The sequence below is a fragment of the Scyliorhinus torazame genome, chromosome 5 (genome assembly GCF_047496885.1).
Source record: "Scyliorhinus torazame isolate Kashiwa2021f chromosome 5, sScyTor2.1, whole genome shotgun sequence".
In the NCBI taxonomy this organism is placed as follows: domain Eukaryota; kingdom Metazoa; phylum Chordata; class Chondrichthyes; order Carcharhiniformes; family Scyliorhinidae; genus Scyliorhinus; species Scyliorhinus torazame.
This window is the reverse complement of record NC_092711.1, coordinates 139,561,306-139,683,201: the sequence shown is the minus strand read 5'-3', so window position 1 is coordinate 139,683,201 and position 121,896 is coordinate 139,561,306. Positions and strand designations below refer to the sequence as shown.

Here is a 121,896-nt window from a genome sequence, read left to right as displayed (position 1 = left end):
TGATATACTGGTGTATATTATGACATCCCCCTTTTTATTAAAAACGTACCTGCGTGGCAATAAATAGTGCATAGTGAATGTTCCTGACTACGTGTGTGCGAAATATTTACAGACTATGTACATAAAACTAAGCTATTTACATGGGAAGGTGCCTGGTGCAGAAAAACAGTGTCACAAGAATAACAAGATGAACACTATATACAAACCACTTGAACGATTAAACGGAAGAACAGAACAAATCAGAAAGTCCATAAGTCCACAAAGTTCACAAATTAAGTCTCTAAGGTGGGTGCCGAATTCTGGTTGACCGCCTCAAGGGTGGGTCGGGAGCCGCCGGCTGAGGAGCGGGCTGGACTTTCCTGAGGGTGAAATGCTCTCAGTTCAGGTATTATTCTTGTGAATCTTTGTTGCATCTTCTCCGGTGTCTCTGTTTCCCTTTTCTAAATGGAGTTGACAGTGCTCCCTTGTTCTGAACAACCTCCCTGCTTTTCAATTCCACCCCTCTAGAATGGAACCCTATATATGGGCCCCACACTTTAGGGAAGTCGTGACGTTCCTAGAGAGGGTTGTTTCAATACCGGACCAGAAATCCCAACTTTTGTGAGGATACCGGACGAGAATCCCATACAACTTTTCTTTTTGTAAAGCTGTGAGGAAAGGACACTTCACCCCAGGAGTGACGACTCTGACCAACAAGCATCTTTTTTGTTAAAACAAACTTTAATTCAAACACAGAATTAACCACATTGACATCAAAGAAATAGCTTTACAATTAACAAATAGTTCTTAAAGAAAAGGAAAAACTTTAACTCACTATCTACACCTGCCACTATATATATTCCAACAGAGCTACCCAATGCAGTTCAAAATTCACTTGTAAATAAAGTTCGCAATCTGGGTAACTTGCTGTTCTCTGTGCAGACCTTTGGAGAGAGACCCTTTCAGGACAACCTGAAAATCCTTCTGTCTTGTCAGATTCAAACCCTATGGCAAAACTACAAAGATTACAAGCAGACCCAGCTCCTCCCATTAATTACAATATCTGTACCTCACTTAGATGTCCCATGACCTGCTTAGCTAGGACTAAACACCACTCCCTCATAAATTATCTACACTCCAGGGAATATCCTTTCTATCAACAATATTCCATTAGCCATCTGTATGTAAACAACTAAATGGTTAGAATCAATGATTACCTCACCTTTATGACTCCTTATCACATCTTTAGCAGACATACTATCTGTATGTATTTTAACAACAAGGTTTTTAACAACAAATTATAAAATACAACAATTTCCTACATTCATCACAGGATGCAGAGGCGATTTACGAGACTGGCACTGTATTTTTTTTAATGTTTCAAAGGGATGTGGGTGTCACTAGCTAAGCCAACATCTATTGCCCATCCCTAATTGCCCTTGAGAAGGTGGAGGTGAGCTGACTTCTTGAAACCGCTGCAGTCCCTGAGGTGTAGGTACACCCATTGTGCTGTTAGGGAGAAATATCCAGGATTTTTAGCCAGCAACAGTGAAATATTTCCAAGTCAGGATTGAGTAGCTTGGAAGGGAACCTCCCTCCAGGTGGTGGTGTTCTCAGATATCTATTGCTCTCATCCTTCCGAGATGATAAAGGTCAATGAGTTTGGAAGTTGCTGCCTAAGAGACAGTTCTTTAAGTACATCTTGTAAGTGGTATAGACGCTGCTGCTACTGTGCATCTATGATGGAGGATTGAATGCTTGTGGAAGGGGGAGCAATCAAGTGGGGCTACTTTGAGCTGTGTAGCATTAAGCTTCTTGAGTGTTATTGGAGCTGCACTCATCCAGGCAAGTGGAGAATATCCCATCACACTCCTGACTTGCTCCTTGTAGAATCATAGAATTTACAGTGCAGAAGGAGGCCATTTGGCCCATCGAGTCTGCAACAGCTCTTGGAAAGAGCACCCGACCCAAGGTCCACATCTCCACCCTATCCCCATTACCCAGTAACCCCACCCAACAGGGCAATTTTGGACACTGAGGACAATTTAGCATGGCCAATGCACCTAACCTGCACATCTTTGGACTGTGGGAGAAAACCGGAGCACCCGGAGGAAACCCACGCAGACACGGGGAGAACGTGCAGACTCCGCACAGACAGTGACCCAAGCCGGGAATCGAACCTGGGACCCTGGAGCTGTGAAACGATTGTGCGAACCACAATGCTACCGTGCTGCTGGTGGACAAGCTTTCGGGAGTCAGGAGGTGAGTTACTTGCCACAGGATTCCCAGCCTACGGCTAGTCCAGTTCAGTTTCTGCTCAATGGTGACCTCCAGGATCTCGATAGTCAGGGATTCAGCGATGGTAATTGAATGTCAAGGGGCGATAGTTAGATCCTCTCCTGTTAGAAGTGCCTGGTACTTGTGTGGTGCAAATGTTTTTGCTGTATTTATACATGGGCTGCCTCCGTATCTGAAGAGTCGTAATTGGCGCTGAACATTTGTCCACCAGAACAAATGTGCTATTATTGTTGTGGGATGTGGGCATCACTGGCTGGGCCAGTATTTATTGCCAACCCTAATTTCCCATGAACCGAGTGGCTTGCTCAGCCATCTCTGAGGATCTGAAGTCACAAGTCGGCCAGACCAGGTCAGCATGGCAGATTTCCTTCTCTAAAGGACATCAGTGAATCAGATGGATTTTGCAACAATCGGCAATGCTTTCATGGTCATCGACTTAAATTCCAGATTTGTTGTGACTTCAAATTTCACCATCTGCGGAACCTGGATCCCTATTGCATTACCCCGGGTCTCTGAATTACTGGTCTGGCTATTGTTTTCCGAGATGTGTTTTGTGAGAGATGAAGTCACTATAGCCAATAAGTGTGAGCTGTTTTCGAGTTGTTTCCTTGACGTCCTGTACTTTCCCACTAACCTGCAGACAAAACAGCTGCAACTGTACTGTGTATAAACGTGTGTTATAGTAACTACTCCTAGAGATGCTTAGGTTCGCTGAAGCATTCCCTGCATGTTTGTAATAAAGATTCCCAAACTTTACCCAACTCTGGACTCCGAGTGACATTTGTCCCACAACAGTCTGGTGTCAGGAACAGGATCCACTGAGGGGCAGCACAGTGGCAAGCACTACTGCCTCACGACGCGGAGGACCCAAGTTCAATCCCAGCCCCGAGTCACTGTCAGTTTTGAGTTTGCACATTGTCTTACCCTCACAACACAAAGATGAGCAGGGTTGGTGGCTAAATTACCCCTAAATTGTAAAAAAAAATTTTAAAAGGAACAGGAATCCACTGACGGCTCTGATTAAAGGAAAGTCCCCGTGGACAGCAGATACCGGGGTGAGTATTGTTTGTTTTATACCACCCGTGTTTAGTTCAGTCTGACTGACCACTGGGGACACCTCAGAACCTCAGGGAGCTGTTTCTGGTCTGTTTCTTTGACGTCCATTCAATGCAATTTCAATAACTGGAACATTTCAGGCAGGGAATTGTTGGTTTTACACCAAGGATATGTTTGGGGGCGATGCTGAAGTCCCCGTGACCGAGAGGGTTTTGTAGCTGTCGAAAAATGAGGGGATAAAGCCGTACGGGAGGTGAAACAGAAAGAGTTAGGCAGTTGGACAGAGTTTGGCGTGTGTTCAGAGGTCCCAGATAGGGGTCAGCCAGCAACATCACATCGATGGATCTGCACAGAAAAGGTCCAACCGGATGGCGCTTATAAGATCAAGGTGAGGTTAGTGGCTCAGTAATTTGAAGAACCCTTAGGAGATAAAAAGGTCTCCCCGTTTTGCGTGCGATTCGACCCCACAACCCAAAGATGTGCAGGGTAGGTGGATTAGCCACGGTAAATCGCCCCTTAATTGAAAAAAATGAATTGGGTACTCGAAAAATTTTTTAAAAGGTCAGAGTGGACTCACCCACAGTGGAAAAGGTCATTTTGAACTTTCTTTGGCCTTTCTCACGACATTTTTTCCGGAATGTAAGTCAAGAAACATAAAATTTGCTTTTGTGTTGAGGGTCACCTCTAGGGGGCAGTGTTTCTACAACCTCCTAAGATGGTGCCAGACGTAGAAGGAAAACATTACAAAAATACAAAATGGAGGAATGTGTGCTGAAATTTCCATCTATGTGTGAGCTGAAGATTATAGAATGGTTGTTTTTAGTGATGCCTCTCACTGGCAGGAGCCTGTCTCAGTGTCTGTACACTGAGTGATGTTTAAACATCTCTTTCAGCAGAAGAACAGACACACATTTCTCCTTCTAAATTCAAAGGCCAATGACATTCAGCTCCCGATAATCGAGTGACTCTGTCAGATCTTGACGTGAAGTTTGGCTTGAGATTTTGGTCTGTAAATCCTCTCCTTTTGATATCCTGTAAAAAAACAATTTACAAAGGACATCACTGTCAGTACAGGATAGAAATTCAGAACAGACAATTCTAGTTTCTATGGAACTTTCCTCTCTTATTCCCGAAAAGCTGTAATTCTCCACCCCAACACTCTCACTCTCCCTCCATTCTCACTCTGCTGTATCTAACATTCACCCTCCCAATTCTCCTGAAGGTGCTGATTCAGGCTGATTGACAGATCCATGCTCACTGCTCCCTTAATAATAGTCGCTTATTGTCACAAGTAGGCTTCAATGAAGTTACTGTGAAAAGCCCCTAGTCGCCACATTCAGACACCTGTTCGGGGAGGCTGGTACTGGAATTGAACCCGCACTGCTGGCCTTGTTCTGCATTACAAGCCAGCTGTTTAGCCCACTGTGCTAAACCAGCCCTTCCTGTCCTAGACACACAGACCTGAAAATCTTCATGCAGACTGCTGGTCTAAATGCATATAGATGTCTGTACATTTATTGAATTAGTATTACTTGAATAAAGGGAAAGATAAAGTCACCATAGCCCCACATGACCAAGGCTGCTTTCCCCTTTGGCAGGAAGAACTGGTGGTGGTTTAACCTGAGCATCACCACACCTCAGGGGAGGGGCAAGGTTAGGGAGGACGGGCCTTCATGGATAACTTGAATAGAGGAAAGAATATTTCTTAGTAACAAGAAGAGTTTGTTCTAAATTTAGACAACGAGTGATCATGACCGGGAAGCCACTGCTTATGAGGGTGGTGGTGGAAGTGGAGATGATCAATAATTTCTAAATAAAATAGGATTTGAAGGAAATAAATGTACAGGGGAACAGGGAGATAGAGGAGGAATGGGACTGACTGGATTGCTCGACAAAGAGTCGACATGGACTTGAGTTAATGAATGGACTCCTTCTGTGCTACAATGACTCTATGTCTGAAATATATAATGTAGCTACAGGACTATATTACAAAACTAGAAATAATAAAATATTACTTCAATATAAAATAATATATTTAATACATATATCTAATCTGTACCACATAACAACACTGAACATATCTCTGTCTGATATTATTTTCCTGACCCCTTAAATGTCAGCCATTTCCTGGGGAAACCAGCCCTTTAATTATGAACATTGGGAAGGAGACCATCCTTTTAGCCAGACAAATAAATGTGTCAAGCTGAGGGAGTGAAGATTATCAGAATGAACATGGTTCAATCCTGGATATCATTAACAGCAACAATAGCAGCAGACTCTGACCCATGTAATCACTTGTGAATTCGCTGGTGTGTTTGCAGGTTGGACAACTGATTGAATCCCTTCCCACACTCCGAGCAGGTGAACGGCCTCTCGCCAGTGTGAACTCGTTGGTGCCTCTGCAGGTGTGATGAATGAGTGAATCCTTTCCCACACACTGAGCAGGTGAACGGTCGCTCCCCAGTGTGAACCCGCTGGTGTGTCAGGAAGTTGAATGAATTGGAGAATCCCTTCCCACACTGAGAGCAGATGAACGGTCTCTCCCCAGTGTGAACTCGCTGATGTGTCCGCAGGGTGGATGAATCACTGAATCCCTTCCCACACTCAGTGCAGGAGAATGGCCTCTCCCCGGTGTGAACTCGCTGATGTGACTGCAGATTGGAAGACGTTTTAAACCTCTTTGCACAGTGGGAGCAACTGAACGGTCTCTCCTCAGTGTGAATGTGTAGATGAGCCATTAGTTCCCGAGAGCTTTTGAAATCCCTCCCACAGTCAGAGCATTTAAAGGGTCTCTCATTGGTGTGAGTGACGTGGTGGGTCAGCAAGTTGGCTGACTGAGTGAATCGTTTCCCACACACGGAGCAGATGAATGGCCTCTCCCCGGTGTGAATTGGCTGGTGTCTCTGCAGGCCTGATAATCGAGTGAATCCCTTCCCACACACGGAGCAGGTGAATGGTCTCTCCCCGGTGTGAACCCGCTGGTGTAGCAGCAGGTTGGATGACTGAATGAAATTCTTCCCACACACAGAGCATTTGAACGGCTTCTCACCTGTGTGAACTCGCTGATGCATCAGCAGGGTAGATGACTGAGCAAATCCCTTACCACACTGCGAGCAGGTGAACGGCCTCTCCCCAGAGTGAATTCGCTGGTGTCTCAGCAGGTTGGATGAATCACTGAATCCTTTCCCACACTGAGAGCAGGTGAACGGTCTCTCCCCAGTGTGAACTCGCTGGTGTGTCTGCAGCTGCCATGAATCACTAAACCCTTTCTCGCACTTGTAGGGTATTTCCCCGGTCTGATCAGGATGATGAGCTTCCAGTTCAGACAGGCACCTGAATCCGTTCCCACAATCCCCATATCCCCATAGTTTCTCCATGGTGCAGGTATCCTTGTGTCTTTCCAGGTTCAATGATGTGTTGAAACTTCACCCGCACACAAAACACATGAAGTATTTCTGCCCGCTGTGAATGGTGTGATGATTTTCAGGCTGTGTAACTGGTTAAAGCTCTTTCCAGTCAGTGCTCTGGAACACTGTCACTCGGGTGTGTGTGTCTCGGTGCTTTTCCAGTCACACTGATCCTTAAAATGTTTTTGTGCCGACAGATTGGGCAAACATTTCTCCTTCTAGATTCAAAGGCCGATGATATTCAGGTCCCAAGGTATCGAGTGACTCTGTCAGATCAAGACGTGATGTTCAGTTTGTTTTCAGTTTACAAATTCTCACATTCTGGGAAAGGAGTTTACAAAAATCACAGTCAGTACAGGATAGAAATTCAGAACACACAATTCTAGTTTCTATGGAACATTCTTAATTCTCATTCCCCAAAGGTCATCCATGACTCTCTCTCCCTCCATCCTCACTCTGCTGTTCCAAACATATACCCTCCCAATTCTCCTGATGGAGCGATTCATGATGATCAACACGTTAATCCTTCATTTCAAGGACACAAAGAGCTGAAAATATTTGTCCAGGCTGCTTGTAACTTGGTCTGGCCTACATATGACTCCAGACCCACAGCAATGTGGTCAACTCTTTACTCCCCCCTTATGGGCAATAAATGCTGGCACAGCCAGCGATGCCCATGTTCCATCAACAAATTTTAAAAAGCATTTAACTGTAAATATGTGTACTGAAAATCAGTGATAGACTATGTCTATGAAATAGACTGGGAGGAGGATGTGAAGAATATTTTGAAAGAGAGCAGTCATAACATGGAACTCTGCCTATCAGATTGGTGGTAGGAGACAAATGATTTCAATGTGAAATTGGATGTGTTCTTAAAGGAAATAAACTTACTGATGAACAGGGATATAGAAGGGATACTGAGAAATTGATCCAGAGAGTCGGTGCAGTCTCCAATTGCCAAATCGACTCTTCCCCTGCTGTAATGGCCCACTAACGTTAAATATAGCACGGGGCAGCACGGTAGCATTGTGGATAGCACAATTGCTTCACAGCTCCAGGGTCCCAGGTTCGATACCGGCTTGAGTCACTGTCTGTGCGGAGTCTGCACATCCTCCCCGTGTGCGTGTGGGTTTCCTCCGGGTGCTCCGGTTTCCTCCCACAGTCCAAAGATGTGTAGGTTGGGTGGATTGGCCATGATAAATTGCCGTTAGTGTCCAAAATTGCCCTTGGTGTTGGGTGGGGTTAGTGGGTTATGGGGATCGGGTGGAGGTGTTGACCTTGGGTAGGGTGCTCTTTCCAAGAGCCGGTGCAGACTCGATGGGCCGAATGGCCTCCTTCTGCACTGTAAATTCTATGATATTCTATGAATACATATAGACCTACAATAAAAAAACTTAAAACATTAATAAATGTACTTTATTACAGAACAATAAATACATATCTAATCTATACCATAGAACAACATTGTCTCTGTCTGATAGTAATTGATTGTTCCCTTAAATGTCAGCCATCTCCTGGGGAAACCAGCCCTTTAATTGGGAACATTGGGAAAGAGACCATCCTTTCAGCCAAACAAATAAATGTGTCAAGTTGAGGGAACAAAGGATGTCAATGTCTTTGAGAGAGAGAGAGAGACCTGGGCCAAGCTTTGCAGAGTCTGCACCCTCCCTGGATTCACTTCCTGTCCCTTCAGTTGCTGCAAGTGACCAATTGAAGGTGGGAATGAGAAAAGAAATGGAAAGGAGAGAAAAGAAAGTGTTTGACTCACAGATGTTGGAGACAGGAGGGAGTTTCAGTCTGTGTGAAGCTCGCCCTCGCAAAGGGTGAGATTGGCTGGGGAAGCGGGGAGTCCTTCCGGTTTCCAATTCCTCTCATTGGTTAACACCACAGTGGAAAGGTCAGGGGGGGAGTGGGCTCCCCACGCACATGCGCACCTGGCGCTCACCCCTTGCACATGCGCAGTCCCGGGCGCGGGAGGGGAAAGATCACCGAGCGGCTTCTGGCTCTGGCCGGAGCTGTGAGCGGATTGTCTGGAAACCTTGTCTCGAGGGGGGGGGGGGGGGAGGGGAAACAAAGCGGGGCCGGGGCTCCCGTGTCCGCGCGCCAGGTCTGCACACTGCAGGGCGACGTCACCGCGGAGCAGGATGGTTCCTATTGGTTGTTTCGGCCGGGCACCTTTGTGACGACACAGTGACTCAGAGAGGCGTTCCCAGCGCACTGTTCGGAGCAATATCACTGGTTACAGAGACAAAGCAGTGCGGATTGGACAAGAGATGGAGGTCTGACCCCACCCAGCACCTGGCTCAGGGTCGCCTCATTGTCTACATTATGGGGGCTACCCAATGGGGACTCCTGGAGGACCGGAAGGGCGTTGGTCCTCCTGCGAATCAGAGCTCAGGTTTTGTGGCAATGGCGACAGCGAACTTCCTCTGTTGTGTGAATGAAGATTGAGCTTCACACAGACTAAAACGTCTCCTTGTCTCCAACATCTGTGAGTAAAAAACACTTTCCTTTCTCCCCCTTTCCATTTAGTTTCTCATTCTGACCTTCAGTTGGTGACTTGCAGCAACTGAAGGGAAAGGAAGTGAATCCAGTCCGTGTATTACACATTTTTAGTCCAGTAATATGGACAGGTATCTGTCTGGCAGCCTGCAGTAAGATTTTCAGGTCTGTGTGTCCAGGACAGGAAGCAGTGAGCAGAGATCTGTCAATCAGCCTGAATCAGCACCTTCAGGAGAATTGGGACGGTGAATGTTTGATGCAGCAGAGTGAGAATGGAGGGAGAGTGTGTGGGATGGAGACTTACAGCTTTGGGGAGAATGAGAGAGGAAAGAAACTAGAATTTTCTGTTCTGAATTTCTATCCTGTACTGACAGTGATAATTTTTGCAAACTCCTTTTATAGGATATCAGAAGGAGAGGATTTACAGACACACATCTCAAACCAAACGTCACATCAAAAATTGAATGACTGTCAGATTATCAGAACCTCAGAAGGTCTATTCTGTCTGCTTCAAATTATATTAAGCATCAACGTGGAGGAAAAGCATCAAGACAAACAGACAATCGAGTGGGAATGTTCCAGTGCACTGACTGTGGAAAAAGCTTTAAGTAGTCACCCTGGCTGAAAAAAACTAATACCATCCACAGCGGGGAAAGAACATAAATTTGTGGACGAAACTTCATCTGATCGTCGATCCTGTGGAGAAATATGGATACCAACACCATGGAGAAACCGTGCAAATGTGGGGACTGTGGGAAAGAATTTCAGAACCAATCTGCACTGGAAACTCATCGACGAAGTCACACTGGGGAGAAGCCATTCACCTGCTCAGAGTGTGGGAAAGGTTTCAGTCATTCATCCCACCTCGGGGCACATCAGGTCGTTCACAACAGGGAGAGACCATTCACGTGCACTGAGTGTGGGAAGGGATTCACTCATTCTTCCCATCTGGTGGCACACCAGCGGATTCACACTAGGGAGAGGCCATTCACCTGCCCTGAGTGTGGGAAGGGATTCACTCAGTCATCCCATCTAGTGTCACACCAGATAGTTCATAATGGGGAGAGGCCGTTCACCTGCTCTCAGTGTGGGAAGGGATTCACTCAGTCATCTGACCTTGTGGCACATCAGATAGTTCATAATGGGGAGAGGCCATTCACCTGCTCTGAGTGTGGGAAGGGATTCACTCAGACATCTGACCTAGTGGCACACCAACAGGTTCACAGAAGTGAGAGGCCGTTCACCTGTCCTGAGTGTGGGAAGGGATTCATGCAGTCGACTGATCTCATAGCTCACCAGCTAGGTCACGGCAGGGAGCGGCCGTTCACCTGCTCGGAGTGTGGGAAGGGATTCACTCAATCATCCCATCTAGTGGCACACCAGCAAGTTCACACTGGGGAGAGGCCATTCACCTGTCCCGAGTGTGGGAAGGGATTCATGCAGTCATCCGACCTCGTAGCTCACCAGGTAGGTCACACCAGAGAAAGGCCATTCTCCTGTCCTGAGTGTGGGAAGGGATTCATGCAGTCATCCGACCTCCTAGCTCACCAGGTAGGTCACACCAGAGAAAGGCCATTCTCCTGTCCTGAGTGTGGGAAGGGATTCATGCAGTCATCCGATCTTGTAGCACACCAGGAAATTCACACCAGGGAGAAACCGATCACCTGCACTGAGTGTGGGAAAGGATTCAGTCAGTCATCCGACCTCGTAGCTCACCAGGTAGTTCACACCAGGGAGAGGCCGTTCACCTGCTTGGAGTGTGGGAAGGGATTCAGTCAGTCATCCGACCTCGTAGCTCACCAAATAGTTCACACCAGGGAGAGGCCGTTCACCTGCTTGGAGTGTGGGAAGGGATTCACTCAATCGTCCCACCTCGTGACACACCAGCAGGTTCACAGCAAGGAGCGGCCATTCACCTGCCCCGAGTGTGGGAAGGGATTCACACTATCATCCCACCTTGTTGCACACCAGCAGGTTCACAGCAAGGAGCGGCCATTCACCTGCTCCGAGTGTGGGAAGGGATTCACTCAATCATCCCACCTCATGACACACCAGCAGGTTCACACTGGGGAGAAGCCATTCACCTGCTCTGAATGTGGGAAGGGATTCAGTCATTCATCTCACCTTGTAGCACACCAGGTAGTTCACAGCCGGGAGAGGCCTTTCACCTGCTCTGTGTGTGGGAAGGGATTCACTCAACCATCGCACCTAGTGACACACCAGCTAATTCATACGAGAGAGAGGCCGTTCACCTGCACTCAGTGTGGGAAGCGATTCAGTCAGTCATCCCACCTCAGGGCACACCAGATAGTTCACACCAGGGAGAAGCCCTTCACCTGTTCTGAGTGTGGGAAGGGATTCATTCAATCATCGCACCTAATGGCACACCAGATAGTTCACACCAGGGAGAGGCCGTTCATCTGCTCGGAGTGTGGGAAGGGATTCACTCAATCATCCCACCTCGTGACACACCAACAGGTTCACAGCAGGGAGCGGCCATTCACCTGCTCTGAGTGTGGGAAGGGATTCACTCAGTCAGCCCATCTAATGGCACACCAGATAGTTCACACCAGGGAGAGGCCGTTCACCTGCACTGAGTGTGGGAAGGGATTCACTCAGTCATTCTACCTGCTGATGCACCAACGCGTTCACACTGGGAAATTCTATTCACCAGTTCTGAATGTGGCGAGTGAGGCACTCAGTCGTCCCATCTGCAGAAACCCCAGCGAGTTTACACTGGTGAGAGGCCATTCATTTGCTCCATGTGTGGGGATGGATTCACTCCTACATTTGCTCTTTCATCCCACCTGCAGGTACACCAGCGAGTTCACACCGGGGAGTGGCTATTCACCTGCTTTTGGCCTGGGAAGAGATTCACTCAGTCTTCCAAACACTGGACAAACCAGTGAGATCACAGCAGGGAGAGACCATTCATCTCCTTTGAGAGTGGGAAGGGATTCACTCAGTTGATCAACCTGCTGTGACACCAGCAGGTTCACCCTGAAGTGGTCTGTTAACCTGCTCCATGTGTGGGAAAGAATTCACTGTCATGCAATCTGTGGCCACACTGTGTTGACACCAAGGAGAGGCCAATCACCTGATCTGAGTGCAGGAAAAGTATCCACCAATCATTCATCCTATTGACACACCAACAGCTTCACACCGATTAGAGACCTTAGATGCTCCGACTGACAGTGTTAACTCTCTCAATCGCAGTTTAATATATACATATTTTGTTTTAGTTACAGAGCCCCTCCTAAATTGTTCGTTTGTTTTAATCAAGAAGAGTATAAAGAATCACTTATTGATAAAGACTGGAGTGGGGTCAGGAGGTATATACCTGTAATGTTTCACCCGTGAATAAATCTGTCCCAAGTACAGATCAGCTGCAGTTTCTTCCTTCACCATGAGGCTGTCAGGATTATAACATGGAAACCGAGAATGCTTGTCTAAATGGTGAAGGTTGGAAAACAACATTTCAGACAGAATCTCAAAATCCCAGTAGTTTTTGTGAGAAATGACTGAAGCAAGTGGAAATTGTCAGGGTCTGATTACCCGCTGCTGTTCTCGGAGTCTGAGCCATACAACCAGTGGAAGAATGAAGTGGAGATGTGGACAAGGGTTACGTCTCCACCAAGGAGGAAACAAGGTCTGGCCTCGGCATTCTCACTTCCTAACAAAAGGAAAATCAGAAACAAAGTATTTTGGGAGCTGGGTGCCCGTCAGTGGGGCCCTGATTAAGTTTTGAATCTTCTATTCGGGTTCATTGAAGAGATTGACAATTAAGATGATCTATTGCAGGGCTTCCCAAACTTCCATCCACGGAACCCCTTTGACCTCCCAAGAGTACTGACAAAACCCCTGAGAAACATTCTTACTGTGTTGAAGAGTTAAACCACAAAAAAAATTGTTTTCGCACAATATGTACAAATATAGAAAAAAAAAATTCATAGAAGTTCTTTCTATCTCTTATATGTATACATTTTATTTTATTCCTATTAAAAAAGGTATCTTTTGCCATTTTTAACGCTTCCTACTCCTTTGGTTCAACTGGAGAGTCTTGCTGGAGTCCTGGGTTCTCATATTGGACACACACACTCATTTCTCATTTACACTCACTCCTCTCACACACACTCCTCTCTGACATACACTCACTTTCATCTCTCTCACAAACTCCTCTCACAGACTCGTCTCTCTCATACAAACACACATCTCTGTCACACACACACACCTCTCACATACACTCACTTTCATCACCCACTCCCTCGAGGCACCACTCCCTCTCTCAGGTCCAGCTCCCTCTTGCAGGCCCCACTCTCGCCATCGCTCCACTATCCGTGCTCACCCTGATCTCGAAATATTAACTTGGTGCTGTTTCCTGTGCATCCAATCAGAGGCAGCAGTCTGGAGAAGACAGCCTCAGATTGACGAGCGAGAAACAGCATGAAACGCAAGCTGCATAAATCAGCCTGGCCTGCCGCGGAACCCTGGAAGCCAGTTTAGGATCCTTTGGCAGGTTTTGAATCAGGTTGAAAGCATCTTTAGCAGTTCTGGCGAACGCAACAAAAGGACAGGATTGGAATAGCGCTAATGAGTGAATGAACCCCAGGAATGACCGGGTGTCAAGAGTGTCATTCTGAGTACAGAGTGTTCTTGCAAGTATTTCTCCTATGTAATTGTTTTACTGGTGTCTGATGAGGACTGAGCATGTTCTGGCTTTGGGCAGGCTTATTCAGTCTGTAAGAGGTGACATGTAAGCAAGACCTGTTTTACGACTGCTCCTGTTTTCATTCTTATTACTGTCTTCATGTTATTACTGTCTGCTGAGTTACTGTCATTGTTAAACTTCATTATTTACTGATATAAAGAAGTTCCTTTTAAACAACACATTCGACTAGCTTATTTCTTGGCTCAAGTTACCACACTGGGGAACAATTAACCTGTTTCCGGTCTGACTCAAAATATCATCGAGATAAACTTCTCAAAGCAGAAAATCAGGCAGCGAAATTCTCTGGTCCCCCAGCCGCGTGTTTCATGGTCGCATGTCGTTCGCTGGTGACGGGTTTCTATCTTCCCGCTGCTTGCCAATGGGATTTCCCATTGAAACCACCCCATGCCGCCGCAAAGCCCTGCTGGGAATGTGCTGCCAGCTGGCACAGTGAATCCCGACGACCGGACAATTGGGCCAAGATCTTCGAAATGACACAGGGAATTCTGAGGCTGAAGGTGGTGATCACGCTGAAGAAATTGGACCAGTCACAAGGAGCTTTATGGGCCAGTGTGTGTTTGTCATTGACTCATTCAACTGTGCTGTGTTAGACAGTGGCTGCACCTCACCAGTCGCTGACTCATTCAACTGTGCTGTGTTAGACAGTGGCTGCACCTCACCAGTCGCTGACTCATTCAACTGTGCTGTGTTAGACAGTGACTGAACCTCACCAGTCACTGACTCATTCAACTGTGCTGTGTTAGACAGTGGCTGCACCTCACCAGTCGCTGACTCATTCAACTGTGCTGTGTTCGACAGTGGCTGCACCTCACCAGTCGCTGACTCATTCAACTGTGCTGTGTTAGACAGTGGCTGCACCTCACCAGTCGCTGACTCATTCAACTGTGCTGTGTTAGACAGTGACTGAACCTCACCAGTCACTGACTCATTCAACTATGCTGTGTTAGACAGTGGCTGCACCTCACCAGTCGCTGACTCATTCAACTTTGCTGTGTTAGACAGTGGCTGCACCTCACCAGTCGCTGACTCATTCAACTGTGCTGTGTTAGACAGTGACTGAACCTCAGCAGTCACTGACTCATTCAACTGTGCTGTGTTAGACGGTGGCTGCATCTCAACAGAATGGGGATCAGACTGGTGAAAATGCTACGCAGATTCCCCTTGGAGTGAAGATCGATACTGGGTTGGGAAGTATTAAAGCTCTCCTTGTTTTGCTTTGGTGATGTCAACACATTGAAGTCACTCAGAAAGAGTGGTGATTCCATGCAAAATAGCTGGAGGCAGCCAATTTATGGGGACTGGTGTCGTCTCCAGTGAGATATCCTCACTGCTGAGCAAACCTTCCATAAAAAGGCACAAATACAGCTGGACATGGAGCAGGGTAAAGTAATTGTTTTTGGAAAGTCAGTGGATGTGCAGGACATTACCGTAACCCCTAAACAATCTCTGATGTTTCTGATCAGTGTTTGACAAGGATTAATGGCGTTGGGTGGTAAGAATCAGAGAGAAAGCAAGAAAACGGTTTTAAAGTTACAGACAATTTGCTCACCCTTTTTATCAAAGATTAAATATCCTGCCTCAAGATGCGGGGATAGTTGATGAAGAGTTTACGAGGCTCAGAAGAGATTAGTGGAAAGTGTGAAATGTGTAAAAAGTATCAGAGGATGCCGTCACATCCCATTGTAAACCTTCCCTCAGCACGTAACTTTGAGGAGGGAGTTGTCGTGGATCTAAAGGTGTGGGACACAAAGACAGAAATATTTTCACTCTACACTTTATAGACATGGTAACCTGATTTAGTCTTTCTCCAATAATTCGTGGCAAGGGCAAAAGGGTGATTCTAGACCAAGTTGTGGAGAAATGGACAGGGACTGGACCTGGGGCACCAACTAAGTTTCTGACTGATGACGGAGGGGAATTTGCGGGTGAGGAGTTTCGAGACGCGTGTGAAAACATGAACACCGCAGCTGAACGTCCTTTCAGCTACCGGGCAGCACAAGTGGCTAGCACTGTGGCTTCAAAGCGCCAGGGTCCCACGTTCAATTCCCCGCTGGGTCACTGTCCTTGCGGAGTCTGCACGTTCTCCCCGTGTCTGCGTGGGTTTCCTCCGGGTGCTCCAGTTTCCTCCCACAGTCCAAAGACGTGCAGGTTTGGTGGATTGGCCGTGATAAATTGCCCTTAGTGACCAAAGATTAGGAGGGGTGATTGGGTTACGAGGATAGGGTGGAAGTGAGGGCTTAAGTGGGTCGGTGCAGACTCGATGGGCCGAATGGCCTCCTTCTGCACTGTATGTTCTACGGACTCTGTGAAAGGAATCACACGGTCATCGATGAAATGCTGCAGGAAATCTGAGCTGATCAGTCAAACTGCAAGTCAATTGGTCTCTGGGAAAAATCCCAAAAGACCCTGTGTGCCGGGCGACAGCCCTCGTGCTTTCGAAGGGACAACAATTAGTTCCATTTTTAGTCATCAATTATCAGATTGTTTCACAAAAGGAGATGTTTGAACGAAGAAACTATTGGGGATCCGAGAAGAGGGAAGTCTTATAATGTAATGATTTGTGCAAACCAAGGAAAATCATGTTTTTAATCTTCTTCGATTTGTTTTGAAATACTATTTATGTGAATTGTTCGGAACCATTAATGTTTAAAGAGAAATTCGAACACCGAGTAATGAACTGGAATAATGTCACAAGATTCCACATTTTTAACCAAAATCAAACTTTTCTGTTTATTTAAAACAAAAGAAAATTGGAAATCTAGCACAAGAAACTTATCACAACAGGATAGAAATATTTGTGCTGTAAACTCAGTTCTACTTTTTTTTTTAAAGAATATTTTATTGAAAATTTTTGGTCAACCATCACAGTACATTGTGTATTCTTTACACAATAATATAACAGTATAAATAACAATGACCTGTTTTATAAACAAAGAATAAATAATATATAACAAAAACTAAAACTAAATGGCAACTGCCTTGTCTCAGATAAACACTCTCCAAAAATATGGTTTAACAATCCAATATGCAATTATTTATAGCAACGACCTATACATATTATACATATATATTAACAACCCTGAGAGTCCTTCTGGTTCCTCCCCCAACCCCCCCCCCCTCCCCCCTGGGCTGCTGCTGCTGCCTTCTTCTTTTCCATTCCCTCTATCTTTCTGTGAGGTATTCGACGAACGGTTGCCACCGCCTGGTGAGCCCTTGAGCCGATCCCCTTAGGATGAACTTAATCCGCTCTAGCTTTATAAACCCTGCCATGTCATTTATCCAGGTCTCCACCCCCGGGGGCTTGGCTTCCTTCCACATCAACAGTATCCTGCGCCGGGCTACGAGGGACGCAAAGGCCAAAACATGGGCCTCTCTCGCCTCCTGCACTCCCGGCTCTTGTGCAACCCCAAATATAGCCAACCCCCAGCTTGGTTCAACCTGGACCCCCACTACTTTCGAAAGCACCTTTGTCACCCCCACCCAGAACCCCTGTAGTGCCGGACATGACCAGAACATGTGGGTGTGATTCGCTGGGCTTCTCGAGCATCTCGCACACCTATCCTCTATCCCAAAAAATGTACTGAGCCGTGCTCCAGTCATATGCGCCCAGTGTAACACCTTAAATTGAATCAGGCTTAGCCTGGCACACGAGGACGATGAGTTTACCCTACTTAGGGCATCCGCCCACAGCCCCTCCTCAATCTCCTCCCCCAGCTCTTCTTCCCATTTCCCTTTCAGCTCAACTACCATAATCTCCCCCTCGTCCCTCATTTCCCTATATATATCTGACACCTTACCGTCCCCCACCCATGTCTTTGAGATTACTCTGTCCTGCACCTCATGCGTCGGGAGCTGCGGGAATTCCCTCACCTGCTGCCTCGCAAAAGCCCTCAGTTGCATATACCGGAATGCATTCCCTTGGGACAACCCATATTTCTCGGTCAGCGCTCCCAGACTTGCAAACTTCCAATCCACAAACAGATCTTTCAGTTGCGTTACTCCTGCTCTTTGCCATATTCCAAATCCCCCATCCATTCTCCCCGGGGCAAACCTATGGTTGTTTCTTATCGGGGACCCCACCAAGGCTCCCGTCTTTCCCCTATGCCGTCTCCACTGTCCCCAAATTTTCAAAGTCGCCACCACCACCGGGCTTGTGGTGTATTTCTTCGGTGAGAACGGCAATGGGGCCGTCACCATAGCTTGTAGGCTAGTCCCCCTACAGGACGCCCTCTCCAATCTCTTCCACGCCGCTCCCTCCTCTTCCCCCATCCACTTACTCACCATTGAGATATTGGCGGCTCAGTAGTACTCACTTAGGCTCGGTAGTGCCAGCCCCCCCCTATCCCTACTACGCTGTAAGAATCCCTTCCTCACTCTCGGGGTCTTCCCGGCCCACACAAAACTCATGATACTCTTTTTGATCCTTTTGAAAAAAGCCTTCGTGATCACCACCGGGAGGCACTGAACCACAAAGAGGAATCTCGGGAGGACTACCATTTTAACTGCCTGCACCCTCCCTGCCAGTGACAGGGATACCATGTCCCATCTCTTGAAGTCCTCCTCCATTTGTTCCACCAATCGCGTTAAATTTAACCTATGCAATGTACCCCAATTCTTGGCTATCTGGATCCCCAAGTAACGAAAGTCCCTTGTTACCTTCCTCAGCGGAAAGTCCTCTATTTCTCTGCTCTGCTCCCCTGGATGCACCACAAACAACTCACTTTTCCCCATGTTCAGTTTATATCCTGAGAATTCTCCAAACTCCCGAAGTGTCCGCATTATCTCTGGCATCCCCTCCGCCGGGTCCGCTACATATAACAACAAATCATCCGCATACAGAGATACCCGGTGTTCTTCTCCTCCTCTAAGTACTCCCCTCCACTTCTTGGAACCCCTCAATGCTATTGCCAGGGGCTCAATCGCCAGTGCAAACAGTAATGGGGACAGAGGGCATCCCTGCCTTGTCCCTCTATGGAGCCGAAAGTATGCAGATCCCCGTCCATTCGTGACCACACTCGCCACTGGGGCCCTATACAACAGCTGCACCCATCCAACATACTCATCTCCAAAACCAAATCTCCTCAGCACCTCCCACAGATAATCCCACTCCACTCTATCAAATGCTTTCTCGGCATCCATCGCCACCACTATCTCCGCTTCCCCCTCTGGTGGGGGCATCATCATTACCCCTAGCAGCCTCCGTATATTCGTATTCAGCTGTCTCCCCTTCACAAACCCAGTTTGGTCCTCATGGACCACCCTCGGGACACAATCCTCTATCCTCATTGCCATTACCTTGGCCAGAATCTTAGCGTCTACATTTAGGAGGGAAATAGGTCTATAGGACCCGCATTGCAGCGGGTCCTTTTCCTTCTTTAGGAGAAGCGATATCGTTGCCTCAGGCATAGTCGGGGGCAGCTGTCCCCTTTCCTTTGCCTCATTAAAGGTCCTCATCAGTAGCGGGGCGAGCAAGTCCACATATTTCCTGTAAAATTCAACTGGGAATCCATCCGGTCCCGGAGCCTTCCCCGCCTGCATGCTCCTAATTCCTTTCACTACTTCCTCTATTTCAATCTGTGCTCCCAGTCCCACCCTTTCCTGCTCCTCCACCTTGGGAAATTCCAGCCGGTCCAGAAAGCCCATCATTCTCTCCCTCCCATCCGGGGGTTGAGCTTCGTATAATTTTTTATAAAGTGCCTTGAACACTCCATTCACTCTCTCCGCTCCCCGCTCCATCTCTCCTTCCTCATCCCTCACTCCCCCTATTTCCCTCGCTGCTCCCCTTTTCCTCAATTGGTGGGCCAGCAACCTGCTCGCCTTCTCCCCATATTCGTACTGTACACCCTGTGCCTTCCTCCACTGTGCCTCTGCAGTACCCGTTGTCAGCAAGTCAAATTCTACGTTTAGCCTTTGCCTTTCCCTGTACAGTCCCTCCTCCGGTGCCTCCGCATATTGCCTGTCCACCCTCAGAAGGTCTTGCAGCAACCGCTCCCGTTCCCTACTCTCCTGCTTTCCTTTATGTGCCCTTATTGATATCAGCTCCCCTCTAACCACTGCCTTCAGCGCCTCCCAGACCACTCCCACCTGGACCTCCCCATTGTCATTGAGTTCCAAGTACTTTTCAATGCACCCCCTCACCCTTAGACACACCCCCTCATCTGCCATTAGTCCCATGTCCATTCTCAGTTCTACTTTTTAACTTTACCCCCTTGTATGTAACAATATCTTTAAACTTCATTCATTTCTGTTCCCAGGACCATCCCAAAGGTATGTGAAAACTCTCCAGAATTCACTTCAATTCTCCTCAGTATCCCAGCTATTCCCCAAGCTCCAAGATTTTATGGGGATCCTTCCATTAGCTTTCGACTGAACAACCCTCCAACTTTCCTTTCAGACCTCAAAATTGTTGACTCCTCAGTCGAAGTGTGAGTTTCACTCCCTTCCTCCTGAGGGATTTAAACATTAGGAACACCCCTGATTCCTCTTTGCCCTCTAGGTTCCTGCTCCCACAGCCGGTTCGCAGCTCCTGCTCCCACAGCTGGTTCACAGCTCCTGCTCCCACAGCTGGTTCACAGCTCCTGCTCCCACAGCTGGTTCACAGCTCCTGCTCCCACAGCTGGTTCACAGCTCCTGCTCCCACAGCTGGTTCACAGCTCCTGCTCCCACAGCTGGTTCACAGCTCCTGCTCCCACAGCTGGTTCACAGCTCCTGCTCCCACAGCTGGTTCACAGCTCCTGCTCCCACAGCTGGTTCACAGCTCCTGCTCCCACAGCTGGTTCACAGCTCCTGCTCCCACAGCTGGTTCGCAGCTCCTGCTCCCACAGCTGGTTCGCAGCTCCTGCTCCCACAGCTGGTTCGCAGCTCCTGCTCCCACAGCTGGTTCACAGCTCCTGCTCCCACAGCTGGTTCGCAGCTCCTGCTCCCACAGCTGGTTCACAGCTCCTGCTCCCACAGCTGGTTCACAGCTCCTGCTCCCACAGCTGGTTCACAGCTCCAGCTCCCACAGCCGGTTCACAGCTCCTGCTCCCACAGCTGGTTCACAGCTCCTGCTCCCACAGCTGGTTCACAGCTCCTGCTCCCACAGCTGGCTGCTTCCAAGCTAACTGCAGACTGCCTGCTTTCTGTGAGAAACACCCAGAATTCCAAACAAGGATCCACTCTGAATGACTTATCCCCACGGTAACACAGACTCGTTGGGATGTCCAACAGATGTTCAAATTAATCGACTTTCCGCTTCAAACCCAAACCTTTCGACCCTGAGGTCTGCACAGAGACAGGACAGTAATTGTCAGACCCGATGTCTCCAGGTCTCCAGCTAAAGGAGCCCAGCTGCCCTTTTACAGAACTTACCCTTCCAGCTTTGACTTCTTCAGTCAACATGGGCCACACTTTGTGATTGCGAATTCCCGGAGGGTGTTTTTATCTGAACCAGAACCCAGGGTTTCCATTAATCTTACATTTAAAAAATTCAATTCCCAAACTATAAGTTATATTTCTAAAACATGAATTCAGAAACTAGATATTCTCAACATATTCCCCAGGAAGAAATGAAAATGTATCACCCTCGTAATATCCCATTCGGAATATTACCAGTTACAACGTGCTGTAGATCTTACCAACAGCCGTGATTTTATTGAGTGGTGGAGCAGGCTCGAAGGGCCGAATGGCCGACTCCTACTCCGATGTTTCCCAGTGTTTACATATCGGATAACCTGGAAAATCCATAATAATCCCTCCATTGTCCCCTTCACATTCACCAGTCTATCTTGCTGACAGCACACTGCTGAATTCCATGTCCAGGAATCACCGTCCACTGAAGATGGAAACATTGCTGCTGCTGTGTGTTCTGAAAGTTTTCTTCTTCCAATAATTAATGTCTAAAGTTCCCTCTGCGAGAGGAGAGTCCTCGTTGCTGCTCAGATGGGAGGTTTCAAGTTCAGTTTTGAAAACAGTCTGTTCAGAGTTCACCTTTTGAACTTTATTTTCTTCCATGTGTGTAGTTTCCCCATTGTTTCGATCCAAAGGGAATGTCCCGGTCAATCCCACATTTAAACTCTCTTCTTCTGGCTCAGTTGTAGGCGGAGCCTCATTTTCCAGTTCATTTCCCAGACTCCAACATTTTGGATTGTCTTTTGGAGCCAGCAAGTTCAAAATGGCTTCTTTTTACGTCAATGGTCAAACTCATCTTCAGCCAATTTTAAGAATGTCATTCAAATGTTTGTTAATGTTCAGGAAAAAACAATTCTGATATTCCTGTTTGGAGCAAATGGGATCTTGGGCTTCAGAAATCGAGGGATTGAGAACAAAAGCAGGAAGGTTCTGCTGAACCTTTCTAAAGCTCTGGTTAGGTCACAACTAGAATATTGAGTCCAGTTCTGGATCCCTCCCAGACAGCACTGTGGGTGTTACCGGGGTGTCACCGACACCACACAGACTGCAGCAGTTCAAAAAGGTGCCTCACCCACCACCTTCCAAAGCGGCAATTAGGGACGGACAACAAATGCTGGGGGGAGGTACACAGTGAGTGGTAATGACCTGGGACTCGCTGCCCGTGAGGATGGTGGAAGCAGACACCCTGAACAATTTCAAAATGAAATTTGGATGGGCACTTGAGGGAAATGGGACTGACCGGTTTGCTCCACAGAGAGCCAGCATGGGATCAATGGGCTGAATGGCCTCCTTCCCTTCCCGAATGGCCCTGTGGTCTGAAGAGAACAATTTCAGCTGCTCCGGTCTCTCCAACTAACTGAAGTCCCTCATCCCTGGTGCCGTTCTCGTAAATCTCCTCAGCCCCCTCACTGAGTCCAGCAGAGAGAAACCCTCTGACCCTCCCACTTCACCAAGTGTCAGAATGGACATGGTTCAGTCCTGGGTGTGAGTAACAGCAGCAATAACAGCAGAGCCCAACCCCTGTCATCACTTGTGAACTCGCTGGTAGCTGCGCAGGGTGGATAACAGGGAAAAACCTTCCAACACACACAGCAGATGAACGGCCTGATATTTACTGATTTATTGATTCACTGATTTATTGATTCACTGATTTATTGATTCACTGATTTATTGTTTTAATGATTTATTGGTGCCTTTAAGAATTGATGCAGTACATTTCTTAATTCAGTGCAGACAGTGAATGGAATATCCACCAGGCTAATGTGGAAAAATAGTAATTGTTTCAGATAATAAATAAGAATTGCGATGCAGGAAGCTAACATTGTTTCATGAAAAGTTGTATCAAAGCCCCTTGTAATTAATAAACCATTGTTCCTCAACACAATCTGGAATGAACAGCCTTCGCAACAGCAACATTTAGTAACAAAAATGTATCACAGCCTTAACAGCAACATTTAGTAATAAAAATGTATCAAAGCCTCAGCAACATTTAGTAATAAAAATGTATCAAAGCCTTAGCAACAGCAAGGTTGTGGCGGGGGCACGTAGACATTTAATTAATATGATGGACATTAGTAAATCTTAAGAATTGACCAATGCTTGGATAACAAATCATTTTCTAAGTGATAGACAGTTATTTGAATAAATCAGGAAGCTTCAGCTGAGAAGTAGAAACCAATGAGAGTAAATGAGGGATTAGACCATTAATCAGGATTTTGTTAAGAATAAGGCTTCATGATTAAAGCTTTGTTCTGAACTTGTGCTTGAAGAAATTCTGAACCACCTATGGATTTTATAATATTTTCTTGTGTTTTCGTTTAACTCTCTTTATTATGTTTTGATGTATTATTGGGTCTAAGTTTTGATTTAGTTTTTTAATTTAAGAAAATCAAGGTGAATGATTAGCAAATAAAGTTGTATTTTTAGACACCTCAAAGCAACTGGACCTGTGAATCTTACGTGAAGATTAAATAAGAGATCGTATCACAGCCTCTTCCCAATGTGAACCTGCTGGTGTTTGAGCAGGTAGGTTGACCGAGTGAATCCCTTTCCACACTCTGAGCAGGTGAACGGCTTCTCCTTACTGTGAGTGCGTTGATGTGTCAGCCGGGTGGATGAATCGCTGAATCTCTTCCCACACACTGAGCAGGTGAATGGTCTCTCCCCAGTGTGAACTCGCTGGTGTGTCACCAGGTTGGATGACTTGGAGAATCTTTCCCCACAGTCCGAGCAGGTGAACGGCCTCTCCCCGGTGTGGACTCGCAGGTGTACCCGCAAGTTGGATAACTCACTGAATCCCTTCCCACACTGGGAGCAGGTGAAGGGCCTCTCCCCAGTGTGGACTCGCTGGTGTGTCTGCAGGTTGGACAACTGAGTGAATCCTGTCCCACACACAGAGCAGGTGAAGGGCCTCTCCCCGGTGTGGACTCGCTGGTGTCTCCGCAGGTTATACAACTGAAGGAATCCCTTCCCACACTCAGAGCAGGGAAACGGCCTCTTGCCAGTGTGGTCGCGCTGGTGTGTCTGCAGGTTAGATGCCCGAGTGAATCCCTTCCCACATTGAGAACAGGTGAACGGCTTCTCCTTGATATGAGTTCGCTGGTGTGTCCGCAGGCTGGATGAGTGCTTGAATCCCTTTCCACACCGAGAGCAGGTGAACGGCCTCTCCCCAGTGTGAACTCGCTGGTGTGCCCGCAGGTTGGATAACCGAATGAATCCCATCTCACACTGAGAGCAGGTGAACGGCCTCTCCCCAGTGTGACTGCGTCGATGAGCTTCCAGTCGTGATGGGGCTCTGAATCCCTTCCCACAGTCTCCACCTTTCCACGGTTTCTTCATGGTGTGGGTGTCCTTGTGTCTCTCCAGGTTCACCGCCCAGTTGAGGCCTCGTCCACACACAGAACACGTGTACGGTCTCTCCCCGCTGTGAATGGTGTGATGTTTTTTCAGGCTGTGCAACTGGTTAAAGCTCTTTCCACAGTCAGTGCTCTGGAACACTCTCACTCGGGTGTGTGTGTCTCGGTGCTTTTCCAGTCACACTGATGTTTAAAGCTTTCTGAAGCAGACAGAACAGACAAACATTTCTCCTTCTAGATTTAAAGGCCGATGATATTCCAGTCCCGATGAATTGAGCGACGCTGTCGGATGTTGACATGAAGTTTGCTTTGAGATTTCTGTCTGTAAATTCTCACCTTCTGAGATCCTGTAAAAGGAGTTTACAAAATCATCACTGTCAGTACAGGATAGAAATTCAGAACAGACAATTCTAGTTTCTGTGAACATTCGATCCTCTCTCCTTCCCAAAAGTCACCCAACACTTAATCCACCCAATATATACCCTCCCAATTCTTGTTAAGGTACGATTTAATTTGACCAACAGATCCATGGTCACTGTTTCATGTCCGAGACAGAAAGACCTTAAAATCTTTGTCCAGGCTGCTTGTATTCTCCATTTGTATCAATAGCAAAGTCGCCATAGTCCCAGATGACCATAGGCTGCTTTCCCCTTTGCGGGGGAGAGCTGCCTGGTGGTGATTTAATCTGACCATCACCACACCTCAGGTGAGGGTATGTTGAGAAAGTGGGCCTTCATCAATAACCTCAGCCAGTACGGGAATTGAACCCACGCTGTTGGCGTCGCTCTGCATCTCGAACCAACTGTCCAGTCATCTGAGCTAAAGCGGGCCCAGTGTATATAACTGAACTGATAATGAGCAATATACTGAACCCTATGTGGGAGGAGGATGTGAGAAATCTGGAACTGACAGACAATCTAAATGATGTATGGGAAGGCAAATTATTTCAAAGTGAAATTGGAGGGAAATAACCTGAGGGAAATAAACTTTCAGGGGAACAGCGATATGGAGAGGGGAGGGTGTGTTGCAGTGTTTTTTTTTTAATGTTTTGAATTAAGGGGTAATTTAGCGTGGCAAGTCCTACCCTGCACATTTTTGGGTTGTGGGGGTGAAACCCACACAGACACGGGGAGAATGTGCAAACTCCACACGGACAGTGACCCTGGGCCGGGATCGAACCTGGGTCTTCGGCACAGTGCTAGCCACTGCGCATGGTGCAGTGGTATTATCACTGGCTCAGTAATCCAGAGATCCAGGATAATGTTCTGGGGATAAAAGCAAATTACTGCAGATGCTGGAATCTGAAACAAAAACAGAAAATACTGGCCAATCGCAGCAGGTCTGACAGCATCTGTGGGGAGAGAAGGGAGCTAACGTTTCGAGTCTGGATGACTCTTTGTCACAGCAGATGCTTTGTAAATGCTCTGGGGACCAGGGTTCGAATCCCACCACAGCAGATGGTGCAATTTGAATTCAGTAAAAGTCTGGAATTAACAGTCTGATGATGACCATGGAACCATTGCCGCTTGTCGTAAAAACCCAACTGGTTCGCTCATGTCAGTCAGGGAAGGAAATCTGCCGTCCTTACCTGGCCCGGCCTACATGTGACCCCAGATCCACAGCAATACATTGAAACATGCATAGAAAATAGAAGCAGGAGGAGGCCATTCGGCCCTTCAAGCCTGCTCCGCCATTCCTTTTTTAAAAAGTATATTTTATTCAGACATTTTCATTCAAAAGAAGAAAAATCACACAGCATTATAGATAACCAACACCCATTCCCCTCCCACTGCTCCCCACTATCACCCCCTTCCTGGAATATGCAGAATCAATCATACAGGGGCTGGTTTAGCACAGTGGGCTAAACAGCTGGCTTGTAATGCAGAACAAGGCCAGCAGTGTGGGTTCAATTCCCGTACCAGCCTCCCCGAACAGGTGCCAGAATGTGGCAACTAGGGGCTTTTCACAGTAACTTCACTGAAGCCTACTTGTGACAATAAGCGATTATTATTATATAAATACTAATAAATACGACCTCCAGCCAGCAGGTGGCAGTAAAGAACAACTACATGGCACTGTTACGTGGAGAGTCTCGAGATAGTCGCTGTAGTGGATAGTCACATTTGCAATAGCTCACAGATAATTTAATAATAGTAATATAGTAGTTGGTAGATTTTGATAGTTTTCTTATTGTTATCTGACCAACATTATTGTTTAACAATAAACATTCAACTAGTCACAAACTAGACGTTCTGTGGTGCACTAATTCCCTGCGGCCAAGAACCAGAACGTAACACTTCCCCTATCCTGCCTTCCCCATTTGAACCCCCTTCCTTCCACCACACCCCATTTTGCTGACCCCCCCAATCCTCCTTAAAGAAGTCAATGAGCGGCTTCCATCTCCGAGCGAACCCATCAACCGACCCCCTTAGGATTAACTTGACCTTCTCCAGCCTCAGGAACTTTGCCAGGTCACTCACCCACACCCCCGCTTTCGGAGGCTCCGAGTCTCTCCACCCAAGTAAGATCCGTCTCTGGGCTCTCAGGGAGGCAAAGGCCAAGACATCGGCCTCTCTCTCGCCCCCTGGCCTCCCGCCACCTTGAATATCGCTCCCTCTGGACTCGGGGCCACCTTCACCCCCCAGCCCCTCGGACATTATGTCCACAAACCCCTGCCAGAACCCCTTCAGCTTTGGGCAAGCCCAAAACATGTGGACCTGAATCGCGGCCCTCCCCGCGCACTGCCCTCACCAGCAGAGGCCCGAGGTACCCCCCCGAAACCATTTATAGAACTTCACCGGAGACTTGTCCGGCCCCGGGGTCTTCCCTGCCAGCATCGCTCCCATATTCTCCATCACCTCCCTCAGTCTGACTGAAGCCTCCAATCCCTGCACCAACCCCTCGTGCACCCTGGGAAATTCCAGCCCATCCAGGAAGCGCCGCATCTACCTTCTCCCCTCCTACGGCCAGGGGCTCCGACTCATATAATCTCCTATAAAACGCCTCAAACATGCCATTCACCCCCTCTGGGTTAAACACCATCGTACCCATCTCGTCCTTCACTCTGCCAATCCCCCTCGGCGCCTCTTGCTTCCTCAACTGGTGGGCCCTCATCCTATGGGCCCTCATCCGACTTGCCTTCTCACCATATTCATGTACTGTCCGTGGTCAGAGACAATCGGCGAATACTCCGAGTCGTCCACCCCCGGCAGCAACGCCTTGTCCATCACAAGAAAGTCAATCCCGGGGTACTCCCGGTGCACACGGGAGAAATATGAAAACTCCTTCACCCTCGGCCTCCCAAACCTCCACGGGTCCACCCCACCCCGATGTGCTCCACGGACCCCTCCAGCTCCTTCCCCACTACCGGCACCTTCACCGACCTTGGGATCAACCGTTCCAAACCCGGCTCAATAACAGTGTTAAAATCCCCCCCCACTCCCCTACCCCCATGGTCAGCCAGTGAGAATCTTCCCCAGCACCCCCCTCATGAAATCTACATCATCCCAATTTGGGGCACAAACGTTTACCAGGATCACCGGCATCCCCTCCAGCTTCCCACTCACCATTATGAGCCCACCCCCTCCCCTGAATCTGCCACAATGTTCCCCACCTCGAACGCCACCCGCTTGTTCACCAGCACCTCCACCCCCCTTCTTCATATCCAGTCCCGACTGGAACACCTGCCCCACCCATCCTTTCCTCACCCTTGTCCACTCCCCTATCTTTAAGTGCGTGTCCTGCAGGAAGGTCACGTCCCCCTTTAGACTTTTTAGATGCCCTCTTTAAGAAGGGGGGACCGTTTGACCGGCCCATTCAGCCCCTTCACGTTCAGCGTGACCAGCCCCCCCCCCCCCCTCCCCTGCCAATCAGCCATACCCGTTTTTGGGCCAGCCCCTGGCCCGTGACCCTCCAGGCCCACCCACGGATGTCCATCGTCATTGATCCTTTTACAGCTGCGCCACTTCAACTGCACCCTTGTCAGCAACACTCAACCCCAGCCTCCTCCTCCCCAAACAAACATCAACCCCAGCCTCCCCTCTCCCAAACAAAACATCAACCCCATCCTCCCCCTCTCCCAAACAAAACATCAACCCAATCCTCCTCCCCCAAACAAACATCAACCCCATCCTCCTCCCCACCCAAAAACAAAACATCAACCCCATCCTCCTCCCCCCAAACAAACATCAACCCCATCCTCCCCCTCCCAAACAAAACATCAACCCCATCCTCCTCCCCCAAACAAACATCAACCCCATCCTCCTCCCCCAAACAAACATCAACACCAGCCTCCCCCTCTCCCAAACAAAACATAAACCCCATCCTCCTCCCCCAAACAAACATCAACACCATCCTCCTCCCCCCAAACAAACATCAACCCCATCTCCTCCCCCAAACAAAACATCAACTCCATCCTCCCCCCCAAACAAACATCAACCCCATCCTCCCCCTCCGAAACAAACATCAACCCCATCCTCCCCCCCAAACAAAACATCAACTCCATCCTCCCCCTCCGAAACAAACATCAACCCCATCCTCCCCCCCAAACAAAACATCAACCCCATCCTCCCCCTCTCGCCTACCTCCTGACAACCCCCACTGCACTCCCGTTAACTAGCCCGCCCAGCTAGCATGGTGGCCCCCGCCCAAGGCCTCCAACCTCCCTACCCCCTCAATTACCCTCCCTCCGTCCACCCTCCCCCAACAAGCAGTAAAAGGTGCACTCGCCCTCGATGTTTCCCCATGAAAGGGCTGCCCTCCAGAAACCCCACCATCAAAACAAAAGAAACACTTCAAAGGGAAACATTTTCCAGAAAACAAACAAAGAAACACTCACACAAACTCCTCCAGAGTTCAATGTCCTCACTCTCCTCCCAGTCCATTGTCCCTCATGCGCTCCATCGCCTCTTCTGTCTCGCCAAAATAGTACTCACACTTCTGGAAAGTCACCCAGCGGCGGGCCAGGGACAACACTCCGAACTTCACCCCCTTCTTGAAGAGGGCAGCCTTGACCCGATTAAACCCGGCCCTCCTCTTCGCCAGTTCTACACCCAAGTGCTGATACACCCGCAGCTCGTTCGCTTCCCAGGTACACCTCCCAGTCTGCCTCGCCCACTAAAGGATCTTCTCCTTATCCAGAAAGTGGTGCAACTGCACCACCATCGCCCTTGGCAGCTCGCACGCTCCTCATCCGCTCCCTGTGCGCTCGGTCGACCTCCACAGGCCGATCAAAGGCCCCTTCCCCCATCAACTTCTCCAACATCTTCGCCCCTTACCCGACGGTCTCCGCACCTTCGATGCCTTTGGGCATCCCCACCATCCTCAGATTTTGCCTTCTGGAGCCATTCTCCAGATCCTCCACCTTCTCCATCAGCCTCTTTTGGGTCTCCTGTATCACCCCCACCTCGGACACCGACGAGGCCAACTGCTCCTCCTGCCCTCCCCCCCCCTCCTCCTCCCTCCACCACCTCCTCCACTTTCTGGATCTCCCGACCCTGGGACTCCAACCTCTGTCCCACTCTCTCGATCCCGATTTGGTTAGTTTCACCACTTTGTCCAGGTCTTCCAGGGTCTCCTTCCTCTGCTGGCTGAACCTTGTGTTGAAAAACTCCACTCGCTGCTCCGTTAACCACTGGGTGGGCAGAACAGTCTCCTTGCCCTCTGCCACCATATCCTGTGGCGCACCACGAAGACTCTCCTGTTCCTGCAGCTCTTTCCTTCTCGCTCCACTCCTAGTACATGGACCCATCCACCAGCCACACCAGAGGAGTGACACCTTCTACAGACACTCCTGTACCTCTTGCCATCAAAATCTTGCCTTTCGGGCAAGGAAGAGACCAAAACATATCGCCCTGAGCGGAGCCACCAAATGTGCGACCGCTCACTCGATGGGCACCACGTGAAGTACCCTGCTCCACCATTCATTATGATCATGGCTTATCATCAAGTTCAATACCCTGAGCCAGCCGTTCCTCCATATCGCTTCATCCCTTTAGCCCCAAGTGTTATATCAAATTCCTCTTGAAATTACACAACGTTTTGGCCTCAACGACGTTCTGTGGTAGCGAATTCCACAGATTCCCCACTCTCTGGGTGAAGAAATTTCTCCTTCTCTCAGTCCGAAAAGGTTTACCCCTTATCCTCAATCTATCATCCTTAGATCTGGACTCCCCCACCATCGGGAACATTCTATCTGAATCTACCCTGTCGAATCCTGCTAGAATTTTGTAAGTTTCTATGAGATCCCCTCTCACTCTTCTAAACTCCAATGAATTTAATCCTAACCGACTTAGTCTCTCCTCGTAGGACAGTCCCGCCATCCCAGGAATCAGCCTGGTAAACCTTCGCTGCACTCCCTCCATAGCAAGAACATCCTTCTTCAGAGAAGGACACCAAAACTGCACAAAATACTCCAAGTGTGGGCTCACCAATGCCTGAGACAATTGCAGTAAAACATCCCTATCCCTATACCCAAATTCTCTTGCTATTAAGGCCAACATACCATGTGCCTTCTTTGTTGCCTGCTGTACCTGCACACTTATTTTCAGTGACTGGTGCATGAGGACACCAAGGTCTCGCTGAGTATCCACCTCTCTCAATTTACACCAATTCAAATAACAATCTGCCTTCCTATTTTTGCTACCAAAGTGGATAACATCACATTGATCCACAGTATACTGTATCAGCCTCCCCGAACAGGCGCCGGAATGTGGCGACCAGGGGCTTTTCACAGTAACTTCATTGAAGCCTACTCGTGACAATAAACGATTTTCATTTCATTTTCATTTTTAATTTCATGCATATTCCCACTCACTCAGCCCAAATCCCGCTGAAGCATCTCTGCAGCCTCCTCACAGATCACCCTCCCGCCCAACTTTGTATCATCTGCAAATTTGGAAATAATCTATTTATTTCCCTCATCCGAATCATAAATACATAATGTGAACAGATCCCTGTGGTACCCCACTAGTCACTGCCTGCTAATCGGAAAAAGACCATTTATTCCAACTTTTTGTTTTCTATCTGCTAACCAGCTTTCTGTCTGTCTCAAGGCACTACCCGCAATCCCATGCACTTTAACTTTACATAATAATCTGCTATGAGAGACCTTGTCAAAGTCTTCTGAAAGTGTAAATAAACCACGTCCACCAGTTCTCCCTGGTCAACTCTACTAGTTACATCTTCAAAGAATTCCAGTAGATTTGTCAAGCATCATCTCCCTTTCATAAATCCATGCTGACTTTGTCTGATTACACCACTGCTTTCCTAATGCTGTGCTGTGAGATCCTTGAAAAGGAAAAGGAAATTTGCTTATTGTCACAAGTAGGCTTCAAATGAAGTTACTGTGAAAAGCCCCTAGTCGCCACATTCCAGCGCCTGTTCGGGGAGGCCGGTATGGGAATTGAACCGTGCTGCTGGCCTGCTTTGTTCTGCTTTCAAAGCCAGCGATTTAGCCCTGTGCTAAACAGCCAACTCCAGCAACTTCCCTACTCCCAATGTTAGGCTCACTGATCTATAGTTCCCCGTTTTCTCTCTACCTTCATTTTTGAATGGGGGGGATTATATTAGCTACCCTCCAATCTGTAGGAACCATTCCAGAGTTATAGAGTCATTGCGTTTTACAGCACGCAAAGAGGCCCTTCGGCCTATCGCATCGGCACCGACCATCAAGCACCAAACTATTCTAACCCCATTTTCCAGCACTTGGTCCATAGCCTTGTCTGCAATGGCATTTCAAGTCTCCTCTAAATACTTCTCAAAGGTTGTGAGGATTCCCGCCTCTACCGCCCTTTCAGGCAGCGAGTTCCCGATTCCCACCACCCTCTGGGTGAAAAAGCTTTTCCTCACATCTCCTCTAAACCTCCTGCCCATTCCATTAAATCTATGCCCCTGGTTATTGACCCTCCACAAAGGGGAAAAGTACCTTCCTATCCACGTCCCTCATAATGTTATTCACCTCAATCAGGTCCCCCCTCAGCCTTCTCTGCTCCAGACAAAACAACCCCAACCTAACCAGTCTCTCCAAAGAATTTTGGAAAATGACCACCAATGGATCTACTTTTCTCGGGCCCACTTCCTTAAGTACTCTGGGATGAAGATTATTAGGATCTGGAGATTTATTTACCCTCAATCCCATTAATTTCCCCCAAACCATTTCTCTGCTAATACCAATTTCCGTCAGCTCCTCACAAAATCTTGTGTTGCTCAAAACTTCCGGTACATTATTCATGTCTTTGTTTGTGCAGACAGAAGCAAAGTACGAATTTAGTTCCTGAGCCATTTCTTTGTTCCCCGTTATGAATCCCCCGGTTGCGGCGATGACCAGCTGAGTCGCACGTTTCGGCAGCTCCCGGTGGAACGGACTTTTGGGCTCTTAATAAGAGCCCCAACGGCAATTTTAACGGCTAAAAGTACTGTGCGGTGAACCAGAAGGGAATCCCCCCTGGATACGGATGAAAAAAGGAGAGGAAGGTGGCCGGATTGCGGTGGATCCTTTAGAGCAGCGGCAAGGAAGGCAAGCAAAAACCAAGATGGCGTCGGAAGGTGGCAGTTTAACATGGGGCCCTGAACAACACGAGTTCTTGAAACGCTGCGTGGAAGAACTCAAAAAGGAAATGAAGAAGGAGCTGTTGGCCCCGATATTACAGGCGATCGAAGGGCTAAAGGAGGAGCAAAAGACCCAGGAGCGGGAGCTTCGGGTCGTGAAGGCAAAGGCTGCCGAGAATGAGGACGACATACAGGGCCTGGTGGTGAAGACGGAGATGCACGAGGCACACCATAAACGATGTGTGGAAAGGTTGGAGGCGCTGGAGAACAACGCGAGGAGGAACAACCTAAGGATTCTTGGTCTTCCTGAAGGTGCGGAGGGAGCGGACGTCGGGGCATATGTGAGCACGATGCTGCACTCGTTAATGGGAGTGGAGGCCCCGGCGGGTCCGCTGGAGGTGGAGGGAGCATACCGAGTGATGGCGCGAGGACTGAGAGCAGGAGAAATTCCTAGAGCCATAGTGGTGAGATTCCTCCGTTTTAAGGATAGAGAGATGGTCCTTAGATGGGCAAAGAAAACTCGGAGCAGTAAGTGGGAGAACGCGGTGATCCGCGTATACCAAGACTGGAGTGCGGAGGTGGCGAGAAGGAGGGCGAGCTTTAATCGGGCAAAGGCGGTGCTTCACAAAAAGAAGATAAAATTCGGAATGCTGCAACCGGCAAGACTGTGGGTCACATATCAAGGGAGGCACCACTACTTTGAGACGGCGGATGAGGCGTGGACTTTTATCGTGGAAGAAAAATTGGAATGAGCGGGTTATTAAAAAAAGAACATTTGAAACAAAGTGGTGGGGCGAGTATGGGGGGGCGAAGAGGGGGGTAAAAAGGGGGGAAAGAGGAGTTTTATGTTATTAATCCTGCGATGTGGTAACTTTTCTTTCTTCCACAGGAGGTGGTGGGGGGGAGGAAAGGAGGTGGAGGAGATGGGGCGTTGGCCATTGGGGGCAGGGCCAAGGGGGAAGCGCGGGCTCGGTTCCCGCGCTATGATTATCATGGCGGGAATAGGGAAGCAGGAAGGAGGGGGCGTCGCACGGTGCGAGCCGAGGTCACGGGGGGAAGCCGAGGTCGGCCAGAGTTTGCTGACTTCTGGGAGCAACATGGGGGGTGTAACTACGCTAGTGGGGGATCTAGCGGGGGGAATTATTGGGCTGCTGCTGCTGGGGAGAGGGGGGAGCTGGCATGGGGTGGGATGGGCGGGGGGGGGGCACCGCCTGGGGGGACACAGCTGCGTGGGAACCGGGTGAGGAGCTGGAAAAAGGGGATAGCTAATCGACAAGGGGGGGGGGGTAAAAAGCCCCCCAACCCGGCTGATCACGTGGAACGTGAGAGGGCTGAACGGGCCGATAAAGAGGGCATGGGTACTCGCACACCTTAAGAAACTTAAGGCAGACGTGGTTATGTTACAGGAAACGCACTTGAAACTGATAGACCAGGTGAGACTACGCAAAGGTTGGGTGGGGCAGGTGTTCCATTCGGGGCTAGATGCGAAAAACAGGGGGGTGGCTATATTAGTGGGGAAGCGGGTAATGTTTGAGGCAAAGACTATAGTGGCGGATAGCGGGGGCAGATACGTGATGGTGAGTGGCAAACTACAGGGGGAGACGGTGGTTTTGGTAAACGTATATGCCCCGAACTGGGATGATGCCAATTTTATGAGGCGTATGCTAGGACGCATCCCGGACCTAGAGGTGGGAAAGTTGGTAATGGGGGGAGATTTCAATACGGTGTTGGAACCAGGGCTGGACAGGTCGAGGTCCAGGACTGGAAGGAGGCCGGCAGCAGCCAAGGTGCTTAAAGATTTTATGGAGCAGATGGGAGGAGTAGACCCGTGGAGATTTAGCAGACCTAGGAGTAAGGAGTTTTCGTTTTTCTCCTATGTCCACAAAGTCTATTCGCGAACAGACCTTTTTGTTTTGGGAAGGGCGTTGATCCCGAAGGTGAGGGGAACGGAGTATACGGCTATAGCCATTTCGGATCACGCTCCACATTGGGTGGACTTGGAGATAGGGGAGGAAACAGAAGGGCGCCCACCCTGGAGAATGGACATGGGACTAATGGCAGATGAGGGTGTGTGTCTAAGGGTGAGGGGGTGCATTGAAAAGTACTTGGAACTCAATGATAATGGGGAGGTCCAGGTGGGAGTGGTCTGGGAGGCGTTGAAGGCGGTGGTTAGAGGGGAGCTGATATCAATAAGGGCACATAAAGGGAAGCAGGAGAGTAAGGAACGGGAGCGGTTGCTGCAAGAACTTTTGAGGGTGGATAGACAATATGCGGAAGCACCGGAGGAGGGACTGTACAGGGAAAGGCAAAGGCTACATGTAGAATTTGACTTGCTGACTACAGGCACTGCAGAGGCACAATGGAGGAAGGCACAGGGTGTACAGTACGAATATGGGGAGAAGGCGAGCAGGTTGCTGGCACACCAATTGAGGAAAAGGGGAGCAGCGAGGGAAATAGGGGGAGTGAGGGATGAGGAAGGAGAGATGGAGCGGGGAGCGGAGAGAGTGAATGGAGTGTTCAAGGCATTTTATAAAAAATTATACGAAGCTCAACCCCCGGATGGGAGGGAGAGAATGATGGGCTTTCTGGACCGGCTGGAATTTCCCAAGGTGGAGGAGCAGGAAAGGGTGGGACTGGGAGCACAGATTGAAATAGAGGAAGTAGTGAAAGGAATTAGGAGCATGCAGGCGGGGAAGGCTCCGGGACCGGATGGATTCCCAGTTGAATTTTACAGGAAATATGTGGACTTGCTCGCCCCGCTATTGATGAGGACCTTTCATGAGGCAAAGGAAAGGGGACAGCTGCCCCTGACTATGTCAGAGGCAACGATATCGCTTCTCCTAAAGAAGGAAAAGGACCCGCTGCAATGCGGGTCCTATAGACCTATTTCCCTCCTAAATGTAGACGCTAAGATTCTGGCCAAGGTAATGGCAATGAGGATAGAGGATTGTGTCCCGAGGGTGGTCCATGAGGACCAAACTGGGTTTGTGAAGGGGAGACAGCTGAATACGAATATACGGAGGCTGCTAGGGGTAATGATGATGCCCCCACCAGAGGGGGAAGCGGAGATAGTGGTGGCGATGGATGCCGAGAAAGCATTTGATAGAGTGGAGTGGGATTATCTGTGGGAGGTGCTGAGGAGATTTGGTTTTGGAGATGAGTATGTTGGATGGGTGCAGCTGTTGTATAGGGCCCCAGTGGCGAGTGTGGTCACGAATGGACGGGGATCTGCATACTTTCGGCTCCATAGAGGGACAAGGCAGGGATGTCCTCTGTCCCCATTATTGTTTGCACTGGCGATTGAGCCCCTGGCAATAGCATTGAGGGGTTCCAAGAAATGGAGGGGAGTACTTAGAGGAGGAGAAGAACACCGGGTATCTCTATATGCGGATGATTTGTTGTTATATGTAGCGGACCCGGCGGAGGGGATGCCAGAGATAATGCAGACACTTCGGGAGTTTGGAGAATTCTCAGGATATAAACTGAACATGGGGAGAAGTGAGTTGTTTGTGGTGCATCCAGGGGAGCAGAGCAGAGAAATAGAGGACTTTCCGCTGAGGAAGGTAACAAGGGACTTTCGTTACTTGGGGATCCAGATAGCCAAGAATTGGGGTACATTGCATAGGTTAAATTTAACGTGATTGGTGGAACAAATGGAGGAGGACTTCAAGAGATGGGACATGGTATCCCCGTCACTGGCAGGGAGGGTGCAGGCGGTTAAAATGGTAGTCCTCCCGAGATTCTTCTTTGTGTTTCAGTGCCTCCCGGTGGTGATCACGAAGGCTTTCTTCAAAAGGATTGAAAAGAGTATCATGAGTTTTGTGTGGGCCGGGAAGACCCCGAGAGTGAGGAAGGGATTCTTACAGTGTAGTAGGGATAGGGGGGGGGCTGGCATTACCGAGCCTAAGTGAGTACTACTGGGCCGCCAATATCTCAATGGTGAGTAAGTGGATGGGAGAAGAGGAGGGAGCGGCGTGGAAGAGATTGGAGAGGGCATCCTGTAGGGGGACTAGCCTACAAGCTATGGTGACAGCCCCATTGCCGTTCGCTCCGAAGAAATACACCACAAGCCCGGTGGTGGTGGCGACTTTGAAAATTTGGAGACAGTGGAGACGGCATAGGGGAAAGACGGGAGCCTTGGTGGGGTCCCCGATAAGAAATAACCATAGGTTTGCCCCGGGGAGAATGGATGGGGGATTTGGAATATGGCAAAGAGCAGGAGTAACGCAACTGAAAGATCTGTTTGTGGATGGGAAGTTCGCAAGTCTGGAAGCGCTGACCGAGAAATATGGGTTGCCCCAAGGGAATGCATTCCGGTATATGCAACTGAGGGCTTTTGCGAGGCAACAGGTGAGGGAATTCCCGCAGCTCCCGACGCAGGAGGTGCAGGACAGAGTGATCTCAAAGACATGGATGGGGGACGGTAAGGTGTCAGATATATATAGGGAAATGAGGGACGAGGGGGAGATTATGGTAGATGAGCTGAAAGGGAAATGGGAAGAAGAGCTGGGGGAGGAGATTGAGGAGGGGCTGTGGGCGGATGCCCTAAGTAGGGTAAACTCATCGTCCTCGTGTGCCAGGCTAAGCCTGATTCAATTTAAGGTGTTACACAGGGCGCATATGACTGGAGCACGGCTCAGTAAATTTTTTGGGGTAGAGGATAGGTGTGCGAGATGCTCGAGAAGCCCAGCGAATCACACCCACATGTTCTGGTCATGTCCGGCACTACAGGTGTTCTGGATGGGGGTGACAAAGGTGCTTTCGAAAGTAGTGGGGGTCCAGGTCGAACCAAGCTGGGGGTTGGCTATATTTGGGGTTGCACAAGAGCCGGGAGTACAGGAGGCGAGAGAGGCCGATGTTTTGGCCTTTGCGTCCCTAGTAGCCCGGCGCAGGATACTGTTGATGTGGAAGGAAGCCAAGCCCCCGGGGGTGGAGACCTGGATAAATGACATGGCAGGGTTTATAAAGCTGGAACAGATTAAGTTCGTCCTAAGGGGATCGGCTCAAGGGTTCACCAGGCGGTGGCAACCGTTCGTCGAATACCTCACAGAAAGATAGACGGAATGGAAAAGAAGAAGGTAGCAGCAGCAGCCCGGGGGGGGGGGGGGGGGTGGGGGGGAACCAGAAGGACTCTCAGGGTTGTTAATATATATGTATAATATGTATAGGTCGTTGCTATAAATAATTGTATATTGGACTGTTAAATCATATTTTTGGAGAGTGTTTATCTGAGACAAGGCAGTTGCCATTTAGTTTTAGTTTTCGTTTTTGTTATATATTATTTATTCTTTGTTTATAAAACAGGTCATTGTTATTTATACTGTTATATTATTGTGTAAAGGATACACAATGTACTGTGATGGTTGACCAAAAAGTTTCAATAAAATATTTTTTTTTGTTTTAAATGAATCCCCCCCGTTCTTTTTTTAAAAAAAATAAGCATTTTATTGAGGTATTTTTGGTATTATAACAACAACAAAATAATCATTTTACATGAAACCATAAACATAGTGCAAAAGCCGTCTCCCTGCCTTACAGGAGGCCCCACCTTTATTAACCCCCTACTCTAAGCTAAACGAACCCCCCCCTCCCACCCGCCCGCCGCCACATCTGCTGACAATTAATTTTTCGCAAAGAAGTCGACGAACGGTTGCCACCATTCATTGTCCCTCTCAAGGCAAACTTGATTTTCTCCAAACAGAGAAAGCTAGCCATGTCCGATAGCCAGGTCTCCGACTTCGGGGGCTTTGAATCTCTCCAAGCTAATAGTATCCGTCTCCAGGCTAGCAGGGAAGCATTGGCTAGAACATCCGCCTCTTTCTCCTCCTGGATTCCCGGGTCTTCCGACACCCCGAAAATCGGCACCTCTGGACTCAGCGCCACCTTGTTTTTAACACCGTGAACATGACGTCCGCAAACCCCCTGCCAAAATCCCCTAAGCTTCGGACATACCCAGAACATGTGGACATGGTTCGCTGGTCCTCCCGCACATTTTGCACACCTGTCTTCCACCCCAAAGAATCTGCTCATCTGGGCCACTGTCATGTGAGCCCGATGAACGACCTTGAATTGTATCAGGCTGAGCCTGGCACATGTTGCGGACGTGTTGACTCTACTCAACACGTCCACCCATAGACCATCCTCTATCTCTCCTCCCAGCTCCTCCTCCCACTTGCGCTTCAGCTCCTCGGTCTACGTCTCCTCTGACCCTATAAGTTCCTTGTAAATGTCCGAGACGCTCCCTTTTCCTACCCACCTTCTGTAAACTACCCTGTCCTGAATCCCCCTTAGCGGTAGGAACGGGAAGGTTGACACCTGTTTACGTAGGAAGTCCCGCACCTGCAGGTACCTGAATTTGTTTCCCCTCGCCAACCCAAACTTCTCCTCCAGCGCCCTCATACTCGGAAAGCTCCCCTCTATAAACATATCCCCCATCCTCTCAATCTCTGCTCTCCGCCATAACCGGAACCCCCCGTCCATACTCCCCGGGAAAACCGGTGATTATTACAGATTGGGGACCAGACCGATGCTCCCTCTGCTCCCACATGTCTCCTCCATTGCCCCCAGACTCTCAGGGCCGCCACCACCACAGGGCTGGTGGAGTACCGTGCCGGCGGGAATGGCAGAGGCTCAGTTACCAACGCCCCCAAACTGGTGCCCTTGCATGAAGCCGCCTCCATACGTTCCCATGCCGACCCTCCCCCACCACCCACTTCCTGATCATGGCTATATTCGCTGCCCGGTAATAGTAAAATTTGGCAGCGCCAGCCCGCCCTCTCCCCGACTCCACTCAAGCATTGCCTTCCTTACTCGCGGGGTCTTGCCCGCCCAAACAAAGCCAGTGATCACTTTGTTGGCCCGTTTAAAAAAGCACCACAGAATAAAGATGGGGAGACATTGAAACACGAACAGGAATCTCGGGAGGACCGTCATCTTCACCGTCTTCTTCACCGTCTGCACCCTCCCAGCCAGTGACAACGGAAGCGCGTCCCATCTACGTAAATCATCCTTCATTTGGTCCACTAGTCGGGCCAGGTTTAATTTATACAGCCGTTCCCATTTCCGCGCCACTTGAATGCCCAGGTACCTAAAGCTTCCCACTACTAATCTAAACAGCAGCTCCCCCAATCGCCTCTCCTGTCCCCTCGCCTGGACTACAAACATCTCACTTTTCCCCATATTTAGCTTATACCCCGAAAACCGGCCAAATTCTCCTAGAATCCTCATGATTTCTTCCATCACCTCTATCGGGTCCGATACATACAGAAGCAGGTTGTCTGCGTAAAGCGAGACTGTGTTCCACTCCCCCCAGACCAGCCCCTTCCAGCCCCTTGAGGCTCTCAGAGCAATTGCCAATGGCTCTATAGCTAGCACGAACAACAGTGGGGAGAGGGGGCATCCCTGTCTCGTCCCCCTGTGCAGTCTAAAATAGTCCGATGTTGTCCTATTCATCCGTATGCTTGCCACAGGAGCCTGATACAGCAACCTGACCCAGTCAATAAAGTCCCGCCCAAACCCGAACCGTCCCAGTGCCTCCCACAGATAATCCCATTCTACCCGATCAAAAGCCTTTTCTGCATCCATTGGGATCACTACCTCCACCTCCCTACCTTCCGGGAGCATCATGATCACGTTTAACAACCTTCTTACATTGGCCAACAACTGTCTACCCTGAACAAACCCTGTCTGGTCCTCCCCAATAACGTCAGAAACACAATCCTCAATCTTCAAGGACAAAATTTTGGCCAGAAGTTTGACGTCCACATTCAACAGGGATATCGGCCTGCAGGACCCACACAGCTTCAGAATCAGCAAAATTGTGGCCTGTAACATCGTTGGGGGCAGCACCCTTCTTTTGAATCCCCCATTTCTGACTGTAAGGGGCTTAGATTAGTTTTTATCAAACTTTTTCTCTTTACATACATATAGAATGTTTACAGTTTGTTATTATGTTCCCTGCTAGCTGACTTTCATATTGTATTTTCCCCTTCTCAACCAATCCCTTGGCCTAATTTTGCTGAATTTTAAACTGTAACCAATCCTCAGGTCTGTTGCTTTTTCTTGCTAATTTTTATGCCACTTCTTTGAATCTAATACTATCTCTAATTTCCCTTGTAAGCCATGGTTTGGCCACAGTTCCCTTTCTATTCTTGCGTCAACTAGGATTAAAGAACTTTTGGAGTTCACCTATTCATTCCTTGCCTGTCCACAGTTCTTCCTTTCAGTAATGTTTCCCAATCCACCATACCAATTCATGCCTCATTTCATCATAGTTAACGTTATTGAGGTTCAGGACCCTGGTCTCAAAATCAACTATCTCACTGTCCACCTTGATAAAGAATTCTATCACATTATGGTCACACATCCCCAAGGGTTCTCTCACAACTAGTTTGCCAACAAATCCTTTCTCATTGCACAACACCCAGTCCGAGATGGCCTGTTCCCTTGTTGGTTCCTCAACATTGTGGTGCAGAAAGCCATCCCGTACACACTCCAGAAATTCCTCCTCTTCCAATGTGACTAATTTGACCAATCTATGTGCAGATTAAATTCAAATTTAATCACAGATGTTCCTTTCACACATGCATTTCCAATTTCCTGTCTAATGCTATTCCCAATGTTACCAATGCCGTTTGAGGGTCTGTGTACCACCCCAACGAATATATTTCGCCCCTTGGTGTTTCTTAACTCGACCCATGCAGCGGTCGTCTCTTAAATGCCCTCTGAATTGGAGGAATAGGCAATAAATGCTGACCAAACGAGCGACAACTGCATCCCATAAATCAATTTAAAATATTATTTTCCTGTCCCCTTAAATGTCAGCCATCTCCTGGGGAAACCAGCCTTTAATTGTGAACATTAGGAAAGAGACCATCCTTTTAGCCAGACAAATAAATGTGTCAAGCTGAGGGAGCAAAGGGTGTCAATGTCTTTGAGAGAGAGAGAGAGACCTGGGCCAAGCTTTGCAGAGTCTGCACCCTCCCTGGATTCACTTCCTTTCCCTTCAGTTGCTGCAAGTCACCAATTGAAGGTGAGAATGAGAAAAGAAATGGAAAGGGGGAGAAAAGAAATTGTTTTACTCACAGATGTTGGAGACAGGAGGAGGTTTCAGTCTGTGTGATTCGCCGTTTTCAGTCACATCAAGCTCGCGCTCTGATTGGCTGGAGGAAGAGAGTCCTTCCGGTTCTCCAATCTTCCCACTGGTCAACCCCTCAGCCGGAAGGTCAGGAGGCGGGCTCTCACCCGCACATGCGCAGTCCCGGGCAAGGGGGAGATCACTGAGCGGCTTCTCGCTCTGGCCGGAGCCGTCAGCCGAGACCTTGTCTCGAGGAGGTGGACGGGGAACAATGGGTGGGGGCGGGGAACAATGGGTGGGGGCGGGGCTCCCGTTTCCGCGCCAAGGCTGTGGAACGCGGAGACGTCACCGCGGAGCACAGTGATTCCTATTGGCTGATCCATGCAGGGCACCCCTGGGACGTCATAATACGGAAGTTGGACTAAAACGTCCTCCCCTGCAACATCTGGGAGGAAATCCATGTTTCCCCCTTTCCATTTCTTTCCTCATTGTGGGGAGACATTGGGGACTTGCAGCAACTGAAGGGAAATGAAGTGAATCCAGTCTGTATATTACACACATTTTCAGTCCAGTAATGTAGACATACATCTGTCTGGCAGACTGCAGGAAGATTTTCAGGTCTCTGTGCCCAGGACAGGGAGCAGTGAGCATGGGTCTGTCAATCAGCCTGAATCAGCACCTTCAGGAGAATTGGGAGGGTGAATATTAGATACAGCAGAGTGAGAATGGAGGGAGAGTGTGTGGGATGGAGATTTACAGATCTTGGGGAATGAGAGGAAAGAGTGTTCCATAGAAACTAGAATTGTCTGTTCTGAATTTCTATTATGTACTGATAGTGAGGAGTTAAGTAAACTTTTATAGGCTATCAGAAGTGGAGGATTTACAGACAGAAATCTCACACCAAATGTCACATCAAAAATTGAATGTCAGATTATGCAATCCTCCATATCATTGGCCTTTGAATCCAGAAGGATAAATGTTAGTCTATTCTGTCTGCTTCAAATGATATTGGATTGGATTTGTTTATTGTCATGTGTACCGAGGTACAGTGAAAAGTATTTTTGTGCAAGCAACTCAACAGATCATTAAGTACATGGGAAGAAAACGAATAAAAGAAAATACATAACAGAGTAACACAAGGTATACAATGTAACTACATAAGCAACAGCATCGGGTGAAGCATACAGGGTGTAGTGTTAATGAGGTCAGTCCATAAGAGGATCATTTAGGAGTCTGGTAACAGCGGGGAAGAAGCTGCTTTTGAGTCTGTTCGTGCGTGTTCTCAGACTTCTGTATCTCCTACCCGATGGAAGAAGTAAGAAGAGTGAGTAAGCCGGGTGGGAGGAGTCTTTGATTATCATCAACGTGAAGGAACAGCAACAAGACAGACAATTCAGTGTGAATGTTTCAGTGCACTGACTGTGGAAAGAGCTTTAAATAGTTACACTATTTAAAAGAAAAAGAATCATCATTCACAGCTGGGAGAGAACATAAATTTGTTGTGTGTGTGTGGGGATGAGTCTTCAACTGATCGTCAATCCTGGGGATACCCACACAAAAGAGAAACCGTGCAAATGTGAGGACTGTGGGAAAGGATTCTGGAAATAATTGGCACTGGAAACTCATCGACAAAGTCACACTGGGGAGAAGCCATTCATCTGACCTCAGTGTGGGAAGGGATTCAGTCAGCCAGCCGGGGCACATCAGGTCATTCACAGCAGGGAAAGGCCGTTCATCTGTCCTGAGTATGGGAAGGGATTCATGCAGTCATTCTACCTCGTGGCTCATCGGGAGGTCACAGCAGGGAGAAGCCGTTCACCTGCTCAGAGTGTGGGAAGGGATTCACTCAGTCAGCCCATCCAGTGTCACACCAGGTTGTTCAAAATGGGGAGAGGCCGTTCACCTGCTCTGAGTGCTGGACGGGATTCATTCAATTATTCTAGCTGCTGATGCACTGACGCATTCAAACTGGGAAACTCTATTCACCAGTTCTGAGTGGGGTAAGTGAATCACTCACTTGTCCAATCTGCAGAAGCCCCAGTGAGTTTACGCTGGTGAGAAGCCATTCATCTGATCTCAGTGTGGGAAGGGATTCAGTCAGCAATCCCACCTTGGAGCACATCAGGTCGTTCACAGCAGGGAAAGGCCGTTCATCTGTCCTGAGTGTGCTTCGGGCTTGGGAAGAGATTCACTCAGTCTTCCAAACTCTGGACAAACCAGTGAGTACACAGCAGGGAGAAACCATTCATCTCCTTTGAGAGTGGGAAGGGATTCACTCAGTTGATCAACCTGCTGTGACACCAGCAGGTTAACCCTGGAGGGGTCTGTTAATCTGCTCCATGTGTGGGAAAGAATTCACTAGGTCATGCAATCTGTGGCCACACCGTGTTCACACCAAGGAGAGGCCAATCACCTGATCTGAGTGCAGGAAAGGTGTCATCAATCATTCATCCTGTTGACACACCATCAGGTTTGCACCGATTAGAGACCTTAGATGCTCCGACTGACAATGTTAACTCATCAATTGAAGTTAAGTGTATACAGGTGGGGGGGGGAACTTGTTAGATAGTTCCTTGAGCCCATGAAAACAGACTCCTTCAGTGCCCGCTAGGCACCCTGGGGGCTGGGATGCATCATCGGCCCCAGGTATGACAATTTGGTTTAGTTTGTTAAATCACCTTTGATAAGCCCCACCAGGGGCTGTCATCCCTCCTAAATTGTTTTAATCGATAAGAGTATAAAGAGTCACTTGTTGATAAAGACTGGAGTGGGGATGGGAGGTATATACTTGCAATGTTTCACTCCGTGAATAGATTCTGAGGCCAAAGATGGTGATCACACTGAAGGGATTGTACTGGTCACAACAAGCTTTTTGGTCCAGTGTGTGTTTGTCGCTGCCTCATTCAACTGTGCTGTGTAAGACAGTGGCGGCACCTAACCAGTCGCTGACTCATTCAACTGTGCTGTGTTAGACAGTGGCTGCACCTCACCAGTCACTGACTCATTCAACTGTGCTGTGTTAGACAGTGGCTGCATCTCACCAGTCGCTGACTCATTCAACTGTGCTGTGTTAGACAGTGGCTGCACCTCACCTGTCACTGACTCATTCAACTGTGCTGTGTTAGACAGTGGCTGCATCTCACCAGTCGCTGACTCATTCAACTGTGCTGTGTTAGACAGTGGCTACACCTCACCAGTCACTGACTAATTCAACTGTGCTGTGTTAGACAGTGGCTGCATCTCACCAGTCACTGACTCATTCAACTGTGCTGTGTTAGACAGTGGCTGCATCTCACCAGTCGCTGACTCATTCAACTGTGCTGTGTTAGACAGTGGCTGCACCTCACCTGTCACTGACTCATTCAACTGTGCTGAGTTAGACAGTGGCTGCAGTTCACCAGTCGCTGACTCATTCAACTGTGCTGTGTTAGACAGTGGCTGCACCTCACCAGTCACTGACTCATTCAACTGTGCTGAGTTAGACAGTGGCTGTACCTCACCAGTCACTGACTCATTCAACTGTGCTGTGTTAGACAGTGGCTGCACCTCACCAGTCACTGACTCATTCAACTGTGCTGTGTTAGACAGTGGCTGCAGTTCACCAGTCGCTGACTCATTCAACTGTGCTGTGTTAGACGGTGGCTGCAGCTCACCAGTCACTGACTCATTCAACTGTGCTGTGTTAGACAGTGGCTGCACCTCACCAGTCGCTGACTCATTCAACTGTGCTGTGTTAGACAGTGGCTGCAGCTCACCAGTCACTGACTCATTCAACTGTGCAGAGTTAGACAGTGGCTGCACCTCACCAGTCACTGACTCATTCAACTGTGCTGTGTTAGACAGTGGCTGCACCTCACCAGTCGCTGACTCATTCAACTGTGCTGTGTTAGACAGTGGCTGCACCTCACCAGTCACTGACTCATTCAACTGTGCTGTGTTAGACAGTGGCTGCACCTCACCAGTCACTGACTCATTCAACTGTGCTGTGTTAGGCAGTGGCTGCATCTCAACAGGACGGGGATCAGATTAGTGAAAATGCTAAGCAGATTCTCCTTGTAGTGAAGATCGATACTGGGTTGGGAAGTATTAAAGCTCTCCTTGTTTTGCTTCGGTGATGTCAACATATTGGTCACTTAAAAAGAGTGGTGATTTCATGCAAAATAGCTGGAGTCAGCCAATTTATCGGGACTGGTGTAGTCTGTAGTGAGATACCCTCACTGTTGAGCAAATTATGGTAGTCTGTGTAGGGGTATTACGATACCTAGTAATGCTGGAACACCATTGGTAGATATTGTATGTTTCCCATTGGTCAAGCTGTATGTAGCTCCACCCTGCAAGGTGGGGTATAAGAGCCTGTGCCGCCCCAGCAGCCTTCCTTCTGCACCTGAGCTGCTGGGGGAAATATCTAGCTTATTAAAGCCTTCAGTTGGACTACAACCTCGCTTTGATCGTGCACCAGACATCTTCCATAAAAAGGCACAAATACAGCTGGACATGGAACAAGGTAAAGTAATTGTTTTTGGAAAGTCAGTGGATGTGCAGTATATTCAATCAGGACATTACCGTAACCCCTTCACAATCTCTGATGTTTCTGATCAGTGTTTGACAAGGATTAATGGCATCGCGTGATGGGAATCCGAGAGAAAGCATGCTACAGAAACGATTTGCTCACCCTTTTTATCAAAGATTAAATACTCTGCTACAAGATGTGGGGGGAGTTGATGAAGTGTTTACGAGGTTCAGAAGAGATTAGTGGAAAATGTGAAATGTGTAAAACGTATCAGAGGATGCTGTCACATCCCATTGTAAACCTTCCCTCAACAAGTAACTTTGAGGAGGGTGTTGCGTGGAGAAATATTTTCACTCTACACTTTATAGACATGGTAATCTGATTTAGTCTTCCTCCAATAATATGTGGCAAGGAAAGAAGGGTGATTCTAGACCAAGTTGTAGAGAAATGGACAGGGACTGGACCTGGGGCACCAGCTAAGTTTCTGACTGATGATGGAGGGGAATTTGCTGATGAGGAGTTTCGAGACGTGTGTGAAAACATGAACACTGCAGCTGAAAGTGCTTTCAGCTCCGGACTCTGTGAAAGGAATCACATGGTCATCGATGAAATGCTGCAGGAAATCTGAGCTGATCAGTCAAGCTGCAAGTTGACAACTGCACTGGCTGGGACAATTCATGTACACAATTCACTTCAGATGGGTGGGGGGTATCGTCCCGATCAATTGGTCTCTGGGAAAAATCCCAAATGACCCTGTGTGCCGGACAACTGCCCTCCTGCTTTTGAAGGGACAACAATTAGTTAAATTTTTAGTTATCAATTATAGAAGCATAGAATTTACAGTACAGAAGGATGCCATTCAGCCCATCGAGTCCACACCAGCCCTTGAAAGAGCACCCTACTTAAGTCCACACCTCCACCCTATCTCCATAACCCCAATTAGCCTTTGGACACTGTGGGGCAATTTTAGCATGGCCAATCCACCTGACTCCCACATCTTTGGACTGTGGGAGGAAACCGGAGCACCCGGAGGAAACTCACGCAGATACTGGGAGAACATGCAGACTCCACACAGGCAGTGACCCAAGCTGGGAATCGAACCTGGGTCCCTGGTGCTGTGAAGCAACGGTTCTAACCACTGTGCAGCAACGGTTCTAACCACTGTGCTAACCTGCCGCTTTAATTGCCACCAGTTTCAAACATTGACAGAACAAGTGAATAATAACAAATAGAATATTTCCATCAATTGTTATACCTCTCTAACTCGAGAAAATAAAGACATGACTCAACTTCAGCACTAAAATTCTGACTTTTTAAAAAAAAATGCAGTTTTTGCAGAAAATCCCTTTCCTCGCTATTAAAGAAGTTGGGCGCAATTTAACGCGCAAAAAATAGAGTCCCGTTTTGGGATTGCGGCACCGAGAACAACTCCACTTTTAAACTGGACTTTGGTTTTTTTCGCCTTGTTGAGGGACGCCACGCACTGGAAACTTAACACTATAGGTTACAAATATTTGTGCTGTAACCTCAGTTCCACTTTTTAACTTCACCCTGATCGTAACAATATCGTTAAACTTCATTCATTTCTGTTCCCAGGACCATCCCAAAGGTATGTGAAAACTCTCCAGAATTCACTGTAATTCTCCTCAGTATCCCAGCTATTCCCCAAGCTCCAAGAATATCTGGGGGTCCTTCCATTAGCTTTCGACTGAACAACCCTCCAACTTTCCTTTGAGACCTCAAAATTGTTGACTCCTCAGTCGAAGTGTGAGTTTCACTCCCTTCCTCCTGAGGGATTTAAACATGAGGAAGACCCCTGGTTCCTCATTGCCCTCTAGGTTCCTGTTCCCACAGCCGGTTCTCAGCTCCTGCTCCCACAGCTGGTTCACAGCTCCTGCTCCCACAGCTGGTTCGCAGCTCCTGCTCCCACAGCCGGTTCCCAGCTCCTGGGTCCCACAGCTGGTTCACAGCTCCTGCTCCCACAGCCGGTTCCCAGCTCCTGGGTCCCACACCTGGTTCACAGCTCCTGCTCCCACAGCTGGTTCACAGCTCCTGCTCCCACAGCTCGTTCACAGCTCCTGCTCCCACAGCCGGTTCGCAGCTCCTGCTCCCACAGTCGGTTCCCAGCTCCTGGGTCCCACAGCTGGTTCACAGCTCCTGCTCCCACAGCTGGTTCACAGCTCCTGCTCCCACAGCCGGTTCGCAGCTCCTGCTCCCACAGTCGGTTCCCAGCTCCTGCTCCCACAGCCGGTTCGCAGCTCCTGCTCCCACAGCCGGTTCCCAGCTCCTGGGTCCCACAGCTGGTTCACAGCTCCTGCTCCCACAGCTGGTTCACAGCTCCTGCTCCCACAGCCGGTTCGCAGCTCCTGCTCCCACAGTCGGTTCCCAGCTCCTGCTCCCACAGCCGGTTCACAGCTCCTGCTCCCACAGCTGGTTCACAGCTCCTGCTCCCACAGCTGGTTCACAGCTCCTGCTCCCACAGCCGGTTCACAGCTCCTGCTCCCACAGCTGGTTCACAGCTCCTGCTCCCACAGTCGGTTCACAGCTCCTGCTCCCACAGCCGGTTCCCAGCTCCTGCTCCCACAGCCGGTTCGCAGCTCCTGCTCCCACAGCCGGTTAGCAGCTCCTGCTCCCACAGCCAGTTCCCAGCTCCTGCTCCCACAGTCGATTCCCAGCTCCTGCTCCCACAGCCGGTTAGCAGCTCCTGCTCCCACAGCTGGTTCACAGCTTCTGCTCCCACAGCTGGTTCACAGCTCCTGCTCCCACAGCTGGTTCACAGCTCCTGCTCCCACAGCCGGTTCACAGCTCCTGCTCCCACAGCCGGTTCACAGCTCCTGCTCCCACAGCCGGTTCACAGCTCCTGCTCCCACAGCTGGTTCGCAGCTCCTGCTCCCACAGCTGGTTCACAGCTCCTCCCTCAGCTGGTTCACAGCTTCTGCTCCCACAGCTGGTTCACAGCTCCTGCTCCCACAGCCGGTTCCCAGCTCCTGGGTCCCACAGCTGGTTCCCAGCTCCTGCTCCCACAGCTGGTTCACAGCTCCTGCTCCCACAGCCGGTTCGCAGCTCCTGCTCCCACAGCTGGTTCACAGCTCCTGCTCCCACAGCCGGTTCGCAGCTCCTGCTCCCACAGCTGGTTCACAGCTCCTGCTCCCACAGCTGGTTCACAGCTCCTGCTCCCACAGCCAGTTCGCAGCTCCTGCTCCCACAGCTGGTTCACAGCTCCTGCTCCCACAGCCGGTTCACAGCTCCTGCTCCCGCAGCTGGTTCACAGCTCCTGCTCCCACAGTTGGTTCGCAGCTCCTGCTCCCACAGCCGGTTCACAGCTCCTGGGTCCCACAGCCGGTTCGCAGTTCCTGCTCCCACAGCCGGTTCGCAGCTCCTGCTCCCACAGTTGGTTCGCAGCTCCTGCTCCCACAGCTGCCTGCGATTCTGGATTTAAATTGTTTAAATTGTGTTATTCCTAAGCTATCCATAACTTATTTGAATAACTTTGAGGTAAAATTTGATCCTTGATCCGACTGTATTTCTGTGGGTAGTCCATATCTAGTAAAGAATTTAAGTAACTCCTCCACAATCTTTTTAGCTATAATATTACGTACTGGAATGGCCTCTGGGAACCTCGTAGACACATCCATTACAGTTAAAAGAGATTGATTCCCACTTTTCGTTTTAGAAAGCGGTCCTACACAATCGATTAGGACCCTTGTAAAAGGTTCGTCAAATGCTGGAATGGGTATTAAGGGCACTGGTTCTATCACTGCTTGAGGTTTCCCTATCACTTGACATGTGTGACATGATCGACAAACTTTAACTCCATCTGTATGTAGGCCAGACCAATAAATTTTGTTTTGTATTTTAGCTTGAGTTTTCCTTACTCCCAAATAACCTCCCATTAGTACCTCATGTGCTACTCATAACACCTCCTTTCTATACCCAACCGGCAATACCACTTGATGAACTTCTGCCCACTTTTCATCTGCCTACATATATAAGAACATAAGAACTAGGAGCAGGAGCAGGCCACCTGGCCCCTCGAGCCTGCTCCGCCATTCAATGAGATCATGGCTGATCTTTTGTGGACTCAGCTCCACTTTCCGGCCCGAACACCATAACCCTTTATTCCTTTATTCTTCAAAAAACTATCTATCTTTATCTTAAAAACATTTAATGAAGGAGCCTCTACTGCTTCACTGGGCAAGGAATTCCATAGATTCACAACCCTTTGGGGTTGAAGTTCCTCCTAAGCTCAGTCCTAAATCTACTTCCCCTTATTTTGAGGCTATGCCCCCTAGTTTTGCTTTCACGCGCCAGTGGAAACAACCTGCCCGCATCTATCCTATCTATTCCCTTCATAATTTTATATGTTTCTAGAAGATCCCCCCTCATCCTTCTAAATTCCAACGAGTACAGTCCCAGTCTACTCAACCTCTCCTCGTAATCCAACCCCTTCAGCTCTGGGATTAACCTAGTGAATCTCCTCTGCACACCCTCCAGTGCCAGAACGTCCTTTCTCAAGTAAGAAGACCAAAACTGAACACAATACTCCAGGTGTGGCCTCACTAACACCTTATACAATTGCAGCATAACCTCCCTAGTCTTAAACTCCATCCCTCTAGCAATGAAGGACAAAATTCCATTTGCCTTCTTAATCATCTGTTGCACCTGTAAACCAACTTTTTGCGACTCATGCACTAGCACACCCAGGTCTCTCTGCACAGCAGCATGTTTTAATATTTTATCATTTAAATAATAATCCCTTTTGCTGTTATTCCTACTAAAATGGATAACCTCACATTTGTCAACATTGTATTCCATCTGCCAGACCCTAGCCCATTCACTTAGCCTATCCAAATCCCTCTGCAGACTTCCAGTATCCTCTGCACTTTTTGCTTTACCACTCATCTTAGTGTCGTCTGCAAACTTGGACACATTGCCCTTGGTCCCCACCTCCAAATCATCTATGTAAATTGTGAACATTTGTGGGCCCAACACTGATCCCTGAGGGAAACCACTAGCTACTGATTGCCAACCAGAAAAACACCCATTAATCCCCACTCTTTGCTTTCTATAAATTAACCAATCCTCTATCCATGCTACTACTTTACCCTTAATGCCATGCATCTTTATCTTATGCAGCAATCTTTTGTGTGGCACCTTGTCAAAGGCTTTCTGGAAATTCAGATATACCACATCCATTGGCTCCCCGTTATCTACCGCACTGGTAATGTCCTCAAAAAATTCCACTAAATTAATTAGGCATGACCTGCCCTTTATGAACCCATGCTGCGTCTGCCCAATGGGACAATTTCCATCCAGATGCCTCACTATTTCTTCCTTGATGATAGATTCCAGCATCTTCCCTACTACCGAAGTTAAGCTCACTGGCCTTTAATTACCCGCTTTCTGCCTACCTCCTTTTTTAAACAGTGGTGTCACGTTTGCTAATTTCCAATCCACCGGGACCACCCCAGAGTCTAGTGAATTTTGGTAAATTATCACTGGTACATTTGCAATTTCCCTAGCCATCTCTTTTAGCACTCTGGGATGCATTCCATCAGGGCCAGGAGACTTGTCTACCTTTAGCCCCATTAGCTTGCCCTTCACTACCTCCTTAGTGATAACAATCCTCTCAAGGTCCTCACCTGTCATAGCCTCATTTCCATCAGTCACTGGCATGTTATTTGTGTCTTCCACTGTGAAGACCGACCCAAAAACCTGTTCAGTTCCTCAGCCATTTCTTCATCTCCCATTATTAAATCTCCCTTCTCATCCTCTAAAGGACCAATATTTACCTTAGCCACTCTTTTTTGTTTTATATATTTGTAGAAATTTTTACTATCTGTTTTTATATTCTGAGCAAATTTACTCTCATAATCTATCTTACTCTTCTTTATAGCTTTTTTAGTAGCTTTCTGTTGCCCCCTAAAGATTTCCCAGTCCTCTAGTCTCCCACTAATCTTTGCTACTTTGTATGCTTTTTCCTCCAATTTGATACTCTCCCTTATTTCCTTAGATAACCAGGGTCGATTTTCCCTCTTTCTACCGTCCTTCCTTTTTGTTGGTATAAACCTTTGCTGAACACTGTGAAAAATCGCTTGGAAGGTTCTCCACTGTTCCTCAACTGTTTCACCATAAAGTCTTTGCTCCCAGTCTACCTTAGCTAGTTCTTCTCTCATCCCATTGTAATCTCCTTTGTTTAAGCACAAAACACTAGTGTTTGATTTTACCTTCTCACCCTCCATCTGTATTGTGATCGCTCCTTCCAAGAGGATCCCTAACTATGAGATCCTGAATCAATCCTGTCTCATTGCACAGGACCAGATCTAGGACCGCTTGTTCCCCTCGTAGGTTCCATTACATACTGTTCTAGGAAACTATCGTGGATACTTCTATAAACTCCTCCTCAAGACTGCCTTGACCGACCTGGTTAAACCAATCGACATGTAGATTAAAATCCCCCATGATAACTGCTGTACCATTTCTACATGCATCAGTTATTTCTTTGTTCATTGCCTGCCCCACCATAATGTTACTATTTGGTGGCATATAGACTACTCCTATCAGTGACTTTTTCACCTTACTATTCCCGATTTCCACCCAAATGGATTTAACCTTATCCTCCATAGCATCGATGTCATCCCTTACTATTGCCCGGATGTCATCCTTAAATAATAGAGCTACACCACCTCCCTTACCATCCACTCTGTCCTTCCGAATAGTTTGATACCTTCGGATATTTAACTCCCAGTCGTGACCATCCTTTAACCATGTTTCAGTCATGGCCACTAAATCATAGTCATTCACGATGATTTGCGCCATCAACTCATTTACCTTATTCCGAATACTATGAGCATTCAGGTAAAGTACACTTATGTTGGCTTTTTTACTTCTGTTCTGAATCTTAACACCTCGATCAGTAACCTCTCCTAAGTTATATTTCCTCTTCACCTTTCTCCTAATTTTCCTTGTCGTTGAACCCATATCTTCATGTAACAACCTGCCGTGTCGCTTACCATTAATGTTTTTACTTCCAGTTTTATTCCTTTTAGTATTCCTGGTCCTATTCACTGAGCTCGTATTCACTGTCCTATTCACTGTACCTTGTACTGTCGCCCTTTTTGATTTTTGACTATGGCTTCTCTGCCTTACACTTTCCCCCTTACTGCCTTTTGTTTCTGTCCCTGTTTTATAAAGTCTCCATTTTCTCATGAAGACATCACTTTTACGGTAATAACACTCCGGTATACACTCATATTCCTCTTCCGTGTGTGCATTCTGATACATCCGTTTTATTTCTATATCTTTCTGTTGTAACTCTGCCAGTTTGCCTGACTAAAAATATCCGCCTCATCCTCCACCTGTTCTCATTCTTTTTCAACCATCTGATCAAAAATCGTTTCTGATAATTGCACTTCAACTACAACTTCATTCTTTGATTTCTCCTCTTGTCTTAACCTGTGACTTTGCGATTACTACACAATCCGGAAAAATCCCAGGATATTCGTCCTGCAACTCTTCAGTTGTCTGATTTTCCACTGGCTTATCAACCACAGTAGGTATCACTCTCACCTGTGATCCAGCTATATCATTACCCAAGATAAACTGTATTCCTGGACAAGATAGTTTCTCTATTACTCCTACTACCACTTCACCACTCTTCACTGGACTTTCCAACCTTACCTTATATAATAGAACACTCTTCTCACCCTGAATGCCACATATTACCACCTTTTCTGGCAATATTATTCCCAAACTACATAACTCCTCATCTCTTCACATTAAAGATTGTCTAGCTGCCGTATCTCTTAAAATTGTGACTTCTTTACCTGCTCCTCCTGATACACACGAGTAAACTTTACCCACACAAGTAAATTCTTTAAAGAGATCCTGCACCTTCTTATCAATCACCTCTTGATCAGGCTGTACAATCTTTTGCACTTCCTTCGCTTCACTTGGGCTTTCCTTTACCACTTTAACAAACCCCACTGTCTTATCCTGTTTTACCTCATCAGCCTTCCCAATGCTTTTCTTCAACTACCAACACTGTGACTTTACATGACCTAGTTTATTACAGTGGAAACATTTGAAACTTTTCACTTCTTTTCCACCCTCCTGGATTTCTTTTTCAATCTGAGGTACATTATCCTTATTATCTCCCATCAGATCACCTTTACCTTTACCACTTGAGTATTTCTCTTTTCCCCAGTTTCTATCCCTCACCGGCTGAAACTGATGTTGGAAACCAAGCTTTGATTTATGAACTAATTCATAATCATCCACCATTTCTGCTGCTAACCTCACAGTTTTAACCCTCTGCTCTTCCACATCAGTTCTAACTACATCAGGGATTGAATTTTAAAACTCCTCCAAAACTATAATTTCTCTGAGAGCTTCATATGTTTGGTCTATTTTCAAAGCCCTTTTCCACCTACCAAAATTACTGTTTGATCCTTTCAAACTCCATGTATGTTTGACCAGGTTCTTTCTTAAATTTCTAAACCTTTGTCTGTAGGCTTCAGGCACTAGTTCATATGCACCTAAGCTGGATTTTTTTCACCTCCTCATACGTCCCAGGTACCTGGTTTGGCACAGTGGGCTAAACAGCTGGCTTGTAATGCAAAACAATGCCAGCAGCACAGGTTCAATTCCCGTACCGGCCTCCCCGAACAGGCGCCGTAATGTGGCGACTAGGGGCTTTTCACAGTAACTTCATTGAAGCCTACTTGTGACAATAAGTGATTATTATTATTATACCTCCTCCGGTAGTAATGCAAACACTTCACTAGCCCTACCTACCAGCTTTGTTTGAATCAGTAATACCCACATGTCTGGTGGCCATTTCATTTGTTTAGCTACCTTCTCAAATGAAATGAAAAAGGCTTCTACCTCTTTCTCATCAAATCTTGCCAATGCTTGGACATATTTAAATAGATCCCCACCAAGCCTTTGATGATGACGCTCTCTCTTCTTCCTCATCACTATCCTCCAACTGTACGTTTCCCTTTACATCCTCCAATTTTAACTGACTGTCATGTTTCATGGCCATTTTCTGAAGTTCAAACTCTCTCTCTTTTTCCCTTTCCTCTCTCTCTTTTTCTTTTTCCCTGATCTGTATCTCCCTTTCTCTTTCTTTTTGTTCTGCTAGGGCTATTCTTTCTTAGTTTCTTTCTTCTCTCCGTTCTTTTTTCCTGCTCCTTTCTTTTTCCCTGATCTGTATCTCCCTTTCTCTCTCTTTTTCTCTTTCCTCTCTCTCACTTCGTATTCAAGCTGCTTTAATTCTTTTTCATGTTCAAGTTGCATGATTTGTAACTGAATTTATGCTATTTCTAATGAGTCAGACTGTATCTCAGGCAATTTTAAATGCTCAGCTAGCGCCATAAGTACCTCTTCTTTTCGCATGCTGTCAGGTAACGTTAACTGCAATGTTTTTGCCAAATCGAAAAGCCTTTTCTTAGTCTCTGTTCATAAGCTACTGCGTGTGACCTTATCCACCCCCAAAAACTTCAGAGCCTCTGAAAGAGCCATTGTCCACAACACACTCCTTACTTAAACTGGTATACCACACCTGAAAAGCAACCACAATATGCTCACCCCTCACTGTCTTTAAGTTCACAAAGACAACTCAATAGATAAGACTTTTTTCCCCCTCGAGCCCCCAGTTTTTTATGGGCCAGGGTTTAGAGAACCCCAAAGTGTACATGGAGTTCACCTGACCCACAACTTTTAATAGATCATGGTTATGGGGAGCACACGGGCCTACTTTACAAGTGTAGTGCAACAGAGAGTTTTAAAGTACTATTAAATTGAAACAATGTTTATTTATGAAACCAGTTAATATTTTATAAACCCACAGTAAACATCTTAACAATTATCAACACCAATCATTTCCACAGATACAATATCCTACAAGTAACCTTTAATCTTTCCTTGCAACATCCATAAGACAAAACACTCTTTTTTTTTTTTTTTTTTGCAGTTTTTTTTTATTAAATATTTTATTGAAAATTTTTGGTCAACCAACACAGTACATTGTGCATCCTTTACACAATATTATAACAACACAAATAACAATGACCTATTTTATAAACAAAAAATGAATAAATAATAAATAACAAAAATGGAAACTAGCCCTAATTGGCAACTGCCTTGTCACAAGTAACACTCTCCAAAAATATAATTTAACAGTCCAATATATAATTATCTGTAGCAACGACCTATACATACTATACAGTATATATTAACAACCCTGAGAGTCCTTCTGGTTCCTCCTCCCCCCCCCCCTCCCCGCCCCCCCCCCCCCCCGATCCTGGGCTGCTGCTGCTGCCTTCTTTTTCCCATTCCGTCTATCTTTCTGCGAGGTATTCGACGAACGGTTGCCACCGCCTGGTGAACCCTTGAGCCGACCCCCTTAGGACGAACTTAATCCGCTCTAGCTTTATAAACCCCGCCATGTCATTTATCCAGGTCTCCACCCCCGGGGGCTTGGCTTCTTTCCACATTAGCAATATCCTGCGCCGGGCTACTAGGGACGCAAAGGCCAAAACATCGGCCTCTCTCGCCTCCTGCACTCCCGGCTCTTGTGCAACCCCAAATATAGCCAACCCCCAGCTTGGTTCGACCCGGACTCCTACTACTTTTGAAAGCACCTTTGTCACCCCCATCCAAAACCCCTGCAGTGCCGGGCATGACCAAAACATATGGGTATGATTCGCTGGGCTTCTCGAGCACCTCGCACACCTATCCTCCACCCCAAAAAATTTACTGAGCCGTGCTCCAGTCATATGCGCCCTGTGTAATACCTTAAACTGAATCAGGCTTAGCCTGGCACACGAGGACGACGAGTTTACCCTGCTTAGGGCATCTGCCCACAGCCCCTCCTCGATCTCCTCCCCCAGCTCTTCTTCCCATTTCCCTTTTAGTTCATCTACCATAGTCTCCCCTTCGTCCCTCATTTCCCTATATATATCTGACACCTTACCATCCCCCACCCATGTCTTTGAGGTCACTCTGTCCTGCACCTCTTGTGTCGGGAGCTGCGGGAATTCCCTCACCTGTTGCCTCGCAAAAGCCCTCAGTTGCATATACCTGAATGCATTCCCTTGGGGCAACCCATATTTCTCGGTCAGCGCTCCCAGACTCGCGAACTTCCCATCCACAAACAGATCTTTCAGTTGCGTTATTCCTGCTCTTTGCCACATTCCATATCCCCCATCCATTCCCCCCGGGGCAAACCTATGGTTGTTTCTTATCGGGGACCCCCCCCAAGGCTCCAGTCTTTCCCCTATGCCGTCTCCACTGTCCCCAAATCTTCAGTGTAGCCACCACCACCGGGCTTATGGTGTAGTTCCTCGGTGAGAACGGCAATGGGGCTGTCACCATAGCCTGTAGGCTAGTCCCCCTACAGGACGCCCTCTCTAATCTCTTCCACGCCGCTCCCTCCTCCTCTCCCATCCACTTACTCACCATTGAAATATTAGCGGCCCAATAATACTCACTTAGGCTCGGTAGTGCCAGCCCCCCCCCCCCTATCCCTGCTACGCTGTAAGAATCCCTTCCTCACTCTCGGGGTCTTCCCGGCCCACACAAAACCCATGATGCTCTTTTCAATCCTTTTAAAAAAGCCTTCGTGATCGCCACCGGGAGGCACTGAAACACAAAGAGGAATCTCGGGAGGACCACCATCTTAACCGCCTGCACCCTCCCTGCCATTGACAGGGATACCATATCCCATCTCTTGAAATCCTCCTCCATCTGTTCCACCAACCGCGTTAAATTTAACCTATGCAATGTGCCCCAATTCTTAGCTATCTGGATCCCCAGGTAACGAAAGTCCCTTGTTACCTTCCTCAGCGGTAGGTCCTCTATTTCTCTACTCTGCTCCCCTGGATGCACCACAAACAACTCACTTTTCCCCATGTTCAATTTATACCCTGAAAAATCCCCAAACTCCCCAAGTATCCGCATTATTTCTGGCATCCCCTCCGCCGGGTCCGCCACGTATAGTAGCAAATCATCCGCATACAAAGATACCCGGTGCTCTTCTCCTCCCCTAAGTACTCCCCTCACTTCTTGGAACCCCTCAACTCTATCGCCAGGGGCTCAATCGCCAGTGCAAACAATAATGGGGACAGAGGGCATCCCTGCCTTGTCCCTCTATGGAGCCGAAAATATGCAGATCCCCGTCCATTCGTGACCACGCTCGCCACTGGGGCCCTATACAACAGCTGCACCCATCTAACATACCCCTCTCCAAAACCAAATCTCCTCAACACCTCCCACAAATAATCCCACTCCACTCTATCAAATGTTTTCTCGGCATCCATCGCCACTACTATCTCCGTTTCTCCCTCTGGTGGGGCCATCATCATTACCCCTAACAACCTCCGTATATTCGTGTTCAGCTGTCTCCCCTTCACAAACCCAGTTTGGTCCTCGTGGACCACCCCCGGGACACATTCCTCTATTCTCATTGCCATTACCTTGGCCAGGACCTTGGCATCTACATTTAGGAGGGAAATAGGTCTATAGGACCCGCATTGTAGTGGGTCCTTTTCCTTCTTTAAGAGAAGCGATATCGTTGCTTCAGACATAGTCGGGGGCAGTTGTCCCCTTTCCTTTGCCTCATTAAAGGTCCTCGTCAGTACCGGGGCGAGCAAGTCCACATATTTTCGATAGAATTCGACTGGGAATCCATCCGGTCCTGGGGCCTTTCCCGCCTGCATGCTCCTAATTCCTTTCACCACTTCTTCTACCTCGATCTGTGCTCCCAGTCCCACCCTTTCCTGCTCTTCCACCTTGGGAAATTCCAGCCGATCCAAGAAGCCCATCATTCTCTCCCTCCCATCCGGGGGTTGAGCTTCATATAATTTTTTATAAAATGTCTTGAACACTCCATTCACTCTCTCCGCTCCCCGCTCCATCTCTCCTTCCTCATCCCTCACTCCCCCTATTTCCCTCGCTGCTCCCCTTTTCCTCAATTGGTGTGCCAGCAACCTGCTCGCCTTCTCCCCATATTCGTACTGTACACCCTGTGCCTTCCTCCATTGTGCCTCTGCAGTGCCTGTAGTCAGCAAGTCAAATTCTACATGTAGCCTTTGCCTTTCCCTGTACAGTCCCTCCTCCGGTGCTTCCGCATATTGTCTATCCACCCTCAAAAGTTCTTGCAGCAACCGCTCCCGTTCCTTACTCTCCTGCTTCCCTTTATGTGCCCTTATTGATATCAGCTCCCCTCTAACCACCGCCTTCAACGCCTCCCAGACCACTCCCACCTGGACCTCCCCATTATCATTGAGTTCCAAGTACTTTTCAATGCACCCCCTCACCCTTAGACACACATCCTCATCTGCCATTAGTCCCATGTCCATTCTCCAGGGTGGGCGCCCTCCTGTTTCCTCCCCTATCTCCAAGTCCACCCAGTGTGGAGCGTGATCCGAAACGGCTATAGCCCTATACTCCGTTCCCCTCACCTTCGGGATCAATGCCCTACCCAGCACAAAAAAGTCTATTCGCGAGTAGACTTTATGGACATAGGAGAAAAACGAGAACTCCTTACTCCTAGGTCTGCTAAATCTCCACGGGTCTACACCTCCCATCTGCTCCATAAAATCTTTAAGTACCTTGGCTGCTGCCGGCCTCCTTCCAGTCCTGGACTTCGACCTATCCAGCCCTGGTTCCAACACCGTATTAAAATCTCCCCCCATTATCAGCTTTCCCATCTCTAGGTCCGGAATGCGTCCTAGCATCCGCCTCATAAAATTGGCATCATCCCAGTTCGGGGCATATACGTTTACCAAAACCACCGTCTCCCCCTGTAGTTTGCCACTCACCATCACGTATCTGCCCCCGTTATCCGCCACTATAGTCTTTGCCTCGAACATTACCCGCTTCCCCACTAATATAGCCACCCCCCTGTTTTTCGCATCTAGCCCCGAATGGAACACCTGCCCCACCCATCCTTTGCGTAGCCTAACCTGGTCTATCAGTTTCAGGTGCGTTTCCTGTAACATAACCACATCTGCCTTAAGTTTCTTAAGGTGTGCGAGTACCCGTGCCCTCTTTATCGGCCCGTTCAGCCCTCTCACGTTCCATGTGATCAGCCGAGTTGGGGGGCTTCCTACCCCCCCCCTTGTCGATTAGCCATCACCTTTTTCCAGCTCCTCACCCGGTTCCCACGCAGCTGTATCTCCCCCCAGGCGGTGCCCCCCCGCCCATCCTCTCCCATACCAGCTCCCCCCTCTCCCCAGCAGCAGCAACCCAGTAATTCCCCCCTCCCACCCCCCCCGCTAGATCCCCCGCTAGCGTAATTACTCCCCCCATGTTGCTCCCAGAAGTCAGCAAACTCTGGCTGACCTCGGCTTCCCCCCGTGACCTCGGCTCGCACCGTGCGACGCCCCCTCCTTCCTGCTTCTCTATTCCCGCCATGATTATCATAGCGCGGGAACCAAGCCCTCGCTTCTCCCTTGGCCCCGCCCCCAATGGCCAACGCCCCATCTCCTCCACCTCCCCTCCTCCCCCATCACCACCTGTGGGAGAGAGAAAAGTTACCACATCGCAGGATTAGTACATAAAACCCCTCTTTGCCCCCCACATTCGCCCCACCACTTTGTTCGAACGTTCTTTTTAATAACCCGCTCATTCCAGTTTTTCTTCCACAATAAAAGTCCACGCTTCATCCGCCATCTCAAAGTAGTGGTGCCTCCCTCGATATGTGACCCACAGTCTTGCCGGTTGCAGCATTCCAAATTTTATCTTCTTTTTATGAAGCACCGCCTTGGCCCGATTAAAGCTCGCCCTCCTTCTCGCCACCTCCGCACTCCAGTCTTGATAAACGCGGATCATCGCGTTCTCCCATTTACTGCTCCGAGTTTTCTTCGCCCATCTAAGGACCATTTCTCTATCCTTAAAACGGAGGAATCTCACCACTATGGCTCTGGGAATTTCTCCTGCTCTCGGTCCTCGCGCCATCACTCGGTATGCTCCCTCCACCTCCAACGGACCCGCCGGGGCCTCCGCTCCCATTAACGAGTGCAGCATCGTGCTCACATATGCCCCGACGTCCGCTCCCTCCACACCTTCAGGAAGACCAAGAATCCTCAGGTTGTTCCTCCTTGCGTTGTTTTCCAATGCCTCCAACCTTTCCACACATCGTTTCTGATGTGCCTCCTGCGTCTCCGTCTTCACCACCAGGCCCTGTATATCGTCCTCATTCTCGGCTGCCTTTGCCTTCACGACCCGAAGCTCCCGCTCCTGGGTCTTTTGTTCCTCCTTTAGCCCTTCGATCGCCTGTAGTATCGGGGCCAACAGCTCTTTCTTCATTTCCTTTTTGATCTCTTCCACACAGCATTTCAAGAACTCTTGTTGTTCAGGGCCCCATGTTAAACTGCCACCTTCCGACGCCATCTTGGTTTTTGCTTGCTTTCCTTGCCGCTGTTCTAAAGGATCCACTGCAATCTGGCCACTCTCTCCTCCTTTTTCCATCCGTATCCAGGGGGGATTCCCTTCTGGTTTACCGCACAGTGTTTTTAGCCGTCAAAATTGCCGTTGGGGCTCCTATCAAGAGCCCAAAAGTCCGTTTCACAGGGAGCTGCCGAAACGTGCGACTCAGCTGGTCATCGCCGCACCCGGAAGTCCCAAAACACTCTTTTTAACACAGAGATCAGGTTTAAATTCTCTACTGAGAGCAGTTATCACTTTAAAATCACCCAAATGATCTGGAGAGTCTTTAGATTGCAGAGAGATCCTTATACAGCTGCTTGCTTTTCCTGCAGCTATCCAGCTCTCAAAACGAAATTAAAAACACCCTGTAGCTGCCTGCTCAAAGCGAAAGTGAAAGACAGGCAGCCCAGCTCCACCCACACTCTGACATCACTCAGCTTTCTTTTTTTTTTTAAATATATTTTTATTAAGAATTTTTCAATAACAATATTTTCCACCTTACAAACAAACCCCCCCCCCCCCCCCCCCCGTAACAAAGAAAAGAAAAAGAACTTGCGTGGCAAGACATGAACATGGCAAGTCAATAAAATACAGAACTTTGTTTGGATTCTTCCCGTACATGTCAGTTTCCGGATCATTCATGTGCTTTCTTGCTCACATGCCCCCCACAGGAACCCCCCCCCTTCTCCCCCCCCCCCAAAAAAAACGATGTCCTCCCCTCCCCCCCACCTCTGGGTTGCTGTTGCTGCTGTCCGACCTTCATCTAATGCTCCGCGAGATGATCTAGGAACGGTTGCCACCGCCTGTAGAACCCCTGCGCAGACCCTCTCAAGGCAAACTTTATCCTCTCTAACTTGATAAACCCTGCCATATCATTTACCCAGGCCTCCACACTGGGGGGCTTCGCCTCCTTCCACATTAGCAAGATCCTTCGCCGGGCTACTAGGGACGCATTGGCCAGAATACCGGCCTCTTTCGTCTCCTGCACTCCCGGCTCGTCCACTACTCCAAATAGTGCTAGCCCCCAGCTTGGCTTGACCCAGACATTCGCCACCTTAGATATTGTTCCCGCCACTCCCCTCCAGAACCCCTCCAGTGCCGGGCATGACCAAAACATATGGACATGGTTCGCCGGACTTCCTGAGCATCTCCCACATCTGTCCTCCACCCCAAAGAACTTGCTCAGCCTCGCCACCGTCATATGCGCTCTATGAACCACCTTAAATTGTATCAGGCTAAGCCTGGCACACGAGGAAGAGGAATTAACCCTACTTAGGGCATCAGCCCATAGCCCCTCCTTAATCTCCTCCCCCAACTCCTCCTCCCATTTACCCTTCAACTCCTCTACCAAAGCCTCCCCCTCTTCTTTCATCTCCTGGTATATCGCCGACACCTTGCCCTCCCCGACCCATACGCCCGAAATCACCCTATCTTGAATCCCCTGTGCCGGGAGTAGTGGAAATTCCCTCACCTGCCGCTTCACAAACGCCCTCACTTGCATGTACCTGAAAGTGTTTCCCGGGGGTAGCCCAAACTTCTCCTCCAGCGCCCCTAAGCTCGCAAACGTCCCGTCAATGAACAGGTCCCCCATTCTTCTAATCCCTACCCGATGCCAGCTCTGAAGTCCCCCGTCCATCCTTCCTGGGACAAACCGATGGTTGTTTCTGATCGGGGACCACACCGAGGCTCCCATCGCACCCCTGTGCCGTCTCCACTGCCCCCAGATCTTTAGCGTTGCCGCCACCACCGGACCCGTCGTGTACCTTGTCGGCGAGAGCGACAGCGGTGCCGTCACCAGCGCCCCCAGGCTCGTTCCTTTGCAGGACGCCATCTCCAACCTCTTCCACGCCGCCCCCTCTCCCTCCATCACCCACTTACGGATCATTGCCATGTTGGCTGCCCAATAATAACCACCCAGATTCGGCAATGCCAACCCTCCTCTATCTCTGCTACGCTCCAAGAACCCTTTCCTTACCCGCGGGGTCTTGCTCGCCCACACAAATCCTGTAATGCTCCTGCTTACACTCTTAAAAAAGGCCTTAGTAATCACAATTGGGAGGCATTGGAATATAAAAAGAAATCTCAAGAGGACCACCATTTTAACCGACTGTACCCTACCCGCCAGCGAGAATGGCAACATGTCCCACCTTTGGAAATCCTCCTCCATCTGTTTCACCAATCGCGTCAAATTGAGTTTATGCAGTGCCCCCAACTTCTAGCTACCTGAATCCCCAAATATCGAAAGCTCCTTTCCGCCCTCCTCAACGGTAGGTCCTCTATCCCTCTTCCCTGGTCCCCCGGATGGATCACAAAGAGCTCACTCTTTCCCACATTGAGCTAATAGCCCGAAAAGTCTCCAAACTCCCGTAGCATCTGCATTACCTCAACCATCCCCTCCACTGGATCCGTCACATACAGCAACAGGTCGTCTGCATACAGCGACACTCGATGTTCCTCTCCCCCTCGAACCACCCCCTTCCATTTCCCCGACTCCCGTAACGCCATGGCCAAAGGTTCAATTGCTAATGCGAACAGCAGAGGGGACAGGAGGCACCCCTGCCTCGTCCCTCGATACAGCCGGAAATACTCCGACCTCCGCCGGTTCGTGACCACACTCGCCACCGGGGCTTTATACAGGAGCTTAACCCAACTAATAAACCCTCACCCGAACCCCCTCAACACTTCCCAGAGATACTCCCACTCTACCCGATCAAAGGCTTTCTCCGCGTCCATGGCTGTCACTATCTCCGCTTCTCCCTCCACCGATGGCATCATTATCACATTTAAGAGCCTTCGCACATTAGTGTTTAACTGCCTACCCTTTACGAATCCCGTCTGGTCCTCGTGAATCACCCCCGGAACACAGTCCTCAATCCTCATGGCCAACATTTCTGCCAGCAACTTAGCATCTACATTAAAGAGCGAGCTCGGTCTATATGACCCACATTGCAGTGGGTCCTTATCCCGCTTTAAGATCAAAGAGATCGTCGCCTCCGACATTGTCGGGGGCAGGGTCGTCCCCTCCCTTGATTCATTGAAGGTCCTTACAAGCAACGGGGCTAACAGGTCTACATACTTCCTGTAGAACTCCACCGGGAACCCATCCGGCCCCGGGGCCTTCCCTGCCTGCATGCTCCCCAGTCCTTTAACCAGCTCATCCACCCCAATTGGCGCCCCCAGACCAGCCACCTCCTGCACCTCCACCCTTGGGAACCTCAACTGATCCAAGAATTGCCGCATCCCCTCTTTTCCCCCTAGGGGCTGGGACCTATACAGTTCCTCGTAAAAGGCCTTAAAAGCCTCATTCACTTTCCCAGCACTCCGCACCGTAGTTCCCCTGCCATCTTTGACTCCACCTATTTCCCTCGCTGCCATCCTCTTACGGAGCTGGTGTGCCAGCATCCGACTCGCCTTCTCCCCATATTCATATATCGCCCCCTGTGCCTTCCTCCACTGTGCCTCTGCCTTCCCTGTGGTCAACAGGTCGAACTCCGTCTGGAGACTTCGTCTCTCCCCGAGTAGTCCCTCATCCGGAGTCTCTGCATAGCCCCTGTCCACCCTTAAAATCTCCCCCACTAACCTCTCCCTTTCCCTGCCCTCGCTCTTCACCCTGTGTGCCCTGATAGAGATTAACTCTCCCCTGACCACCGCCTTCAGCGCCTCCCATACTACTCCCACCTGCACCTCCCCGTTGTCGTTAGCCTCCAGATATCTTTCAATACACTCCCGCACCCTCCCGCACTCTTCCTCATCTGCCAGCAGTCCCACATCCAACCTCCACAATGGGCGTTGGTCCCTCTCCTCCCCCAGCTCCAGCTCCACCCAGTGCGGGGCGTGGTCTGAGATGGCTATGGCCGAATACTCCGTTCCCTCCACTTTCGGGATCAGTGCCCTTCCCAAAACAAAAAAATCTATCCGGGAGTATGCCCTATGTACGTGGGAGAAAAAAGAAAATTCTTTGGCCAAAGGTCTGGCAAATCTCCACGGATCTACTCCCCCCCATCTGATCCATAAACCCCCTAAGCACCTTGGCCGCAGCCGGCCTCCTCCACGTCCTAAATCTGGAACGATCTAATGCTGGGTCCAGCACCGTGTTAAAATCCCCACCCATTATCAAGCTCCCTACCTCCAGGTCCGGAATACACCCTAACATCCATTTCATGAATCCAGCATCGTCCCAGTTTGGGGCATATACATTCACCAGTACCACCTCCGTCCCCTGCAACCTACCACTCACCATCACGTATCGGCCTCCCTTGTCCGCTACTATGTTCTTGGCCTCAAACGACACCCGCTTTCCCACCAGTATTGCCACCCCTCTATTCTTCGCATCCAGCCCTGAATGGAACACCTGTCCCACCCATCCCTTCCTTAACCTGACCTGATCTGCCACCTTCAGATGTGTCTCCTGAAGCATGGCCACGTCTGCCTTCAGTCCCTTTAGGTGTGCGAACACTCGGGCCCTCTTAACCGGCCCATTTAGGCCTCTCACATTCCACGTGATCAGCCGGATTGGGGGGTTACCCACCCCCCTTCCCCGCCGACTAACCATCTTAGGCCAGTCCCGTACTCGCACCTGTAGCACCGTCAATATGACGCGAGGCATGTTGAGGTAATGTCAATTGAAGGCTTTATTAAGCAGAACTTTATCCCCAGCAGCGTGGTTACAGAATGCAGCTGCTGAGGGAAATGATACATACCACCACAGCGCCTCCCACTCCCTCCAGTCCCCCAGGCGGGGAACCCCCGCCCCGACCACCTCTTCCATTTTCAGTTCCCCCCTCGGACAGTGCAGCAGCAACCCTAGAATCCCCCCCCCCCCGCTAGATCCACATCTAGCACTTTTGCTCCCCCCATATTACTTCCGTGAGTCAGCTGACCTCTGCTGACCCCGGCTTCCCGTTGATCTCCCCGTGTGGGAGTCTCTCCTCCTCCTTACCTTCCTCCATCCCCCCCCCTTTTGGCTCGGGAAAAAAGCCCGCACTTTCCTGAACCAGCCCCGCCCCGTGGCGCAGCTTTTGTTGCGGCCCTTATCCCAGTTCCCTCATCCCCGAGTCTCACCTCCCTCCAGGACCGACGCCCACATTCCCCATCATCATCATTTTGTCTACAGACAGGAAAAAAGGAAATTTTAGGAATTTTAACCAGAACTCTACCCACATCCCCATCCATCATCCCACCCACAAAATATTCTTTACCCATATTTACAACCCCATATACAACCACATCCCCTCAGTTCGAGTCCAGTTTTTCCGTCTGTATAAAGGTCCAAGCCTCTTCTGGCGTTTCAAAATAATGGTGTCAGTCCTGATAAGTGACCCACAGTTGCGCAGGCTGTAGCATGCCGAACCGGACTCTTTTTCTATGCAGCACCGCCTTGGCCCTGTTGAAGTCAGCTCTCCTCCTTGCCACCTCCGCGCTCCAATCCTGGTATACTCGGATCACCGCGTTCTCCCATCTACTGCTCCGCCACCTTCTTGGCCCATCTCAGCACACTTTCTTTGTCCGCGAAGCGATGGAACCTTGCCACTATCGCCCTTGGGTCTCCTCGCCAGGACCCGGTGGGCCCCTTCCAGCTCCAGGGGGGGGGTCGGAGAGGCCTCCGCCCCCATCAGCGAATGGAGCATCGTACTCACGTACGCCCCGGCATCAGCTCCCTCCACTCCTTCGGGAAGACCCAGAATCCGGAGGTTCGTCCTCCTCGACCTGTTCTCCAGGACCTCAATTCTCTCGGCCCACCTCCTGTGTACAGCCTCGTGCGCCTCCATTTTTACCGCCAGGCCCTGGATATCGTCCTCGTTGGTATTCACTTTATCATTCACCTCGCGAAGCTCCACCGCCTGGGTCTTCTGGGTCTCCTTCAGCCCTTCGATCGTCAACAGCATCGGCGCCAGCACCTCCTTTTTCAGCTGCTCCACACATCTCATGAAGAACTCCTGCTGGTCTGGCCCCCACGCTGCTTGCACACCGCCCTCCGCCATCTTGCCTTCTTCTCCCCGTTTTGTTCTCTGCTCCATGGCCTCTTTCCTCGTTGCTCCACCGCTGCTCCCTGCCAAATTTTGTGAGGGGGGGACCTTACTGCTCCTTCCCACACGGGATCAGTCAGAAAGAAAACTCCGTTGGGGCTCCTGTGGTGAGCCCGAAAGTCAGTTTTCGCGGGAGCTACCGAAACGCGCGGCTTAGCTCCGCATCTCCGCAACCGGAAGTCCTCATCACTCAGCTTTCTGACAAACACAAATTTCTTAAAGGTACTCTCACATGACACCACTAAGTTCTCCATCTCCCTCCTGTACTCATCGTTGTTTGAGATCCAGGGGTATAAGCTACAGGGCTGTGGGCCGGATGCAGGAATCTGGGATGAGAAAGGGGCACCTGGATTTCTCGGGCTGGTATGGACAAGATGGGCCGAATGGCCTCTTTCTGGGCTGTAACTTTTCGATGGTTCGGTGGTTCTCTGGAGGAGGGATTTTAACCACAAAGCTCAGACGGAGAAGCCGGGCTTGTTTACTTTGGAGCAAAGGAGGTTGAGGGGAGATTGGATATAGGTGGACAAGACAAAGAAAAGCTGCTCCCATTAGCTGATGGGACACGGACGAGGGGGACACACATTTAAGCTTTAGCACGATATATATATATCATTGTTCTTCACTGTGGCTGGGTCCCAATCCTGGACCTCCCTCCCAGACAGCACTGTGGGTGTTACCGGGGTGTCACCGACACCACACAGACTGCAGCAGTTCAAAAAGGTGCCTCACCCACAACCTAAAGCGGCAATTAGGGACGGACAACAAATGCTGGGCCCGGCCAGAAACACCACATCCCATGAAGAATGAAATTAGAAAGATGCGGGTGTGTGGGGAGGTACACAGGGAGTGACCTGGAACTCGCTGCCCGTGAGGATGGTGGAAGCAGACACCCTGAACAATTTCAGAATGAAATTTGGATGGGTATTTGAGGGAAATGGGACTGACCGGTTTGCTCTACAGAGAGCCAGCATGGGATCAATGGGCTGGATGGCCTCCTTCCCTTCCCGAATGACCCTGTGGTCTGAAGAGAACAATTTCAGCTGCTCCGGTCTCTCCAACTAACTGAAGTCCCTCATCCCTGGTGCCGTTCTCGTAAATCTCCTCAGCCCCTCACTGAGTCCAGCAGAGAGAAACCCTCTGACCCTCCCACTTCACCAAGTGTCAGAATGGACATGGTTCAGTCCTGGGTGTGATTAACAGCAGCAATAACAACAGAGTCCAACCCCTGTCACCACTTGTGAACTCGCTGTAGCTGCGCAGGGTGGATAACAGGGAAAACCCTTCCCACACACACAGCAGATGAATGGCCTGATATTTACTGATTTATTGATTCACTGATTTATTGTTTCACTGATTTATTGCTTTAATGATTTATTGGTGCCTTTAAGAATTGATGCAGTACAGTTCTTAATTCAGACAGAGAATGGAATATCCACAAGGCTAATGTGGAAAGATAGTCTTTGTTTCAGATAATAACTAAGAATTGTTAAGCTGGAATCTAACATTGTTTCATGAAAAGATGCACAAAACCCCTTGTAATTAATAAACCATTCTTCCTCAACACATTCTGTAATGGAAATGTGTTACAGCCTTAGCAAAGGACGTCTTACAGAAACTCAGCACCCATGGACCAGTTGAACCAGGAACATTCGTCATCACAATGGACGTCTCGGCACTCTACACCAGCATCCCCCATGACGACGGCATTGCTGCAACAGCCTCAGTACTCAACACCGACAACTGCCAATCTCCAGACGCAATTCTGCAACTCATCCGCTTCATTCTGGATCACAACGTCTTCACCTTCGACAACAAGTTCTTCATCCAGACACACGGAACAGTCATGGGGGACCAAATTCGCACTTCAATAAGTCAACATCTTCATGCACAAGTTTGAACAAGACCTACTCACCGCACAGGGCCTTCAACCGACGTTATACACCAGATACATCGATGAAACTTTTTTCCTTTGGACCCACGGTGAAGAATCACTGAAATGACTACATGATGACATCAATAAGTTCCATCCCACCATCAGACTCACCATGGACTACTCTCCAAAATCAGTTGCATTCTTGGACACACTTACCTCCATCGAGGACAGTCACCTCAGCACTTCGATTTACAGCAAGCCCACGGATAACCTCACGATACTCCACTTCTCCAGCTTCCACCCTAAACACATTAAAGAAGCCATCCCCAATGGACAAGCCCTCCGTATACACAGGATCTGCTCAGATGAGGTGGAGCATCACAGACATCTATAGATGCTGAAAGATGCCCTCGTACGAACGGGATATAAGAACATAAGAACTAGGAACAGGAGTAGGCCATCTGGCCCCTCGAGCCTGCTCCGCCATTCAATGAGATCATGGCTGATCTTTGTGGACTCAGCTCCACTCTCCGGCCCGTACACCATATCCCCGAATCCTTTTATTCTTTAGAAAGGTATCTATCTTTTTCTTAAAAAACGTTTAAAGAAGGAGCCTCATCTGCTTCACTGGGAAAGGAATTCCAGAGATTCACAACCCTTTGGGTGAAGAAGTTCCTCCTAAACTCAGTCCTAAATCTACTTCCCCTTATTTTGAGGCTATGCCCCCCAGTTCTGCTTTCCCCGACCAGTGGAAACAACCTGCCCGCATCTATCCTATCTATTCCCTTCATCATTTTATATGTTTCAATACGATCCCCCCGCATCCTTCTAAACTCCAATGAGTACAGTCCCAGTCTACTCAACCTCTCGTCATAATCTAATCCCCTCAACTCTGGGATCAACCTAGTGAATCTCCTCTGCACTCCCTCCAGTGCCAGTACGTCCTTTCTCAGGTAAGGAGACCAAAACTGAACACAATACTCCAGATGTGGCCTCACCAACACCCTATACAATTGCAGCATAACCTCCCTAGTCTTGAACTCCATCCCTCTAGCAATGAAAGACAAAACTCGATTAGCCTACTTAATCACCTGTTGCACCTGCACACCAACTTTTTGCGACTCGTGCACCAGCACACCCAGGTCCCTCTGCACAGCAGCATGTTTTAACATCTTACCGTTTAAATAATAATCCATTCTGCTGTTATTCCTCCCAAAATGGATAGCCTCACACTTGGCAACATTGAATTTGATATGGCGCTCAACTCATCTATCGACAGTTCCAACGCGCCACAGTAGAAAAACCGCACCGCAACCATGGGACACAACCAACAGAGTACCCTTCGTCGTCCAGTACTTTCCCAGAGCGGAGAAACTACGACATCTTTTTCGCAGCCTTCAACACATCATTGATAAAGACCATCTTGCCAAGGCTAAACCCACACCCCGACTACTTGCCTTCAAACAACCACACAACCTCAAACAGACCATTGTTTGCAGCAAACTACCCAGCCTTCAGGAGAAGAGCGACCATGACACCACATAACCCTGCCATGGCAACCTCTGCAAGACGTGCCAGATCATTGACATGGATACCACCATTACACGCGAGAACACCACCCACCAAGTACGCGGTACATACTCGTGCGACTCGGCCAATGTTGTCTACCTCATACGCTGCAAGAAAGGCTGTCCTGAGGCCTGGTACATTGGCGACCATGCAGATGCTGCGCCGACGGATGAATTGACATCGCGCAACTATCACCAGGCAGGAATGTCCCCTCCCAGTCGGGGAACACTTCAGCAGTCAAGGACATTCAGCCTCTGATCTTCGGGTAAGTGTTCTCCAAGGCGGCCTTCAGGACGCGCAACAACGCAGAATCGTCGAGCAGAAACGTATAGCCAAGTTCCGCACGCATGAGTACGGCCTCAACCGGGACCTTGGATTCATGTTGCATTACATTCACCCCACACATCTGGCCTGGGCTTGCAAAATCCTACCAAGTGTACTGGCTTGAGACAATTCACACCTCTTTAACCTGTGAAAAACCCTCTCTCCAGTCGCACCGGCTGGACCTGTAAAGACTTAATTACCTGCAAAGACTCGCAATTCAAAGTATCGTCTTGCATCATTGACTTTGTTCATATATGTGTTTCTGGAACCCACCTCTTCATTCACCCGAGGAAGGCGCTGTGCTCCGAAAGCTAGTGGTTCAAAACAAACTTCTTACTGTGCTCACCCCAGTCAAACTGTGGAATCTCCACGTCTTAGCAACAGCAACATTTAGTAATAAAAATGTATCATAGCCTCAGCAACAGTAACATTTAGTAATAAAAATGTATCACAGCCTTAGCAACAGTAACACTAAGTAATAAAAATGTATCACGTGCAGCAACAGCAACATCTACTAATACAAATGTATCACAGCCTTAGCAACAGCAACATTAAGTAATAAAAATGTATCACGTGCAGCAACAGTAACATTTAGTAATAAAAATGTATCACAGCCTTAGCAACAGCAACAGTTAGTAATTAAATATGTGTCAAAGCCTTAGCAACAGCAAGGTTAATGCAAGCACCTTCTATTTGTAGGATTGGTACACGTGGCGGGGCATGTAGACATTTAATTAATTTGATGGAGATTAGTAAATCTTAAGTAATGACCAATGCTTGGATAACAAGTCATTTTCTAAGAGTTATTTGAATAAATCAGGAATCATCAGCTGAGAATTAGAAACCAATGAGAGTAAATGAGGGATTAGACCATTGATCAGAATTTCTTTAAGAATAAGGCTTCATTATTAATGTTTTGTTCTGAACTGATGCTTAATAATTTCTGAACCATCTATTGATTTTCTAATATTTTCTTATGTTTTCATTTAACTCTCTTGATCATGTTTTGAAAGTTTTGATTTAGCTTTTTTGTTTAACAGAAACAAGGTGAATGTTTAGCAAATAAAGTTGTATTTCTAGACACCTCAAAGCAACTGGACCTGTGAATCTTATGTGAAGATAAAATAAGAGATCGTATCACAGCCTCTTCCCGATGTGAACCTGCTGGTGTTTGAGCAGGTACGTTGACCGAGTGAATCCCTTCCCACACTCGGAGCAGGTGAACGGCTTCTCCTTACTGTGAATTCGCTGGTGTGTCTGCCGGGTGGATGAATCGCTGAAACCTTTCCCACACACTGAGCAGGTGAATGGCCTCTCCCCGGTGTGATGTCGCTGGTGTTTGAGCAGGTAGGTTGACCGAGTGAATCCCTTCCCACAGTCGGAGCAGGTGAATGGCTTCTCCCTACTGTGGGTGCGTTGGTGTGTCAGCCGGGTGGATGAATCGCTGAATCTCTTCCCACACACAGAGCAGGTGAATGGCCTCTCCTTGGTGTGAACTCGCTGGTGTGTCACCAGGTTAGATGACTTAGAGAATTTCTTCCCACAGTCCGAGCAGGTGAAGGGCCTCTCCCCAGTGTGGACTCGCTGGTGTACCCGCAAGTTGGATAACTCACTGAATCCCTTCCCACACTGGGAGCAGGTGAACGGCCTCTCTCCGGTGTGGACTCGCTGGTGTGTCTGCAGGTTGCACAACCGAGCGAATCCTGTCCCACACACAGAGCAGGTGAAGGGCCTCTCCCCGGTGTGGACCCGCTGGTGTCTCCGCAGGTTATACAACTGGAGGAATCCCTTCCCACACTCAGAGCAGGGAAACGGTCTCTTGCCAGTGTGGTCGCGCTGGTGTGTCTGCAGGTTAGATGCCCGAGTGAATCCCTTCCCACATTGAGAACAGGTGAACGGCTTTCCCTCAATATGAGTTCGCTTGTGTATGTACAGTGTGGATGACCGAGTGAATCCCTTCCCACACTGAGAGCAGGTGAACGGCCTCTCCCCAGTGTGACTGCGTCGATGAGCTTCCAGTTGTGATGGGGCTCTGAATCCCTTCCCACAGTCTCCACATTTCCACGGTTTCCTCATCGTGCGGGTGTCCTTGTGTCTCTCCTGGTTCACCGCCCAGTTGAGGCCTCGTCCACACACAGAACACGTGTACGGTCTTTCCCGCTGTGGATGGTGCAATGTTTTTTCAGTCTGTGTAACTGGTTAAAGCTCTTTCCACAGGCAGTGCTCTGGAACACTCTCACTCGGGTGTGTGTGTCTCGGTGCTTCTCCAGTCACACTGATGTTTGAAGCATTCTGAAGCAGACAGAACAGACAAACATTTCACCTGCGAGATTTAAAGGCCGATGATATTCAGGTCACGATGAATTGAGCGACGCTGTCGGATGTTGACGTGAAGTTTGCTTTGAGATTTCTGTCTGTAAATTCTCACCTTCTGAGATTCTGTAAAAGGAGTTTACAAAATCATCACTGACAGTACAGGATAGAAATTCAGAACAGACAATTCTAGTTTCTATGAACATTCGATCCTCTCTCCTTCCCAAAAGTCATCCAACATTCAATCCACCCAATATATACCCTCCCAATTCCTGTTAAGGTACGATTCAATTTGAGCAACAGATCCATGGTCACTGTTTCATGTCCCAGACAGAGAGACCTTAAAATCTTTGTCCAGGCTGCTTGTATTCTCCATTTGTATCTATAGCAAAGTCGCCATAGTCCCAGATGACCATCGGCTGCTTTCCCCTTTGCGGGGGAGAACTGCCTGGTGGTGATTTAATCTGACCATCACCACACCTCAGGCGAGGGGCAAGGTTGAAAAAGTGGGCCTTCATCAATAACCTCAGCCAGTACGGGAATTGAGCCCACGCTGTTGGTGTCGCTCTGCATCTTGAACCAATTGTCCAGCTATCCGAGTTAAACCGACCCTTGAGACATTTTGAAATAATTTGCAATTGGTAGGCACTTGAGGGGGGCGGAGGGGTGGGGGAAGAGACACACGCAGACACGGGGTGAATGTGCAAACTCCACATGGACAGTGACCCTGGGCCGGGATCGAACCTGGGTCTTCGGCACAGTGCTAGCCACTGCGCATGGTGCAGTGGTATTATCACTGGCTCAGTAATCCAGAGATCCAGGATAATGTTCTGGGGATAAAAGCAAATTACTGCAGATGCTGGAATCTGAAACAAAAACAGAAAATACTGGCCAATCGCAGCAGGTCTGACAGCATCTGTGGGGAGAGAAGGGAGCTAACGTTTCGAGTCTGGATGACTCTTTGTCACAACAGATGCTTTGTAAATGCTCTGGGGACCAGGGTTCGAATCCCACCACAGCAGATGGTGCAATTTGATTTCAGTAAAAGTCTGGAATTAACAGTCTGATGATGACCATGGAACCATTGCCGCTTGTCGTAAAAACCCAACTGGTTCGCTCATGTCATTCAGGGAAGGAAATCTGCCGTCCTTACCTGGCCCGGCCTACATGTGACCCCAGATCCACACCAACACATACAAACATACATAGAAAATAGAAGCAGGAGGAGGCCATTCGGCCCTTCAGCCTGCTCTGCGATTCACTTTTTAAAAATATTTTTTATTCAGAAATTTTCAATGAAATAAACAAAAGCAGAAGAAAAATTATCCAACATTATAAATAACCAACACCGACTTCTGGTGTGGACCATGGAGTAAGTGGTCACACACAAGGCAGCTCCTGCCCAAGGTTACATTTTTTAATCAATACAGGGTGGAAGTTTGATGAAAAGACGTAGGTGAATGTTGGAGGAGTACTTTCCCCCAGGAATGGTTTGTCTCTTGGTTACCAGACCCGGCAGAAACAGTAAAAGATTTGGCTGGAGCTACAGTCAAGACAAAAGCCTCTTCCAGCTTGCAGGCGGGGGAAGGGCAAGCTTAAAGGCTTCAAGCTGTCTTGAGGGCCTTTATTAAAGGTGAATTCTAGCAGCAGAGGAAACAATTGTGAAAAGATCTCACCAAGGCCATTGAAGAAGTGGGGACGAGGCTTCCGGTGGTGGCCATGGAGGAGTAGGTCGCGCCTTCGGCAGCTCCCGTCTGGAACGGACTCTCAGAACTTTTTCAGGAGTTTCCACAGACTTTTTGGGGCATATTGGTGAAGCGAACACTGCCAAAAGGATTCCCTCTCTGTGGGACTTCCGGTGACGGCGGGCGGGAGGCAGCTGTTTGTTGGAGGGCTCCCGTTCGGCAACGACATTGTCGGGGGTTAACGCCTGGTCTTAGGGCCAGCGAAGGCAGTGAAAGTCGGGAGACAGCACAAAGAAGGGAAATGTCGAAGACCGGCAAAAAAACGGCCGTGAAAAAAGCGGCTGAAAGTCCGTCGGGGAGTGAAAAGGTCACCGCGGGGTCAGTAAAGAAAATGGAGGCTGGATCACCAGGGGAGGCCGCATTGCTTCCGGCTGAAGAAATAACTAAGGTGATGGCCGTGGAATTCGAAAGACAATTTACGAAACATATGGAGACAATGAGGAAGGAGATGGGGGCGGTTTTGAAAGTGCTGGTGGAGGAGGCGATTACCCCGGTGAGGACGGAGGTGGCGAGCGCAGTGGCGGAGGTGCGAGAGCAAGGGGAGGCGCTGAAGGAAGTGGAGGAGACATTATTGCAGCACAGTGGTCAACTTACCTCGATGGGGAAGGAGATGCGGAAGGTGATGGAGATTAACAAAGATCTGCGAGGCAAAATGGAAGACCTGGAAAACAGATCCAGGCGACAGAATTTGAGGATTGTGGGGCTGCCCGAAGGAGTGGAAGGACCAAGGCCGACTGAGTATTTTGCCGCGATGCTGGCAAAACTATTGGGGGAGGGGGAGGATTCCTCCCGATATGAGCTGGATCGGGCACATCGGTCGTGGAGGCCTGTACCAAAGGCGAGTGAGCCGCCAAGGGCAGTGACTCTGCGCTTCCGTAGGTACAGGGTGAAGGAGAAGGTCCTGAGCTGGGCCAAGCAGAAGCGGGTGGTGCAGTGGGCTGGAGCTGGTATACGTGTATACCAGGACTTTACGGTGGAGCTGGCAAGGAGGCGGGCTGCCTTCAACCGGGTGAAGAGGGCACTGTACATTAGCAAGGTGCAGTGCGGCATTGTATATCCAGCGAAGCTGAGGGTGACCTACAAGTTCAAGGACTTTTATTTTGGGACGGCAGAAGCAGCGGAGGAGTTTGCGAAGTTAGAAGGACTGTGGCAGAATTGAGAAATGGTCATGTACCAATGTAGCCTCCACACTGCGTGCTGGTGTATGGGCTATAGGAGCCAACGTTGTGTATATTTGGACAAGGGAAGAAATGGGATTTTCAGTCGGAATGAGGGCTCTTTGGGGTGCAGATGGATATGCGGGGTTTATGTGCTAAAAGGGGACTTCTGGGTTTTTCCTGGGGCAGGGCAAGGGGGAAAGGGACCCGGGCGGGGGCCTCCACGCTGGCCGGTTTAAGCCGGCCAGTGAACGGGAGTGAGGTGGGGGGGAGGGGCTGCGGCCATCGGAGCCTGGCAGAACAGGGTCCGAGTGGTCTAGCCGGTGTGGAAGTTGGGGGGGGGGGGGGGAAGGAACAAAGGTTGGGGGGAGGAGTTTTACAAGAGGAAGTGGAGGGCGAGGAGTTGGGAGGGGGGGGGGGGGGGTTTACAACTCTTGGGTGTCATTTACGGTACTCTTTTGGAGGTTGGATGGTATTGAGTGTTGTCGTTGGGGAGGGGGGGGGGGGGGACTCTATCGGTTAATGGTGTGCATGGGCGATTCCGGACTCCTTCTTATTTTTCGCTTTTGTTTTTTTTTTTCTCCCACCGTGGGAGGGTTTGTTTTATTTGAGGCATATATTGACAGTTGGGTGGGGTGGTGGGAGGATGGGATCGTAGTTGATGTTAAGGGTATTGACTTTGTATTTGTTACCGTTTGTTGCCTGTGGGTGGGGTGTAAATTTTGAAGGAAAATGTGAAAATGGAGAATAAAAATATTTTTAAAAAATAAATAAATAACCAACACTCATTCCCCGCCCACTGCTCCCTATTATCGCCCCCTTCCTGTGATGAAATGCATCAGCAATCCTGTAAAAAATAATAGATACGGCCTCCAGCCAGCAGGTGGCAGTAAAGACCTTCTACGTGACACTGTTACCTCAGGGAGTCTGCAGATAGTCGCCGTAGTGGATAGGCGTCGTAGTGGATAGTCGCATTTGTAATAGCTCGCAGATAATTTAATAATAGTAGTTAGTAAATTTTGATAGTTTTCTTATTGTAATCTGACCAACATTATTGTTTAACAATAAACATTCAACTAGTCACGAGCTAGACGTTCTGTGGTGCACTAATTCTCTGCGGCCAAGCACCAGAACGTAACACTTCCCCCATCCTGCCTTCCCCATTTGAACCCCCTTCCACCACACCCCATTTTGCTGACCCCCCCAATCCTCCTTGAAGAAGTCAATGAGCGGCTTCCATCTCCGAGCGAACCCATCAACCGACCCCCTCAGGATTAACTTGACCTTCTCCAGCCTCAGGAATTTTGCCAGGTCACTCACCCACACCCCCGCTTTCGGAGGCTCCGAGTCCCTCCACCTGAGCAAGATCTGCCTCCAGGCTATCAGGGAGGAAAAGGCCCAGACATCAGCCTCTCTCGCCCCCAGGACTCCGGGGTCTTCTGACATCCCGAACATCGCTACCTCTGGACTCGGAGCCACCTTCACTCCCAGCACCTCGGATATTTGGTGCAGCAAGGTAACATTGTGGATAGCGCAATTGCTTCACAGCTCCAGGGTCCCAGGTTCGATTCCGGCTTGGGTCACTGTCTGTGCGGAGTCTGCACGTTCTCCCCGTGTCTGCGTGGGTTTCCTCCCACAGTCCAAAGATGTGCAGGTTAGGTGGATTGGCCATGATAAATTGACCTTCGTGTCGAAAGAGATGGAGTGGGGTTACTGGATTACGGGGAGAGGGTGGAGGTAGGGGCTTGGGTCGGATGCTATTTCCAAGGGCCAGTGTGGATTCGATGGGCCGAATGGCCTCCTTCTGCACTGTAAAATATATAATTCTTTGAAGTGTTTCTTTTGTTTTGATGGTGGGGTTTCCCTGGCAGGCCAGGGACAGCACTCCGAACTTCACCCCTTTCTTAAAGAGGGCAGCCTTGACCCGATTAAACCCGGGCCCCCTCTTCACCAGTTCTACACCCAAGTGCTGATACACCCACAGCTCGTTCGCTTCCCAGGTACACCTCCCAGTCTGCCTCGCCCACTAAAGGATCTTCTCCTTATCCAGAAAGTGGTGCAAACGCACCACCATCGCCCTTGGCAGCTCGCACGCTCCTCATCCGCTCCCTGTGCGCTCAGTCAACCTCCAGGGGCCGATCAAAGGCCCCTTCCCCCATCAACTTCTCTAACATCCTCACCACTTACCCGACGGTCTCTGCACCTTCGATGCCTTCGGGCATCCCCACCATCCTCAGATTTTGCCTTCTGGAGCCATTCTCCAGATCCTCCACCTTCTCCATCAGCCTCTTTTGGGTCTCCAACATCACCCCCACCTCGGACACCAACGAGGCCAACTGCTCCTCCTGCCCCCCCTCCCTCCACCGCCTCCTCACTTTCTGGATCGCCCGACCCTGGGACTCCAACCTCTGTCCCACTCTCTCGATCCCGATTTGGTTAGTTTCACCACTTTGTCCAGGTCTTCCAGTGTCTCCTTCCTCTGCTGGCTGAACCTGGTGTTCAAATACTCCGCGAGCTGTTCTGTTGACCACTGGGTGGGCAGAACAGCCCCTTTGCCCTCCTCCACCTTATCCTGTGCCGCACCACGAAGACTCTCCTGTTCCTGCAGCTCTTTCCTTCTCGCTCCACTTCTAGTACATGGACCCATCCACCAGCCACACCAGAGGAGTAACACCTTCTACAGACACTCCTGTACCTGTTGCCATCAAAATCTTCACATGTTGGGCAAAGAAAATACCAAAAAATACCGCCCTGAGCGGAGCCACCAAATGTGCGACCGCTCACTCAATGGGCACCATGTGAAGTACCCTGCTCCACCATTCATGATGATCATGGCTTATCATCAAGTTCAACACCCTGAACCAGCCTTTCCTCCAAATCACTTGATCCCTTTAGCCCCAAGAGTTATATCTAATTCCTTCTTGAAACCACACAATGTTTTGGCCTCAACTATTTTCTGTGGTAATGAATTCTACCACAGAATACCAAAGTGGATAACATCACATTGATGCACAGTATACTGCACCGGTCATGCATATTCCCACTCACCCGGCCCAAATCCCGCTGAAGCATCTCTGCATCCTCCTCACAGATCACCCTCCCACCCAACTTTGTATCATCTGCAAATTTGGAAATAATCCATTTATTTTCCTTGCCCAAATCTGAATATATAATGTAAACAGTTGGGGGTCCAGGCACAGATCCCTGCGCTACCCCACTAGTCACTGCCTGCTAATCGGAAAAAGTCCATTTATTCCAACTTTTTGCTTTCTATCTGCTAACCAGCTTTCTGTCTGTCTCAAGACACTACCCGCAATCCCATGCGCTTTAACTTTACATAATAATCTGCCATGAGAGACCTTGTCAAAGTCTTCTGAAAGTCTAAATAAACCACGTCCACCAGTTCCCCCTGGTCAACTCTACTAGTTACATCTTCAAAGAATTCCAGTCGATTTGTCAAGCATCATCTCCCTTTCGTAAATCCATGCTGACTTTGTCTGAATACACCACTGCTTTCCAAATGCTGTGCTATGAAATCCTTGATAATGGTCTCCAGAAGCTTCCCTACTCCCAACGTTCGGCTCACTGATCTATAGTTCCCCATTTTCTCTCTACCTTCCTTTTTGAATAGTGAGGTAATATTAGCTACCCTCAAACTCTAGGAACCATTCCAGAGTTATAGTCATTGCGTTTTACAGCACGCAAAGAGGCCCTTCGGCCTATCGCATCCGCGCCGACCATCAAGCACCGAACTATTCTAACCCCATTTTCCAGCACTTGGTCCATAGCCTTGTCTGCAATGGCATTTCAAGTGCTCATCGAAATACTTCTCATAATTTGTGAGGGTTCGCGCCTCCACCACCCTTTCAGGCAGCGAGTTCCAGATTCCCACCACCCTCTGGGTGAAAAAGATTTCCCTCACATCTCCTCTAAACCTCCTGCCCATTCCTTTAAATCTATGCCCCTGGTTATTGATCCCTCCACAAAGGGGAAAAGTACCTTCCTACCCACCCTATCTACGTCCCTCATAATGTTATACACCTCAATCAGGTCCCCCCCTCAGCCTTCTCTGCTCCAGACAAAACAACCCCAACCTAACCAGTCTCTCCAAAGAATTTTGGAAAATGACCACCAATGGATCTACTTTTCTCGGGCCCACTTCCTTAAGTACTCTGGGACGAAGATTATCAGGCCCAGGAGATTTAACCGCCGTCAATCCCATTAATTTCCCCAAAACCATCTCTCTACGAATACCAATTTCCGTCAGCTCCTCACAAAATCTTGTGTTGCTCAAAACTTCCGGTACTTCCTTTACACAGGCAGAAGCAAAGTACGAATTTAGTTCATCAGCCATTTCTTTGTTCCCCGTTATGAATACCCTGTTTCTGTTTGTAAGCGGCCTACATTAGTTTTTATCAAACTTTCTCTCTTTACATACCTATAGAAGCTTTTGCAGTCAGTTAAGTTCCCCGCTAGTTTACTTTCAAATTGTATTTTCCCCTTCTCAACCAATCCCTTGGCTCGACTTTGCTGAATTTTAAACTGTTCCAAATCCTCAGGTCTATTGCTTTTTCATGCTAATTTCTATACCTCTTCTTTGAATCTAATACTATCTCTAATTTCCCTTGTAAGCCATGGTTTCTACTCTTGCGTCAAATAGGAATAAACAACTTTTGGAGTTCGCCTATTCATAGAACGTACAATGCAGAAAGAGGCCATTCGGCCCATCGAGACTGCACCGACCCACTTAAGCCCTCTCTTCCACCCCATCCCCGTAACCCAATAAGCCCTCCTAACATTTTTTTTGTCACTAAGGCCAATCCACCTAACCTGCACATCTTTGGACTGTGGGAGGTAACCGGAGCACCCGGAGGAAACCCACACACACACGGGGAGAACATGCAGACTCCACACAGACAGTGACCCAGCAGGGAATCGAACCTGGGACCCTGGTACTGTGAAGCCACAGTGCTAATCACTTGTGCTACCGTGCTGCCCACATTCCTTGAATTGCTGCCATCGCCTGTCCACAGTCCTTCCTTTCAGTAATGTTTCCCCGTCCAGCATACCAACTAATGACTCATTTCATCACAGTTACCTTTCTTGAGGTTCAGGACCCTGGTCTCAAAATCAACTACCTCGCTATTCACCTTGATAAAGAATTCTATCAACTTCTGGCCACTCATCCCCAAAAATTCTCTCACAACCAGATTGCTAACGAATCCTTTCTCATTGAACAACACCCAGTCCAAGATGGCCTGTTCACTGGTTGGTTCCTCAACATGTTGGTCCAGGAAATCTTCCCGTGTACACTCCAAAAATTCCTCCGTGCTGTACTCTGACTAATTTGACTCACCCAATCTATATGCAGATTAAAGTCATCCATAATCTCAGATGTTCCTTTATCACATCCATCTCTGATTTCCTGTCCAATGCTATTACCAATGTTACCAATGCCGTTTGAGGGTCTGTGTACCACCCCTACGAATGTATTTCGCCCCTTGGTGTTTCTTAACTCAACCCATGCAGCGGTCGTCTCTTAAATGCCCTCTGAATTGGAGGAATAGGCGATAAATACTGACCAAACGAGCGACAACTGCATCCCATAAATCAATTTAAAATATTATTTTCCTGTCCCCTTAAATGTCAGCCATCTCCAGGGGAAAGCAGCCCTTTAATTGTGAACATTGGGAAAGAGACCATCCTTTTAGCCAGACAAATAAATGTGTCAAGCTGAGGGAGTCTTTAAGAGAGAGAGAGAGACCTGGGCCAAGCTTTGCAGAGTCTGCACCCTCCCTGGATTCACTTCCTTTCCCTTCAGTTGCTGCAAGTGACCAATTGAAGGTCAGAATGAGAAAAGAAATGGAAAGGGGGAGAAAAGAAAGTGTTTTACTCACAGGTGCTGGAGGCAGGAGGGAGTTTCAGTTTGTGTAAATGTCGTTTTCAGTCACATCAAGCTCGTCCTCTGATTGGCTGGAGGAAGAGAGTCCTTCCGGTCCTCCAATAGTCCCACTGGTCAACCCCTCAGCCTGAAGGTCAGGGGGCGGGCTCCCCCCTCCCGCACATGCGCAGTCCCGGGAAAGGGGGAGGTCACAGGCCTCTCGCTCTGGCTGGAGCAGTCAGCCGGTTGCCTGGAAACCTTGTCTCGAGGAGGTGGACGGGGAACAATCGGCTGCGAACTGGAACACGGAGACGTCACCGCGAAGCAGAGTGACTCCTATTGGCTGATCCATGCAGGACTCCCCTGTGACGTCACAAGACGGAAGTTGGGCTAAAACCTCCTCCTCTGCAACATCTGGGAGGAAATCAATGTTTCCCCCTTTCCATTTCTTTCCTCATTCTGGGGAGACATTGGGGACTTGCAGCAACTAAAGGGAAAGAAGGGAAACTAGTCTGTCTATTACACACATTTTCAGTCCAGTAATGTCGACATACATCTGTCTGGCAGCCTGGAGAAAGATTTTCAGGTCTCTGTGTCCAGGACAGGGAGCAGTCAGCAGGGATCTGTCAATCTGCCTGAATCAGCACCTTCAGGAGAATTGGGAGGGTGAATATTAGATACAGCAGAGTGAGAATGGAGGGAGAGTACGGGATGGAGATTTAGAGCTTTGGGGAATGAGAGGAAAGAATGTTCCATAGAAACTAAATTGTCTGTTCTAAATTTCTATTATGTACTGACAGTGATGATTTTTGTAAACTCCTTTTATCGGCTATGAGGAGATTTACAGTCAGAAATCTCACACTAAAAATTGAATGTCAGATGATGAGAACCTACATATCATTGGTCTTTGAATCCAAAAGGGTAAATATTAGTCTATTGAAGAGTGATAGAGGAATTATAGAATCAACAGTGCAAAAGGAGGGCAGCACGGTGGTACAATGGTTAGCACTGCTGCCTCACCGCACCGAGGTCCCAGGTTTGATCCCGGCTCTGGGTTACTGTCCATGTGGAGTTTTCACATTCTCTCCGTGTTTGCGTGGGTTTCGCCCCCACAACCCAAACGATGTGCAGGGTAGATGGATTGGCCACGCTAAATTACCCATTAATTGGAAAAAATTAATTGGGTACTTTAAAATTTAAAAAAAAGTGCAGTAGGAGGCCATTCGGCCCATTGAGTCTGCACCGTTGGAAAGAGCACTGTACTTAAGCCGACGTCTCCACCCTATCCTCAAAACCCAGTTACCCTTTTTGGACATGAAAGGGCAATTTAGCATGCCAATCCACCTAGCTTGCACATCTTTGAACTGTGGGAGGAAACTGGAGCACCCGGAGGGAACCCACGGAGACACGGTGAACGTGCAGACTCTGCAGAGACAGTGACCCTAGCCGGGAATCAAACCTGTGCTAACCACTGTGTGCTTCAAATGATCTTAAGCATCAACGTGAAGGAAAACCATCAAAACAAACAGACAATCGAGTGGGAGTGTTCCAGTGCACTGACTGGGACGAGCTTCAAGTAGTTACCCTGGGTGAAAAAAAATGACACCATTCACATTAATTTGCTGTGTATGTGTGTGTGGATGAGGCTTCAACTGATCGTCGATCGAGGGGAGAATTCTCGATACCCACACAATGGAGGAACCGTGCAAATGTGGGAACTGTGGGAAAGGATTCCGGAACAAATCTGCCTGGAAACTCATCGACAAAGTCACACTGGGGAGAAGCCATTCACCTGCTCAGAGTGTGGGAATGGATTTAGTCAGCCATCCCAACTCGGGGCACATCAGGTCGTTCACAGCAGGGAGAGACCGTTCACCAGCTCTGAGTGTGGGAAGGGATTCACTCAGTTATCTGACCTAGTGGCACACCAACAGGTTCACAGAAGGGAGAGGCTGTTCTGGAAGGGATTCATGCAGTCAACTGACCTCGTGGCTCAGTGGGGAAGTCACAGCAGGGAAAAGCTGTTCACCTGCTCGGAGTGTGGGAAGGGATTCACTCAATCATCCCATCTAGTGTCACACCAGATAGTTCATAATGGGGAGAGGCCGTTCACTTGCTCTGAGTGCAGGACGGGATTCATTCAATCATCACACCTAATGGCAGACCATGTAGTTCACATCAGGGAGAGGCCATTCACCTGCTCCGAGTGTGGGAAGGGACTCACTCAGTCATTCTAGGTGCTGATGGACCAACACGTTTACACTGGGAAATTCTATTCACCAGTTCTGAATGTGGCGAGTGAGGCACTCAGTCGTCCCATCTGCAGAAACCCCAGCGAGTTTACACTGGTGAGAGGCCATTCATTTGCTCCATGTGTGGGGATGGATTCACTCCTACATTTGCTCTTTCATCCCACCTGCAGGTAACCAGCGAGTTCACACCGGGGAGTGGCTATTCACCTTTGTGCTTGGCAAGAGATTCAATCAGTCTTCCAAACTCTGGACAAACCAGTGAGATCACAGGAGGGAGAGACCATTCATCTCCTTTGAGAGTGGGAAGGTATTCACTCAGTTGATCAACCTGCTGTGACACCAGCAGGTTCACCCTGAAGGGGTCTGTTAACCTGCTCCATGTGTGGGAAAGAATTCGCTCAGTCAAGCAATCTGTGGCCACACCGTGTTGACATCAGGATCACCTGATCTGAGTGCAGGAAAGGTATCATCAATATTCATCCTGTTGACACACCAGCAGCTTCACACCGATTAGGAACCTTGGATGCTCTAGTTGTGTTCTGTGTTATGGCCGTAGTACAGATGCAAACAGAACATCTACTTTTTTGAGTAGTAAGAAACGGTATTAACAGAATGAACACATGGAACGATAACTAACGAACTATGATACAAGCGGTAATGAATAAATGAATTCAGAATTCTCCTGGAGCTACTTCTCGTGGGACTGTCCTCTAGTACGGCTTACCACCAACTGCCGTTATCTCAAACCACATGGTAGATCTCTATCGCCACCAGCTGGTTGGAGGTTGTATCAATGACTATATACATTAATGGATAACTACGTGCATTAATGTGCACAGGGATATCGCCACATCCCCCTTCCTTTGGAAGTGTCAACATGTAATAATAATCTTTATTGTTCTGACAAATAGGCTTACATTAACACTGTAATGAAGTTACTATGAAAATCCCCCAGTTGCCACACTCCGGCGCCTGTTCAGGTACATGGAGGGAGATTTCAGAATGTCCAAACTATTTAACAGGTGGTTTTTTGGGACTTGGAGGAAACCAGAGCACCTGTAGGAAACCTATGCAGACACAATGCAGACTCCGCAGTGGCTCAAGCCTAGAATTGAACCTGGGACCCGGGCACTGTGAAGCAACAGTGTAACCACTGCGCTACTGTGCCACCCATTGCATACATTTTTACATACATATTTGCGTACAAATATAACTGCTTTACAAAACATGATATGCCTGATAATTTTTGACGTGTCCTTTGCACACAGCTTATTAAATGCTCAAAACGACATTGTCTTGTTGGTCTCCTGAATTTTGACCAGATACTTGCTCTGCTTCAACTTTCGGAAGACCGATTTTCTGGCTGGTCTTTACGTCACAAACTTTAGCAACTTTTTGAAGCAATGCTTCCTACTCCGCCTCCATGTGTTTTCTTGCATATGGCCTTCTTGCCGATACTTGTGTCCTCACTGTCGTGGGTGCTCCCTGTGTCCTCGACTCTTCACTTCCCATTTCTTCTCTTTTGAATGATCCGCTCACTGTGTCTCCTTTCTTTTTGACTGTAGTGGCGTCTTTCTTACGACTGGACTCTGCCACGGTATTAGCTGTATCCGGATCCCTTGTTGCAATGGCTGCTTCTGGATCTTTTGCTGTGAAAGGTGACTCTGGCTCTTATGTCACAATATCTGATTCTGGAGCCTTTGGTGCATTGAGGAATTTGGATTGATCTATGGTCCTTGCGCTCGAACGCTGTGCTGCATGCCCAAGTACTGGTGAGGCATCCATTGTCAGCATACTTTTGGATGCTTGCGCAGTTGCAGGTAAGTCTGTGACTTCAGGAATGATCTGCAAACCTTTGCATTCCGGTATCTTAGCTGGATCAATGTCATCAACATTAAGCATTGCTTCTTCACTTTGTGTTTTAGCCTCAATTAATGGCTCATCCTCATCTGATATCATGACAGTTTGTCTTTCATTGGTGAACTGGACGAAGATGTATCCATCTGCTCTTCCTGCAAGTCTTTTGGTGGACTGGCCTCGGGTATTGGAGAATCCACCTGCAGGAACCATTCCTGTGGGCATGGGGGTTTCATCGTACCTGTCTGGAGCCAATTTCTCCAAAATTGGGATTATTTCTTTAGTTACCAGTCTGTTCGCAGTTGATTTGCTGTAATACAGATGCACATAGAACACCTAGTTCTTTGACGCGTAAGATACTTTATTAAAGGGGCAGCACGGTGGCACAGTGGTTAGCATTGCTGCCTCAGGGCGCCGAGGTCCCTTGTTCAATCCCGGCTCTGGGTCACTGTCCGTGCGGAGTTTGCACATTCTCCCCGTGTTTGCGTGGGTTTTGCCCCCACAACCCAAAGATGTGCAAGGTAGTTGGATTGGCCACACTAAATTGCCCCTTAATTGGATGAAATGAATTGGGTACACTAAATTTATTTTTGAAAAGATACGTTATTAACAGAAAGAACGCGTGGAAAGATAACTAACAAATTATGATGCAAACGGAAACAAATAAATGAATTAAGTGAATTCTCCTGGAGCTACTTCTAGTGTGACTATCCTCCAGTATGCCTTACTAACAACCTGCCGCATATCTTGAGCCACATGGCAGATCGCGATCCCTACCAGCTGGCTGGAGGTCGTATCGATCACTATATACATTTAATGGATAACTGTGTGCATTAATGTGCACAGGGATAGCCCCACAGCTCTGACTGTCAGTGTTAACTCTCTCAATTGAAGTTAAGTATATACAGATGGGGGGAACTTATTGGATAGTTCCTAGACCCCATGTAAAGAGACTCCTTCAGTGCCCGAATGGCACCCCGGGGGCTGGGGTGCATCATCACCCCCAGGAATGACAATTTGGTTCAGTTTGTTTAATCTTCTTGATATTTTGTTTTAGTTACAGAGCCCGACCAGGGGCTGTCATCCCTCCTAAATTGTTTGTTTGTTTTAATCAATAAGAGGATAAAGAATCACTTATTGATAAAGACTGGAGTGGGGTCAGGAGGTATATACCTGCAATGTTTCACCCGTGAATAAATCTGTCCCAAGTACAGATCAGCTGCAGTTTCTTCCTTCACCATGAGGCTGTCAGGATTATAACATGGAAACCGAGAATGCTTGTCTAAATGGTGAAGGTTGGAAAATAACATTTCAGACAGAATCTCAAAATCCCAGTAGATTTTGTGAGAAATGACTGAAAGCAAGTGGAAATTGTCAGGGTCTGATTACCCGCTGCTGTTCTCGGAGTCTGAGCCATACGACCAGTGGAAGAATGAAGTGGAGATGTGGACAAGGGTTACGTCTCCACCAAGGAGGAAACAAGGTCTGGCCTCGGCATTCTCACTTCCTAACAAAAGGAAAATTAGAAACAAAGTATTTTGGGAGCTGGGTGCCCGTCAGTGGGGCCCTGATTAAGTTTTGAATCTTCTATTCGGGTTCATTGAAGAGATTGACAATTAAGATGATCTATTGCAGGGCTTCCCAAACTTCCATCCACGAAACCCCTTTGACCTCCCAAGAATACTGATAGAACCCCTGAGAAACATTCTTATTGTGTTGAAGAGTTAAACCACAAAAAAATTGTTTCCCCACAATATATAATTACAGGAAAAAAAATTTATATAAGTTCTTTCTATCTCTTATGTGTATACATTTTATTTTATTTCTATTAAAAAAGGTACCTTTTGCCATTTTTAATGGTTCCTACTCTTTTGGTTCAAATGGAGAGTCCTGGATTCTCGTATTGGACACATACACATACTCAGTTCTCTCTCACACACACTCATTTCTCACTTACACTCACTCTCCTCTCTCCCACACACATGCGCACTCAACTCTGTCCACACACTCCTCTCTCATATACATTCATTCATCTTTATCTCTCACACACACCTGTCACACACACATTTCACTGTCTCACACACTCATCTCTCTGACACACACATCTCTCTCTCTGATACACACACACTCCCCTCCTTCATACACTCACTCATCTTTCTCTCTCACACACTCTCATTTCCCACATACACTCACTTGCTCTCATATTTCACTCGTACACCCCCACCCCACCGCTCCTTCTCTGAGGCCCAGGCCTCCCACTTTCTTCTCTGAGGTACCACTCCCACTCGCAGAAAATCAGGGGGTGAAATTCTCCAGTTCCCCCAGCCCCATGTTCCTCGGCCGTATGTCATTCGATGGCAGCGGGTTTATCTTCCTGCTGCTTGTCAACAGGATTTCCCAATGAAAGGTGAACCCCGACGACCGGGGAATTCCGGCCAGGGTCTTCGAAGTGACAGAGGGAATTCTGAAGATAGTGGACACACTGAAGAAATTGTACTAGTCACTAGGAGCTTTTATCAGTGTGTTTGTCACACACTCATTCAACTGTGCTGTGTTAGACAGTGGCTGCATCTCACCAGTCGCTGATTCATTCAACTGTGCTGTGTTAGACAGCGGCTGCATCTCACCAGTCACTGACTCATTCAACTGTGCTGTGTTAGACAGTGGCTGCACCTCACCAGTCACTGACTCATTCAACTGTGCTGTGTTAGACAGTGGCTGCACCTCACCAGTCACTGACTCATTCAACTGTGCTGAGTTAGACAGTGGCTGCACCTCACCAGTCGCTGACTCATTCAACTGTGCTGTGTTAGACAGTGGCTGCACCTCACCAGTCACTGGCTCATTCAACTGTGCTGTGTTAGACAGTGGCTGCAGCTCACCAGTCGCTGACTCATTCAACTGTGTTAGACAGTGGCTGCACCTCACCAGTCGCTGACTCATTCAACTGTGCTGTGTTAGACAGTGGCTGCACCTCACCAGTCGCTGACTCATTCAACTGTGTTAGACAGTGGCTGCACCTCACCAGTCACTGACTCATTCAACTGTGCTGTGTTAGACAGTGGCTGCACCTCACCAGTCACTGACTCATTCAACTGTGCTGAGTTAGACAGCGGCTGCACCTCACCAGTCACTGACTCATTCAACTGTGCTGAGTTAGACAGTGGCTGCATCTCACCAGTCACTGACTCATTCAACTGTGCTGAGTTAGACAGTGGCTGCAGCTCACCAGTCGCTGACTCATTCAACTGTGCTGTGTTAGACAGTGGCTGCACCTCACCAGTCACTGACTCATTCAACTGTGCTGTGTTAGACAGTGGCTGCACCTCACCAGTCACTGACTCATTCAACTGTGCTGTGTTAGACAGTGGCTGCACCTCACCAGTCACTGACTCATTCAACTGTGCTGTGTTAAACAGTGGCTGCACCTCACCAGTCACTGACTCATTCAACTGTGCTGTGTTAGACAGTGGCTGCACCTCACCAGTCACTGACTCATTCAACTGTGCTGTGTTAGACAGTGGCTGCCCTTACCAGTCACTGACTCATTCAACTGTGCTGAGTTAGACAGTGGCTGCACCTCACCAGTCGCTGACTCATTCAACTGTGCTGTGTTAGACAGTGGCTGCACCTCACCAGTCACTGACTCATTCAACTGTGCTGTGTTAGACAGTGGCTGCACCTCACCAGTCGCTGACTCATTCAACTGTGCTGTGTTAGACAGTGGCTGCACCTCACCAGTCACTGACTCATTCAACTGTGCTGTGTTAGACAGTGGCTGCACCTCACCAGTCGCTGACTCATTCAACTGTGCTGTGTTAAACAGTGGCTGCACCTCACCAGTCACTGACTCATTCAACTGTGCTGTGTTAGACAGTGGCTGCACCTCACCAGTCACTGACTCATTCAACTGTGCTGTGTTAGACAGTGGCTGCACCTCACCAGTCGCTGACTCATTCAACTGTGCTGTGTTAGACAGTGGCTGCAGCTCACCAGTCGCTGACTCATTCAACTGTGCTGTGTTAGACAGTGGCTACACCTCACCAGTCACTGACTCATTCAACTGTGCTGTGTTAAACAGTGGCTGCACCTCACCAGTCACTGACTCATTCAACTGTGCTGTGTTAGACAGTGGCTGCACCTCACCAGTCACTGACTCATTCAACTGTGCTGTGTTAGACAGTGGCTGCACCTCACCAGTCACTGACTCATTCAACTGTGCCGTGTTAGACAGTGGCTGCATCTCACCAGTCACTGACTCATTCAACTGTGCTGTGTTAGACAGTGGCTGCACCTCACCAGTCGCTGACTCATTCAACTGTGCCGTGTTAGACAGTGGCTGCACCTCACCAGTCACTGACTCATTCAACTGTGCTGTGTTAAACAGTGGCTGCACCTCACCAGTCACTGACTCATTCAACTGTGCTGTGTTAGACAGTGGCTGCATCTCACCAGTCGCTGACTCATTCAACTGTGCTGAGTTCGACAGTGGCTGCATCTCACCAGTCGCTGACTCATTCAACTGTGCTGTGTTAGACAGTGGCTGCACCTCACCAGTCGCTGACTCATTCAACTGTGCTGTGTTAGACAGTGGCTGCACCTCACCAGTCACTGACTCATTCAACTGTGCTGTGTTAGACAGTGGCTGCACCTCACCAGTCGCTGACTCATTCAACTGTGCTGTGTTAGACAGTGGCTGCACCTCACCAGTCGCTGACTCATTCAACTGTGCTGTGTTAGACAGTGGCTGCATCTCTCCAGTCGCTGACTCATTCAACTGTGCTGTGTTAGACAGTGGCTGCACCTCACCTGTCACTGACTCATTCAACTGTGCTGTGTTAGACAGTGGCTGCACCTCACCAGTCGCTGACTCATTCAACTGTGCTGTGTTAGACAGTGGCTGCATCTCTCCAGTCGCTGACTCATTCAACTGTGCTGTGTTAGACAGTGGCTGCACCTCACCAGTCGCTGACTCATTCAACTGTGCTGTGTTAGACAGTGGCTGCACCTCACCAGTCGCTGACTCATTCAACTGTGCTGAGTTAGACAGTGGCTGCATCTCACCAGTCGCTGATTCATTCAACTGTGCTGTGTTAGACAGTGGCTGCACCTCACCAGTCGCTGACTCATTCAACTGTGCTGTGTTAGACAGTGGCTGCATCTCACCAGTCGCTGACTCATTCAACTGTGCTGTGTTAGACAGTGGCGGCATCTCACCAGTCACTGACTCATTCAACTGTGCTGTGTTAGACAGTGGCTGCACCTCACCAGTCGCTAACTCATTCAACTGTGCTGTGTTAGACAGTGGCTGCACCTCACCAGTCGCTGACTCATTCAACTGTGCTGTGTTAGACAGTGGCTGCACCGCACCAGTCACTGACTCATTCAACTGTGCTGTGTTAGACAGTGGCTGCTCCTCACCAGTCGCTGACTCATTCAACTGTGCTGTGTTAGACAGTGGCTGCACCTCACCAGTCGCTGACTCATTCAACTGTGCTGTGTTAGACAGTGGCTGCACCTCACCAGTCGCTGACTCATTCAACTGTGCTGTGTTAGACAGTGGCTGCATCTCTCCAGTCGCTGACTCATTCAACTGTGCTGTGTTAGACAGTGGCTGCACCTCACCTGTCACTGACTCATTCAACTGTGCTGTGTTAGACAGTGGCTGCACCTCACCAGTCGCTGACTCATTCAACTGTGCTGTGTTAGACAGTGGCTGCATCTCTCCAGTCGCTGACTCATTCAACTGTGCTGTGTTAGACAGTGGCTGCACCTCACCAGTCGCTGACTCATTCAACTGTGCTGTGTTAGACAGTGGCTGCACCTCACCAGTCGCTGACTCATTCAACTGTGCTGTGTTAGACAGTTGCTGCATCTCACCAGTCGCTGATTCATTCAACTGTGCTGTGTTAGACAGTGGCTGCACCTCACCAGTCGCTGACTCATTCAACTGTGCTGTGTTAGACAGTGGCTGCATCTCACCAGTCGCTGACTCATTCAACTGTGCTGTGTTAAACAGTGGCTGCACCTCACCAGTCACTGACTCATTCAACTGTGCTGTGTTAGACAGTGGCTGCATCTCACCAGTCGCTGACTCATTCAACTGTGCTGAGTTCGACAGTGGCTGCATCTCACCAGTCGCTGACTCATTCAACTGTGCTGTGTTAGACAGTGGCTGCACCTCACCAGTCGCTGACTCATTCAACTGTGCTGTGTTAGACAGTGGCTGCACCTCACCAGTCACTGACTCATTCAACTGTGCTGTGTTAGACAGTGGCTGCACCTCACCAGTCGCTGACTCATTCAACTGTGCTGTGTTAGACAGTGGCTGCACCTCACCAGTCGCTGACTCATTCAACTGTGCTGTGTTAGACAGTGGCTGCATCTCTCCAGTCGCTGACTCATTCAACTGTGCTGTGTTAGACAGTGGCTGCACCTCACCTGTCACTGACTCATTCAACTGTGCTGTGTTAGACAGTGGCTGCACCTCACCAGTCGCTGACTCATTCAACTGTGCTGTGTTAGACAGTGGCTGCATCTCTCCAGTCGCTGACTCATTCAACTGTGCTGTGTTAGACAGTGGCTGCACCTCACCAGTCGCTGACTCATTCAACTGTGCTGTGTTAGACAGTGGCTGCACCTCACCAGTCGCTGACTCATTCAACTGTGCTGTGTTAGACAGTGGCTGCATCTCACCAGTCACTGACTCATTCAACTGTGCTGTGTTAGACAGTGGCTGCACCTCACCAGTCGCTAACTCATTCAACTGTGCTGTGTTAGACAGTGGCTGCACCTCACCAGTCGCTGACTCATTCAACTGTGCTGTGTTAGACAGTGGCTGCACCGCACCAGTCACTGACTCATTCAACTGTGCTGTGTTAGACAGTGGCTGCATCTCACCAGTCACTGACTCATTCAACTGTGCTGAGTTAGACAGTGGCTGCACCTCACCAGTCACTGACTCATTCAACTGTGCTGTGTTAGACAGTGGCTGCACCGCACCAGTCTCTGACTCATTCAACTGTGCTGTGTTAGACAGTGGCTGCACCTCACCAGTCGCTGACTCATTCAACTGTGCTGTGTTAGACAGTGGCTGCACCTCACCAGTCTCTGACTCATTCAACTGTGCTGTGTTAGACAGTGGCTGCACCTCACCAGTCGCTGACTCATTCAACTGTGCTGTGTTAGACAGTGGCTGCACCTCACCAGTCGCTGGCTCATTCAACTGTGCTGTGTTAGACAGTGGCTGCACCTCACCAGTCGCTGACTCATTCAACTGTGCTGTGTTAAACAGTGGCTGCACCTCACCAGTCACTGACTCATTTAACTGTGCTGTGTTAGACAGTGGCTGCACCTCACCAGTCACTGACTCATTCAACTGTGCTGTGTTAGACAGTGGCTGCACCTCACCAGTCGCTGACTCATTCAACTGTGCTGTGTTAAACAGTGGCTGCACCTCACCAGTCACTGACTCATTTAACTGTGCTGTGTTAGACAGTGGCTGCACCTCACCAGTCACTGACTCATTCAACTGTGCTGTGTTAGACAGTGGCTGCACCTCACCAGTCACTGACTCATTCAACTGTGCTGTGTTAGACAGTGGCTGCATCTCACCAGTCACTGACTCATTCAACTGTGCTGTGTTAGACAGTGGCTGCACCTCACCAGTCACTGACTCATTCAACTGTGTGTGTTAGACAGTGGCTGCACCTCACCAGTCGCTGACTCATTCAACTGTGCTGTGTTAGACAGTGGCTGCACCTCACCAGTCACTGACTCATTCAACTGTGCTGTGTTAGACAGTGGCTGCACCTCACCAGTCACTGACTCATTCAACTGTGCTGTGTTAGACAGTGGCTGCATCTCACCAGTCACTGACTCATTCAACTGTGCTGTGTTAGACAGTGGCTGTACCTCACCAGTCACTGACTCATTCAACTGTGCTGTGTTAGACAGTGGCTGCACCTCACCAGTCGCTGACTCATTCAACTGTGCTGAGTTAGACAGTGGCTGCATCTCACCAGTCACTGACTCATTCAACTGTGCTGTGTTAGACAGTTGCTGCATCTCACCAGTCGCTGATTCATTCAACTGTGCTGTGTTAGACAGTGGCTGCACCTCACCAGTCGCTGACTCATTCAACTGTGCTGTGTTAGACAGTGGCTGCACCTCACCAGTCACTGACTCATTCAACTGCGCTGTGTTAGACAGTGGCTGCACCTCACCAGTCACTGACTCATTCAACTGTGCTGTGTTAGACAGTGGCTGCATCTCACCAGTCGCTGACTCATTCAACTGTGCTGTGTTAAACAGTGGCTGCACCTCACCAGTCACTGACTCATTCAACTGTGCTGTGTTAGACAGTGGCTGCACCTCACCAGTCACTGACTCATTCAACTGTGCTGTGTTAGACAGTGGCTGCACCTCACCAGTCACTGACTCATTCAACTGTGCTGTGTTAGACAGTGGCTGCACCTCACCAGTCGCTGACTCATTCAACTGTGCTGTGTTAGACAGTGGCTGCACCTCACCAGTCACTGACTCATTCAACTGTGCTGTGTTAAACAGTGGCTGCACCTCACCAGTCACTGACTCATTCAACTGTGCTGTGTTAGACAGTGGCTGCACCTCACCAGTCACTGACTCATTCAACTGTGCTGTGTTAAACAGTGGCTGCATCTCACCAGTCACTGACTCATTCAACTGTGCTGTGTTAGACAGTGGCTGCACCTCACCAGTCACTGACTCATTCAACTGTGCTGTGTTAGACAGTGGCTGCACCTCACCAGTCACTGACTCATTCAACTGTGCTGTGTTAGACAGTGGCTGCACCTCACCAGTCGCTGACTCATTCAACTGTGCTGTGTTAGACAGTGGCTGCACCTCACCAGTCACTGACTCATTCAACTGTGCTGTGTTAAACAGTGGCTGCACCTCACCAGTCACTGACTCATTCAACTGTGCTGTGTTAGACAGTGGCTGCACCTCACCAGTCACTGACTCATTCAACTGTGCTGTGTTAAACAGTGGCTGCACCTCACCAGTCACTGACTCATTCAACTGTGCTGTGTTAGACAGTGGCTGCATCTCACCAGTCGCTGACTCATTCAACTGTGCTGTGTTAGACAGTGGCTGCACCTCACCAGTCGCTGACTCATTCAACTGTGCTGTGTTAGACAGTGGCTGCAGCTCACCAGTCGCTGACTCATTCAACTGTGCTGTGTTAGACAGTGGCTGCACCTCACCAGTCACTGACTCATTCAACTGTGCCGTGTTAGACAGTGGCTGCACCTCACCAGTCACTGACTCATTCAACTGTGCTGTGTTAAACAGTGGCTGCACCTCACCAGTCACTGACTCATTCAACTGTGCTGTGTTAGACAGTGGCTGGACCTCACCAGTCACTGACTCATTCAACTGTGCTGTGTTAGACAGTGGCTGCACCTCACCAGTCACTGACTCATTCAACTGTGCCGTGTTAGACAGTGGCTGCATCTCACCAGTCACTGACTCATTCAACTGTGCTGTGTTAGACAGTGGCTGCACCTCACCAGTCGCTGACTCATTCAACTGTGCCGTGTTAGACAGTGGCTGCACCTCACCAGTCACTGACTCATTCAACTGTGCTGTGTTAAACAGTGGCTGCACCTCACCAGTCACTGACTCATTCAACTGTGCTGAGTTCGACAGTGGCTGCATCTCACCAGTCGCTGACTCATTCAACTGTGCTGTGTTAGACAGTGGCTGCACCTCACCATTCGCTGACTCATTCGACTGTGCTGTGTTAGACAGTGGCTGCACCTCACCAGTCACTGACTCATTCAACTGTGCTGTGTTAGACAGTGGCTGCACCTCACCAGTCGCTGACTCATTCAACTGTGCTGTGTTAGACAGTGGCTGCACCTCACCAGTCGCTGACTCATTCAACTGTGCTGTGTTAGACAGTGGCTGCATCTCTCCAGTCGCTGACTCATTCAACTGTGCTGTGTTAGACAGTGGCTGCATCTCACCTGTCACTGACTCATTCAACTGTGCTGTGTTAGACAGTGGCTGCACCTCACCAGTCGCTGACTCATTCAACTGTGCTGTGTTAGACAGTGGCTGCATCTCTCCAGTCGCTGACTCATTCAACTGTGCTGTGTTAGACAGTGGCTGCACCTCACCAGTCGCTGACTCATTCAACTGTGCTGTGTTAGACAGTGGCTGCACCTCACCAGTCACTGACTCATTCAACTGTGCTGTGTTAGACAGTTGCTGCATCTCACCAGTCGCTGATTCATTCAACTGTGCTGTGTTAGACAGTGGCTGCACCTCACCAGTCGCTGACTCATTCAACTGTGCTGTGTTAGACAGTGGCTGCACCTCACCAGTCGCTGACTCATTCAACTGTGCTGTGTTAGACAGTGGCTGCATCTCACCAGTCACTGACTCATTCAACTGTGCTGTGTTAAACAGTGGCTGCACCTCATCAGTCACTGACTCATTCAACTGTGCTGTGTTAAACAGTGGCTGCACCTCACCTGTCACTGACTCATTCAACTGTGCTGTGTTAGACAGTGGCTGCATCTCACCAGTCACTGACTCATTCAACTGTGCTGAGTTAGACAGTGGCTGCACCTCACCAGTCGCTGACTCATTCAACTGTGCTGTGTGAGACAGTGGCTGCACCTCACCAGTCACTGACTCATTCAACTGTGCTGTGTTAGACAGTGGCTGCACCTCACCAGTCGCTGACTCATTCAACTGTGCTGTGTTAGACAGTGGCTGCACCTCACCAGTCGCTGACTCATTCAACTGTGCTGTGTTAGACAGTGGCTGCATCTCACCAGTCGCTGACTCATTCAACTGTGCTGTGTTAGACAGTGGCTGCATCTCACCAGTCACTGACTCATTCAACTGTGCTGTGTTAGACAGTGGCTGCATCTCACCAGTCACTGACTCATTCAACTGTGCTGTGTTAGACAGTGGCTGCACCTCACCAGTCGCTGACTCATTCAACTGTGCTGTGTTAGACAGTGGCTGCACCTCACCAGTCGCTGACTCATTCAACTGTGCTGTGTTAGACAGTGGCTGCACCGCACCAGTCACTGACTCATTCAACTGTGCTGTGTTAGACAGTGGCTGCATCTCACCAGTCACTGACTCATTCAACTGTGCTGAGTTAGACAGTGGCTGCACCTCACCAGTCACTGACTCATTCAACTGTGCTGTGTTAGACAGTGGCTGCACCTCACCAGTCACTGACTCATTCAACTGTGCTGTGTTAGACAATGGCTGCACCTCACCAGTCGCTGACTCATTCAACTGTGCTGTGTTCGACAGTGGCTGCACCTCACCAGTCGCTGACTCATTCAACTGTGCTGTGTTAGACAGTGGCTGCACCTCACCAGTCACTGACTCATTCAACTGTGCTGTGTTAGACAGTGGCTGCATCTCACCAGTCGCTGACCCATTCAACTGTGCTGTGTTAGACAGTGGCTGCATCTCACCAGTCGCTGACTCATTCAACTGTGCTGTGTTAGACAGTGGCTGCACCTCACCAGTCGCTGACTCATTCAACTGTGCTGTGTTAGACAGTGGCTGCAGCTCACCAGTCGCTGACTCATTCAACTGTGCTGTGTTAGACAGTGGCTGCACCTCACCAGTCACTGACTCATTCAACTGTGCCGTGTTAGACAGTGGCTGCACCTCACCAGTCACTGACTCATTCAACTGTGCTGTGTTAAACAGTGGCTGCACCTCACCAGTCACTGACTCATTCAACTGTGCTGTGTTAGACAGTGGCTGCACCTCACCAGTCACTGACTCATTCAACTGTGCTGTGTTAGACAGTGGCTGCACCTCACCAGTCACTGACTCATTCAACTGTGCCGTGTTAGACAGTGGCTGCATCTCACCAGTCACTGACTCATTCAACTGTGCTGTGTTAGACAGTGGCTGCACCTCAACAGTCGCTGACTCATTCAACTGTGCCGTGTTAGACAGTGGCTGCACCTCACCAGTCACTGACTCATTCAACTGTGCTGTGTTAAACAGTGGCTGCACCTCACCAGTCACTGACTCATTCAACTGTGCTGTGTTAGACAGTGGCTGCATCTCACCAGTCGCTGACTCATTCAACTGTGCTGAGTTCGACAGTGGCTGCATCTCACCAGTCGCTGACTCATTCAACTGTGCTGTGTTAGACAGTGGCTGCACCTCACCAGTCGCTGACTCATTCAACTGTGCTGTGTTAGACAGTGGCTGCACCTCACCAGTCACTGACTCATTCAACTGTGCTGTGTTAGACAGTGGCTGCACCTCACCAGTCGCTGACTCATTCAACTGTGCTGTGTTAGACAGTGGCTGCACCTCACCAGTCACTGACTCATTCAACTGTGCTGTGTTAGACAGTGGCTGCACCTCACCAGTCACTGACTCATTCAACTGTGCTGTGTTAGACAGTGGCTGCACCTCACCAGTCGCTGACTCATTCAACTGTGCTGTGTTAGACAGTGGCTGCATCTCTCCAGTCGCTGACTCATTCAACTGTGCTGTGTTAGACAGTGGCTGCACCTCACCTGTCACTGACTCATTCAACTGTGCTGTGTTAGACAGAGGCTGCACCTCACCAGTCGCTGACTCATTCAACTGTGCTGTGTTAGACAGTGGCTGCATCTCTCCAGTCGCTGACTCATTCAACTGTGCTGTGTTAGACAGTGGCTGCACCTCACCAGTCGCTGACTCATTCAACTGTGCTGTGTTAGACAGTGGCTGCACCTCACCAGTCGCTGACTCATTCAACTGTGCTGTGTTAGACAGTGGCTGCATCTCACCAGTCACTGACTCATTCAACTGTGCTGTGTTAAACAGTGGCTGCACCTCACCTGTCACTGACTCATTCAACTGTGCTGTGTTAGACAGTGGCTGCACCTCACCTGTCACTGACTCATTCAACTGTGCTGTGTTAGACAGTGGCTGCATCTCACCAGTCACTGACTCATTCAACTGTGCTGTGTTAGACAGTGGCTGCATCTCACCAGTCACTGACTCATTCAACTGTGCTGTGTTAAACAGTGGCTGCACCTCACCAGTCACTGACTCATTCAACTGTGCTGTGTTAGACAGTTGCTGCATCTCACCAGTCGCTGATTCATTCAACTGTGCTGTGTTAGACAGTGGCTGCACCTCACCAGTCGCTGACTCATTCAACTGTGCTGTGTTAGACAGTGGCTGCACCTCACCAGTCGCTGACTCATTCAACTGTGCTGTGTTAGACAGTGGCTGCATCTCACCAGTCACTGACTCATTCAACTGTGCTGTGTTAAACAGTGGCTGCACCTCATCAGTCACTGACTCATTCAACTGTGCTGTGTTAAACAGTGGCTGCACCTCACCTGTCACTGACTCATTCAACTGTGCTGTGTTAGACAGTGGCTGCATCTCACCAGTCACTGACTCATTCAACTGTGCTGAGTTAGACAGTGGCTGCACCTCACCAGTCGCTGACTCATTCAACTGTGCTGTGTTAGACAGTGGCTGCACCTCACCAGTCGCTGACTCATTCAACTGTGCTGTGTTAGACAGTGGCTGCATCTCACCAGTCGCTGACTCATTCAACTGTGCTGTGTTAGACAGTGGCTGCATCTCACCAGTCACTGACTCATTCAACTGTGCTGTGTTAGACAGTGGCTGCATCTCACCAGTCACTGACTCATTCAACTGTGCTGTGTTAGACAGTGGCTGCACCTCACCAGTCGCTGACTCATTCAACTGTGCTGTGTTAGACAGTGGCTGCACCTCACCAGTCACTGACTCATTCAACTGTGCTATGTTAGACAGTGGCTGCATCTCACCAGTCGCTGACTCATTCAACTGTGCTGTGTTAGACTGTGGCTGCACCTCACCAGTCGCTGACTCATTCAACTGTGCTGTGTTAGACAGTGGCTGCACCTCACCAGTCACTGACTCATTCAACTGTGCTATGTTAGACAGTGGCTGCATCTCACCAGTCGCTGACTCATTCAACTGTGCTGTGTTAGACAGTGGCTGCACCTCACCAGTCGCTGACTCATTCAACTGTGCTGTGTTAGACAGTGGCTGCACCGCACCAGTCACTGACTCATTCAACTGTGCTGTGTTAGACAGTGGCTGCATCTCACCAGTCACTGACTCATTCAACTGTGCTGAGTTAGACAGTGGCTGCACCTCACCAGTCACTGACTCATTCAACTGTGCTGTGTTAGACAGTGGCTGCACCTCACCAGTCACTGACTCATTCAACTGTGCTGCGTTAGACAATGGCTGCACCTCACCAGTCGCTGACTCATTCAACTGTGCTGTGTTCGACAGTGGCTGCACCTCACCAGTCGCTGACTCATTCAACTGTGCTGTGTTAGACAGTGGCTGCACCTCACCAGTCACTGACTCATTCAACTGTGCTGTGTTAGACAGTGGCTGCATCTCACCAGTCGCTGACTCATTCAACTGTGCTGTGTTAGACAGTGGCTGCATCTCACCAGTCGCTGACTCATTCAACTGTGCTGTGTTAGACAGTGGCTGCACCTCACCAGTCGCTGACTCATTCAACTGTGCTGTGTTAGACAGTGGCTGCAGCTCACCAGTCGCTGACTCATTCAACTGTGCTGTGTTAGACAGTGGCTGCACCTCACCAGTCACTGACTCATTCAACTGTGCCGTGTTAGACAGTGGCTGCACCTCACCAGTCACTGACTCATTCAACTGTGCTGTGTTAAACAGTGGCTGCACCTCACCAGTCACTGACTCATTCAACTGTGCTGTGTTAGACAGTGGCTGCACCTCACCAGTCACTGACTCATTCAACTGTGCTGTGTTAGACAGTGGCTGCACCTCACCAGTCACTGACTCATTCAACTGTGCTGTGTTAGACAGTGGCTGTACCTCACCAGTCACTGACTCATTCAACTGTGCTGTGTTAGACAGTGGCTGCACCTCACCAGTCGCTGACTCATTCAACTGTGCTGTGTTAGACAGTGGCTGTACCTCACCAGTCGCTGACTCATTCAACTGTGCCGTGTTAGACAGTGGCTGCACCTCACCAGTCACTGACTCATTCAACTGTGCTGTGTTAAACAGTGGCTGCACCTCACCAGTCACTGACTCATTCAACTGTGCTGTGTTAGACAGTGGCTGCATCTCACCAGTCGCTGACTCATTCAACTGTGCTGAGTTCGACAGTGGCTGCATCTCACCAGTCGCTGACTCATTCAACTGTGCTGTGTTAGACAGTGGCTGCACCTCACCAGTCGCTGACTCATTCAACTGTGCTGTGTTAGACAGTGGCTGCACCTCACCAGTCACTGACTCATTCAACTGTGCTGTGTTAGACAGTGGCTGCACCTCACCAGTCGCTGACTCATTCAACTGTGCTGTGTTAGACAGTGGCTGCACCTCACCAGTCACTGACTCATTCAACTGTGCTGTGTTAGACAGTGGCTGCACCTCACCAGTCGCTGACTCATTCAACTGTGCTGTGTTAGACAGTGGCTGCATCTCTCCAGTCGCTGACTCATTCAACTGTGCTGTGTTAGATAGTGGCTGCACCTCACCTGTCACTGACTCATTCAACTGTGCTGTGTTAGACAGAGGCTGCACCTCACCAGTCGCTGACTCATTCAACTGTGCTGTGTTAGACAGTGGCTGCATCTCTCCAGTCGCTGACTCATTCAACTGTGCTGTGTTAGACAGTGGCTGCATCTCACCAGTCACTGACTCATTCAACTGTGCTGTGTTAAACAGTGGCTGCACCTCACCTGTCACTGACTCATTCAACTGTGCTGTGTTAGACAGTGGCTGCATCTCACCAGTCACTGACTCATTCAACTGTGCTGAGTTAGACAGTGGCTGCACCTCACCAGTCGCTGACTCATTCAACTGTGCTGTGTTAGACAGTGGCTGCACCTCACCAGTCACTGACTCATTCAACTGTGCTGTGTTAGACAGTGGCTGCACCTCACCAGTCGCTGACTCATTCAACTGTGCTGTGTTAGACAGTGGCTGCACCTCACCAGTCGCTGACTCATTCAACTGTGCTGTGTTAGACAGTGGCTGCACCTCACCAGTCACTGACTCATTCAACTGTGCTGTGTTCGACAGTGGCTGCACCTCACCAGTCACTGACTCATTCAACTGTGCTGTGTTAGACAGTGGCTGCACCTCACCAGTCACTGACTCATTCAACTGTGCTGTGTTAGACAGTGGCTGCATCTCACCAGTCGCTGATTCATTCAACTGTGCTGTGTTAGACAGTGGCTGCACCTCACCAGTCGCTGACTCATTCAACTGTGCTGTGTTAGACAGTGGCTGCACCTCACCAGTCGCTGACTCATTCAACTGTGCTGTGTTAGACAGTGGCTGCATCTCACCAGTCACTGACTCATTCAACTGTGCTGTGTTAGACAGTGGCTGCACCTCACCAGTCGCTGACTCATTCAACTGTGCTGTGTTAGACAGTGGCTGCACCTCACCAGTCACTGACTCATTCAACTGTGCTGTGTTAGACAGTGGCTGCACCTCACCTGTCACTGACTCATTCAACTGTGCTGTGTTAGACAGTGGCTGCATCTCACCAGTCACTGACTCATTCAACTGTGCTGAGTTAGACAGTGGCTGCACCTCACCAGTCGCTGACTCATTCAACTGTGCTGTGTGAGACAGTGGCTGCACCTCACCAGTCACTGACTCATTCAACTGTGCTGTGTTAGACAGTGGCTGCACCTCACCAGTCGCTGACTCATTCAACTGTGCTGTGTTAGACAGTGGCTGCACCTCACCAGTCGCTGACTCATTCAACTGTGCTGTGTTAGACAGTGGCTGCATCTCACCAGTCGCTGACTCATTCAACTGTGTTAGACAGTGGCTGCACCTCACCAGTCGCTGACTCATTCAACTGTGCTGTGTTAGACAGTGGCTGCACCTCACCAGTCGCTGACTCATTCAACTGTGTTAGACAGTGGCTGCACCTCACCAGTCACTGACTCATTCAACTGTGCTGTGTTAGACAGTGGCTGCACCTCACCAGTCACTGACTCATTCAACTGTGCTGAGTTAGACAGCGGCTGCACCTCACCAGTCACTGACTCATTCAACTGTGCTGAGTTAGACAGTGGCTGCATCTCACCAGTCACTGACTCATTCAACTGTGCTGAGTTAGACAGTGGCTGCAGCTCACCAGTCGCTGACTCATTCAACTGTGCTGTGTTAGACAGTGGCTGCACCTCACCAGTCACTGACTCATTCAACTGTGCTGTGTTAGACAGTGGCTGCACCTCACCAGTCACTGACTCATTCAACTGTGCTGTGTTAGACAGTGGCTGCACCTCACCAGTCACTGACTCATTCAACTGTGCTGTGTTAAACAGTGGCTGCACCTCACCAGTCACTGACTCATTCAACTGTGCTGTGTTAGACAGTGGCTGCACCTCACCAGTCACTGACTCATTCAACTGTGCTGTGTTAGACAGTGGCTGCCCTTACCAGTCACTGACTCATTCAACTGTGCTGAGTTAGACAGTGGCTGCACCTCACCAGTCGCTGACTCATTCAACTGTGCTGTGTTAGACAGTGGCTGCACCTCACCAGTCACTGACTCATTCAACTGTGCTGTGTTAGACAGTGGCTGCACCTCACCAGTCGCTGACTCATTCAACTGTGCTGTGTTAGACAGTGGCTGCACCTCACCAGTCACTGACTCATTCAACTGTGCTGTGTTAGACAGTGGCTGCACCTCACCAGTCGCTGACTCATTCAACTGTGCTGTGTTAAACAGTGGCTGCACCTCACCAGTCACTGACTCATTCAACTGTGCTGTGTTAGACAGTGGCTGCACCTCACCAGTCACTGACTCATTCAACTGTGCTGTGTTAGACAGTGGCTGCACCTCACCAGTCGCTGACTCATTCAACTGTGCTGTGTTAGACAGTGGCTGCAGCTCACCAGTCGCTGACTCATTCAACTGTGCTGTGTTAGACAGTGGCTACACCTCACCAGTCACTGACTCATTCAACTGTGCTGTGTTAAACAGTGGCTGCACCTCACCAGTCACTGACTCATTCAACTGTGCTGTGTTAGACAGTGGCTGCACCTCACCAGTCACTGACTCATTCAACTGTGCTGTGTTAGACAGTGGCTGCACCTCACCAGTCACTGACTCATTCAACTGTGCCGTGTTAGACAGTGGCTGCATCTCACCAGTCACTGACTCATTCAACTGTGCTGTGTTAGACAGTGGCTGCACCTCACCAGTCGCTGACTCATTCAACTGTGCCGTGTTAGACAGTGGCTGCACCTCACCAGTCACTGACTCATTCAACTGTGCTGTGTTAAACAGTGGCTGCACCTCACCAGTCACTGACTCATTCAACTGTGCTGTGTTAGACAGTGGCTGCATCTCACCAGTCGCTGACTCATTCAACTGTGCTGAGTTCGACAGTGGCTGCATCTCACCAGTCGCTGACTCATTCAACTGTGCTGTGTTAGACAGTGGCTGCACCTCACCAGTCGCTGACTCATTCAACTGTGCTGTGTTAGACAGTGGCTGCACCTCACCAGTCACTGACTCATTCAACTGTGCTGTGTTAGACAGTGGCTGCACCTCACCAGTCGCTGACTCATTCAACTGTGCTGTGTTAGACAGTGGCTGCACCTCACCAGTCGCTGACTCATTCAACTGTGCTGTGTTAGACAGTGGCTGCATCTCTCCAGTCGCTGACTCATTCAACTGTGCTGTGTTAGACAGTGGCTGCACCTCACCTGTCACTGACTCATTCAACTGTGCTGTGTTAGACAGTGGCTGCACCTCACCAGTCGCTGACTCATTCAACTGTGCTGTGTTAGACAGTGGCTGCATCTCTCCAGTCGCTGACTCATTCAACTGTGCTGTGTTAGACAGTGGCTGCACCTCACCAGTCGCTGACTCATTCAACTGTGCTGTGTTAGACAGTGGCTGCACCTCACCAGTCGCTGACTCATTCAACTGTGCTGAGTTAGACAGTGGCTGCATCTCACCAGTCGCTGATTCATTCAACTGTGCTGTGTTAGACAGTGGCTGCACCTCACCAGTCGCTGACTCATTCAACTGTGCTGTGTTAGACAGTGGCTGCATCTCACCAGTCGCTGACTCATTCAACTGTGCTGTGTTAGACAGTGGCGGCATCTCACCAGTCACTGACTCATTCAACTGTGCTGTGTTAGACAGTGGCTGCACCTCACCAGTCGCTAACTCATTCAACTGTGCTGTGTTAGACAGTGGCTGCACCTCACCAGTCGCTGACTCATTCAACTGTGCTGTGTTAGACAGTGGCTGCACCGCACCAGTCACTGACTCATTCAACTGTGCTGTGTTAGACAGTGGCTGCTCCTCACCAGTCGCTGACTCATTCAACTGTGCTGTGTTAGACAGTGGCTGCACCTCACCAGTCGCTGACTCATTCAACTGTGCTGTGTTAGACAGTGGCTGCACCTCACCAGTCGCTGACTCATTCAACTGTGCTGTGTTAGACAGTGGCTGCATCTCTCCAGTCGCTGACTCATTCAACTGTGCTGTGTTAGACAGTGGCTGCACCTCACCTGTCACTGACTCATTCAACTGTGCTGTGTTAGACAGTGGCTGCACCTCACCAGTCGCTGACTCATTCAACTGTGCTGTGTTAGACAGTGGCTGCATCTCTCCAGTCGCTGACTCATTCAACTGTGCTGTGTTAGACAGTGGCTGCACCTCACCAGTCGCTGACTCATTCAACTGTGCTGTGTTAGACAGTGGCTGCACCTCACCAGTCGCTGACTCATTCAACTGTGCTGTGTTAGACAGTTGCTGCATCTCACCAGTCGCTGATTCATTCAACTGTGCTGTGTTAGACAGTGGCTGCACCTCACCAGTCGCTGACTCATTCAACTGTGCTGTGTTAGACAGTGGCTGCATCTCACCAGTCGCTGACTCATTCAACTGTGCTGTGTTAAACAGTGGCTGCACCTCACCAGTCACTGACTCATTCAACTGTGCTGTGTTAGACAGTGGCTGCATCTCACCAGTCGCTGACTCATTCAACTGTGCTGAGTTCGACAGTGGCTGCATCTCACCAGTCGCTGACTCATTCAACTGTGCTGTGTTAGACAGTGGCTGCACCTCACCAGTCGCTGACTCATTCAACTGTGCTGTGTTAGACAGTGGCTGCACCTCACCAGTCACTGACTCATTCAACTGTGCTGTGTTAGACAGTGGCTGCACCTCACCAGTCGCTGACTCATTCAACTGTGCTGTGTTAGACAGTGGCTGCACCTCACCAGTCGCTGACTCATTCAACTGTGCTGTGTTAGACAGTGGCTGCATCTCTCCAGTCGCTGACTCATTCAACTGTGCTGTGTTAGACAGTGGCTGCACCTCACCTGTCACTGACTCATTCAACTGTGCTGTGTTAGACAGTGGCTGCACCTCACCAGTCGCTGACTCATTCAACTGTGCTGTGTTAGACAGTGGCTGCATCTCTCCAGTCGCTGACTCATTCAACTGTGCTGTGTTAGACAGTGGCTGCACCTCACCAGTCGCTGACTCATTCAACTGTGCTGTGTTAGACAGTGGCTGCACCTCACCAGTCGCTGACTCATTCAACTGTGCTGTGTTAGACAGTGGCTGCATCTCACCAGTCACTGACTCATTCAACTGTGCTGTGTTAGACAGTGGCTGCACCTCACCAGTCGCTAACTCATTCAACTGTGCTGTGTTAGACAGTGGCTGCACCTCACCAGTCGCTGACTCATTCAACTGTGCTGTGTTAGACAGTGGCTGCACCGCACCAGTCACTGACTCATTCAACTGTGCTGTGTTAGACAGTGGCTGCATCTCACCAGTCACTGACTCATTCAACTGTGCTGAGTTAGACAGTGGCTGCACCTCACCAGTCACTGACTCATTCAACTGTGCTGTGTTAGACAGTGGCTGCACCGCACCAGTCTCTGACTCATTCAACTGTGCTGTGTTAGACAGTGGCTGCACCTCACCAGTCGCTGACTCATTCAACTGTGCTGTGTTAGACAGTGGCTGCACCTCACCAGTCTCTGACTCATTCAACTGTGCTGTGTTAGACAGTGGCTGCACCTCACCAGTCGCTGACTCATTCAACTGTGCTGTGTTAGACAGTGGCTGCACCTCACCAGTCGCTGGCTCATTCAACTGTGCTGTGTTAGACAGTGGCTGCACCTCACCAGTCGCTGACTCATTCAACTGTGCTGTGTTAAACAGTGGCTGCACCTCACCAGTCACTGACTCATTTAACTGTGCTGTGTTAGACAGTGGCTGCACCTCACCAGTCACTGACTCATTCAACTGTGCTGTGTTAGACAGTGGCTGCACCTCACCAGTCGCTGACTCATTCAACTGTGCTGTGTTAAACAGTGGCTGCACCTCACCAGTCACTGACTCATTTAACTGTGCTGTGTTAGACAGTGGCTGCACCTCACCAGTCACTGACTCATTCAACTGTGCTGTGTTAGACAGTGGCTGCACCTCACCAGTCACTGACTCATTCAACTGTGCTGTGTTAGACAGTGGCTGCATCTCACCAGTCACTGACTCATTCAACTGTGCTGTGTTAGACAGTGGCTGCACCTCACCAGTCACTGACTCATTCAACTGTGTGTGTTAGACAGTGGCTGCACCTCACCAGTCGCTGACTCATTCAACTGTGCTGTGTTAGACAGTGGCTGCACCTCACCAGTCACTGACTCATTCAACTGTGCTGTGTTAGACAGTGGCTGCACCTCACCAGTCACTGACTCATTCAACTGTGCTGTGTTAGACAGTGGCTGCATCTCACCAGTCACTGACTCATTCAACTGTGCTGTGTTAGACAGTGGCTGTACCTCACCAGTCACTGACTCATTCAACTGTGCTGTGTTAGACAGTGGCTGCACCTCACCAGTCGCTGACTCATTCAACTGTGCTGAGTTAGACAGTGGCTGCATCTCACCAGTCACTGACTCATTCAACTGTGCTGTGTTAGACAGTTGCTGCATCTCACCAGTCGCTGATTCATTCAACTGTGCTGTGTTAGACAGTGGCTGCACCTCACCAGTCGCTGACTCATTCAACTGTGCTGTGTTAGACAGTGGCTGCACCTCACCAGTCACTGACTCATTCAACTGCGCTGTGTTAGACAGTGGCTGCACCTCACCAGTCACTGACTCATTCAACTGTGCTGTGTTAGACAGTGGCTGCATCTCACCAGTCGCTGACTCATTCAACTGTGCTGTGTTAAACAGTGGCTGCACCTCACCAGTCACTGACTCATTCAACTGTGCTGTGTTAGACAGTGGCTGCACCTCACCAGTCACTGACTCATTCAACTGTGCTGTGTTAGACAGTGGCTGCACCTCACCAGTCACTGACTCATTCAACTGTGCTGTGTTAGACAGTGGCTGCACCTCACCAGTCGCTGACTCATTCAACTGTGCTGTGTTAGACAGTGGCTGCACCTCACCAGTCACTGACTCATTCAACTGTGCTGTGTTAAACAGTGGCTGCACCTCACCAGTCACTGACTCATTCAACTGTGCTGTGTTAGACAGTGGCTGCACCTCACCAGTCACTGACTCATTCAACTGTGCTGTGTTAAACAGTGGCTGCATCTCACCAGTCACTGACTCATTCAACTGTGCTGTGTTAGACAGTGGCTGCACCTCACCAGTCACTGACTCATTCAACTGTGCTGTGTTAGACAGTGGCTGCACCTCACCAGTCACTGACTCATTCAACTGTGCTGTGTTAGACAGTGGCTGCACCTCACCAGTCGCTGACTCATTCAACTGTGCTGTGTTAGACAGTGGCTGCACCTCACCAGTCACTGACTCATTCAACTGTGCTGTGTTAAACAGTGGCTGCACCTCACCAGTCACTGACTCATTCAACTGTGCTGTGTTAGACAGTGGCTGCACCTCACCAGTCACTGACTCATTCAACTGTGCTGTGTTAAACAGTGGCTGCACCTCACCAGTCACTGACTCATTCAACTGTGCTGTGTTAGACAGTGGCTGCATCTCACCAGTCGCTGACTCATTCAACTGTGCTGTGTTAGACAGTGGCTGCACCTCACCAGTCGCTGACTCATTCAACTGTGCTGTGTTAGACAGTGGCTGCAGCTCACCAGTCGCTGACTCATTCAACTGTGCTGTGTTAGACAGTGGCTGCACCTCACCAGTCACTGACTCATTCAACTGTGCCGTGTTAGACAGTGGCTGCACCTCACCAGTCACTGACTCATTCAACTGTGCTGTGTTAAACAGTGGCTGCACCTCACCAGTCACTGACTCATTCAACTGTGCTGTGTTAGACAGTGGCTGGACCTCACCAGTCACTGACTCATTCAACTGTGCTGTGTTAGACAGTGGCTGCACCTCACCAGTCACTGACTCATTCAACTGTGCCGTGTTAGACAGTGGCTGCATCTCACCAGTCACTGACTCATTCAACTGTGCTGTGTTAGACAGTGGCTGCACCTCACCAGTCGCTGACTCATTCAACTGTGCCGTGTTAGACAGTGGCTGCACCTCACCAGTCACTGACTCATTCAACTGTGCTGTGTTAAACAGTGGCTGCACCTCACCAGTCACTGACTCATTCAACTGTGCTGAGTTCGACAGTGGCTGCATCTCACCAGTCGCTGACTCATTCAACTGTGCTGTGTTAGACAGTGGCTGCACCTCACCATTCGCTGACTCATTCAACTGTGCTGTGTTAGACAGTGGCTGCACCTCACCAGTCACTGACTCATTCAACTGTGCTGTGTTAGACAGTGGCTGCACCTCACCAGTCGCTGACTCATTCAACTGTGCTGTGTTAGACAGTGGCTGCACCTCACCAGTCGCTGACTCATTCAACTGTGCTGTGTTAGACAGTGGCTGCATCTCTCCAGTCGCTGACTCATTCAACTGTGCTGTGTTAGACAGTGGCTGCATCTCACCTGTCACTGACTCATTCAACTGTGCTGTGTTAGACAGTGGCTGCACCTCACCAGTCGCTGACTCATTCAACTGTGCTGTGTTAGACAGTGGCTGCATCTCTCCAGTCGCTGACTCATTCAACTGTGCTGTGTTAGACAGTGGCTGCACCTCACCAGTCGCTGACTCATTCAACTGTGCTGTGTTAGACAGTGGCTGCACCTCACCAGTCACTGACTCATTCAACTGTGCTGTGTTAGACAGTTGCTGCATCTCACCAGTCGCTGATTCATTCAACTGTGCTGTGTTAGACAGTGGCTGCACCTCACCAGTCGCTGACTCATTCAACTGTGCTGTGTTAGACAGTGGCTGCACCTCACCAGTCGCTGACTCATTCAACTGTGCTGTGTTAGACAGTGGCTGCATCTCACCAGTCACTGACTCATTCAACTGTGCTGTGTTAAACAGTGGCTGCACCTCATCAGTCACTGACTCATTCAACTGTGCTGTGTTAAACAGTGGCTGCACCTCACCTGTCACTGACTCATTCAACTGTGCTGTGTTAGACAGTGGCTGCATCTCACCAGTCACTGACTCATTCAACTGTGCTGAGTTAGACAGTGGCTGCACCTCACCAGTCGCTGACTCATTCAACTGTGCTGTGTGAGACAGTGGCTGCACCTCACCAGTCACTGACTCATTCAACTGTGCTGTGTTAGACAGTGGCTGCACCTCACCAGTCGCTGACTCATTCAACTGTGCTGTGTTAGACAGTGGCTGCACCTCACCAGTCGCTGACTCATTCAACTGTGCTGTGTTAGACAGTGGCTGCATCTCACCAGTCGCTGACTCATTCAACTGTGCTGTGTTAGACAGTGGCTGCATCTCACCAGTCACTGACTCATTCAACTGTGCTGTGTTAGACAGTGGCTGCATCTCACCAGTCACTGACTCATTCAACTGTGCTGTGTTAGACAGTGGCTGCACCTCACCAGTCGCTGACTCATTCAACTGTGCTGTGTTAGACAGTGGCTGCACCTCACCAGTCGCTGACTCATTCAACTGTGCTGTGTTAGACAGTGGCTGCACCGCACCAGTCACTGACTCATTCAACTGTGCTGTGTTAGACAGTGGCTGCATCTCACCAGTCACTGACTCATTCAACTGTGCTGAGTTAGACAGTGGCTGCACCTCACCAGTCACTGACTCATTCAACTGTGCTGTGTTAGACAGTGGCTGCACCTCACCAGTCACTGACTCATTCAACTGTGCTGTGTTAGACAATGGCTGCACCTCACCAGTCGCTGACTCATTCAACTGTGCTGTGTTCGACAGTGGCTGCACCTCACCAGTCGCTGACTCATTCAACTGTGCTGTGTTAGACAGTGGCTGCACCTCACCAGTCACTGACTCATTCAACTGTGCTGTGTTAGACAGTGGCTGCATCTCACCAGTCGCTGACTCATTCAACTGTGCTGTGTTAGACAGTGGCTGCATCTCACCAGTCGCTGACTCATTCAACTGTGCTGTGTTAGACAGTGGCTGCACCTCACCAGTCGCTGACTCATTCAACTGTGCTGTGTTAGACAGTGGCTGCAGCTCACCAGTCGCTGACTCATTCAACTGTGCTGTGTTAGACAGTGGCTGCACCTCACCAGTCACTGACTCATTCAACTGTGCCGTGTTAGACAGTGGCTGCACCTCACCAGTCACTGACTCATTCAACTGTGCTGTGTTAAACAGTGGCTGCACCTCACCAGTCACTGACTCATTCAACTGTGCTGTGTTAGACAGTGGCTGCACCTCACCAGTCACTGACTCATTCAACTGTGCTGTGTTAGACAGTGGCTGCACCTCACCAGTCACTGACTCATTCAACTGTGCCGTGTTAGACAGTGGCTGCATCTCACCAGTCACTGACTCATTCAACTGTGCTGTGTTAGACAGTGGCTGCACCTCAACAGTCGCTGACTCATTCAACTGTGCCGTGTTAGACAGTGGCTGCACCTCACCAGTCACTGACTCATTCAACTGTGCTGTGTTAAACAGTGGCTGCACCTCACCAGTCACTGACTCATTCAACTGTGCTGTGTTAGACAGTGGCTGCATCTCACCAGTCGCTGACTCATTCAACTGTGCTGAGTTCGACAGTGGCTGCATCTCACCAGTCGCTGACTCATTCAACTGTGCTGTGTTAGACAGTGGCTGCACCTCACCAGTCGCTGACTCATTCAACTGTGCTGTGTTAGACAGTGGCTGCACCTCACCAGTCACTGACTCATTCAACTGTGCTGTGTTAGACAGTGGCTGCACCTCACCAGTCGCTGACTCATTCAACTGTGCTGTGTTAGACAGTGGCTGCACCTCACCAGTCACTGACTCATTCAACTGTGCTGTGTTAGACAGTGGCTGCACCTCACCAGTCACTGACTCATTCAACTGTGCTGTGTTAGACAGTGGCTGCACCTCACCAGTCGCTGACTCATTCAACTGTGCTGTGTTAGACAGTGGCTGCATCTCTCCAGTCGCTGACTCATTCAACTGTGCTGTGTTAGACAGTGGCTGCACCTCACCTGTCACTGACTCATTCAACTGTGCTGTGTTAGACAGAGGCTGCACCTCACCAGTCGCTGACTCATTCAACTGTGCTGTGTTAGACAGTGGCTGCATCTCTCCAGTCGCTGACTCATTCAACTGTGCTGTGTTAGACAGTGGCTGCACCTCACCAGTCGCTGACTCATTCAACTGTGCTGTGTTAGACAGTGGCTGCACCTCACCAGTCGCTGACTCATTCAACTGTGCTGTGTTAGACAGTGGCTGCATCTCACCAGTCACTGACTCATTCAACTGTGCTGTGTTAAACAGTGGCTGCACCTCACCTGTCACTGACTCATTCAACTGTGCTGTGTTAGACAGTGGCTGCACCTCACCTGTCACTGACTCATTCAACTGTGCTGTGTTAGACAGTGGCTGCATCTCACCAGTCACTGACTCATTCAACTGTGCTGTGTTAGACAGTGGCTGCATCTCACCAGTCACTGACTCATTCAACTGTGCTGTGTTAAACAGTGGCTGCACCTCACCAGTCACTGACTCATTCAACTGTGCTGTGTTAGACAGTTGCTGCATCTCACCAGTCGCTGATTCATTCAACTGTGCTGTGTTAGACAGTGGCTGCACCTCACCAGTCGCTGACTCATTCAACTGTGCTGTGTTAGACAGTGGCTGCACCTCACCAGTCGCTGACTCATTCAACTGTGCTGTGTTAGACAGTGGCTGCATCTCACCAGTCACTGACTCATTCAACTGTGCTGTGTTAAACAGTGGCTGCACCTCATCAGTCACTGACTCATTCAACTGTGCTGTGTTAAACAGTGGCTGCACCTCACCTGTCACTGACTCATTCAACTGTGCTGTGTTAGACAGTGGCTGCATCTCACCAGTCACTGACTCATTCAACTGTGCTGAGTTAGACAGTGGCTGCACCTCACCAGTCGCTGACTCATTCAACTGTGCTGTGTTAGACAGTGGCTGCACCTCACCAGTCGCTGACTCATTCAACTGTGCTGTGTTAGACAGTGGCTGCATCTCACCAGTCGCTGACTCATTCAACTGTGCTGTGTTAGACAGTGGCTGCATCTCACCAGTCACTGACTCATTCAACTGTGCTGTGTTAGACAGTGGCTGCATCTCACCAGTCACTGACTCATTCAACTGTGCTGTGTTAGACAGTGGCTGCACCTCACCAGTCGCTGACTCATTCAACTGTGCTGTGTTAGACAGTGGCTGCACCTCACCAGTCACTGACTCATTCAACTGTGCTATGTTAGACAGTGGCTGCATCTCACCAGTCGCTGACTCATTCAACTGTGCTGTGTTAGACTGTGGCTGCACCTCACCAGTCGCTGACTCATTCAACTGTGCTGTGTTAGACAGTGGCTGCACCTCACCAGTCACTGACTCATTCAACTGTGCTATGTTAGACAGTGGCTGCATCTCACCAGTCGCTGACTCATTCAACTGTGCTGTGTTAGACAGTGGCTGCACCTCACCAGTCGCTGACTCATTCAACTGTGCTGTGTTAGACAGTGGCTGCACCGCACCAGTCACTGACTCATTCAACTGTGCTGTGTTAGACAGTGGCTGCATCTCACCAGTCACTGACTCATTCAACTGTGCTGAGTTAGACAGTGGCTGCACCTCACCAGTCACTGACTCATTCAACTGTGCTGTGTTAGACAGTGGCTGCACCTCACCAGTCACTGACTCATTCAACTGTGCTGCGTTAGACAATGGCTGCACCTCACCAGTCGCTGACTCATTCAACTGTGCTGTGTTCGACAGTGGCTGCACCTCACCAGTCGCTGACTCATTCAACTGTGCTGTGTTAGACAGTGGCTGCACCTCACCAGTCACTGACTCATTCAACTGTGCTGTGTTAGACAGTGGCTGCATCTCACCAGTCGCTGACTCATTCAACTGTGCTGTGTTAGACAGTGGCTGCATCTCACCAGTCGCTGACTCATTCAACTGTGCTGTGTTAGACAGTGGCTGCACCTCACCAGTCGCTGACTCATTCAACTGTGCTGTGTTAGACAGTGGCTGCAGCTCACCAGTCGCTGACTCATTCAACTGTGCTGTGTTAGACAGTGGCTGCACCTCACCAGTCACTGACTCATTCAACTGTGCCATGTTAGACAGTGGCTGCACCTCACCAGTCACTGACTCATTCAACTGTGCTGTGTTAAACAGTGGCTGCACCTCACCAGTCACTGACTCATTCAACTGTGCTGTGTTAGACAGTGGCTGCACCTCACCAGTCACTGACTCATTCAACTGTGCTGTGTTAGACAGTGGCTGCACCTCACCAGTCACTGACTCATTCAACTGTGCTGTGTTAGACAGTGGCTGTACCTCACCAGTCACTGACTCATTCAACTGTGCTGTGTTAGACAGTGGCTGCACCTCACCAGTCGCTGACTCATTCAACTGTGCTGTGTTAGACAGTGGCTGTACCTCACCAGTCGCTGACTCATTCAACTGTGCCGTGTTAGACAGTGGCTGCACCTCACCAGTCACTGACTCATTCAACTGTGCTGTGTTAAACAGTGGCTGCACCTCACCAGTCACTGACTCATTCAACTGTGCTGTGTTAGACAGTGGCTGCATCTCACCAGTCGCTGACTCATTCAACTGTGCTGAGTTCGACAGTGGCTGCATCTCACCAGTCGCTGACTCATTCAACTGTGCTGTGTTAGACAGTGGCTGCACCTCACCAGTCGCTGACTCATTCAACTGTGCTGTGTTAGACAGTGGCTGCACCTCACCAGTCACTGACTCATTCAACTGTGCTGTGTTAGACAGTGGCTGCACCTCACCAGTCGCTGACTCATTCAACTGTGCTGTGTTAGACAGTGGCTGCACCTCACCAGTCACTGACTCATTCAACTGTGCTGTGTTAGACAGTGGCTGCACCTCACCAGTCGCTGACTCATTCAACTGTGCTGTGTTAGACAGTGGCTGCATCTCTCCAGTCGCTGACTCATTCAACTGTGCTGTGTTAGATAGTGGCTGCACCTCACCTGTCACTGACTCATTCAACTGTGCTGTGTTAGACAGAGGCTGCACCTCACCAGTCGCTGACTCATTCAACTGTGCTGTGTTAGACAGTGGCTGCATCTCTCCAGTCGCTGACTCATTCAACTGTGCTGTGTTAGACAGTGGCTGCATCTCACCAGTCACTGACTCATTCAACTGTGCTGTGTTAAACAGTGGCTGCACCTCACCTGTCACTGACTCATTCAACTGTGCTGTGTTAGACAGTGGCTGCATCTCACCAGTCACTGACTCATTCAACTGTGCTGAGTTAGACAGTGGCTGCACCTCACCAGTCGCTGACTCATTCAACTGTGCTGTGTTAGACAGTGGCTGCACCTCACCAGTCACTGACTCATTCAACTGTGCTGTGTTAGACAGTGGCTGCACCTCACCAGTCGCTGACTCATTCAACTGTGCTGTGTTAGACAGTGGCTGCACCTCACCAGTCGCTGACTCATTCAACTGTGCTGTGTTAGACAGTGGCTGCACCTCACCAGTCACTGACTCATTCAACTGTGCTGTGTTCGACAGTGGCTGCACCTCACCAGTCACTGACTCATTCAACTGTGCTGTGTTAGACAGTGGCTGCACCTCACCAGTCACTGACTCATTCAACTGTGCTGTGTTAGACAGTGGCTGCATCTCACCAGTCGCTGATTCATTCAACTGTGCTGTGTTAGACAGTGGCTGCACCTCACCAGTCGCTGACTCATTCAACTGTGCTGTGTTAGACAGTGGCTGCACCTCACCAGTCGCTGACTCATTCAACTGTGCTGTGTTAGACAGTGGCTGCATCTCACCAGTCACTGACTCATTCAACTGTGCTGTGTTAGACAGTGGCTGCACCTCACCAGTCGCTGACTCATTCAACTGTGCTGTGTTAGACAGTGGCTGCACCTCACCAGTCACTGACTCATTCAACTGTGCTGTGTTAGACAGTGGCTGCACCTCACCTGTCACTGACTCATTCAACTGTGCTGTGTTAGACAGTGGCTGCATCTCACCAGTCACTGACTCATTCAACTGTGCTGAGTTAGACAGTGGCTGCACCTCACCAGTCGCTGACTCATTCAACTGTGCTGTGTGAGACAGTGGCTGCACCTCACCAGTCACTGACTCATTCAACTGTGCTGTGTTAGACAGTGGCTGCACCTCACCAGTCGCTGACTCATTCAACTGTGCTGTGTTAGACAGTGGCTGCACCTCACCAGTCGCTGACTCATTCAACTGTGCTGTGTTAGACAGTGGCTGCATCTCACCAGTCGCTGACTCATTCAACTGTGCTGTGTTAGACAGTGGCTGCATCTCACCAGTCACTGACTCATTCAACTGTGCTGTGTTAGACAGTGGCTGCATCTCACCAGTCACTGACTCATTCAACTGTGCTGTGTTAGACAGTGGCTGCACCTCACCAGTCGCTGACTCATTCAACTGTGCTGTGTTAGACAGTGGCTGCACCTCACCAGTCGCTGACTCATTCAACTGTGCTCTGTTAGACAGTGGCTGCACCGCACCAGTCACTGACTCATTCAACTGTGCTGTGTTAGACAGTGGCTGCATCTCACCAGTCACTGACTCATTCAACTGTGCTGAGTTAGACAGTGGCTGCACCTCACCAGTCGCTGACTCATTCAACTGTGCTGTGTTAGACAGTGGCTGCACCGCACCAGTCACTGACTCATTCAACTGTGCTGTGTTAGACAGTGGCTGCACCTCACCAGTCACTGACTCATTCAACTGTGCTGTGTTAGACAGTGGCTGCACCTCACCAGTCGCTGACTCATTCAACTGTGCTGTGTTAGACAGTGGCTGCACCTCACCAGTCACTGACTCATTCAACTGTGCTGTGTTAGACAGTGGCTGCACCGCACCAGTCACTGACTCATTCAACTGTGCTGTGTTAGACAGTGGCTGCACCTCACCAGTCGCTGACTCATTCAACTGTGCTGTGTTAGACAGTGGCTGCACCTCACCAGTCACTGACTCATTCAACTGTGCTGTGTTAGACAATGGCTGCACCTCACCAGTCGCTGACTCATTCAACTGTGCTGTGTTCGACAGTGGCTGCACCTCACCAGTCGCTGACTCATTCAACTGTGCTGTGTTAGACAGTGGCTGCACCTCACCAGTCACTGACTCATTCAACTGTGCTGTGTTAGACAGTGGCTGCATCTCACCAGTCGCTGACTCATTCAACTGTGCTGTGTTAGACAGTGGTTGCACCTCACCAGTCGCTGACTCATTCAACTGTGCTGTGTTAGACAGTGGCTGCAGCTCACCAGTCGCTGACTCATTCAACTGTGCTGTGTTAGACAGTGGCTGCACCTCACCAGTCACTGACTCATTCAACTGTGCCGTGTTAGACAGTGGCTGCACCTCACCAGTCACTGACTCATTCAACTGTGCTGTGTTAAACAGTGGCTGCACCTCACCAGTCACTGACTCATTCAACTGTGCTGTGTTAGACAGTGGCTGCACCTCACCAGTCACTGACTCATTCAACTGTGCTGTGTTAGACAGTGGCTGCACCTCACCAGTCACTGACTCATTCAACTGTGCCGTGTTAGACAGTGGCTGCATCTCACCAGTCACTGACTCATTCAACTGTGCTGTGTTAGACAGTGGCTGCACCTCACCAGTCGCTGACTCATTCAACTGTGCCGTGTTAGACAGTGGCTGCACCTCACCAGTCACTGACTCATTCAACTGTGCTGTGTTAAACAGTGGCTGCACCTCACCAGTCACTGACTCATTCAACTGTGCTGTGTTAGACAGTGGCTGCATCTCACCAGTCGCTGACTCATTCAACTGTGCTGAGTTCGACAGTGGCTGCATCTCACCAGTCGCTGACTCATTCAACTGTGCTGTGTTAGACAGTGGCTGCACCTCACCAGTCGCTGACTCATTCAACTGTGCTGTGTTAGACAGTGGCTGCACCTCACCAGTCACTGACTCATTCAACTGTGCTGTGTTAGACAGTGGCTGCACCTCACCAGTCGCTGACTCATTCAACTGTGCTGTGTTAGACAGTGGCTGCACCTCACCAGTCGCTGACTCATTCAACTGTGCTGTGTTAGACAGTGGCTGCATCTCTCCAGTCGCTGACTCATTCAACTGTGCTGTGTTAGACAGTGGCTGCACCTCACCTGTCACTGACTCATTCAACTGTGCTGTGTTAGACAGAGGCTGCACCTCACCAGTCGCTGACTCATTCAACTGTGCTGTGTTAGACAGTGGCTGCATCTCTCCAGTCGCTGACTCATTCAACTGTGCTGTGTTAGACAGTGGCTGCACCTCACCAGTCGCTGACTCATTCAACTGTGCTGTGTTAGACAGTGGCTGCACCTCACCAGTCGCTGACTCATTCAACTGTGCTGTGTTAGACAGTGGCTGCACCTCACCAGTCACTGACTCATTCAACTGTGCTGTGTTAGACAGTGGCTGCACCTCACCAGTCGCTGACTCATTCAACTGTGCTGTGTTAGACAGTGGCTGCACCTCACCTGTCACTGACTCATTCAACTGTGCTGTGTTAGACAGTGGCTGCACCTCACCAGTCGCTGACTCATTCAACTGTGCTGTGTTAGACAGTGGCTGCATCTCACCAGTCACTGACTCATTCAACTGTGCTGAGTTAGACAGTGGCTGCACCTCACCAGTCGCTGACTCATTCAACTGTGCTGTGTTAGACAGTGGCTGCACCTCACCAGTCACTGACTCATTCAACTGTGCTGTGTTAGACAGTGGCTGCACCTCACCAGTCGCTGACTCATTCAACTGTGCTGTGTTAGACAGTGGCTGCACCTCACCAGTCGCTGACTCATTCAACTGTGCTGTGTTAGACAGTGGCTGCATCTCACCAGTCGCTGACTCATTCAACTGTGCTGTGTTAGACAATGGCTGCACCTCACCAGTCGCTGACTCATTCAACTGTGCTGTGTTCGACAGTGGCTGCACCTCACCAGTCGCTGACTCATTCAACTGTGCTGTGTTAGACAGTGGCTGCACCTCACCAGTCACTGACTCATTCAACGGTGCTGTGTTAGACAGTGGCTGCATCTCACCAGTCGCTGACTCATTCAACTGTGCTGTGTTAGACAGTGGCTGCACCTCACCAGTCGCTGACTCATTCAACTGTGCTGTGTTAGACAGTGGCTGCAGCTCACCAGTCGCTGACTCATTCAACTGTGCTGTGTTAGACAGTGGCTGCACCTCACCAGTCACTGACTCATTCAACTGTGCTGTGTTAGACAGTGGCTGCACCTCACCAGTCACTGACTCATTCAACTGTGCTGTGTTAAACAGTGGCTGCACCTCACCAGTCACTGACTCATTCAACTGTGCTGTGTTAGACAGTGGCTGCACCTCACCAGTCACTGACTCATTCAACTGTGCTGTGTTAGACAGTGGCTGCACCTCACCAGTCACTGACTCATTCAACTGTGCTGTGTTCGGCAGTGGCTGCACCTCACCAGTCCCTGACTCATTCAACTGTGCTGGACAGTGGCTGCACCTCACCAGTCGCTGACTCATTCAACTGTGCTGTGTTAGACAGTGGCTGCACCTCACCAGTCACTGACTCATTCAACTGTGCTGTGTTAGACAGTGGCTGCACCTCACCAGTCGCTGACTCATTCAACTGTGCTGTGTTAGACAGTGGCTGCATCTCTCCAGTCGTTGACTCATTCAACTGTGCTGTGTTAGACAGTGGCTGCACCTCACCAGTCGCTGACTCATTCAACTGTGCTGTGTTAGACAGTGGCTGCACCTCACCAGTCGCTGACTCATTCAACTGTGCTGTGTTAGACAGTTGCTGCATCTCACCAGTCGCTGATTCATTCAACTGTGCTGTGTTAGACAGTGGCTGCACCTCACCAGTCGCTGACTCATTCAACTGTGCTGTGTTAGACAGTGGCTGCACCTCACCAGTCGCTGACTCATTCAACTGTGCTGTGTTAGACAGTGGCTGCATCTCACCAGTCACTGACTCATTCAACTGTGCTGTGTTAGACAGTGGCTGCACCTCACCAGTCACTGACTCATTCAACTGTGCTGTGTTAAACAGTGG

At 49.3% G+C, this 121,896-nt stretch overlaps 3 protein-coding genes across 5 annotated transcripts; 1 reads left to right on the top strand and 2 right to left on the bottom strand.

The window, feature by feature from the left end:
- Positions 1-701: 701 nt before the first annotated feature.
- Positions 702-42,599, bottom strand: LOC140421880 (uncharacterized). 3 transcript variants are annotated; one of them, XM_072506843.1, is made up of 3 exons: positions 42,348-42,599; positions 5,629-7,061; positions 702-4,365 (listed from the first exon to the last, which is right to left on the bottom strand). In XM_072506843.1, the coding sequence occupies exons 2-3, from the start codon at positions 6,708-6,710 to the stop codon at positions 4,260-4,262; spliced, it is 1,188 nt and encodes a 395-aa protein (XP_072362944.1). In that variant the 5' UTR covers positions 6,711-7,061; positions 42,348-42,599; the 3' UTR covers positions 702-4,259. The 3 variants fall into 3 exon arrangements, with proteins under 3 accessions (XP_072362944.1, XP_072362946.1, XP_072362943.1); XM_072506845.1 differs by lacking the exon at positions 42,348-42,599 and adding an exon at positions 8,509-8,797 and having other exon boundaries at positions 5,617-7,061; XM_072506842.1 differs by lacking the exon at positions 42,348-42,599 and adding an exon at positions 8,509-8,797.
- LOC140421875 (uncharacterized) lies at positions 8,812-14,129 on the top strand. The gene is made up of 2 exons (XM_072506835.1): positions 8,812-9,231; positions 9,645-14,129. The coding sequence occupies exon 2, from the start codon at positions 9,951-9,953 to the stop codon at positions 12,210-12,212; it is 2,262 nt and encodes a 753-aa protein (XP_072362936.1). The 5' UTR covers positions 8,812-9,231; positions 9,645-9,950; the 3' UTR covers positions 12,213-14,129.
- Positions 22,996-83,464, bottom strand: LOC140417939 (uncharacterized). The gene is made up of 5 exons (XM_072501372.1): positions 83,189-83,464; positions 73,218-74,515; positions 30,225-30,448; positions 25,053-25,063; positions 22,996-24,891 (listed from the first exon to the last, which is right to left on the bottom strand). The coding sequence occupies exons 2-5, from the start codon at positions 74,150-74,152 to the stop codon at positions 23,845-23,847; spliced, it is 2,217 nt and encodes a 738-aa protein (XP_072357473.1). The 5' UTR covers positions 74,153-74,515; positions 83,189-83,464; the 3' UTR covers positions 22,996-23,844.
- Between the last annotated feature and the right edge of the window lie 38,432 nt (positions 83,465-121,896).

Excerpts from the sequence above, each read along its gene's own strand:
- LOC140421880 (XM_072506843.1), bottom strand. The coding sequence starts at position 6,710 with ATGGAGAAACTATGGGGATATGGGGATTGTGGGAACGGATTCAGGTGC. Across the intron at positions 4,366-5,628 it reads ACACACCAGCGAATTCACAA|GATATCAAAAGGAGAGGATT; the intron begins GTGATTACATGG and ends GTTTTTTTACAG.
- LOC140421875 (XM_072506835.1), top strand. The coding sequence starts at position 9,951 with ATGGATACCAACACCATGGAGAAACCGTGCAAATGTGGGGACTGTGGG.
- LOC140417939 (XM_072501372.1), bottom strand. The coding sequence starts at position 74,152 with ATGAGGAAACCGTGGAAATGTGGAGACTGTGGGAAGGGATTCAGAGCC. Across the intron at positions 30,449-73,217 it reads GTTCACATCGGGAAGAGGCT|GAGTGGAGCGAGAAGGAAAG; the intron begins GTGATACGATCT and ends TCCATGTACTAG.